This window comes from Hibiscus syriacus, unplaced genomic scaffold (assembly GCF_006381635.1).
Source record: "Hibiscus syriacus cultivar Baekdansim isolate YM2019G1 unplaced genomic scaffold, ASM638163v2 tig00009942_pilon, whole genome shotgun sequence".
Taxonomy (NCBI): Eukaryota; Viridiplantae; Streptophyta; class Magnoliopsida; order Malvales; family Malvaceae; genus Hibiscus; species Hibiscus syriacus.
In genome coordinates, this window is record NW_024062205.1 from 1,209,414 (window position 1) to 1,353,592 (window position 144,179).

A 144,179-nucleotide genomic window follows, 5' to 3' on the forward strand; every position below is an offset into this window, starting at 1 on the left:
AAATGTGTAACTTTAAAGTCATAATTCCAGAAAATGTAATGTTATTGAAATGTTAGCCCTGTCTAGGAAGGTAAAAGTACGAATTTTGGTACCTCATAGAGGATAAGGGCATGACTTTATTGTTTCAAAGGAAGGTGATGTAAAGGTTCGATCTTTTGATAGTTAGCATATGTTATTTCGGGTAAGGAACCAAGTAATTGTTCTTTCGGCTTTGGATGGAGTACGAAATGTCTAATATTGTCCCTTGTTAAAAATCTATAATTAATGAAATAGTAAATGAACCTTTAATTCATTTGATATTCAAAAAATTACAAGACTAAAATTTGATTTATTGCTTATAACTTTAAAAAACGACGTAAATTCAAGTATCAAAAAAAAGAATAAAAACACGTTTAAATAAAACAATGTCAATGCAATAAGATTTCATGACATATGTTTTATGTCTATGCGAAGGGTTGCTCACGAAGATCATAAGGGCATGCACTCCTAGAGTGATTCACTAGCCTAAACTTTAAAAGACATGATGGGCCGAGTGGGGCAAAGTATTAAGCATGAATTTCAAAACCCGAATGACCGGATTAGATCGGATAATAAATACTAAATCTGAAAATTATTTAAAAGGAAAGAGAGTATTGAGTGCCACGTGTTTTAAAAGGAACCTTCACCGGCTCCTTAAAGTGGAGAAGAGCGTAACCACGGCTCGATCTTAAAGGCTCGACAACGTGGCACAATACTGATTGTCCAACGAATCACCGTCACCTCTTTTTCAATTTTGTTTCCATCCAACGGTCTCCAATTACTAGCCGTTGGGCTTTCAAATAAAAAGAAAGGATCACATGCAAAAACATCACCACTCGCCTCTTTCCTTAATTCTTTTCCCTTTCCTTTTCATCAACGGAGGTAGAGAGATACAAGGCTTAATCACTGGGGTTTGTCTCGTCTTTCTCTTTTCTTGTGTAATTTGAAACATCAAATTTAAAGGTTCGTTTAGTTGAGAAAAAAATCATCGCTCACATTTCGGTTTACCGGATGTTTTTGGATTCCTCGAGTTCTCTTTGGGTCTATGTTAAGATCAAGTTAAGCTTAGATATTTTTTTTCTTCCATCAATTCTTGCATAAAATGGGTGTTTTCGAATCGGTTTACAGTTTGTTTGATGTTCTTGGTTCTCTTGAAGGTTCTTGGAAGTGGGGTTTTAGTCTTGAAGAAAACGGAAGCATGAGAAGATCGAAGGAGAACAATCCAGGTTCCATTGCAGCACCAAATGGTCAAGGTGATTCTTTTATTATATGATTAGTTCTGGTTACCGGCTGTATACTTCATTTATTTGATTTTCATAAACCTTTTTTCGGTATCTTTTCGAAACTGAAAGATGGGCAAATGATGGGTGGAATCAAGATGGTAAAGGGCATGGAGCAAAATCAAAGAAGGGCACTGAGTAGCATCAATCAGAACACTATAGGAGCTTCACTTCACCGCCCTGGTTTGGCTAATAAAAGAGAATTTCGAGGGTATTTTCGATACTGCCATAATCCCAAACTCCCATTGTTATACTTCTTTTCCTTGTTAATTAAGGTTTCATATTCATCAGTAGTGTCCTAGACAGGAAAGATGGAGTTTGCAATAAGAAGTCAGCTCTGGAAGAAAGACAGACAATACTACAAGGTTCTGTCTAATTTGATCTTTATTTCCACTTCTCTGTCCTTTTTCATTCCTTTGCGTAAATTTTGCTTCAAATACTGAATTCATTCTATTTCTTTTTGTATGTTTAGGAGTTCGGCTGTTGAAAGGGTTATCAACCAGGATCACTTCCTAGAAGTATTATCTATACTGACCACGTATTGTGGAAGCTTTATGATTTTCCATTGAACTGTAGAAAGCTAAATAGAAATCGTTGAACCGAATTCTTGTAGGACACAAAAAACCAAACTCAGTCTACAGTGAAGCCTGGTGGCCTAGACGATATTGAAATTGATGTTTCGGAAGAGTGGGAGGATGCGGTCCCTAGTTTCGTGAAGCACACAGAGGCGGTATTATATGAAACTGATGGAATGGTATGTGTATTTGTTTCAATACCTGCATTTTATTAGCAGTTGAAATGGTTTAACATCGCCTTTCTATCGAACTTACATAGGACATTGAAATGGAAGATATGGAGGAGTCTATAGTTGATATCGACTGCAGCGATTCGAACAATCCACTCGCAGTTGTTGAGTATGTAGATGAAATCTATGCTTACTACAAGAAGACCGAGGTAAGCTTTTGAATGCATTATTATTAGCTATAAGTTTTGCTATGATTCAATTCATGGCGGGTCATTGGTTTTTGAGTTACTTTGCAGGTTTCTTCCTGTGTCTCTCCAAATTACATGGACAGGCAATTTGACATCAATGAGAAGATGAGGGCCATTCTCATTGATTGGCTTATTGAGGTATGGCCTAACCTTAGTTGCTTTAAAAGTTGAAGCCTAGAGATTACTAACAACATCATTTTCAACAGGTTCACTATAAATTCAAACTTATGGAAGAAACATTGTTCCTTACAATCAATCTCATAGACAGATTCTTAGAGCGTTGCACCGTAATCCGAAAGAAGCTTCAATTGGTAGGCATGACGGCTATGTTGTTAGCATGCAAATATGAGGAGGTTTCTGTCCCAATAGTGGAGGATTTTGTTCTGATATCGGACAAAGCTTATACGAAGAAAGATGTTCTGGATATGGTAATTTCCTACAACAGTTCTCAATGCATGCTTTCTGTGTGTAGACATATTTAATAGTTGTTTCTGTGTTTTTAGGAGAAATTAATGGTGAACGCTTTACAATTCAACATGTCTGTGCCGACTCCGTATGTTTTCATGAGGAGATTTCTCAAGGCAGCACAATCTGATAAAAAGGTTAATAATAAAAAAGTTTTCTTTAACGAATTACTATCTAGCGGTAAATCCTCACCATTAAGAGAAAAAAATATACTGATAAGATATTACCCTGTGTCATACCAGCTCGAATTTCTCTCGTTCTTCCTTATCGAGCTGTGCATGGTTGAATATGAAATGCTCAAGTTTCAGCCGTCTCTGCTAGCTGCTGCTGCAATTTACACAGCACAGTGCAGTCTTTGGCGGCTCAAGACCTGGACTAAGACCAGTGAGTGGCATGCTAACTACACAGAAGATCAGCTGCTGTAAGTTCTTATGATATTCAGATCGCTAGGCCAGCCTTAGTTCTTATTATGAAGGATGCTCATGGTAGTTATGATGTTTGTCCACAGGGAATGTTCAAAGTTGATGGTTACTTACCATCACAAGGCTGGATCAGGAAAACTCAAGGGAGTGCATAGAAAGTATAGTTCATACAAGTTTGGATATGCAGCAAAAACTGAACCAGCACTGTTTCTCCTAGATCCGTGACACAACTGCTAGATGATGGTTTGACAATTTGTCAAGTAATCTAATCGGAAAAACCACGGAATTCTCGATTGCAACCAGCACTGTTTCTCCTAAATCTTTGACACACTGCTAGTGGTGGGGTCATTTTGTATGTTCATGCTTTGTGTTTGTTATGTTGATCCCGTGTATTGGAGACTATTGAAATACTCTTGTTACTCTTTCAAACGTAAAAGGGAAATTGAATTTTTCTCAGCCATTACAGATCCCTGACATTATCTAAGAATACGAATCACTGTCGTGTCCAAAAAATGGATTTTGGTCGGAATCATTTAATTGAGACAATCAAAATATATGACCAGGTCTGTCGAACCTGTGTTGCCAGGCTTAAGTTTTCTAATATCGAACCTGAAGAACCTGCATTGAATAATCTATATCATTGATGAATGAAAAGGGTCTACTGCAATTGTTTTCAACATAGTCAAATCTGGATTCAGAAAGAAGAAGAAAAAGAATAAGATTCTGCTGATTCATTCCAATAGTTAAATTTATTACCCATAACCATGAGCAAGTTAATCACAAGGATGAACCCGATGATGACATTTTTCCAAAAATACAATTACAAACTACAATGAATATTATTAGTAAACTAAGGGGAAAGAAATAAGAAAGAGGATGTAAACAACCACCCCAACATCAGACACTTGCTGGAATAGAAATTTATATTTATGTAAGTTCTTCTAAATAATCAAATGTTCAAGCCTAAATTAAAACCAGCAAGTTATCAAGAAAAAAATGCATGCCCCAACTGATATTCACCTTCACATCTGTGCATTTACTTGGCAATATGTTATGGTATCTGCATTTTGGATGCTGCTGCCTCCTTTATGCACTTGACCAGTGAATAGCAGGCTCTGCAAATTATATCCAAAGCTGCATTAATGGGTCGCTGAAGAAATAGCAACAGAATTGCCCAATCCCATCTTATTCCCCAACTGCGAGAGTTGCTCAACGAACTCCATTCCTGTTAAAATTTCTGTCGTGCCATATATAACATGCTTGACAGGTTGCTGATGCTGGGCAAGGTTTTGCAAGCTGCCATACTCCACGTAATTTCCACCACCAAACGTGAAAACAATAGCTTCTTTAAAGGGTCCTTTCAGATGGCTGCTACTAGAGCCAGAGCTTGACTTAGGGGCACAGGGATCAAACACAAGATAAGAATCAATTTCTGGGTTTGGCTTCCCCTCCATCAATGCTTCCACAGTCCTGATCAAAGCCATTGCCTATCACTAGATAAGAGGTTCTTCACACCCGCTGTGACAGCTTTCAGCCCAATCAACAATGTTATTTCTACTAGCAGGATTTGCTGATGCCAACGAAACATTCAACGACTTGATCTTTTTCACATACTGAAATGCACTTGTATCAACCTCAGATTCTATTAGTGCTGCTTCCACTGCTTCTGCTTCAGCTGGATTAATGGTTTCGGAAGAGATAATATATGTTATAGCAAATCGCAGCTTATCCATCTTGGTACCTTTTCCCTTAAGTACAGCCAGCAACTCATTTGGGTAATACCTCCTGTCCATCATATCATTTTCCTTCTTCACATAAGCATCAAGAGATCTTTCCTTTATTTGACCCAAGACATTGTTGCGATGTTAGTGTGTTTATCAATAATCTGCTTCCGCTCTGTCAGTTCAGGCAGAGAGTTCTCTGCATTCATTAAATGCTTTGTGTTCCCAAGCAAGTCTGTCCCATCAAACTCAGTTCCTGCATTCCCACCGGTCCTTCTATTCACCTCATCAACATCTTTCTTATATGTGTTCAATTGAGTCTCGATCTCAACAGCAACTTCAGGGAATTCCAACGAGCCATTTTCCGTCCAAAATGGATCTGAACTATCCAACTCGTACGACTTCATTCCGCCTTTCTCTCCTGGCAGAGTCAACCTATTAAGCTTCAATCCAAGAATGTCATGTACAAGTGGGCGATACCTTAAATCATGTTGTATTGCAGCCAACAACTCAAAATTCCTATCGAAGATACACAAAATTGGACGCTGAAATGAGCTTGCAAAATTGCCACCTTCAGAAAATAAATTGTTCTTTGACAACAAATGATCCCTCAACTTCTGATCCAATTCTGAAGCAACCATCTCAGCTGGTCCACCACGTGGGCATCTTATAATGGGCACCACTGCAAGCGTAGCCAAAACGTAAAATAATCCACTAACAACCCTCTCTATAATATCTTCGATCTCTTTATCCCCAGCTGATGGATCATTCAGTTGCAGATAAGTAGACTTCTGGGACAGTGAAAACAAATTATCCTCCAACGTTACAAACTCCAAATACTGATCGTGTACCTTAGAAATCCTATGGATTGAATCTGACTTCAACGTCCCAGAAGCAAGATCCTCCAAAAGTGGCCTTGGTACGGATGAAGAGAAATTCAGATAAAAACTATCATAGAGAGAACGTGAAGCATCGGCTACAATTCTCTGAGAATGATTAGGCTGAACAAAGTAGACAGCGGGTACATCATTGATAGGTTTTCGATCCTTGTCTATAAGGAAGTAGAGGGTAACACCGTGTTTTCGAAGATCCTTGACATGGATCAAGGGGGACAATATATTTTGACAAAATGTCATAAATCAAGATCTTGTAAACCTCTTCATTCGCAGTTCCAGTTGGATTCACAGGTTGGTTCAGATTCAGCATTCGGATTATACATTCTGTAAAAGCAACCAAAAAAATAAAGACCACAACACCCAATACGATCAAAGCTAAAAAATGACGGATCAAATCCAACAACCCAGTAAAGGAAAACCCAGACAAAGCTAAATTTATAGATTTAGATCGAAAGAAAACAATCAAATTTAACAAAATTTTAACAGTCATCAAAATTAGAAAGAGAAATGAAACTAGGGCAAACGGATGAAGAGAGATCTAAAGAGAAACATACCTGTTTGTTTCTGGCGAAGATTGAGAGCCATAGGTGACTGGAATATAGGATTCAAATTTGTCGCTTCAGCCTCTGGGGAGAGCTCTCCTCTTTCCTTCTCTTGGTTGGAATTTGGAAAATGCTACAGTTTGGTTAATAGAACGTCGCATTATTTATTATTAGAATATAACATATTATTAAAATATATATTTTATCAAATTATTCATGTGATATATTTTATCTTAAATCAGTTGAATTTTAAATATTCAAATGAAAATATTTATATAATAATTCTATAAAATATATTATTTTATTATTTTTATTTTTTCATAGAATTTATATATTTTTTTCAAAATTTAAAAAATAAATAGGTTTAATAAAAGGATTTAATTTAATTTTATCCTCTGAACTTCATATAAAATTTTAGTTGTGGACTTTTTTACAAATCTAAAATAATTTAAGGATAAATTTACAATTTACCTTTCATAGAAAATATTTTTTATTTCAACAATCAGAATGATATGTTTGAAATAATTCTTTTGTTTTGATGACATTTTAATCTAAACTCATGAGAAATGATAAATACCTAAGAAATTTTGGGAATAACGTTCCCAGTAAAATACCCACAAAATGACATTATTGGGAATTTGATTTACTATTCCCTATTGAGAATCTTTGCAATCCAAACAGACATTACATCCTGAAAAAAACTTTACCCCTCCGATAATCATATTTTCTGCCATCCAAACATCCCCTAAAGGTTAAATTACACCAACAACTATTTAATTATATAGGTTCAATTTTAACTAGTTTTTTTAATTTTATTAATTAAATCATTAATTATTTAAATAATATTAATCAAATCATTTATTGTTAGCATATGATAGTTGTACTAATTTAATAATTAAAAAATAATATAATTATATATTTAATCCTTGTTATTTACATATTTTATTAGTTTAGTTCTAATTGAATCTTAACAGCAACCATCTACTAAAAAAAAACTGATATTTGAACTAAATGTCTTGGATAGGGATTTTATTAGATTCTTCTAATGCAAGAGAAAAATCGGAGCATAGAATATATATAACAATAGGGATTGAAAATTGTATATTTTTTTATAGATTGAAATTGTATATTTTTTTATAGACAAAAAGATACTCGAGGTCTATGAACTTTTAAAAAAAATCAATGTCGTCCTCATATTATTTTTTGGATTAATGTGGCCCTCCAACTCAAAAAAGAACTTAATGTGACCATTTGATTAATGTTTTCCGTCGTTGACCAATGGTTCCGTTAATTCCCGCTATTATGAAAATGGGTTAACTATAACCTTAGTCCCTGAAGTCTCTAGAGTTTCCAAAATTGAAAATTTTTGGGATTTAGTGACCAAGGTCGAAGAGAAGAAAATAGTTGAGTGATGAAGGTGTAATTTATCCAATTTATAACAGCAGGAATTAACATGATCGTTGGTCAAAGAAAGAAAATGTTGATCAAAAAATCAGATTAAATTCTTTTTTGAGTTAAAAGACCACATTGATTCAAAAGAATAGGACGAGGGAAACATTGATTTTTTTTAAATCTCAGGGATCTCATATGCCTTTTTGACCTTTTATATATATATATATATATATATATATATATATTGGATCAGTTGCAGTTATCAATTGCAAAACAATGGTGGATAATGATGTCAGTAAAAAATGTCGACCGACACAACAATGAAAGATGACGATAAAAGAAATAGTGACGAAAATCTTCAAAATTAATTTTTTTTAAACTAGGACTAAGTTATAACAATATATGAAAGTCAAAGACTAAATTTTTTATTATACCAGTTTTATTAACTATTTTCTGCATTATATCATGTCATGTGTTAAAAATTATTGAAATAATTTATCTTTTTATTTAACAAAAATAACAAATTTTTGAATCACCGTCATGATCATCTTAAGAAGGTCGTTTTTATACAGAGATGTATAAATAAAGAGGTATGGATAAGATAGAGAACTATGGAAGTATCATCAGACAAAACAGCAATGCAGAGGAAAGTGGGCATCATCGGAGCCGGTGTAAGTGGCCTCCTTGTCTGCAAATACGCCTTGTGCAAAGGTTTCAACCCCATTGTTTTCGAATCCCAATCCACCATCGGAGGTGTTTGGACCAAAACTCTCCGGACCACGAAGCTCCAAACCCCAAAGCCGCTTTATCAGTTCTCCGATTTCCCGTGGCCGCCGTCGGTGACAGAAGATTTTCCCGACAAACACAAGGTCTTCGATTATGTTGAGGCTTATGCAAAGCACTTCGACTTGCTAAAGCACATCAAATTCAACACCAGAGTTGCTGGGATCCAGTCTTGGAGCTCATGAGGTGGCACCGGTGAGCCCTTCAGCCCCATGGGGAAGTGGAAGCTCATTGTTGAAGACTTGAATAACCATCCAACTCGGGTATATATGTATATGTAGTGATACATGCATGCCATGGAGTACTAATTAACTTCATTTCTGCAGATGTACCAGGCGGACTTTGTAATCATCTGTGTAGGGCGGTTCAGCGGTGTGCCAAATATCCCAGAATTCCCTCCGAACAAGGGTCCCGAAGCATTTCACGGTAAGGTGATACACTCCATGGACTACGCGGCCATGGAAGATGCAAAAGCGGTGGAATTCATCAAAGGCAAAAGAGTCCTCGTTGTTGGGTTCCAGAAATCCGCACTGGACATGGCCATGGAGTGCTCTACAGCAAACGGGATGGAAAATCCATGCACAGTTTTATACAGGACAGCACACTGGAATCTCCCTGATTATCTTCCCTGGGGGTTTTCATTGGCACATATGTATCTTACTCGTTTCTTACACCCGTGAAGGGCTTCTTCTTGCTCTCTTAGCCACAGTTCTTGCACGTCTGGTAAACTTCAAATCAAATGACATGGCGTTTGTATAGTTTTTTTTTCTTTTCTTTTTCTTTTTTTTTTTCACTTTTGGTTATTTGACAGAGATGTGCGTGTTCGAAATTTGTGGAGAGTGACATAAAAAGGAAGCTTCGTTTGGCGAAGAAACGACACCGTACCAACGCACAGTTTCCACCATAAAATCAGTTCTTGCATGATCTCGACTGTCCCGGAAAATTTCTACGACTAAGTTGAAGATGGAGAAATCAAATTGAAGAAGGCATCGGGTTTTAGTTTCTGTCACTACGGCGTCCTGGTCGACGGCGAGACTGCACCTATATAGGCTGACGTCGTCGTTTTGGCAACGGGGTTCAAGGGGAGAAGAAGCTCAAACACATTTTCGTGTTTGCAATTGAGCTAATTACACTAGATATCCCCAAACTCTAGGTTAAATTGTAGATTCATCTTCACACTTCAAAGTATAACAGCCTATTCCTCAAAACATCAATCAAATCCTTCCGTTAACCAGACCATTAGTATGAGTGATAAATGGAAATTTCAATATAATTTAAAATATGTTTAGCACATATAATTCAAAATTTTAAACGCATGTATCTATTGTATGGATAGTACAGTTTTAACTTACTAAAAACATACAGTGTTACTGAATTTTAAGAGGATAAATTAATAAAAATAAATAAATGTTTTGAGCATGCTCCGTATATATCAAATCCAAATTCATAAGCAGCTGCCAAACTGATGGAAGGATTAGTTAAAAGACCTTATTGATAAGATATTAATATTTTAGAGACTCGAGTATATATATACAAATTTAGAATATGGACATGATCCGGGGACGTGTGATGTAATTCACCCTTTTTAAACTCTAATAAAGTTTGTTGTTTCGAACACACAGGGAATGCATTCAGCCGAGGATACCACAACTAGCAGCAGTGATAGGATACTCTAAAAGCGTGGCAAATTTGTACACATCGGAGATAAGATGCCGGTGGCTGGTCGAACTCCTCGATGGCACGTTCAAGCTACCGAGCATCGAAGAGATGGAGAAAGACGTGAAAGAATGTGAAGATTACCTGAAACAATACTCGGGCGTAAACTACAAAAGAAAGTGCATCGGTGCCCTTCATGTATGGTATAAAGACCAACTATGCAAAGACACGGGTTGGAGCCCCAGGAGGAGGAAGACATTGTTTGCTGAACTGTTCGTACCTTATGGTCCCTTGGATTATGTCCAGTGATGGAACAAGGAGAGCACTCGGAGCAATAATTTATTCCCGGACATAAAATCATGTGTATGTTTTGATTATGTGTCTTCATGAACCAACTTTCTTCACACATTTATTTGCAGTCAAATAATTACGTATAAATATATAATGATGTTGCTATTTAAACCTCTTAATAATATCATGAAAAAAGTAATTTATAAAAAAATTATTAATTTGAGGTCAATATAAAGTTATATTTGATCAAAGATGACTCTCGATCAGAATTTTAATATTCATAATGATCGAACCCGATAACTCAAGAAATAATCTCAACTTTTCGCAATACAGGCGGATTGTGTTGTAACGTTACTTGATCAACTTTTCTAACAATTATATCTCTTATTTTATCCCAAAAGAAAAACAATTGAGTATCTCGCGGATCCCTTTATTATAGGGATTTGTTTGGGTATTTTGATTTATCCAAATTTGATAGTTATATCTTTCGTCAGCTATTTGATTTTAGGGTAAATTACATAAATAGTCCCCCGATCATATAGAGTTGATATGTTAAGTCTCTTAACTATTAAAAGTTATAAAATGATCATCTGACTATTCATTATATTCAAAACTCGTCTTGACTGAGACATGACAAAATATAATCTTGTAATCTAAAATAAATATCATATCTTAATCAGCGTGTTAAAGTCCAACTCAGACGACCGTTAATTTTTTAACAGAAAATGATGAGTTCGAAACTTAATGAATAGTCAAGTAATCATTTAATAAGTTTTGATAGTCGAAAGACTCAACAAAGCAACTCCATGTAGTTAAAGGACCATTTTATAATTTTTGTAGTCAAGGGACTCAATAAAATAATATCATATAGTAGGGTAACATTTGTGTACTTTAACCTTGATTTAATCTAAATTTAGAGAAATTTAATTTAAGTTAAATTCGAATTAAAATTTATGCTCGATCTGATTTGATTTGACATAAATAAAAATATTTTATTTGATAAAATAAAATGATAAATGAAAAAAAATATGGAGAGAAATGAGAAAAGTATTATAATATTATTTCTTATATTTTTATCTACGGTGAAAGATTTTCATCCTAAATAATAATTCAATTTGATCTCATTCTTTATAAAACTTGACGCAGTTTAAACTCTAATTTTTTTTTAAAAAATGATCCTATTGAATTTGAATCCTTTATATTCAAATAAAACAATCACTATTATATGTGTTGAATTTGTTAATTTAATTTATTTAAAAAAATTTAAGGTTCTTCAAATAATTTTTTTATTTGAAATTGAAGCATAAATAAATAATAATAATTTTACATGTTTTAAAATAATAAGCATTAGTTTCATTATAGTTCCAGTTTTATTCAAATTTTAACCCGTATAATAATTAAATTAAACAATTTAATAACAAAAAATAGTAATTTGAAGCAATTAATTGACGAGTAATTTCAAGTTCCATCCTCTCTTTATATTGGGGAAAAAAATCTCAATTATGAATTTATGTTCATGCCTAAGTCAAGCTGCGTGTCAGCTTATGATTTGTCGATATGTTCTAATGGAGTACGCATTGAAAAACATGATTTCAAACCAGAAAATGTAGTGTATGAAAATGACCGAAATCAAACTATATTTTATCTATTTTTTTCTCTAAAACTAATTCTTATTCACCTTTTTTATCCTTATCGAATCTAATGGAATTTGCACGAACTGAGCGACCTCATTAGTAAAAGAATTTTTATTATTTCTTGAGGTCTCGGGTTCGAATATCAGAAATATCAGGGTTGTGAGTGTTCAATATCAAATGGTTGAGAGTTATCTTTAAACAGATACTACATTGTACTAACCCAATATTAATAAAAAAAAATCTAATGAAATTTATTTTTTCTGAGAAATAAGGTCGAATTGTTGTATTACTGTGTATATCTGATTATATATCATATACATATATTGGTAATTATTAGTAAATTATCCTTAATTAATAAATACTAGCTAATTGAGTTTATACACATACAGTCTTCTAATTCTCTGGGTTTTGAGATATATATTTAGGGTTCAATACCAAAACAATATCAACATGAAAACAATATTCCAATTCGAACCGATTCTCGAGACATCGTTGCTCAAACAAGTTGGATCCCGGTCCTGAACCAGGGTAGTGAAGATGCTCGAGTTGTTGTAGCCGGCGTAGGCACATGTCAATCGACTGCAACCCGACACGCTGACATTGCCAGGGGACAAAATTTGGAGGCCTTCGCATAACATGGATGGGCATCTTTCCCACCTGGATGGCCTATTAGTTCCGGATGGTTCACAGTGTAACCTGGCCAAAACCAGCATCAGATGTTAATGAAATTGGCAAACGGAAAAACACAAATTTCTAAAATGATAAGATGGGGGATAGATCCAGGTGTGCAGCCACTGACAAGGTGTGTAGAGATATAATCTTACGTCCAGTTGTTAGCAGCTTCACATGTGCATCTAACGCAACCGTGGGCGGTGAAGACGTACGTGCCATTAGCAGCAAGCAAAGGAGAGTCCAATGAGTCGGATCTTACTGACGTGTTACAAGCTGTTGAGAAATAACAAATTAATCATATTACACTGCTATCATTTTTGTTAATATACGTAAGTGTTACACGAGTCGAACATTACCCAATTTAATATCTATTCGGTCGATAATCACCCTAGTCTCATGTTTTTGGAGTAAACCAAGAAATCAAACATTTACAACTGGATACCACCAATGGAGAAGAAAAACAAATGGTGGGTCATCCCGTCCATCATAATGATTTGACAAGACTGTGTGCTGTTATTCTCGCCACCGATTATTGAAGGTTAAACCGTAAAAATTTCCAAAATAGTACGGGTAAAACGAAATTACCATACCTCTGAGAGGAACGTCAATGGGTTGCTCAGCTTTCAACTCGTTCTTGGCGGTGATGCCATTAATCCGACCCAAAGTCTGCTCATCGGCCCCAAACTCCCGAGCAATCTCCGCCAGAGTACTGTTCGGCCTCACCACGTGACTGTAATGCACCACTCTCTGCCCCTCAACGTCATCGCAGCTACAAGGCAACGGGATTCGTAGGCGCTGCCCGACTTCGATATTATTCGGGTCCGAAATATTGTTGGCGACCGCGATTTCCGGGTACAAAACTAGCCGCGAGAACACCTCGGCCGCTATGTGGTAGAGCCCGTCATCCGGTTGAACTGTGTATGTCGGGCCGCCGTAGGAAGTCCCGGTCCCGTTATAACAAACGCAATTGATGGGGACCCTGATGACCCGTTGCGCGGCCACGGCGGAGCTGGGCGGTGTGGAGGGAGGCAAGCCGTTGGCTCCGAGCAGGCTCCGGAAGCTCGTGACGTTGAAAAGCGTTCGAATAGCGCCGAGGTTGGTGTTGTTGACGGTGGTGTACCCGACAAGGGCACGGCATGAGTTTGGGGAGCTGCTGCACCTGAAGGTTTGAGCTACGGAGAGGTCCACGGCGGTGAGAGCTAAGAGCAGCCCAGAAATTAGAATCAACAGCTTAGACAAACCCATGATTCGAAATTTGGATATCGGGAGAAATTGGGTTGAATAAGATTTTTGTACGTTGGAATTATTACAAGAGATTGATGGGAAACCGACAAACATGTGAATGAGTCGTATTCGTTCTTCTTGAATTATAAAGCCTTTTTAATTCCATCATCGTTATCGTGCAGATTATAAGTCGTATTTATGGATTTCAGACAAGGAAGTAAGTAGCCACCATTGACTTATTATAGTGTTTTCGCCGGTCAACGCGTTCACCGTAATCCTATGTTATCAGCTATGTCGGGCCTGACCTCGTTTCTACAATTTGCAGCTTAGGGTTTACTTTTATTATACAATATATATTTCATAAATATAACTAAAAGTTTGTCAGAATACACATACATGTTAATAATGAATATCATTGGGTTTTATTTAATTTTCCATTTGATATTAACTAAAAGTTACGGTCATATTTTCAGTACCGGTAACTGAATGAAATTTGGCTGATGAAATGGCTGCACATATCATTTGCCGTAGGTTCGAACCGGATATGCTCGCATTTTCTGGATGTTATTATGGGGGAGGAGTAAGAGAAAGGGAGGAACTCGGTGCAATCCGGAAGAGATGGAAAACTTTAAACGTAAGACCAAGCAAATTGTTGACTGAAAAGAGCTTATGAAGCATTCAAACATGCTTAATTTGGTACGAACTGCAGGTGAGCAACCCTGAAAAGGTGAGAAGACATGGAAGATGCCCGCTGACTCCAGAGGAAATTGGTTTAATGCTGAGAGCACTGGGTTTTGGCAGTGATGTTCACATTTATGTGGCATCAGGTGAAGTATTTGGAGGTGAAGAGACATTGGCTCCTTTAAAAGCACTCTTCCCAAATTTCCATTCAAAAGAGACTATAGCCACCGAGGAGGAGTTGGCTCCATTTTACTGGACTACATTGTTTGTGATGAAAGCGATGTGTTCGTCACAAACAATAGCGGAAACATGGCTCGAATTTTACCCGGTAGGGATGAGTTCCATGAAAATGCACAGCTGCATATGCGAGGCTAAGGATCTCGAATCAAGTCAAGATCAAACTCCTACAGACAGGAACAATGGTGTTGAAGCGAGTGATGAAAAAGAACAACAATATCTTGAAGAGGATCCGGATTGGACGGACATCGATTATTTGGATAACAATGTTGTGTCCAAGGAATTACCTAACGTGGACAGTAGTGTGTTAACCAAACATGGACAACCTGAAGTGGAAGAGTTCTTTTCAGACTAAACCGAAGCCAGCAACAGGTTGGTTCTTCCTCAAATTTTTGTTATTATTTGGGCTTGGCGACCAAAATAGTGGAGTCCTTTGCTACTATTCTAATCTGACATTGAAGGGAAGGCAAAGACTCTGGACATAAAAAGAAGGCTTAATATAAAATTAGATGCCTAAACTATACTTAAAATTAACTTTTAATGCCTATAATTTTTTTTGTTAAAAATAAGTGTCTAAATTTTTTTCTATTACATTTTTAATTGTTTATCGTTAAAAAAAATCGTTAAGTGACACGTGTCATGTCTATATTTTTTTTTAAAAAATAAATAATATTTTATTTTTAAAATAATCTAGACATGACAAGTGCCACCTAATATTTTTTTTAACAGTAAACACCTAAGAATGTAATGGATAAAACTTTAAATATCTATTTTTAACAAAAAATTATTTAGACACTAAAATTATTAAATGAAGCCGGCCTATCTCGTCGTACGTCGTCTCAATCAATAAACATTTTTATCTCATTTTAAAGGTAAACCTTCATCTTTTTTCTACGTGTAAATAAAGAATGAGCAGTTATTTAAAATTTATTTAAAAATTAATAGATATGATTCATTGAAATCATGAATGATATAATGAGCCGCGTTGATGAAATAATTTCTCTTAATTTAGGATTTAGCATATTAATTTGTTGAAAAATAATAAGAGGAGAAATAGGAAAATGTCTTAGCCTTGTTAGGCTTCACATGGCTAAACCTAATGATGGTTAATTAAGAAAACTATCCTCTCACTTGGCCATGGGGTTAATAATAAAGCAGGGAGCAATCATTGAAATGGTGGGGGCAGGAGTGGGTCAATTCCAAACACCCTCAATGGTCTATTTATCTTTATTTGACCACTAATTTCAAACATTCTTTCAACATAAATAAAATTTTAGGATAAGTTACATATTTAGTACACGAATTATTAATTTAATCTGTTTTAGATCTTAAATTTTAATTTTTTTTAAAATCATACTTAACTTTTAGTTTTTGTTTAATTTTAGTATCCACCGTTAAAAACCTATCGCGTTAAGTACCTAAAATATCATTTTCGATCTACTTTACTACCTGGACTTTCATTTCTTTTCAAAATTTGAAGTTAAATTTTGAACGGGTGTACTAAAATGAAACATAAATTAAACTTTAGGTATGACTTTGAAAAAATTAAAAAATTAAGTATTAAAAATAGATTAAAACTGATGATTTAGATATTAAACGCGTAATTTATCCAAATTTTTATATTTTTCAGAAGATATGATCATTCTTCAAACATCCCTCTATCTGTCCTTGTTGGACTCCAATTGTACATTTGCAAATTTCCTTTGCCCTTACAAAATTCACTTATAAGACGTTGGCATCATTAAAAGACAAATTAGATTTATATTTATATAATCATTTTCACAATATAATATTTTATAATAAAAAAATTTAAAACTTTAAACCTATCATTTGTTAAGGTCTCTTTCACAATATAAAGTTTAAAATAAAAAAAAATTATCGGATAAAAGGATAAACTCAAAAAATAGTGCAGGAAAGAGGAGAGCAATAATTAGTGCAGTGCCTATCACAATCAAATTATGGAAGTTTGATTGAAATTCTTTTCCCCCTGTCTTATCCCCATTTTCTTTTTGGAATTTTGAGATAATTCAGTTTATTTCTTATTATTATTATTAGGGTAAATTATGTATTTAATATTTAAATTATTAGTTTGATTTGTTTTAGTATTTGAATTTTTAATTTTTTTAAAAGCATACTTAATGTTTAGTTTCATTTTATTATAGTACCTACCATGAAAATTTTTGCACGTTTAGCACTTAAACTATCAATTTTTTGTCTGTTTTAGTACCTAAATTTTCATTTTTCTTTAAACTTAACGTCAAATTTTGAACGAGTACTAACAAAAACTAAAGTTTTTAACAGCGGGATACTAAAATTAAACTTTATGTATGGTTTTAAAAAAATTAAAAATTTAGATACTAAAATATAAAACAGACCAAAATTGATATTGAAATACGGGAGTAATTTGTCGTAGCAGTGTTTATTATCTAACATTCGATTATTTGACTATCCGAATAGTTGTACGAATGAAATGATATTAGTGATTAAGAAATTTGTTGTTATTTTAATTTTGAGCACTGTGTATATAAAAATATAATTGGGAGTGATTGTATATATATCAACTTCTTATTCATCTCATATTTATATATATATGCTATCAAAGTAATTTACCCATTAATTCTTTTATTTTTGAAAAAATCAGAAATAAATTAACTTTAAGATTTAAAAGTTCAAATTATTTGATTAAAACCCATAATTATGGACATATATTTTTAATGTATATTTTTATCATAAATTATTTCGAATATTTTCGATCATTAATAATAAATTATTTCGAAAACTATCTAAAACATAATGTATTTTTTTATTAAGTTAAGAGGATTATAAAGTAATATTTGTTTTAATATTCTCGATCATCCTGCTACAATTATTGGTGTTTGAACTCACGACCTTTAGAAATAACTAATATTTTTTTTATTACTGAGATCGTTTAGTTCATGCAAGTCTAATGCATCTTTGTAATTAAACACAAATATATTCAAATTCAATTACTTTATGACTTTCCAAATAAGCCCCCCTTTTTTACATACCTTTGACTTTTTTATCCAAAATAGTTTTTGAGAAAATCTCCTTTGAATGTTAAAGTTGCCAAAAGTTTAGAGCAGATCCTGGCATGGTGGCAAGGATGAACGAGAGACGGCTAGGGTAGTTACCCTCTGAAAATTTAAAATTATCATATATTTTAAAAAAAATTATATATTTTTTATTAAAAATATATTTTCGACTCCCAAAATTTTAATTTCCCTTAAGTTTAAGTTTATCCCACTAACATAGAGTCATAAACCCGTCCTTGAATTGTGGGTAACAATGAGCAGCTTTGAAGGGCATTTTCCATATTGGAATGAATCAGTAAATTTACATCAATGTTCAAGTTCCTGATGAGTTACAGCAGCGTAAATCTTGTTGTTTGACCTCGAGTGGGTCAAATTTACCACTATAAAATAATTACCACAAGATTTCAATGCCCTTCTCTCTCTACTGCAAAATTGGGATACTTTTGTGTGCCGTACCATGTCATTCACATGCACAGAGGAAACAAGATTGACCCAAACTCAGCTGAAATCTCCTTTAAATACGTATATCTCTCTTCTCTCATGTGATCTCCACTTGGGCCTCTTCCTATAAGAAAGAACACCATGATCAGATTCTCTCACCTTTTTACCTGGGAAAAAAAGGGTATCTCTCTCTCTTTTATCGACGGTTTTACAACAACGAATAAATAAAAGGTGGTCAATTCTATTGGCCTTTTGAAACAAGTTGGTGGGTGGGACAATGTGCATATTCTCCCTTTTTTTTTATTCCCTCACTTTCAACCATGCATTTGTTTAGGGTTTTTAAGCACTTCCGGCAAGTTGGGTATTATTTTATGCATAAGAATAAAATAACTATTACGATGAGAATCATTAATTGATTAACGATCTATATATATTTTTACGTGATAATTTTATAGATGCTTAATTGTTGATATATTAGATGCCACATCACCAAATGTCACGTTATTAAAGTGAGAATGTGACTCATATATCATTACCTAAAATGATGATGTGGCGCGTATCTCGTCCTTTAAAGTGATCGCATGACATGTACTACATCATCAATTATAGTAAAAATATCATGTTAACAAGTCACTTGATAGTTAATTAACTAAATATTTTCATATGTCATTGCTTTTTTTTTTATCAAAATTTTAAATACATAAAATTAAAATGTTTCAAAAAATAAATATTAAGGTGGCGTTTGGTTCGCTGGAACGTTTCGGAGGGAATTGAAATCTGTGAAGGAATTGGAATCTGTCAGGAATTTGAATCCAATTTCATATTCTGTTTGGTTGGCAGGAAATTGAATTGGAATCAAATTCCATATTTTGTTTGGTTCGCATACATGTCAGATGAATTTGATTTCAGTAATGTAAAATGACAGGATTGCCCATCTTGTTTTTTTTGCTTAATTTTAGTTTGTTTTATAAATTACATGTAGCAATATATTATAAAATTTTAAAAAATATTAAATTTTAATTTTATTGATTGATTATTTATTTCAATAAATTATAAAAAGTATACTAATAAAACATCATAAGTTAAAATCATCCCAATTAGGGATGGCCATGAGTCGGGTTGGGTTTTTGGTCCACCCGACCCGACTCGAGAACAAGGGAACCTCCATCCGTGACCCGACCCGACCAAAATAAAGTTTCACCCGACCCGACCCGAATATATGAATTAAAAATCCGACCCGAAATAATAATAAAAATTATTCAATAAAAACAGTGACTTAATTGAAAATATATATATAGGGGTATTATTGTAATTATTCTTAAATATATAAGGTAAAATTATATATTTTTTCCGGGTCAGTTCGGGTATTTTTCACCCTAAACTCGACCCGACCCGACCCGAATACCACACTTAAAAAAAAACCGACCCGACCCGACCAAAGTAAAGTTTCACCCGACCCGACCCGAATATATGAATTAGAAACCCAACCCCACCCCACCCGAAATAATAAAAAAATATTTTTATTCAATATATGAATAAGTTACCAAAAGATTGATGAGGGTAGTATGGTCAAATTTCAATTCCCTCCAACAAGGGAATTGAATTCTATCATAAAATAGATGGAATTCACTTTTCCTCATCTGATGGAAAGTTAAAGTCATAAGCGATTTCAATTCCCCTTGAAAAATTTAAACCAAACATGGAAAAGTGATGGAATTAAATTTCAATTCCCCATAATTCTAAGAGATTCCTGCGAACCAAACCCTAATAATCATTTGTAAAAATGGTAGAACCTAATTTTTATGATGTACCCCAACAAGTGGGTGTTATGATGATAAACTTGGAGTACAAAATCAGAAATATTTCATATCATCAATGTTGGAATTATCCCTTGATAATGGATATCCTGCCGCTGCCAGACTTGCATAAAGTACGCATACACCCATTGTCGCAAAAGGTACATCCATCCATATAAAGTACATATATTAAGGAAAAGAGTTAAGTATACGTATGATCACTTATCTTTGTATTTTATTTATTTTTGATCATTGATTTTAAAAAAAATATAATATTTGTCACTTTTAATTTAATTAAGTTGTGACCACTCCGAGTTAACTATCATTGACAGAAGTTAAATATTTTAATATAATCATACATTTAGTCTCTGTTATTTATATATTCTGTCAAATTAGTCATACTTTTAATAAATTAAAATAAATTATATAATTTTAAATAAAAATGAAAATAAATATTTTTAAATTCAGTTAATAATAAAATATTTTTTAAATTCAATTAATAATAATCTATTTTTAATAAGTTAATATAAAAATATTTTTAAATTAATATATATAATTATATTATATATAATCCAGGTAACGGGTATCTGGTTCATATTTTTTTCTTTAAATTATATTATTTTATAAAAATTATATAGAAAAATTCTAAAATTTAAAAGTATGTAATATATATAATCCACACATAAATTTTTAAAATTAAAATTATAAAATTGGAAATAAAATTAATCAAAAATTAAAATAAAGAAACACAATTAAATTTAAAATGTTTTGAAGTTAAAATAAATATTTAAAAAATTAAAACGTTAATGTGAAATAATTTAAGAAATTAAAAATTTAGAACGTAATGGTGTCAAAATTTAAGAAATTAGGATTTTAAAATGTTATTGTGAAATAATTTGAGAATTATAAATAAAAATTTTAATAAAAAATAAAAAAATAAAAAATATATCATAAATCGGGTACCGGATCGGTGGGTACCCGGTTAACCAACATTTTGTGACCCAAGCCCTACTTAGAAATCGAAAAAAATAAAGGGTTGAGTACCCGACCTGAAAATCAGATATTTTTATTTTAAATACTCGGAATTTTTAACTGGGTTGGCAGGTTATTTTTTTTAACACCCCTATGTGACATCATTCAATTGGATGATTAAATTTATTTTAGTTTATTAAAAGTATGGCTAAATTTAAAGTATATGTAAATAACAGGGACCAAATATGTTATTGTATCAAAAATATTTAACTGATGTTAACGGCAGTTAACTCGGGGTGACTACATCTTAATTAAGTAAAAATGAAAGTGATCATATATTATGTTTTTTGAAAGTAGCAACCAAAAGTGAACAAAATATAAACATAAGTGATGATCCATATACAACAACAACAACAAAATCATATTCCCATATGCAAATGGGGTAAGGGGAGGTAGGGTAGTAGGCTGCCCCCAACGCCAGGTTGAGAGCAGCTTTCGTGGAAGACCTCCGGCAGTCAGAAAATTAAAAATAAAGATAAAATGTAATGCACGTATAAATAAATATATAAATACATAGTTGAGCAGTCTTCATGTGCAGTCTTCATTTGTGTATATTAAAGATATTGGTCAACCACTTAACTCTCTCTTCTCCTAGGGCCAACCACACATTAATAGGAATTTGATCTGGACCGATAGCTTTGTCCCTCCCCATCTTTCTAAGAGCCATTTTGATTTCCTCAAACCCAATCCTACTTGTAAGGCAGTCATTGCCCGTAGTATGATGGTCGTCTGACCCATCAACGGTACTATCTCTGCAATGAGAGGCACCGTCATTAAATAAGCCAAAGAAGTAACTACCCCAAACCCTTTTAATATCATGATCTTTCACTAAAAGAACACCATTGTTGTCCTTAATAAACCTAATGTTACCTAGATCATTCTTCCTATTCTCCCTGGATTTTGCTAGCCTGTAGATGTCGTTTTGTCCTTCCTTGGTGTTTAATCTCTTATACATTTCCTCGTATGCCTTATCCTTTGCTTTAGCCACCATTTTCTTGGCTTCCCGCTTTGTCTCCTTGTATCTTTGTTTAGCTCTCGATCTTTCTTCGTCGTCATTGCATTGTAGATATTCCTTGAAGCAAGTTTGCTTTGTCTTCACCTTAGTTTGGACTTCTTCGTTCCACCACCATGATTCTTTATGCTCCTTGACATTCCATGTCGACAACCCAAGGGTGTTTTTGCCCGCCTCTCTGATGAAATTTGCCATATTTTTCCACAACATATCTGCATTATTTGAGTTTGTAGTTCCAAAACCTGTATTAGACAAAACCTTACTCCTAAAGTCATCAGCTATCGCTCCATGTAAGTTCTTCCAAATGATCCTAGGTTTACCAAGTTTAGCTCTCCTATGAGTGCTCCGCTCGTTTCATACACGGAACACCAAAACAAACAATCTGTGTTGTGATGCACATGCCTCTTTAGGAAACACCTTACAGTCAATGCAAGACCATAGATCCCGATTTCAAACCAGGATGTAGTCGATTTGGGTACAATGTTCCCCCGCTATGGAACGTAATCAGGTTCACATCTCTCTTGTTAAAGAATGAGTTAGTGACCACCATATCGTGTGCAGTAGCAAATTCAAGCAACGTACGCCCCTCCTCGTTCCTACTACCAAAACCGAAACCCCCATGAACACCGTCATACCCGTCGGTTGCACTACCTATATGGCCATTGAAGTCTCCCCCTATGAAAACTCTTTGGTCATCCGGAATGCTCCTAAGTACATCATCTAACTGATCTCAGAAGCAACGTTTCAACCCATCCCCTAGGCCAACGTGTGGGACGTACACTGAAAGGACATTCACCACTTCCGCTTCTATAATAACCTTAATCATCATGATCCTATCCCGATATCTACAAACTTCAACTACATGTTTCAACGATTTAAGCATGACTTCTTGAGTAAAGTTTAGATTTGAGATGAATTATTATTGTATGGAGTAAGCATTTTAACAAGATTTGCATAAAGTAATTAATAATAAATGAGCATAAATAGGCAAAATCTTTCTAATTATTATATACACCTAACTTTTTAAGCTAAATTGTTGGTCATGTGTCGACGTTTAATGGAGCAATACTAATGTTACCCCTCTTTCACTAGGGTTGGGTAAAGGAATTAGATCTCATGAGTTATGGTTCGATTTAATTTTATAAGATTTAATTTTATGATGATAAGATCGTATAGATTCATATTCAGATTCAGATTTAAGGTGATTTTTTTACCAAATCCGAGATAATAATATAATTATCTTTCATATATTTAAGAGTAATTGTAATAACACACATCACTCTATATATTTTTTCACTTAAATCCTTATTTTATCTAATAAAAATAAGAATTATATATATATATATGTATCAGGTCAGCTCATGTCAAATGTGAATGCTAATTTTTATTCCAAAAAGTCAGGTTGAATTCCTGTAAACGCATATAAGATTTTTTTTATAAATAATATCTAAAATAAACATTTTATCTATTTAAAAAATATTCTTTGACACAAACTAAATTATCTCGTGATTAAGGAAATGATTGTTATCCTTGGAGGTTCTATTAGGTTCGGGCATCATAAATTATAAGATATTTAAACGTTCATTGTAAAATGATGGAGAGTCTTTGAATACAAAGTTAGTCTAACCCTGACTTAATGGAAGGAGCAAAAAAAAAAATGGTTAATTTTGGGGGCCATTGTGTGGTCCATTGTTGGTGAGTGTGGGGTTGCATGAAATGGCAATGCCACCTATAACATTGAAGCAGCAGACTGTATAGCTCTACATTGTGGAAAGCAATGTCGTTGGCTACATTTATTCTTCATAATAATTTGGATCCAGATCCCAATAACAAACAATTTCCATCCTATGCATAATCCAATATTATTTATTATTTTTGAATTAATCAATGACATTCGATTTATTAATAGACTAATACAGATAGTGTATTTCAGGTGCAGATGAAACCAAGGGCAAGAGGGAGCCTTGGCACCTCCAAAGTTTTGGAAAATTTGCTTTATACCCTTAAATTTTTTGATATTTTAATCAGCCTCCTTGAAAATTTTAGAAATTCTCATGAAGTCTTAAAATTTCCGAATATTTTTAATTAATCCCCCTCAAAATTGTTAAAATTTTTTATTAAGCCTCCCAAATTTTTTGAAAATTTCAATTAGAGCCTCACATTTAAAAAAATCTCACTAGGTCCATAAAAAAATTGATTAAACTTCCAAAAAAGTTTAAAAAGTTTGATTAGGCCCCCTCAAACTACACCACCAAGATCCGTCACTGAGAGCGACCCTCCCAACCTAGTTTGAATCACTTGCAAATGCCAGGGTTTGAACTCTTGGTCTTACTTAAGAGATCTAGTATATCATCCTACTAGACCAATTGGTAGTTGGTCAATATTATTTATTATTTTGTTACTCCAGTGTTTAAATTTTATCTATACAATTGAATGAGTGACACCTATGATATGTCGTTTAATGTGAATTATTATATAGAACAGTATTTGAACATTTTTTTAATTTAATTAAATCTTGAAATATATAAAATATAACATTGAATGTGATTGATTGTATCAATAAAATATTAATTATATAAAAATTAGGAATATATGATAAATTAAATTATATAACTAATCATATTTTTCTAATTAGGTAAATGCTTAAAATTAAAAAAAATATATTACAAAAAATTATAAAAATACTAATATTTTTTAAAAATGGGAAAATTCATAAAAATATTAATTATATAAAATCATATAATTAGGTAAATGCTTAAAATAATAAACTAGTCGCATAAGTAGTATGCTCTTTTTTTTTTCGAAATTGGAAAGATGCACAAACTAGAGGTCTCTAGTTAAAGGGATAATTTTTTATAGAGGTATCGGTTCGAACACATCATTTATAGGGATATTTAAACATTAATTGTCAAATGATTTATGCTACCTTATAATAACACCTAACTAATAAAAATATTAAAAGAATAGTACAAGAACATAGTTAAAATTTTAAATAATAATCGATTAAAAACAAATCATAATTTAAAATTTTATAATCTACATTTATATATAATTATATTTTTTTTATTAATATGGGGTGAGTATAAAGCATTATCTTTGACCATTTGACATTGAACGCTCACATTCCTGACATTCATGATGTTCAAACTCGGGACCACAAGGAATAACAATAATTATTTTACCACTGAAATCACTCGGTTCGTGCTTCATCTATTTGTTATCATAATAAAAATATTTAAATATATTTATATATATGTGATTGTTTTTTTATAGAAATTTGCTAGTTTTATTAAAAATAAAAAATATCCAGAATTATAATGAAGATTTACAAGCATAATCTTCAAGCATAACCGTAAACGTAAACTAAATTATAATTAGAACATTTTCCTATAACCATTTACACAAAAACTAACAACCTATATCACACAAGGATAAAAAAATATATTACAAAATCTAACCAATACTCGAACAAAATAAAGATACGAATAAATTTGATTGCATCCGCAAATGAACAACAAAAGGGGATGAAGCTACTAAAGGCTACCGAAAAATCGCAAATCAGAGTCAATCGATGTGAGAAAACTATCAATGAAAGCAAAATGTGTATCCAAATTAATCCGAGTGTCAAAGCCGAGAATGTCAGCATGATAACAAATAAGTGCCATCTTGATCAGACGTGATGATGTTAAATCCAACCCTGAGAAAAAAAAGATAAACAAAAACAACGAAAAAAAACTGTAAACTATCAAAAGACATAGAAAAACGTGCCACAAAAGCAGAGAAAAATGTGCTATAAAAACAGAGAAAAACGTGCTATAAAGGCAGAGAAAATGTCACAAAGATATAATTATTCTTATTAAAAACTAAAAAAAATAAAGAAAAAAGATAAAAAGCGAGCGGCAACCAACAAAAAAAACCGGTACCGTCTCCGGTTAAATGAAATTAGAAGAGAAAAAGTTAGATTGATAAATAAAATTGACATAAGTTAGCCAGAATTAAAAAAAGGGAAAAGGGTGAAGGAGGAAGAAAGTGGATAGGGTTTTTTCTTAAGATGTAGTGTATATACGTGATTGTTACATATATATATATATATATATATATATATATATATATATACACGTACAAGTATGCATGATATATATTTTATTAAGAAACCTAAACTTAGGCTAGAAATATAGTTAAAATATTTATGAAATATTGATAAAATTAAGATAAAATTATAATATATTTACGAGTAGAATAAAGACAACCTTACATGCACTTTGGTTGGTGGTCCTTTTTATTGGGTCAGTGATCTTATCTGGTCAAATTGCTCATGGAGCTTTATAGATGCCTTGACTTGGGAAATTTTTATAGTATATGGTATTTTTCCTCATAAAGATAAGTGATTTAAATAAAAAGTTAGGTAAACTTGGGAGAAATATTAAAAAATAGAGAAATGTGAAACTTAGAAAAGTATTTAAGAATTTGAGTGAAATTTACAATAATCAAGGAAAGTCGTTGTGTTGCATGAAAAGAAAATAACTATCCGATAATAGAATATTGCTTTGTTAAGTCTATTGAATATTAAAAGTCACAAAACGGTCACCCGATTATTCATTATGTTCCAGACTCGTCATGTTCCATTAAAAATTTGACGGTTGTTTAAGTTGAACATTAACATGATGACTGAGACTTGATAGTCATTTTAGATTTTTGGATAAGATTTTATCATATTACATTCGATAAGTTAAAGTTCAACTCAGAATATCATCTATTTTTTAACTGAAAATGACGAGTTTGGAAGATAATGAATAATTGGGTGACCATTTTGTAACTTTTAATAGTAGAGGGACTCAACAAAGCAACACTCTATAGTTGAAGGACCATTTTGTAACTTTCAATAGTCGAGGGACTTAATAAAGTAATACCTTATAGAGAGGGGACCATTTGTGTTCTTTGCCCTAAATGTTAATTAAAAAGAAGTGATAAACTAAGTCTTAGGGGATGTTTGTTTGCCTCTTAATGGAATTAATTAGCGCTGAATGTTGAACCGTTCAGCATTCAGCGCGTTCGTTTCACACCTCTAAATGATTAAGTGTTGATCGATTCAGCAAAACATTGCTGAATGATTCAGCACAGAAGTACATTCTGAATGATTCAGAGCCATTATCAAACAACATGTCACATTCAGAGCTAATTCATTCAGAGTCTCTAAATGGTTTGGCTCTGAATGTGACATGTTGTTTGATAACTGGCTCTGAATGATTCAGAATATACTTCTGTACTGAATCATTCAGCCCTGTTTTACTGAATCAGTCAGCACTGAATTATTCAGATGTGCGAAATAAACACGCTGAATGCTGAACGGTTCAACATTCAACGCTGAATAATTTTATTAAGAGGCAAACAAATAACCCTTAGTCAAATAGCTAAAGCATGACGTGGCTATTTATTTTTTGCCCCTTCTTTTATAGTGCCTAGTTTATAAATTTCTTATTGTCATAAAGGACAAGCAGTATCTCAAGGACCAATCAATAATTTCGGAATTGCGATTTGGTGCCTATATTTTCCTTTATCTTATATTCTATGCAAAAGTTTATACAATTTTTATTGTCATAAAGTTAGGGCTTCGGTTAACCGATGGAACTAAAATACATAAATTTTATTAATCGAATTTTTTTCATTAACCGTTAATCGAATCAAAATTTTTTCAAAAAAATTTAACCGATTCATACTAAGTTCGTTAATTGATCGATTAATCGAATTAACCGAAATTTATAAATAATATATATTATATATTAAATATTTTTAGTTAATTCAGTTAAAACTGAGTTTAAATACCCCTAAAGCCAAATAATATATATAATATATTAAATATTTATTAATTTCAATTAATTAGCCGATTGCGAACCAAATTAAAAAAACAAAATTTAAAAATAACCATTACCCGTTAATCGATCGAATCCAAAATTAACCGATCAAAATTTTGATTTAATCGATTAATTCGATTTTAACCGAACAATGAACACCCATACAACAAGCACACTATTTCAAGGGACAACTAATATTTAAAAAATATAATTTTAGTCCCTATATTCTTTTCACATTTATCTTATATTCCCCTTATTTTCCATTTTCCCCTCTTAGATCTTCCACTTTTATGTAAAAGAATAAGATTAATATGTACCGAAGGTTATTAATGTAAATATGAAGTTCAACAAGCGGTACAATGACTGAACTAGGACCTTACAATTCTAACATTACATAATAATAGGGTAAACTACACATTTAGTACCTCAACTATTATTTTTGTTCAGTTTTGGTCACCAACTACTTTTTGTTTTGAAATCATATGTAACCTTATCTTTTGGTTTCATTTTGGTTAGACGGGGCGGGTGGGTCACCTAAAAATTTAAAATCATCATATATTTTAGATTTTTTATATGTATTTTCTATTGAAAATTTATTTTCGCCACCTATAATTTTATAAATTCAAATTCGTCCCTTTAAAATTTTATAAGTTCAAATTCGTCCCTCCTAACATAAATTTCTACGCTCATCTGTCATTAAAAAATTAACTGTAATACTAACATATCATTATAAAATAATATTATATCGTAATTGAATATTTTTAACAATGACAAGTGATGGGTTCATTAAACAAAAGATTTATACATAATCATATAAAGATTTTCTTAGAATGCATCAATAATATATGAAAAAAATGATAACACCAATATACAGTTTCTATCAAACCAAACTGTTCCTTCTGGATTTTCTTGCCTTTGAACTCCATTCCAAAAGCCCCTAAGCCCCCAGAATAGAAAAAAATCAATTTTATAATAATCAAATTGTGTGTGCTACCAAACTGGAGCCACAATTAAATAATAAGAGAAAATAAAAGTAACCTAATGTGGTGTATTTGAAGAAGTTGTAAATAATATATGGGAATTTTGTTTGGTTTGATTTGATAATGATTCAACACTAATACGCTCCAGCAATATACACAGACGCACACAAAGGAACCACTGGTTCTCTCTCTATCTCTTCTTTCCTACTTTTTCATTCTGCTATATCCCGACGACGTACTCCCTGCTGGCAAAGATTCCATCTTTGTCTAATTATCTTTTTTTTTCTCATACCCTGAAATTTTCCCGAGAAACAATCACTGTTACCCTGTTATTTGTTTCCTTCATGTAAAGAAGTTACTATACTTTGCTGGGTCTTTTTAATTTGTTTTTGTTTTTTCTGGGGAGATATGGGATGTTCTAGTTCGAAGTTAGATGATCTTCCGGCGGTTGCTCTCTGTCGGGAAAGATGTAGTTTTTTAGACGAAGCGATTAAGCAACGTTTTGCTTTAGCTGAAGCTCACGTTGCTTATACGGCTTCTCTGAAGTTATTTGGGCAGTCTTTGAACAATTTCGTCGATCATGATTTTGGAGCTTCTCCGGCGGCGGCGTTGCCTCCTTATCCTTCGCCTCCTAATAAGCTTAAAAGTAAAGCGGTGGATCCGGTTGAAGTCGGGTCGATTTCACCCAAGAAAGATGTTGTTTCTCACCACCATTCCCATTCGAATTCCGGGTCTCATCTTCACTTCCATTCCGATTCAGATGAAGATGACTCCGGCGGGTCTTTGCACCATTCCGATCATTCTTCTCCTTTGCACGACGATGGAGAGTATTTGCAGCAAAATTACCCCAATTATGGTGCCTTTGAAACTGGGTCTTTCCCTGGTGGGTTTATGCATATGAATTTCATGAAGAAGCAACCAACGCCGTCTATCGTTTATGAACAAAGGCCTTGGAATCCAGAGATAGTTTATATGGGCGAATCTTCTTCTTCGTCTTCTTCCTATCCTTACGTAAGTAACAATAATAACAATCCTAGTTCTAGTTCATATCCTTATACGGGTTATCAAAATTCCGGTGGTTTTAGTAATTATTCTTCTTATTCGGGGCCTGGTTATGAGTCTTCACTGCAACCGTTGTCGACAGAGAAACCACCGCCACCTCCACCTTCACCTCCGAGAACTTCAGCTTGGGATTTCTTGAACCCTTTCGGGAGTTATGAAAACTACTATCGTCCGTACACGCCGAGTGGGGATTTGAGGGAGGTGAGGGAAGCTGAAGGGATCCCTGATCTGGAAGATGAGAATCATCAACATGAAGTAGTTAAAGAAGTGCACGGGGATCAGAGATTCGTTGATAGCGGAGGATATTCAAAATCCCCAGTTGAAGATGAAGCTAGAAACGTTGTTAGCACTGAACCAGAGGCTCACTTTATCAGGGCAGGCCTAGTGTTGGGGCTGAAAATGATAGGGTCGAATATGGGGTTCACGTGGTGGATAAGAAAGTTGTGAGTGATGAACGCGCCGCCGAGGACCGTGGTGAAGGGTCAAAAGGTCCTCAAAGGAATGTTTTTGAGGTGGTTAACGAGTTACAGGCTCAGTTCGTTCGAGCTTCTGAGTCAGGGAATGAAATCGCCAAGTTGCTTGAGGTGGGAACACTTCCTTATCAGCGTAAACATGGTAATGATTTTCATTACGTTTACAGGATTCTTGTGTTTTTGCTTTTATCGATTTTTCTCTTCTGGATTGGAAAGTTCTGATTTTTGCTATAAGTATGGGTTCTTGATTTGCAGCATGATTGAGTTTTCTAACTGTGGGTTTTGGAATTTTCATGCAACAGTTTCCAAGATGTTGCATGTAGCTACTCCTTCAATATCATTAGTATCATCTCAACCATCTACTTCTAAGACTGATGAGTCTTCATCCCCGGCTGACAATACCGATCCGGCTTTTCTAGAATTAAATGAAGAATTGGCCAGGAAACAGAAAAACCTTTCCTCTACCTTGCAAAAGTTGTATATGTGGGAAAAGAAACTCTACAATGAAGTAAAGGTATACTGTGCCTTATGCTGTATTGCCTGTTGTTGCACTTGGCATCTGTTTCTTCCCACTTCCCAGTCCTTTACACATCTGCTCTTTTGAATATCAGATTCATGATTATCTCAAAATGCTGTGCAAACTACTTGATTCACGGCTATTATTATTGGTTTTACACTTGGTTGCTTTATATTTCAGTTTAGTTTAGTTTGTTTTATATTCTGAAAGCAACTGCTCTGAGATATAGGTTTCATGGTGTTAAATTTTGAGCTTTATCATGAATTATGATTCAACTTAAGTCATTTCTGCGGCCATTTTAGGATTACTTTATGAGCACCGTGAGTCTGTGACTTGGTTATTCCCTGGATGAAGAGCAGCTTTATGCCTCCTCTTTTATTAGTTTCATAACCTTTCTGATTTTCCTGAGCTAGAAGTTTTTGATGCAATGCAGGCCGAGGAGAAGATGCGGGTGGCTTATGACAGGAAATGCCGTAAGTTGAAACGGCTAGACGAAAGGGGTGCTGAAGCAAACAAAATTGATTCAACCCGGCATATGATCAGGAGCCTATCCACAAAGATGAGAATTGCAATTCTAGTTGTTGACAAGATATCTGTGACAATTAATAAGATCAGGGATGAGGAGCTATGGCCTCTGCTCAATGAACTGATTGAAGGGTATTATTTTTGCTTGTTCAACTCTTTTACTTTTTTCTATCTCATTCTTCATTCTCCACGTACATTGCTAGTTCTTTGTTATTAACTGACATAATTGCATCTTACTTTTGGCCTTGCCATTTTGATTGTCATTTGATATCTTTAATTAGCATTTTTAATCAGAATCCTTTTGCCATCTTTATTGGTTGCATCATGACATTGTTTTGGCATTTTAGTAATTTGCATTAATATTTAGGAATCTCTTGTCATAGCTGTTGAAGCTTGTAAAAGTATACGGTGATGAGCGGTGGATGTCAATAATGGGGGTACTGGCCTGAGAGTTCTTTAAAGGGTATGAAGTGTTAAAGAAAGAATGGAAAGAAGATGCCAAATCTGCCCCCAATAAGAAATTGTACTACAGTTATTAGGACACATTCTGTTCCTTTTCCTTAAACCCCCCCCCCCTTTGTGGACGTTTGAAACATTGAGTCATTGACAGATACGAATTGGTGTGTTTGGCCTAAAATGTCTAGTTACCATGTTCTAAGATTATTATTTGTGTTTCCAATATAGTGCTTGAGATTATATCTATTGAACTCTAGATAGAGTTTGCGTAGAGACTGTGCTGTATTATGCTCTATTAAGATGCAGTATAGGTACAATAAGGTACTGAGTGAGTGTCGAAGCGACTGTTCATTTCAGTATTTCAAAATGCTCCTTCCATCGTTATATATCATATAATAGGTACGCAAAACTCTCGCACAATCTACATGTTCAAATACACTTTTATGAGACCGCGTTCACAAATTTAACTGGGAAAACTTAATGATCATATTGGGCTTGTACCAATTAATTGCTGTTAGAGGGAGTTTTATAAGTGAAGTGAAGCAGGTTCCTTGATTTTGCGGAATGTACAATTTTTCGTCACTCCACAAACCAATATTTGCTTACCATTTACTCTCTTTTTTTTTTGCCTTAATTGTTTTCTTGCAATTTCGTTTCTAGGTTAAACATAATGTGGAAACGCATGCTTGAATGCCATCGTAGTCAATGTCAGGTGATTAGAGAAGCCAAAAGTTTAGGTTCTATTGGATCCGGCAAAAAGCTTAGCGATGATCATCTTAAGGCCACTTTTCAGCTCGAACATGAACTTATTAGTTGGACTGAAAGGTTCGCTAGTTGGATAGGTGCCCAGAAGGGTTATGTCAGGGCTTTGAACAATTGGCTTCTGAAATGTCTTTACTATGAACCCGAAGTTACCGATGATGGAGTAGCTCCCTTCTCACCTAGCAGGGTAGGTGCACCCCCCATATTTGTAATATGTAATCAGTGGTCACAATCAATGGATAGAATATCTGAAAGGGAGGTGGTCGACTCCATGCGGATTTTTGCCATGAGTATGTTTCAACTTTGGGAACAAGATAAGTCGGAAATGCATAAGAGAATGATGACCAATAAGGATTTAGAGAGAGAGGCTAAGAACTTGGATAGAGAGGATCAAAAGTTGCAGAAAAAGATCCAAGCATTGGATAAAAAAATCATTATGGTCTCTGGAGATGGTAATGGACTCTCAGTAGCTGGACAAACTGTGTATCAGAGTGACACTAGCAACATTAGTTTGCAGGGTCGCTTGCAACGCATTTTCGAGGCGATGGAAAGATTCAGTTCCGAGTCCTCCAAAGCCTACGAGGAGCTTTTGCAACGTGTTAAAGAAAGATTTGCCCAAGAGCGCTAGAGAGTTTCATAGGGCTGTAAGAAAATGAATCGTGGCTACAATTGCAGTCTTGCTGTTTGAGAAACGAAGCTTAAGCTGTTAATGATTCACCATCTGCCTATCTGATTACAATAGATTCATACAAGCTTCTGATGCACAAGTGAAGAGAGGTCCGGAGGGACAAGTTGCTACGCCTTGCCAACTGAGAACTGTCGGAAGCATGCCGAGATCCCTAGATATTTATTTTACATTTGCTCACACGGATGGTGAGAAGCGAGAACTTATCGGTGGTGCCTCACTAGGAGAATTGCAACTCTCGTATTCGGAATCATGCACCTCCTCTTTCATCGAAGAAAATGGGGCATGTTTCTGCAAACCAAAGCAGCCAATGTAGCCAAAGCATCGGAGTAATATGATTCTCCATCAGTTTTGCATGATCAAGAGCTTTAAATTTAGGTGGTTTCGAGGATTCCAGAGTGATGCAAGTCACAGGAATACCTACAAAATCAAATGTTGTACTATAATGCAATTTTCTTTTCCATCTTGAATTAAATTACAATAATTTTTTTTATAGACGACAGTTTTGAGTGTTGCAAACTGCAAATTCTCCATCAATTTACCTGCAGTGACCATTGCAAATGTGTTATCATGCGTTGTAGAATATCTGGTTTTGAGTTGTCATGACCAGGTTGATCTGATGAGATATTACACTTAGATGCCATGTTTTGTTTTTGCCATAGTTGTTCCCAGCTTGACGGAGAACAGCTTCTATGAGTACAGATTCTGTGTGTTTTACATCTTGACAGCTGAAATATTCCAATAGTAAGTCCATTGACACCTTTTAGTATATATTTTGTAAATGGCATAATGACAACAAATAATGATGAAATTAACCCAATGTTCATATAAATGATCACTTTGTTATCTAATTTTTTTTTGAGTATTTAAGCCTCAATTTAAATTTTTCATAAATAAATTTTTTAAAATGAGGGATCTAATAAATTTTTATTTATTTATTTTTTAAAAATATATATTTTTAATATTAATTAATACTTCCAAAGTTCCTCCTATGATAGAAAGGTTTTATGGTAATTATATTTTACTTTTGAAAATGATGTTTTGAGTAGTTTGATTTATTTTTTAACATTTCATTATAAGGTAATTGGTTTGTGTTCTTTACTAATTTTAAAGAAAATAATTTATTAATATAATTAGCTTTTTTATTTTATTGATATTATAATTTTATTATATTTTCTCTTCATTTATAAATTTATATGCTTTCTTTGATAGTTTATTAATGTCTATAGTGAACCGAACGAACACGAACGGAGTATGTTCATTTCGTTCGTTTAACTTTAACCGAACAAATGAACGAATACGAACATAAAACGAACAAAAACTTTCTTGTTCATGTTCGTTCGTTAAGGAATGTAGTTTGTTCGTGTTCGTTCATTTAAATGATAAATGAACACAAATGAACGAACATAAACGAACGGATGTAAACAAATATAAATGAATACTATAAACGAATGTTAACGAACACAAACGAATGAACGTAAACGACCACAATAAATGATCATAAACGAACATAAATGTGAATATATATTTTTTCTTTCCTAACAATTTAGGATTGTACTTTATTTAATTATTTTGAGCTTTTTTATTTGTATTTAAAATTAATTGAATTTTAAAATATTTATGGGTATCAAATTAAAATTTATTAGGCTTTACTATTTTAAATGGATCTAGAGAGATTGAACTAAATATAAATGAACGCATATAAATGAACATAAATGGATATAAACGAACGAACATAAATAAACATATTAACGAACGTTCATGAACGTAAATGAATGAACGAGTCCTTTATTCATGTTCGTTCATTTAATTCAATGAACACAAAATTTTATTTATGTTCATTTGTTTAATAAATAAACGAACATAAATTAATTTATTGCCGAATAATTCACGAACTATTCGCTGAATGCTCAGTTAATTTATTAGGCTAAATGCCTAATAAACCTCAACATAGTCAGAAATAATTGGCAAGTCTTAAAGTTGTATATGATCGACTACTTCAGTTTATTACATAAACGAGTTAAACAATTGTCAGGAAAATCTTGGTCGGAGAGCAACAGTCCCGGCAATGACAAGCAGAAACCTTTAACATAAACAAGCTCAAAACGACCGAAAACAAGTAAGCCATGGCAACAAAGACAGATACCCAAATCCCTTCAAAGTCCTAAACCCATTCTTATATGTGTCAAAAACCAAAAACCCTTTTCTTTTCATCTCATGATTCTGTTCCCAAAAGCCAAAAAGTGAAAGCTTTCAATCAAAGCTGAAGTATGGGTTGTTGTCAATCGTCTTTTCTAACAGAAACCCACCCAGAGAAAGACCAGAGGCGGCAACAGCAACAGCAACAGAAACCGGAGCCCCGGAACCATAACCAAGCTGGTCCGGGTGCTGGAACCGACCCGGTTGTTGCTAATGGAGTCCCTTCTTTCTCCGAGTTCTCCTTGGCTGAGCTTAAAGCGGCCACCAATAATTTCAGTTCAGATAACATAGTTTCTGAAAGTGGGGAAAAAGCTCCTAATCTTGTTTATAAAGGTCGTTTGCAGAACAAGAAATGGATCGCTGTTAAGAAGCTTACTAAGACGGCTTGGCCTGATTCAAAACAGTTTGTGGTACTATTATTTACCTTTATTTTTGGTTTATTGCTTTATTTTTTCTTTTGGGTATTTGGTGGGATATTTGAAGTGGGTTTTTTTTGTGTGGATTTGTTTTAGGAGGAAGCTTGTGGAGTAGGGAAATTGAGACACAGGAGGCTGGCAAATTTGATAGGGTATTGCTGTGATGGAGATGAAAGGCTGCTTGTTGCTGAGTACATGATTAATGACACACTTGCTAAGCATTTGTTCCATTGTCAGTTTTCCATTCTCTTTTAACTTGAAGAATCCCTTTTTTTTCTTTTGTTCTTGTTCAATTTTTCTAATTTCTTGCTCATGTTTTAATTGCTTGATTTTCAATTCTTGCTAATTGTTTCCAAGGTCATGCCTTATGTAACTCAGCTCATGCCATAAACAGTTTAACTAAGAATTTTTTGTTTTAAAATTTTGCTAATTTGTTGAGTTACCTGAATACTTACTGAATCGTATTTAATAAATTACAGATTGATTTGCTTACTAAGTTTGATATACATTTTTGTTAGGTAAATGTTTTTAATTTGATAATATGTCTGGACGTTTCTGTTTATCACAGCTTAAATTTGAGTCTTTTTTCACACTATACAGGGGAAAATCAAACCATCGAGTGGGCAATGCGTTTAAGAGTAGCTACCTGCATTGCCGAAGCTTTAGATTATTGTAGTACCGAGGGCCATCCATTATACCATGATTTAAATGCTTACAGGGTTCTTTTTGATGAGGTATTGGTCTCTTGAATATAAGGTTTCTTGTGATGTATGTACTTTTTTGCTTCTTTACTCTAGCATTAAATACCACTCAGAGCTGTAATTGATGTCTTTTTGATGGATTTTGTAGGATGGCGATCCGCGCCTTTCATGTTTTGGCTTGATGAAAAATAGCAGGGATGGTAAAAGTTATAGCACTAATCTTGCATACACACCTCCCGAGTATCTAAGAAATGGTAATTCCTTTCCTATTTGATTTATTTCTGGTGGTTAGTTTTTACTGTCATAAATTACTTGTTCTTTGTTCTTCTGCTTGTTCAAATTCAAAGGGATTTATCTTGTTACTCATATCTGAAATAATTCAGTTTGGTCCTTACTAATGTTACTCCACATAATTGGTCTGCTGCACTTCATGCATGTATTCCCAGTGAAAGACTTATCTTCCTTTGTGTTTCAATCTGATGTTCTTCTGCGATGTTTGAGCAAACTTTATGAATGGTGTCAGGATTGCAACTTTAGCAGACTTCTTGTAGTTTCGACAGTTACTGTTGCACCTTCTAAAGATCTTCGTTTCTTTATAGAATTCAAACAGGGAACTAGAGGCAGGCTTTTATGAAAATGGATTCTAGTGTTAATGGTTTATTGGTTATTTCGAGATATATGATAAACTGATCTGTTAGTGCATTTCGCTGAGTTACATGATTTTTTTTTTTCAAATTGCATGATTCTCTTCATTGAATTTTCTCGAAACTATGCTTCTTGTAGGGAGAGTCACTCCAGAAAGCGTTATTTACAGCTTTGGCACTGTTATTCTCGATCTGCTTAGTGGGAAGCACATTCCTCCTAGTCATGTAAGTGGATTTAAGTGGTTTATATTTGTGGTAGAAGGGATCCATATGTATTATTGTGTACTTTTCTTGTCCTTTTTCAATTTCAAACTCTCCGCATCACGGAATCATTTATGGCCCCTTGCAATGCATGAAAATGGGAACTTGATATTCAAATTGTGAGATCATGAGGTGAACAGTTATGATGCTTTTTTCACATTTTTTCCTGATTAAACAGCTGCGTATGTCTTTACCTGTTCTACTATGAGCCAGGCATTAATCTCAAAGGTTACAAACTATGGTTTTACTGGATGCTTTGCATGTTTGCAGGCACTCGATATGATAAGGAGTAAAAACATCACGGTCCTCATGGAATCCCATTTAGAGGGAAAATTTTCTATGGAGGAAGCAACTGTGGTTGTTGGCCTTGCCTCTCAATGTTTGCAATATGAACCCAGGGAACGGCCCAATGTGAAGGATCTTGTTGCCACACTTGCTCCATTGCAAACCAAACCTGATGTAAGGAACTTTGCTGCCTTTACCTATTCAATTTCGTAACAGTTTATTCTTTCTTTATTGGTGAGCCAAAGAGTTAGAACCGGGAGGTTACATCTATTTCCATTTGTGAACACTTGAAAACCTTTTGCATATATGGTTTCTGATAAAGAAATTGTTGTGTTGTAGCAGAGTTGTCCAATATACTTAACGTTCTTCTGTATATTCTTTACTTGCTTATTATTACCTCGAACCATCCTCAAGCTAAAAAAGGATGTGAAATTAATCACATTAAACATATTACTTTGAGGGTGTGCTTTTGAAGTCCAGGGGAGCATGCTTTTCATTTTAGATCCTGATTATTGTATCTCTTGGCTTTCAGGTTCCATCTTATGTTATGCTTGGAATCTCAAAATATGAGGAAGCTCCACCAACTCCGCAGCGTTCACTTTCGCCAATGGGTGAGGCCTGTTCACGACTTGACCTTACAGCAATCCATCAGATACTGGTGACGAATCACTACAAGGATGATGAAGGGACAAATGAGGTGATGACTTGTTTAAGTGAACGTTTAAATCCATTTTCTTTACTCTCGTGCTAAGAAGTTCATATAATTGTGGATGGATTGCTTCAGTTATCTTTCCAAGAGTGGACCCAGCAGATGAGAGATATGCTCGAGGCTAGGAAGCGTGGGGACTACGCATTCCGTGATAAAGATTTTAAAACAGCCATCGACTGTTACTCCCAGGTATAACATCAAAACTATATAACTTGTCAAGAACCATATGTTGCTTAGTTGAGAGTTTGTCCATGATTGTCATCTTGCTTATTTATGGACTGGATAATTCAATAGTTCAAGGAAAATTGGATTGTATAAATGGAATCTTTTGTTTGTTGGTTTGCTCGTCATCTTTCCTTCTCTTATCTTGTACAGTGGTCATACTGTAACTTTCTCCGCCGGATATAATTTATTGAAAATTTTAAATTTTGTTTACCATGAATCATTTATGATATTATCAAGCAGCTATTCTTGACCGGAATGACCTCTAATGTAATTGTGGTTATAATTTTTAGGGACTTCAGCATCTGAGTTTTTTTTTACTCCTGATGTAGTGAGGCAAATGTTAAGACCAAGTCCGGTATTTAATCGTCTTGAGTTGGGATGAAAGCCTTATGGATACCTTTTCTTTTTGTGCAGTTCATAGATGTCGGAACCATGGTCTCCCCGACTGTTTTTGCTCGACGCAGCCTGTGCTATCTATTTTGTGATCAACCAGATGCTGCCCTTGCAGATGCAATGCAGGCTCAGATTGTGAATCCGGAGTGGGCGACTGCCTTCTATATGCAATCAGTTGCTCTTGCCAAACTAGACATGCACAAAGATGCCGCAGACATGTTGAATGAAGCTACCGGCCTTGAAGAAAAGAAGCAACGAGTCGTGAAGGGATCGTGAGAACAAAAAATAGTGTTGTTTCATTCTACATTTCTGTACCATTTTCACGTTGAGGCTGCAAAAAGTGTGTAAAAATTTGAGTTTGAAAATCGAATTTCAAATTGAAATTGTATGAAGTAGCAAAGAATGTGTAATTTCCCCTCATTCGTGATGGTGTGTACCTGCACATCATGTTTGCCATTATATGCTATGCTTAATAAGGATGCTCCACCATTTCAGCCATATGTAATACACATCTTTCTTGTTAATGAAATTTCTGAAGCTATTCTCAATCTGTTACAGAAGCAATTATCTTTGATTTATCACCTAAAATTTGAACGAACAAACTAGTGTGAAAAAATCATCGGGAAATCTTTTCGTTCTCTTCTCGGATGAACCTGAACGGTAACATATCCGAGTGCTTCTATTTGCTCTCAGAATGCTTTTAGTCTTTGGATGAACTGAGGGGCTCTTCAAGCCTTGTTTAATTGCATTGAAACCTGACATCACTACTGGTTAAATCATTCCAACAGATGCATTTTAGCCTTGACAGACAATCAAGAATGGCGGTACTTTGTAATTTTATGTTGCTTTCATTTTGACAAGGATAATATTGTCGAACAATTTTTGTCAATTTGTTTCCAGTGACCGATTCCAACTCACTTGGTCTCCCTTGTTAACATAGTTTTTTTTCCTCAGAATTTTCCGAGTCCTGTTGCAGTGGCAAGAACAAGACGGGAGCATTAAATGCCATCCCTTGATTTTATGCCATGGTAAGAAGCATTTGATTTCAAAATTTCTTTCGGTGAGGTTTCATCGTTGTTTATTTTCAGATTTCAAGTGTACATGACCGGCGTTGCAGTCCTGTATCACCTACTGGCATACATCGGTACATGCAATCAGCAAGCTCTAGCTCAAGAGCAATAAAGGAAATTGGTTGATGGACTTTTGGATGGATCTCTGGTGCTCCTGGATGTGTGCGGAACCGCTAAAGATACATTGCTGCAAATGAAGGAATGCATACAAGAACTTCAATCGATTTTGCGCCGAAGAAAAGGAGTCGAAGGGCTTCCTGATGAGATTAGGAAATACTTGACCTCTATGAAGGCAACGAGAAAGGCAATCTTCAAGGCCTTAAAGAACTTGAAGCATACGGAGAATACACTTAGCAACTATTCCTTCAGCAGAGATGGCGAGACCGGATCTGTGATTAGCTTTTTGAAACAAATAGAGGCAGTAACCATCAGCGTGCTAGAATCCTTGTTGTCCTTCATTTCAGGGCCAGGGACAGAACTGAAATCGAGCCGGCGGTCACTAGTTTCAAAGCTAATGCTCCAGAAAAGAGTATTGTGCGAGGAAGTAGAACAAAAAGCTAATGAAATTGTGAATGCTGAAGTTGCATTGCATTCCATGATTAAATATGGAAACATGAAGAATGTTGAGTAAGTGCAGAACAAGCTCCAAAACTCAGAGATGTTCATAGAAGATCTAGAAGGTCTTGAAAGCTTCTTTAGGCGTTTGATCAAAGCTAGAGTCAATGTTCTCAACATCCTCAACTGTTGAAATCTTGGCATTGCAGTTGTACATAAATGTATAATTTACATGTATACAATTTTCAAAACAAAAATTATACACACAGACTTCTTTCCACAAAGATCAATCTCTTCTCTCATCTTTCCAGAATGATTGCAATGCAACTAAGGTAAAAAAAGTTTACTTCTTTCTCACTGTAAGTAAAGCCACCGACTTTACAGTTAGTTTTACCAAATGTTACCCATCTGAAGTTACATACATGTAGATTTGTAGAACAAACATTATTACTTTTGGTATCATGGGAGATAGTTAGTCATTGATTATCTTTGCTGTAAGGATTCCTGTTGTCCCGTTGAGGATGTTGAAACAATTGTTTAAGTTGTAACAATTTGATTATTTTGGACAATCACATCACATTGTAGTTTCAAGTCTCACACGCTTCAAGCAAATAAAGAAAGCTTATTTCAGTCTGTCAATCACGATATCGTCTTCGGTTCTGTTAGGAGGAAAGGGAGCAAAGGATACGAAAGTGGATCTTGTCCGTCCCCTTGTTTTGTTATTTAAAACCATGCATCAGTGGACGTATTAATAATATAATTGCATGATAAAATATCTTTTCTAGGAACAGTCATACAACGAAACTTTCTATAATAATACCCCAACTCGTTATTATAACTGGAAATGAATAATCTATATGAATAAAAACACGTGCATTTGATTAACAATTGCTTCTTTGTTATTTAGATGAAACAATGCCAAATTCTCAACATCTCTACTTGCAACTCGGTTGAAAGTCTTTTAAACGTGCGCAAAGAAACCCATGGAGTTTATATTATATCCTGTTGCAGTGGCAAGAACAAGATAGTGGACAGAAAGTATTAAATTCCATCCATCGCTTTTATGTCCATGCTACGAAGCATTTCTTTTCAAAATTTCTGCAATAATGTGTCGATTAGTCGGTGAGGTTTCATCGTTGTTTATTTTCAGATTTCAAGTGTGCATGACCGGCATTGCAGTCCTGCCTCACCTACAGGCGTACATGCAATGTGGCCGCTTATTTCTCGTCTGCAACCCTGTATGTAACTGTAATTATATTTTTTAGTTAGCAAATTATTGAAATCAGCCCGAGCATCACTGGAATCTTGTCCCCCACCACAAATATATGTTGAAGAGCACATGAAAGGAGACAAGGGCCACAGTGCCACTCTTGCACGATAATTAAGGCTTCATTTCTCTAAAAAAATGTGACGACTCATAATGTATATATAAATAATTTGGTCACAGATTTCTTGGGGTGAGGTGGGAGACATTGAGCAAACATCGGCAGCAAAATTATTGAGATTCGGATGAGGATCACGTTAGGAGTCATGGAGGTTGCAGATGAGATTCCTTTTGTCTCCCCTATTACCAATATATATGATCAGAGCTTGAGGGTTGAAGGGGAAGGTGGATCAAATTGTACATCTAAGCCTTTAGCCTGTTGGTCTAAGACAAAAAAAGATGGCTTCTTCACCTTTGAACCAAAAATCCAATGTTCATGCTCGTTCAAACAGCTTGCCTTCTCGGCCTCATCCACTTGTTACTCAAATAGATGAGCAACCGTGTAGGCTAAAAGTCCAATGAATCCACCTCTTCATCATCTCCGTCATGACCCGAAATCTAAGTGGCCTCAGAGATCTGTATGAGTTGGTTGATGATTTGCTTCAACTTCCTGTGACACAACAATCATTAGCCCAACAATGGAATAACAAGCAGGTCAACGAGCTGTTGAATGGGTCTCTCAAACTCTTGGATGTGTGTGGTATGGCCAAGGATGTTCTATTGCAGGCCAAGGAAGATACTCAACAACTTCAATCAATTATGAGAAGAAGAAAAGGCAATGAAGCTGGTTTCACAAATGAAGCTAAGGAATACTTGGCTTCAAGGAAGAAAGCAAAGATGTAGAAAACGATGGTGAAACCACATTTAGTATGTTGAGAGATGTAGAAAGAGTAACATCCACAGTGATTGAATCTCTCTTTTCTTATATCTTTGGGTCAAAGATGGAATCAAAATCTACCAACTGGTCTTTGGTGTCTAACTTGATGAGCTCTAAATGTGTAACATGCGAGGGAAAAGCAACGGAAACCAACGAATTCGAGAAAGTGGATGCAGTTTTGTGCACTGTCATTGGTATCAAGACCAGAAAATCTGGAAAAATGAGCAGTGATGATGCACAAATTGAGTTGCAGAAATTGGAGTCAAGCATTCAAGATCTTGAAGATGGAGTGGAGTGCTTGCTGAGGCTCTTGATCAAAACTAGAGTTTCTGTTCTCAACATCCTTAGCCAATAGGCATTAGCCTAAAGAAAATCATATCAGATACCATCTGAGAAAAAGAAAAAATTACAAATTTTCTGTACATCATTGTATATGGTTCAAAATACATGTATACTTGATCTAATCAATCATAAATGAAAACAATTTAATGAACAAATCTATATCTTTCTTTACCACATACAATTGTTGTTTATTTTCTGCCTTGTATAGTAACATATTGATAGCATGAGCGGGACAACAAGCCTGGATTCCCATAGAGGAAAATTTCAGCCTGGTATGTTGTTTCTTTTTGGCCCGAACAATATCAAATAAATTTTATAATAATCTCACAGTTAGATTTCTTGGCCAATAACCAAAAACCACAGCCAGTGGTTGTTATTCAATTTTATCAACAAGGTTAAACAGAAATTAAAGCATAGCCACACGTCTAGAAGTTGAACCATACCGAAACAAATCTTGGCCAAGATATGCACGAGTGGCACAGGGCAAACTGGTTTTCAAGGAACTAAATCAACCCCACTTGTGCCTTGTAATTATGTTAAGGCCAGGACGAGAGATAGATTGGCGAGTTGTTAGATGGGTCTCTAAGGCCTAAACGCCCTGGAAACCAACAAATTCTTGCACGATCTCCAATAAGGTATTCATTTAAAACGAGAAGGTGTGAAATGGTGATATGGGGTTGCATTATTTATTTGAAACTGAACAAAAAACATTATTCACAAGTTTGATTCAAAATTTTATGTAGAATCATGCATGTTGCACTACTAAAATTTTGTTCTGCATTACTGTAAGGGGACAGGGGAATCACCAGTGATCGAACTTGCCTGGCTCTCTTTCATTTTAGGACAAATAAAGCAGAACAGAACAATTTTTAGTTGTTCATAGTATTAACTTAATTTAGTGATGAGTTGTAGTTGATGGTGATGAAGATACAGAATATAAACATTTTCAAGCCAATTCAGGTAATAGAATGAAACATTTGATATATATATATATATATATATATTCAGCAGATGGTAATGGGAAGACAAAATAGCTAGAGTAGAACTGAAACACAAAATTCAGGGCCTTCTTTCTTCTCTGAATCAAAGAAAATGGCAGCATCTCCTCTGAATGTCCAGCCTTCTTTCCATGCTCGCTCAAACAGCTTGCCTTCAAAGCAACACCTATCACTTGATGAAAATGTGAGCCGATAGAGGGCATCTCAATCGGCCTCTACATCGTCATCAATGGGAGATAAACTGAATTGTCTTCAAGATTTGTATGACTATGTTGATATGTTTCTTCAGTTGCCCCTCACTCAACAAGCTCTAGCTCAAGAGAAGCAAAGGAAAGTGGTTGATGAACTTTGGATGGATCTCTCGTGCTCCTGGATGTATGAGGAACTGCGAAAGATGCGTTGCTGCAAACAAAGGAATGCACACAAGAACTTCAATCAATTTTGCGCCGAAGAAAAGGAGTCGAAGGGCTTGCTAACGAGGTTAGGAAATACTTGACCTCTAGGAAGGCAGCTAGAAAGGCAATCTCCAAGGCCTTGAAGAACTTGAAGCATATGGAGAACAAACTTAGCACCTCTTCCTTCAGCAGAGATGGTGAGTCCGGAGCTGCGATTAGCTCCTTAAAACAAGTAGAGGCAGTAACCATCAGCGTGCTAGAATCCTTGTTGTCCTATATTTCAAGGCCACGGACCGAACTGAAATCGAGCCGGTGGTCACTCGTTTCAAAGCTAATGCACCAGAAAAGAGTACTGTGCGAGGAAGTAGAACAAAAAGCTAATGAAATTGAGAATGCTGAAGCTGCATTGCATTCCATGATTAAATCTGGAAACATGAAGAATGTTGGGGATGTGCAGAACAAGCTCCAAAACTCAGAGATGTGCATCCAAGATCTAGAAGAAGGTCTTGAAAGCTTCTTTAGGCGTTTGATCAAAGCTAGAGTTAACGTTCTCAACATCCTCAACTGTTGAAATCTTGGCATTGTAGTTGCACATAAATGTATATTTTACATGTATACAATTTTCGAACAAAAAACTCTACATACAGACTTCTTTCCAAAGAAATTCAGTATCCTCTCATCTTTCCAGAATGATTGCAGTGCAACTTTGGTAAAAAAAATCTACTTCCAACATTCTCACCGTAAGTAACACCACAGACTTTAAGTTAGTTTTACCAAATGTTACCCATCTCAAGTTACATACATGATGATTCATAGAGCAAACATTATTACTTTGGGTATCATGGGAGATGACTAGTCATTGATTATCTTTGCTGTCAGGATTCCTGTTGTCCCGTTGAAGATATCGAAACAATATTTTAAGTTCTAATTATATGATTATTCTGGAGAATCACATGGTAGTTTCAATTCTCACACGATTTAAGCAAATAAAGAAAAAGCTTATTTCAGTCTCTCAATCACAACATGATAGTGATTGGGATACGATAAAATCTGATCTCAGAATTGTTTGTGATGTATTTCGTGGATCCCAAAATCTGATCACCACCGTAATTTTTTTAACAGAAAATGATTTGGAACATATGAATAGTCGGTTGACTATTATTTAACTTTCAATAGTAGGAAGACTAAAAAAAACAATGTCTTATAATCATATGATTATTTTATAATTTTTAATAGTTAAAAAGCTTAACAAAGTAGTAATCTATAGTCAGAAGGCAATTTGTATACTGTACCCTCTTCATTTTAGGTTAATTTATGTTTAAATATGTATTTGCTCTTTATCACAGGATTGATTTAAGTGACAAATAATTTGATATTACTTAAACGGACCTCGAATTCAAGTCTTTATGTATGCAGAAAATTTCCACCGGGAGACTTACCAACCAAAACCAAATATACGACGCGGATCAATAGAGATTAGTCAAGACGAAACTTTAATTTTAAGAGTGCGACAAAAAAATTATGTATTTGATCTCGAAATTTATTCACCGCAAAAGAGGTCACCAATACACGAATACATGAAAATGCATGCCCCCAGGAAAATTGCAATGTAACCAGCTTAATGGTTTCTTTCATTTGTACTAAAAAACATTAAAAAAATTTGAGGGGCTAAAATTATGTAAAATCATAATTTGAGGGGCTAAAAATATGTAGAAAAAATATAGAGAAAGGAAGATTTACATATATCCATCTTCTAAACCATTAAAATTTCACTATATGTTGAGACAAATCGAATTTATGTGTAACGGGGAATCAAAGATCCTCTAATTTCATCCCCAATGGCCGTCATCACAAGGAGAGCAACCTTCTTTAGCGATGTCGGTGATTTTAACTCCACAATCATAAGTAACCCCAGTTTTCCAGTCAGCAGGGAGCACAGTCTTTGCCCAGATCCACTTGCCGTCGAACCCAGCCGTGACCACAAATCGGAACTGCAGTGCACCGGCCGGGACCCTGCTCGTGTCCCACACTGCACCGTGGTTCCTGCTCATGAAGTTCCAGTTTGACGACCCCACCCGAGCTATATCCATGGCTACTACCTCTGTCTGACCACCCTGGTACAGCAGTTTGATCGCCAGGTAATTTGGTTTTTGGCTTGATTCCTCTACTCTAACAGCTAAGTCCTGGTTTTTGTATTCACAAGGTATCCTGTTTCACATAACCAAACGAATCGAACTTGAGTGAACAAGTGTGTTTTTGTATTTGTTTAATTTTAAAAGTGTTAGGTTCGTATGACATTCACGAATATGTTCATTTAAAATTCACGTGTCAATCAACATTCTCTTTTTATTATTTTATTTGCAAGTCAAAAAATAATGAAATTATGCTAGCATCTTTAAGTTCTTTAAGACTCGGTTTGAATTCTAAAGTTTACCGTGGGTTCGATTTAGTTTCTATTTTTTTTATCAATATTTAAAATATAAAAAAGAAAAAGAAAAAGAGAACCAAATAAATGTGCTTAGTCGAGTTAATAAACAAGCCTTTAAACGAGTTTGTTTGTAAAAAATTAACCAACTAAACATACAATTATTCATGTTTATTCGTTTATCAAATGAACATACAAAATTTATTAATTATATTATATTTAACTTAATAAATAAACATATCTTGACAACAAAAACACAAACCATCATTGTATGAGCAATTCACAAATAAATAATCAAAGATTATGTTCATTTTACCCATAAACAAAACCAATAAGATGAAGAAACTTCCAAAAAATAGCATCATAATGAATGTTATGGTTCGTGCTTACCTTTTATATTCAACGTCGACAATCCCAAGTTTCAAGATGGCTTGGCCCATGCCTTTGTTAGCCATGGCCCTGAAAGCTCTGCTGCTAAGAACAAAGTCCGTCTGGTTACTCTGAGTGAGATCGGTTAGTGTGACCCTAGTCCCTGCACTGCTGCACAGACTCGGATTCTTGCACCTTATCTGCCGAAAACAAGCTAAAAATTCAAGCTCCAATTACAGTAACAATAACAAAATGCTGGGGAATTATATAAACCTGAAAGCAGGCACCGCAACCAGCTCCATCTTTGTAAAGGGACGAAACGCCAGCAGCGAGGTGACCACCGCTTAAGCCTAATGCCAAGGAATCGTATCCACAAGCTCCAGCTGCAACACATCAAACCCAGAAAACAAAGGTCACCCACTAAATTTCTCACATAAATACGATCTGGGTATTTGTTAGTTTCGTTTTAAAAGCAAGAGAATTGATCAGATTGAAGTGGGGAAAAAAGGGAAAGAAGAACATAAGAGCTTAACCTGAAAGAGCAGAGGCGTTGGAGAAGTAAGCGGCCTTGGAGTGGTGCAGGCAGCGATCACAAGCAGAAGCAGAAGAAGAAGAGAGGAGGAGGAACAGGAAGAAGCAGAGAAAGAGAGCCATTTGTGTGGAAATTTGGAGAAATGTAAGTGACAAGTGAAGCGTTGATAATGGGTTCATTTATAGTGTAGTAAGCAGGGAGAGTTGTGTGGACTACAGGTCAGCAGTTTCGAGGAAAGCAGGGGATTGGATTTTCTGATTAGAACTCTGTTCGCCATGTCTCAACAAGGCTTAGTGAAGGAAAGAGGAAGGTAATTTTGCTCAAACGCGGAGAGACAAGAAACAAAAAGTAAAGAAAACATATTGGGTAAATGACACTGATATTCACTCAATTATCTTTTCACTTCTATTTAGTCACTTAAATCTAAACTTTTAAATTTAATCACTCAACTTTTAAATTATTCTCATTTTAATCACTCCTAAAGTTACCCACAGTATAATTATCCTCTCCGGTCTCCATTAGATCATTCTCTCGATAAACTTTAGTGATGTAATCTTAACTAATTGTCTAATAACGATAGATGATTTAAGTTTCTCTGACATATCTCTCTAATAAACGATGAAATGTGCTTCCACATAATTTTTTATAAAATCTATCTCATCACATTTTTCTTACATTACAAGTATCTTCACCTTCATAATGAAATCTTATTCGGTAGACGAGTAAAGAAAATCATTGATATTGTAGATTGTGACGAAAAACTCCGAGTGATCAAATGTATTGGGCCAGTTATCGTTTTCAGGTTGGCGGGGAAAAACAATAATTGTTTTTACCGTTCGACAGTTCCCTCCGGTTCTCTTCCTTCTTGTCTTAACTTTTCTTTTATTTCATTTAATTAATTATTTTAATCTTATATAGCACATATATTAGTAAAATAAAAAATTCATATAATAAAAATATTAATAAAATAAGATAAAGTGACTAAGACATGAGTAATTCAAACGTTAAGTAGTTAAATTGAAATTTATAAACTTTAGTGAACCAAAATAAGAATAATAAAATAATTGAAGGATGAAAAGTGTAATTTACCCAAACGATACCCAACAGCTCTGCTTGTAATAAACGAGAACGCACGACTGTGTGTTCTAAAACAGAGCAGCTTTTCATTTGGGTGTTTCTGTTTTACGGTGGGATTGATGGATTTGTATGCGAAAGTAGGGTTTGAGGTTCATCTCTGTTCCCCATGTTTTCTGCATTTTTGATATTCTAACATGAAAATAAATAAATAATTTAAGGTTGAATCCACATAGATGATATTATTGTAATGGATAGGATGGTGTCATGCGTAAGTAACACAAGGTGTTGAGCCTACGAATTATTAGGTGAAAAAAGTATCGTTTACCATTTTCGAAGAGATAAACTCGAGATAAACTAAATTAAAAAATAGTGAAAAAGAAGAGATATATAAATTAATTTGATCAAAGTATCTAATACATAATTATAAAATCGTTAAATAAAAAACGTGTAGTCAAAAAATTTAGATCATTTCTCGATTTAACCTCAATTACTTAGTATTAATTAAATCATACCGCAAAAATACCATAACACAGTTTGTTTACCACTGTAGTGGCGGCTTAACTGGCACGAGATTGTTAAAGATGATGATGATGATTGCGTGTGAGTTAGTGGCAGAAGGATAAGAACAAATTCTAAAGAAAGCATATTCCCAAAACTTGAACAGCTGTTGTGTGGGCTATGGCCAAAAGAGAACTTTCTTTTAGGTGTACAATCATTATTTGGGTAATATATATATATATATATATTATATGATCCGATTATAAGATATTACTTCATATATTATTACATTCAATCTCTTATCTATTAAAAGTTATAAAATAATTTATTAATTATAGGGAGTTATTTTTTTGAGTTCCCCGACTATTTTTATGAAAGAACCACGACTATTAAAAGTTAAATGATAGTCACTCGACTATTCATTATGTTCCAAACTCATCATTTTTCATTAAAAAAATTAACAATCATCTTAGTTTGAAATTAATATGTTGACTGAAATATGATAGTCGTTTGATATTATGAGATTACATTCTATTATATCTTAGTCAGCAATTTAACGTACAACTCAAATTGTCGTCAAATTTTTTTAAAATAAAATGAAAAGTTTGAAACATAATAAATAGTCGAGTGACTATTTTATAATTTTAATAGTTAAGGGATTCAACAAAGCAACTCCTTATGGTTAGATGACCAATTGATAACTTTTAATAGTAAGAAGACTTAATAAAAACAATATCCTATAGTCAAAGGATCATGTATGTACTTTGCCCTTATTATTTTACGCATAATGATAAATTAATTCCTTCGTGTTTATAGTAGTAACAATTAATTTGTTTACTTAGATGTTTTTATATACAAAACACAATCACAAGATATTTATGTAATAATAAAAATATTTTTTTCCTAATATAATGTAAAATTTTATTTTAGAATACAATACACCAATAATTATTAAATTATAGTAAAATGACTTTTTCTATCTCTGTATTTTAAAAATTATAAAATGGTCATTAAATTTGATACATTATTATAGAATTAGTACAAAATATCTTTAAATAGGTTAAAATTTATTATTATTTTATAACTTCTAATGTTTTATGACAATTTAATGATTTTTAATAAATATTTGTAACTTTAAAAAGTTAAATGAAAAATATATTATTTTAATATAATTTATTGATTATTGTATGTACTTTACCCTATTGTTTTAACTCAAATGTCCCAAATTTCTTCCCTAATCTAAAAGTCGTGATTTGAAGGACCATTGTCTAGTTTAGAAAAGCTACGAGTTGGATCCACTGCTTAGCTTTAACGTCCATTTCATTTCAACAAAACGTACAACAACTTTGGCAATGGATTCCTTGGTGGACACCACCATCTACAGCTCGAGATGACAGTCATATTTACGTAGGATTTTATGTGGCAGTGGATCCAGAAATAATTTTTAAAATAGACACATATATTAAAGTCATAAAATTTTTAAATGGGATGAGTATAAATAAAATTTTAGGGTGAATATTATCCGTAAAATAAGTAATCAATTGAAGAAAATTCGGATTTTATGGTAGGCACGAAAAGTTTTAGGAAAGACACTAATAATAAAATAAATACCTAATAAAAAAAATTCGAATTTCAGAATAAGTACGTGTTCACTCTCACCAAGTTGCGACTCCACCGTTGATTTTATGTTAGTTAAAACTTACTTTTAAAAGTTTAAAATTTAAAAATAAATTATAAATAAATAATATATAAATAATTTATAAGATATATAATAATTTAAATTTTTTAAAAGAAATTCACTCCCCCTCTATTTATTGCTGCTGACAGTAAAAAATTAGCTGATCTTATTCCCATATGTAATGGGGGTTTCCGTGGAAGACCTCCATTATGAATTGCCCTCAGTAGGATTCGATCCCACGACCACAAGATTAAGAGCCTTGCGCTCTACCAACTGAGCTAGACGGGCACAAAAATGCAAAGCTGTCGAATCCATCTGCCTGAAAATTTGAATGTCCGCTTCATTTTTCTTTTAACCTTTTGGAGGTCAAAGTCGAGCACAAAAATGTTGGGATTCAAATTGCTTTTTCGGTCGCATTATATATATCGTGATTGCGGTAGTAACGAATATTATTGTACTGATTACGAGTATTGCGATCATATAATAACGATCATAAAAGACACCACAATCGTTATATGATAGGTGTTATCTCGATCGAGAATCGTTATTTAAATTCCTGTCTGGTTGCTCGCACTTGGAATGCTCGTCTTAAATGTTTTAGCAACAACAATTTTCCCATTTTGATTAACTGACAGTGGCGTTTAGCAGTTCACTTGTACCAACAGGGAAACCGAGAGTGGTGGAACAGCCAACAAACGGTTCATGGTTGTGTGTGCGCGTGCGTACGTCATCAATTAGGAAAATCATGCATAGGAGCTGCCGTTTTTCCATGAAGGACATGCAAATCAAAGGCCACTTGTTTGCAGATTCTGAGTAACATTATATGGTCTTGAATCTTGTAAATGCTTGACACTACTGTAGTGGTTATTAAAAGACATTTCTCGGTACAAAAATGTAACTGTTTATGTAAACTGTAGTTTCATACTTTTTATAACAGAACTTGTTAGCAGTCAAATTCTGGTGGTTAAATTCATTCCAAGAGAAGTTAGTTCATCTTTGTACCCTGAAGTGAATCTTTTAATTCACTTGCATTCAGGGATGGACCTAGGAGAGCAGATGGGGGCGGTCGCCCCCTTAAAAATCTAAAATTATTATATATATTAGATTTTTTTTATTAAAAATTTATTTTTGTCCCCTTAAAATTTTATAAGTTCAATTAGCTCCTCCTAACTTAAAATCATGCGTCCGTCCCTGCTTGCGTTAATCCATCACTTAATGAATATCAGTATGTGATTGTTTTAGTTACATAAACTATCCGAGATGTGCAGTGCCACCGGTTTTAAACTCTTTACCTTTTTGTTAGAAATAAGTATACCCTTTTTCTTGGAGATTCACAGCAGATTGACTGGCTACAGATAATGTGGTTTTTTGTTTTCTCTGTGCCTGTGTAAATATCAGTACAATGGCTTCGCCTTCTCACCATTAGAATTACCATTTCAGACATCTTGCTCAACCTCATCTATTTCATCGTCGGAAATCAAGCATGGTTAGCACAAAGAAGCTCATCAAATTGGCAAGGAAGTGGATGGGACTATAACATTTACCGTGCCATTCTGTCACAGTCAGTTACTTATTCTTGTTTTTTTGGTTACAGAAAGTTTAGGTCAGGGGTGGTGGTAGGATTCAAACTTGGCCTTACAAGGTCAAATTCCTGAATTCCAACCACTTGTACCAACACTCTCTTGGCGTTACTTATTCTTGTTGGTATAGCGTGGATTAGCTAGGATTTGGAGAAAGCAATGCTCAGTTCAATCACTGGCCATGGATGCTCGTCTGTGGATTATGAACATATTTACCATGTAAAACATTATGCAATTTTAAACCCCAGAAGGGGACGAAAGAAACCTGTAAATAATTCTTTGTGGAATGCTAACTTCATGAAATGCAGTAGACCTTTTTAATTTTGTCCATAAAAGAAATAATTTAAAAAAAATATTAATTAAGCATGCAATGTAAAAGACATCGGGGGATGTAGCTCAAATGGTAGAGCGCTCGCTTTGCATGCGAGAGGTACAGGGTTCGATCCCCTGCATCTCCAATTGATATCAGGCAATTAAATTTGTTTTAGTACTATACTTTTCAATGAACCTTTTTGTGGTCCTTGTACTTTTTTGTCTTTAACATAATGAACGGCTTGCATTGATCACCACTCCACAGAAAAAATAAAAATAAAATCAAAAGCTCTTGTGTATGGCTTCTATTCAATCTTTGGGTGTTTTCTTCACCTCAGTCCAATTGAATTGATCATCTCTAGAAAGTAGAACAGATAAAAATGTAAATCGGTTCTCATCAACTTTGGTTTATTTATATCAATCCAATGCAATGCATGGAATGATGTATTGATGGATGGAAGCACCATGTCTCATATCCAAGTGTGAGACACCAGTATTTCATTAAAAAAAATAAGAGTCTGAGCAAAAAGTGCAATTCCCTCTTTACATTCAATCTACACATATGCTCTATTTCTTTCCTGCTATCACATGGTTTTGCATCCCTCAGACTTCGTTAGGAACTATTTTGAACAGATCGTCCCCGTGGATAAGTGACAGCAAGGTCATGAAACTGATAGGATTTCTGAGGGACAAGAAACTGGTGGTAATTTGCTTCGCTGAACGTTTCTTATTACTATTCAAACTCATTAATCATGAGTGTCAATATTACCATTTTGCTGTTAAACCACTTGGCAGATAGATAAAGATGTGTCTGCAGGCACCTGTATGCTCCATCTTGTTGGGCTAATCATCCAGTAAAAGCAGGCAAGCCCCCTTGCAGATTGGCCCGCACATCTGCAATCACATGGCTCTGTTTCCTATGGATACCTGAAATCAAATAATATATTTCATCCCAATTCAACTGCCTCATGTGAAGCACAACAGCTGCATTTAGAAATCAGAGTTAGAAACTTATCAGAGTGGCAACAAAGTGGCAGAAGATAGCAGCTATTGCAAGTCATTCTGATAAATCATCAGCGGTTGATAAAGGCTATCTACACATCGGATCGGAGACATTTTGTGATCCCCTTGGCGTTTCTTGGAAACAGCAACTGTGACCTTACACAATATTTTCTCGAGCATCAGCAACTGTGATCTTTAGAAACTAATATGATATATCTCAGCTAATGAGAATGTCAAGAGCATGGATGTCCAATACAGACGTCTATTGCCGAGTATTGCCGAGTATGCAAGTCATTCAAACAGAGCATGCAAGTCATTGCCGAGTATTGTCGCTTTGTTTAGGAATCCAACTAAGCCTTTCTGTCATTTCTGTATATAGTCATAACAAATTGACAACAAGATTTTCAGCTCAAGTTTGAATGGAAGGCCCCAAAGATTAAGCTCAAGTTGACAACATGACATTCTTGCAGGACCTGAATGATGATGTTAATCGAGACATATGTGAGTTGCACTCGGGGTGAGTGTTAGATGCAGATATGTTTCTGGAAAGGGTATTTTGTATATTTTTTAAGTTTTTCTGTATACTTAGATGGTCATATTCATGTTTGGAAGATTCGGCAATTCTAAGGTGTTTCCTGTTAATGCATTGTTCTGGAGATTTGGAGCTTCAAAGAAGCCTAAAGAAGTTAATTGAGTTCATCATCCAAGAATTGAAGACCCAAATGTGTCATAAACAAAGATAGTGACTTGGCCTCAAATCTTTCAGCTTTGTTACTTGTGAAATCAAAACAATAAACAAGTTTGTGATCATGCAAAAATGAGTAGATCCCTGGATACAATTGATGAAAATCGTCATAAATTGATCATTAACAACTTGACCAATTATCACCATTTTAATCTTAAACTAACAATCCAAACCAATCTATATATTTTAGGTTAATACATCACGTCTGAATAAAAGGGTCTCAGTCTGCAGCCACATCCACAAGCCCATAGCTTTTGTTTTGTGCAGCAACCAAGTCTGGGCCAGCCCAGACGTTAGGACCTTATAAAGACGAGATAAGGCATATTCACGATTCAGTTGGGAACCAACTAAATATCCCACACCAGCAAGGGAAAGAGAAAACGAATAGTTTATAAACACTAAACAGATACGTTAGTGTGTCCCTTCGGGGACATCCGATAAAATTGGAACGATACAGAGAAGATTAGCATGGCCCCTGCGCAAGGATGACACGCACAAATCGAGAAATGGTCCAAATTTTTTTCTTCACTTCCCCCGATTTATTTTTCTCAATTTTCTTTTCTGCTGCTCTGTTTCCATCTCTTTCTCTGACCATCTTTGCGTTTTTCTGCTTAGTTTGATGTTCGATTTCATGGGTTTTCCTAAATCTGGGTTTGGCATTTTTTAACTATCATGAACAGTTAATATGATTTCTACACTTGTTGTTAGTGATTTTAGATAGTTTGTTGATTTAGCTCGTGGGTTTTCATTGTAGGTTCAAAATAATTATACAACTTTGATTGATGGTAACTAGTAGTGATTATAGATTACTTGTGCTTGGCTATGTTTGATGGAAGCTTTCGTTCTTGGAGTGTTCATAGTTGATTTCTTTATAAATAGGTTGTGGAATCATTGATCAAATAGTTTCCCTTGAGGCCAATTACAAATTTTACTGGCCATTGTGTTCATGACTAGAATTTGTTTACTAATCTGCTAAAAATTTTGCATCCATCAGTGATAACCTTCTGGTTTGTTCGCCAGAATTGAAGGGCCAAATGCTGCAGGATGAATTTGGAATTTGGTACCATTGAGGAATGCATTTGAATTGAAAGGTCAAAGTTCACCTGCAGTTGAGATGCTGAAAGAGGTTAGAATGACCCCCAATTTCATGAACTTGTTTTGCTAATTCAGACTATAATGACTGTCAGCTTCTCACTTTGAATGCATAAAGGTTGCCCCTTCCAAGAAATTCTCAATGTGACCTGAACTAATTCAGCAGGCCAACTTTCTTCCCTCATCAGTACTAGCAATGATTCACAAATCTAACTCCCCTTTCCTTTACTTTTTTCTAAGGTTTTTTTTCTTCTTTTATACGTGACAGTTTAATGACTTTGCACCAGCAGCTGCAGATGAACTAGTAATGGCACATGCTCATTTATTTTCCAAGTCTTAATCTAATTTTCTCAAGGCTCCAAAGTTCAATGCCGTTTCATTGTTTGGTATCTTTTAGTCTATCAACCATGCATGGTAAGTAACAGTATTTCTCTCCTACCATCACATAGTTTTGCATTCATTGAGAAGTAGATGGAAGCAGGGATGGACGCAGAATTTTATGTCCATAGAAAAATCTAAAATATAAGGTAATTTTAGATTTTTAGTGGGAGCGACTGCCCCCGCCTAGATCCATCCCTGGATGGAAGAGATAAGTTACAGGAAGTACATGAAACTGATAGGATATTAACAGTGACAAGGTACAAGTGGCAATTTGCTTGAGTTAAGGCCTTCTATTTACTCTCTAGAAGTAATCAATATTATTGCAACACTGGACCATGTTGTTAAAGCACTTGTATGCTCCACCTTGTTTGGTTAATCATCCTATGAAAGTAGGCAATGAAAGTGCTTTTTACTGAGGTTTGTCAGGTTTATGACAGCATAGATTAGAAATTACTAAACCAAGACTAGATTGTTAGCCGGTTAAGGACCGACTGATCGAATTTGTTTTTTACACCTCAGAGACCAAGATGGTCACAATCAAAGGTAAACTGCAAGAAATCTTCACTCTTGCGGTCATCTTGTATGTTCCATATACAATAAATAATCCCCTTCATCTTGTGAATCAAGGCTTATTTCATATAAGAAAACTAGAGCACTTGGCAACTCAAAAAAGGACAGCCCCCTCTTTACATTCAAACTCCACGCGCCAATAGAAAAAACAAATAGGACGATCTTCACATGATGTATTTCTCTCTTACCATCACATGTTTGTGCATCCCCCAATCTTCAGTCAAGACTAAATGGAAGAGATTGTCTCCATGGATAAGTGACAGGAAGGACATGAGATTTATTGGATTTGAACAGAGACAAGATGTAGGTTGCAATTTGCTTGCTTGAGTGAAGATTTCTTATTTAAAGTAATTAATCTTATGTAAAGAGGATCCTAAATGAAATCTGTTATCAAATCATGAGTCAATATTATGGCAACACTGGATCATATTGTTCTTAACCCACTTGGCTGATGGGTAAAGATGTGTCTGCATGCACTTGTATGTTCCACCTTGATGGGTTAATCATTCACTAAAAACAGGCAGACCTTGCAGATTAGCCCTCATAGGTGCCATCACATGGCTTTGTTTCCTATGAATACCTGAATTTTACTAATTCATTAAAGGAGTTGTCTCTAGCCTTGTGATTATATAAGTTCATCCCGGTTGCATTGTCTCACATCAAGCATGACAACTGCATTTATCAACCAGAGTTCTAAAACCTAAAAATTCCATTTTTTTCTTCCTTTCATCTCAGAGTCCTTCGCAGTAAACCCAGCAAAGCAAGATGATCAGTGCTAAGAAGCTATTCGAGTTAGCAAAAAGATGGCAAAAAATGGCGTCTATTAGGAGAAAAAGAATCACATCACCGAGAAACTCGAGGGATTCTGAAACAAACAGTTGCAGCACATCATCGGTGGTCGACAAAGGTCACTTTGTTGTATACACTGTGTATCAGAAGCGCTTTGTGCTTCCTTTGGAATATCTTAAGAACAACATTGTGATGGAGCTATTCAACTTGGCAGGAGAAGAGTTTGGACTACCAGGCAATGGGATTCTCCTCATGCCTTGTGATGCAAACTTTATGGAATATGTAATTGCTCTGATAAAAAAGAAACCAAGTAAAGAAGTGGAGAAAGCATTGATCCTGTCTGTAAGCGCCAGTCGTGACAGCTCATCATATCTTTATCAGCAAGAAATGAACTCACAGTTGCCAATATGGAGCTTCTGAAGCAGTTTTCCCCCCCTTCTATTGTATTGTAATTGATCCACACCTTTGTAGATTAAAGTATATAATGCAAAAACATCAAAATTTCTCTCTCATACTTCTTATATGCAATATTACATAAACAAGTTCATATTAAAATTTGTCTGTTATGCTTAGTTCTTATGCTTATTTCTTACTTATATACAATATTACATAAACAAGTTCATATTAGAAAGAGTGACTTATCATGTCAACTAATGCTATTACTTAACAGTTTTACCAAGAAAATGTACATAAGATTTAGAATTGGAATCCTCTGTTATTTGTTATGAACTTAAATATTTATATTTCATGTCTTAATATATGTTTTCTTTTCTCTCATTAGCAGATAAATAAATTCCCTTTTTACACGTCATAGAAGCAGCATTCTGAAACTTCCTCACCCATTTCGGTGAGATTAGAAGACAACAAATTAAAGGGAAAAGAAGCAAATTTTGATTTGAAGTAAGTATAACCTCTGGAGCCTATCATCTGAGCATTGAGTTGAAGTAAAATTCTACCAAATTCGACCCAGCAATTCGAAAACTTCAGTACATAAAGTATGATGGCGACCATGGTCTCACTGTTAGCCATCTATGGGAGCCATTTACAGACAGATCGATGTGAAATAGATTACTTTATGGGATATCTAAAAGCATAACAGCCTGGAGACGTTTCAATCTTATTAGTTTGTTGGGGGCAAAGATAAAGCCATCAGTCAGGATTCTTAGTAAACTAGAACCACAATATTTTCTTGTTAGGTAATATATCTAGATCATATGGGTACTACGATGCTGGGTCCTGCACATGCCACGGTTCTGGAAAAAAGGATTGGACCACTTCCATTACTCACCAGACATGCCCAACTGGCTGCCTTCTAAATGATCTCTCACATTTTCGACCTACATGGTTTTGCTTATTTGCTTCCCTTGAATCCCGACATTGAAATGGTTCATTCAAAGGACTGCTTTTGAACACGTGAGTGTATATATATATATATATATATATATATATATATATCATCAATTTTCCATTTTCATCAGTACAGCTAAACAGAAGCTTTCCGTTCCCTTCGATGTTTACTTTCTCTTCTCTTGTTCTACAATAGCCTTCCTTATTTTGAAAAGAGAAACAAGATGATAAGTGTTAAGAAGCTTATCAAATTGGCAAGGAAATGGCAAAAACTGGCAGCAATCAAGAGAAAAAGAATCACACTCTCGAGAACCAGTGGGAAAGTTGACACAAACAGTTGTAGCACATCATCAAAGGTCGAGAAGTGTCACTTTGTGGTGTATAGCTCTGATGAGAAGCGCTTTGTGCTTCCATTCGAATATCTGAACAACGAAATTGTGATGGAGTTGTTCCAGCTGGCAGAAGAGGAGTTCGAGCTTCAAGGCAGTGAACATCTCACCTTGCCTTGTGATTCAGCCTTGATGGAATATGTCATTGGGTTGATCAAAAAGAAAGCAAGTAAAGAAGTAGAGAAAGCGTTGATTATGTCTGTAGTCAGTGTCCGTTGCTCATCATTATCGTATCCCTTTCAGCAAACAAGACAACAGTTGCTAACATTGAGTGCCTAAAATCAAATGGCACTGTACATTAAGACATGTAATGAGAAAATTCCGGATTTTTGTTTCATACTCAGTTATCTGCAATGGAAATCATCCATATTTTTATCTTAACTATAACTTCTCAAAGAATTTGTTTCTTGTTTTAAATCTCCTGTTTGCATTGATCACTCCAAGTAAATTGATCATTTCTATGAAGCAGAATAGATGATTGTAAATTGGTTTTCACTGACATCGGTAAACAACGGAGATGCTTTTAACATCTGCTGTGTCTTTAGCTACTAGACAAATTAAGAGGAATTCCCTCTAGGCCTGTTGGTTCCCTAACAAATTTAGGTTGGTTTTCTCGACAAAGTGCACGCCGATGGTGAAATGGGAGGATCTCAACGGTCATCCAAATGAAGCAAGTATAAGGTACAACTACTGTTCATGATCTTGTGCTTTTCTTCAAGGATGTTCAAGCCAAGCCAACAACTTGTTTCTGGGTATTGAAACAGAAAAATTACACTAGGATTCTTGTAAAAAAGGAGTTCTAAAGGCATATGGCGACAAAATTCTAATGGAATTCCAACGCATAGGTTTTAACCAACATATAAAAACATAATTTGGCTGTAGCATTGAAGGTGCAACTCATCTGACTCCTTAGTTTATATCAATGCAATGCAAAGCATGGAATTTTCTAGACAGTAGACTCCGTGAAAAATAGTAATAACTAACTGTACTTTCCATAGAAATTCTCAGCAATGCGAAAACTCCAAGGACTTTTTCGATCCTCAATCTTGCATGTATATATGGTGAAGTGACAAATTGATTGCAAGGACATACTTACATTTGTAAGATAGAGATTACGGCCAGAATGATCAGCAGCAGCAAGAAACTTGACAGAATGGCAAAGAAATGGCATGAAATGATCGTCAAGGGGAGAAAGAGATTTTCTTCACTGGGGACGTCTAATGCAAAAGTTAGAGCTGGTGGCATTGATGAACCATCGGTGGCTGAAAAAGGTCATTTTGTCATCTACACGACAGATCTGAAGCGCCATGTTGTGCCCCTGTCGTATCTCAGAAATAATGTATTTGTTGAACTCTTAAAGGTGTCTGAGGAAGAGTTTGGCCTATCAATTCATGGTCCTATAATGTTGCCCTGCGATTCAGCCTTGTTCAAGTACGTAGTCTCTATTGTTCAACAAGGGATGGAAATACACCTGGAGAAAGCTCTGCTTAGTTCCATTTTTCCTACTCGGTACTCCGTTTGCACCTCTTTCCGTCAGGGACAGACACACCACCAGTAGCTTGTTTGTGGATAATGACATCTTATTTTCGTTGCGCTCAACCCACAGGAGCGTACATCAGTATCCTATTCTCGTCGTTACACATACATAGCTAATGATCATGGTTCATCATCTTATATGTTCCGTGCACCAGAAACAATCACCTTCATAATTAGTATCAGGGATTATTTCATATATGACAACTAGACCACTTGGCATGACAAAAAAGGACAGTGCCCTCTTTACATTCAAACTCCATGTGCCACTGGCAGAAACTAATAGGACGATCAACACATGAAGTATTTCTCTCCTACCATCACATGGTTTTGCATCCACCGGATCTTCAATGAGAACTACATGGAAGAGATTGCCCCCATGGACAAGTGACAGGAAGGTCTTGAAACAGATCAGACTTGAGAGGGACAAAAGACAGGTGGCAATTTGCTTGAGTGATGGTTTCTGTTATTACTATTTAAAGCAATAAATCTTATCTAAAGAGGATCAAGTGTTGAAATATGTGATAACCAATCAATTATGAATCATCCAACATTGGACCATTTTCTGTTAAGCCACTTGGAAGATAGATAAATATGTGTCTGTATTCTATGCTCCACCTTGTTGGGCTAATCATCCAACAAAATCAGGCAAGCCCCCTTGCAGATTAGACCTAATATCTGCCATCACATGGCTTTGTTTGCAATGAATACCTGAAATTTAATAATTCATTAAAGGGATTGTCTCTAGGCCTTGTGATTATATATTCATCCCAATTCCATTGCCTCATACCAAGCACAACCACTGCATTTAGCAATCAGAGTTCTAAGACCTAAAACTTCCCTCTTTTTTTACCTTCATCATAGTATTCCCTACTAAACAAAGTAAAGCGAGATGATCAGTGCCAAGAAGCTTATCAAGTTAGCAAGAAAATGGATTCAATTAGGAGAAAAAGAATCACATTACCAAAAACCACAATGGAGGCTGAAACAAACAATTGCAGCACATCATCGATGGTCGATAAGGGTCACTTTGTTGTATACAGCGTGGATCAGAAGCGCTTTGTGCTTCCTTTGGAATATTTAAAGAACAAAATAGTGATGGAGCTGTTCAACTTGGCAGAAGAAGAGTTTGGGCTACCAAGCGATGGGCATCTCATCTTGCCATGTGATGCAAACTTTATGGAATATGTAATTGATCTCATCAAAAGGAAACCGAGTAAAGAAGTGGAGAAAGCATTGATCATGTCAGTAAGCAGCGGTCGTTGCTCATCGTCATATCTATATCAGCAAGAAATGAGCCAAGACTTGCCAACACGGAGCTTCTGAAGCAATTTTTCTCATCTTGTAATCGATCCACACCTTTGTAGATTGAATTATATAATTCAAAAGATAAAATTTTTTGTTATTTGTGCTTAGTCATCTTGAAACTGGCAGGGAACTTCTTATCTGCAATATTAAATCAACAAGTTCAATCCGAAAAGACTAACTTATCTTGTCAACTAATACTATTACTAAACAGTTTTACCAAGAAAATATATATAAGATTCAGAATTGGAATCCTCTGTTAATATACAGGAACTGAACTCAAATATGTATCTCTCACGTTTTAATATATGTTTTTCTCTCATCATGTAATTGATCAACACCTTCGTAGATTGAAGTATATGATGCAAAAACATCAAGTTTTTCTTGTTCGGTAATACGTACGGTACATAACATGTGGGTGCTACGATGTCTGGTCTTGCACATGCCCCATTTCTTCTGGGACACGCCCAACTGGCCAGCTATGATTTTTCTTAATTGCTTCCCTTGAATCCCGACATTGAGATTCTTCATTCAAAGGACTGCTTCTTAAGGTCTGAGTGTAGGGATGGCCAATCAACCCGACCCGACCGGGTCGGATTTTTTTATAAAAAAATCGAGTTCGAGTCGGATCGGGTTTTTTTAAGTATAATATTTGGGTCGGGTTTGGGTTTAGGGTGAAAAATACCCGACCCGAAAAATATATAATTTTACCTTATATATTTAGGAATAATTATAATAATACCCTTCTATATATAATTTTTTTCAATTAAATCACTATTTTTATTGAATAAAAATAATTTTTTTTATTATTTCGGATCGAGTCAGGTTTCTAAGTCATATATTCAGATCTGATCCGGTCGGGTCGGGTGAGACCTTGTTTTGGTCGGATCAAGTCTCGAGTAGAGGTTCCCTTGTTCTCGAATCAGGTCGGGTGGACCAAAAACCCGACCCGACCCGACCCATTGCCATCCCTATCTGAGTGTATATGTATTCATTGATTTCATCATCTTAGTACTAACGGGTTGAGGTGGAAGCTAAAATATTAGTTTTTCATTCTATTTCATCATTTTTTTTATATTAAAGTTAGGATTTTTTTCACCTATTTTTAGTCGCCGTCAAAAATCGACATTCATTGATTTCTTTTGCGATCACACTGACAGTCTGACACTGAAGAACTCATCTCATAGTCTTCTACCATTCTGTAGATTTATATTTCTACAAAACTTTTTTAAAACCCGAGAAATTAAACACAAAAATCTATTGCTTTTAGGGTTTGAGGGCTTTCTTGGATTTGAGAGAGTTGGGGTGTTTCTTTTAAATATTTAGACCGTGAAAAATATTATTTTGAGAAGTTTAACAAATTACCTCAAAATTAGTCTCATTGGACATCCATTAGAGAAAACCAAAATATTAGCATATCAATCCTTCTGATAATTTTTCATTAATTTTGAGTGAATTTTATGAAGAAAAAACAATCTAAATAATAGAAAGAATAGTGAAATGTGAATATATTAACATTGATATTTTAGTAAATAACAACTAGTGACAGACAACGATTTATCATTGATGACGGTCCAAAAATTCAAAACTTAAAATTGAAGTATTCTAAAATATAAACGTAAAATTGATACACAAACAAAATTTAATAGAAAAAAACGACCATATCAACTCGGTTTACCACTTAAGGGTCAAGTAATAAAATAGCATATATAACTAAAGTTTGATGGTATATTATATTAATTTAAAGTTTAATGATAAATCTTATATAAAACTAAGATCGGCCGGTATGAAATAGTTTACCCCTACTATTAATCTTCAACAACTTATAACACTAAAGGTTTTCCAAATATATTAAAAAACAAAGAAAATTATTAAAAAGTTGGATTATGAAAATGTAACACCCCTATCCGTACTCGACCCGATACGAATTTGAGGTGTCACATTGACTTTTCAATGCTGTGACTCTTTGAAAATCCGACTAAAATTTTACTTTTATTTGACAATGAAAACAAATTTTAATAAAACATATTTACAAGACATATCAGAGCATTTGCTATTTGAACATTTGTAGTACATGCCAACCAAATTTCAAAGAACATATTCACATACTATTCAATCCAGTCTGATATGATATTCTTCAAAGGTATGATGTCCTGCCCTAGCTTACTCTGATGCATTCTCTGAAGCTACGTGTAAAAACACTCAGACACTAACTCTTTGACTTAGTGAGACATAAATGAGTATAATAAAACATTAAAACATTTATGTAAATATTTTAGAAGAAACATTAAATACAAAAATAAAATTCATTTCATAACATATAACATTTATTATTAAACATTGTTTAATTAGCCCAATGTATATCACTAAGAACTCAAAGTATGTTAGTACTTTGAGGTTGTGCACTATAATTGCAGTCGAAACTACCGCGTAGAATTTGCACCGAAGTGCCACATAGGTTTGTCCCGAAGGACCGCGTAGAACCCTCGACTTTTGGCATGCCAATTATACCTCTAATTCTCATAGCACATACTTTGGGCTTTAACCATTTAATTATTTCACATAGTATTAATCAAATTGTCATTTGTTCATATAAAACATATACTCATAGTATTTCACATAGCATTACTCAAATTATCATTTATTCACATAAAACAATTACTCATTGCATTTCACATAGTATATATACTCATAGCAATGAAATCAAAACAGTGCTTTTAAAATAAGATTTAGCTAAAATCATAACATAATACAAATCATTTTGTTTAAAAACATTTGAGGTTGGCTCATCGCAAGCCGTCCTCCAATCGTGTATAAAACAAGTAGCACTCACATTTGCCTCACTTGAGCTCTAAGCAACTCCTTTTCACTTTCACTTTATCTTTATACGTCAATTCATTTAGCACTTGCTTTCGATCGAATCTACATGATAACATGACCACGATGAATATCGGAGCTCACTTAATTGTTAACCAATCAGCATTTACATAACTAAATAAAACACCTAATTCTCAATTTCAGATTGAATAGTATCGGTACTCTACACCCAATATCGATACTTCCCTTCTATTGTATCGATACCTACCTTAGTATTGATACCCAAATTGCATTCTGGAATTTCATATCCACTTACAATATCGATACCATACTATTGGTATCGATACCCCTAGTATCGATACAACTCCTTCAGTGCCGATGTTGTTCATCCAATTCATATGGTATCAATACTGTTCTTCCAGTACAGATACCCTTGCCCAGATTTCACGTATTCTACTTCGAATTTAACCCAAAATCCACCTAAATCTTATACTTCTAACTCCATTCATGCCCTTAAACTCATTTACACTTATTCCAACAAACTTAAATCAATTAAAATCCCTTTAACATCTAAAATTCTCCCTTGAACGCTTAAAACTAAAAATCATACCCCATCTTCAACATTGTTCCCAATCCTTTCTAACACTTCAAACATCTTATTCAAATCTTTGACAAGTCAAATATACCTTTAAAACCCAATTACTAACCAAATTTCATCAACTCCCATAAAAACTCATTTTACCAAATTATCATTAACTCATCAATCTCATAGTTTTTAGTCATCTATAAACTTTCTTAAGCTTCTATACCACTCAAAGACTCAAAACCAATTCAAAATTGAAAGAAACAACCAACTTCAAGAATACTTACCTTAGTCATGGAGTTCATGGTGGAAAAAGGAAGAAAAGGAGATGAAAAAAAGTTCTAGGTCTTTCTTTTCTCTTTCCTCTATTTCCCCCGTGTTAAATATCCTTAAAAATGAATTTTCCCGCTAAAAGATCATTATGTCCTTTCATTCTTCAATCTTTGATAAAGTGTCCAAGACAAAAGTTTCCAAATTAGTCCTTTAACTTTTCAATTTATAAAAATTAAACCGCAAAATTTTAAACCATACACTTTAGTCATTAACCCTGTATTTGGAATATTACATAAAATAATTGTATCATCTTTCAAAAAATAATCATTATTTATTAATTTAAAGATTTATATTTAATTGGTAGTGTACAAATTCATACACAATTAATAAATTATATAAAGTTAAAGATTTATATTTAATTGGTAGTGTACAAATTCATACACAATTAATAAACTATATAAAGGGTATAATACACTGGCGGATGCATGTACATCTCAAGGTGGGCACATGTCCACCCTGGAACTCAAATTTCTTTATATTAGTTGTTCATTTTATTGAAGGTGTTCATCCTAAAATTATATTGTGCCCATCTGGAATTTGGATTTCTTTATATTAGTTGTTCATTTTACTGAAGGTGTCCACCCTAAAATTTTATTTGTGTGTGACCCATATGGAATTTTTTTATTATTAATACATATGTACCCACATTGAAAATATTTCTAGATTCGACACCGGTATAATATATGGGTTTTTTTACAGCCGAAAGAACACATGAATTCTCGCTAAGAAAAAGAAATAGTTCAATACAAGTTCTAAATCAAATGTAAACTTGATTTAGCATTTTTCAGCTAATACATTTACTTATCTTCATCTCCAGATGATTTGTATTCTCTGACATTGTGATGGTTTTTATCTGCTCGGCATCCATGGGAAAGCTTGTTGATGATGAGCCGATGGAACCGTGGGTAACATTTGATGATCGAAATGGTGACTGTTTGTGAGGCTAAGAACCATTCCTTTCGAAGGGTCGTTTAGGGCACCCGATGACGAGTTCATGAAGTGAGGGTTCGGGACACCATGGCTCGAATCGACTAACACGAAGGTCAAAGGCGAAGCCATGGCGGTTGCACCGACGGGGAGCGGATGGTTGTGAGTTCCTTCGCATGTTGTAATGAGAATCGACATGTCATCCAGGCATCGTTGCACCTAAACCGTAAAAGAGAATCAAAATCTTAACCAAAAATTCGATTTGATACGAAAAATATAAAACTGTACGTACTTGTTTCCTGACCGGGCAGCCTGGAGGGTTTCCTTAAGCAATTTTCTGGCCGTATTTCCTCCATTGACACCCATCGTTCATCTGCAAATATGATAGATCTTTCAATTAGGAATGTAAATGATCAGAGCCTTCAATGAAATATTTATGTGCACAAACAAACTCATTTATCGAGTCGTTTATATGCTCATTACCCGATTCTTCTTTCCTTTACATTTTAAAGATCGATGATGGTAAAGACTAAATTAAATACGTATAAGGTGGTTTTAGAGTTCAAATTCTTGACGCATAAGAAACTTGTAGACTAATAGTGTAATTTTACTTTTTCTTTGGTTTATAAATAAAAATATAAAAAGAGAACGCTAAATAAATATGTTCGTAAACTAATATATCCATTAACGTTAGGCGGATATATTCACGAATACCGCTATTCGAACATGAATCAAATAGGGAAACACTCCTATTCTCAATTATATCATGCAAGCTAGAAGTTGAAAAGTGTTATGTACTTACTGTAGCTGTTTGACATCTTGCTCTAACGGAAACCCTAGCTTTCCTGTTGTATATGGAAACACCATGGCCCGTAACTGCAGATGAATGACATTGTTGAACCTTGTTGTTCTTCACCGATTCAACATCTGGGTTTTCTCCACTTTCTTTTTTCCGATCTTCTTCTCCGATTTCTCGTTTAAATGAACTGGTTTTCAGCATTAACGACAACCCAAGTTCATTATTCTCTTCATCTTTATCATCATCTTGTGATGGCGATCCATTTAAATTTCTTTCAATTGCCTGCTGTTGTTCTTGGATCAAACCTTCATTTCCATTAAGCGGGAGAAAGATTTGAGGGTCCTAAAACATCAAGCAAATTCAAAAACTCGAGAATCAAGATCAACAGAAGGAAACTGATGAAAATAATTTGAAACAAAAATAATGATTAAACACACTTTTACTGGGTTGTTCCGCTGAATAACAGCAAACTTCAGCTGAAGATCATTGTAATCCTGCAAAGTTTTCTCCACCTCCTTTCTCAACACTTTGTTCTCTTCCTTCATCCGATTCATCTCCATTTGCAGCATAGACAACTACAAAACATACATAATACATACAAGGCTTCATATATTCAATTTAAGCAAGCAAAATGATCTTTAGGTACCTCTAATGGTTCACCATCTTCTTCTTCTCCTGTGGAAGCCATTGTTGTCTGCTGGTGGTGTTCTTTGTATTGCGAATCTACCGGATTATTATTGTTATTCCCTTGCATCTTTGCTTTTGCTGATTTCGCCATTATTTTCAGTGACAGATCAATCTCCATTTTCTTTTCTTCTGATGATTTCGCCATTATTTGCGGAAGATTGTAATTTTTAGCTTTTGCTTTCTCTCCTCTGTAAATGCTTCTTTTGAGGCACCAAAGTCAATCCCATCGTCTCACAGAGGTATAATTAGATACAGTAGGAGACGCATCTAAGCTTTGACTTCAATTAGGTTCCTTAATTAACCTCATCAATGAAATTAAATTAAAAAATTAATATCAATAATTAATCAAATATTTTATATGAATTTCTTCCTGATATAAATACAAAACTAAATACAGAAGTTTAAGATTAGGGGCCATATGGTTCACGACATAAGATATTACAAGGGAAATGTAATCCTCATTCCCTCGTTTGGTTGGCCAGTAATCTTATTCCTGATAATCTTTTATTACCAATAATGGATTTTTTACCGGGAATGTGATTACCCTTTCCGTTAGTTATTGTTAGATTACCGGCGTTTTGGACTAAAATGCCCTTAATTTTTTTCTTCAAAAATATCATTCTTCTGTCGTTGAATAATAAAAATTCTACGAAGGTTATCCAACAAATTTATCCTTAAACTATTTTAGATTTACAAAAAAAAAAATCTATAATTAAAATTTTATATAAAATTCAAGGGTTAAAATAAAATTTTACCCTTTCATTAAACCTATTTATCTTTTTAATTTTGTAAAAAACAAATTATATAAATTTTATGAATTTAAAATTTTTAAAGAAAATATATAAATTAATTATAGTAATATTATAGTAGAATTCAATTTTGTTAAAAAAATATATATATAATAAGAACAATTTGTTAAAATATACATTCCAATAATCTTTTATTCTTTTAACTAAACATTGTAATCTTACATTCATACTAAACCAACTAAACACAAAATACAACATTCTCAGTAATCCTATTCCCGATAATCTTTTATTCCCACTGATAATCTTACATTCCGTAAACTAAACGCACCCTTATGGCTTTATTTTCAATTAAAATAATCCTACCAAATCACCATTTTCAACCTTTTATATATATATATATATATGATGCCAATCCTTTGGATCTTTGAAGTAGATACTGTAATTTTATTAAACAATAAACATATGCACAATTTTATTAGGGTAAATTATAAATTTGATGATTGAAATTTATTATTTCTCCTATTTTACTTACTGTACTTTAAATTTTTTCAATTTTATCACTGAACTTAATACATTGAGTTTTTTTTGTCACTCTGCCGTTAAATAGTTAATGTCATTAAAATAGCAGTTATATAGATGCAAAATGACATCGTTTTGGTGAAAATATCATTTTTTTAAACGACGTCATTTTTAATGTCGTTAACTATTTAACGGCGGAGTGATCAAAAAGAAGAGAGAGTCAAGTTCAATGATAAAAAAACTAATGTATTAAGTTCAGTAAGGAAATTGAAAACTTTTAAAGTTTATGAGCAAAATAGGAGAGAGAGTAAAGTCCAGTGATGAAATTTGTAATTTATCCATTTTATTATTCTTTTTATAGCATGACAGAACTAAATATTTTATTTTGGAAATATTTATCACAGAATAATTTTAGCAATAGCTTTATTTATCAAATCATTATGTTAAATATGTGACTTGATAGAAAAATGTTTGGGGAAAAGATAAAAATAAAATTTCTTACAACATTGAATGAATTAATAGAAATTTGTCTTTGTTTATAAAATAAAGTAATAATCTAAAAGTATTTAAAATGTTACGTGTGGTTGTCAAAATGTTTGTGTAATTTAGAATAATTATAATATAATATTTATTTATAATTTTATAGATACTATTGTTCTAATTTTGATAAAAAAAATAGTATTATATATCTTTAACGAAAAATCTACAACGTTCGACGAGTACTGCTGAACACCACTAACAATGAGCACCGTTGAGCATCATTAATTTAATTTTTATAAAATTCTAAAGTACTCAACATATAATTATATATTAATTAAAAATATAAAGGTAAATTATTTAAAATAAAAATATTAATTATATTATTTTCATAATATATTCTTAGCAATAATTGGATTAAATACCAACCCCTAAATTAAAAAATATCATATTGGACAATTCATAATTCTGACAGCCGGATGTATCCCATGGAAGTTGCTCTTAACCTGGCGTTGGAAGCAGCCTCTATCCTACCTCTTCCTTACCCCATTACATATGGAAATAGGATCAGCTAATTTTTTAAATTAAAAAATCATAAATATTTTTTCCTTGCCATTGAAGTCGTTGTCGTTGTTAGCCTCTTCCGCCAACGAGATAGACGTCGATGTTCCTCCCTGCGTGGTCGTCGTTTGCGCAACCAATCCAGTAAGGTAAACTTTCTTTATTTTTATTTTGTTTCGGACTTGGGCGGCCGTTCAAGCCATCACCGGTAGTCGCCTCCTTTATCGGCAGTGGTCGCGGCTTCAATGGCAAGGAAAAAATATTTAGGATTTTTTTAATTTAGTGGTTGATATTTGATCCAATTATTGTTAAAAAATATTATAAAAAATAATGTAATTAATATTTTATTTTAAATAATTTATATTTAAATTTTTAACTAATTTATAATTATACGTTGGGTCCTTTAGAATTTTAAATTTTATAAATTCAATTAATAATGTTCAGCGGTGCTCATCGTTAGTAGTATTAAACAGTTCTTTTAATCACTTAGATAAGTTAGTTTGTGCTATTAATAAAAAATTATTAAATAAAACAATACATAAATTAAAATATGAAAAATAAAGGAAGTTCATATCTTGAAAGTTGAATTAATATATGATTACTGAATGTTGACATAGAAACTATGTTTTATATAATATTATATTATATTACATATTAAATAAGTAAACAGAGCTCCTCCTCTCTTTTCCTTTTTTTTTCTTTTTTACAATTTGTTTCAATCCAATTTTTTCTTTTAATTTTATTTAATCGACGACAGTACCGATTTTAATGGTTGTCGCTTGCTAGTTATATGTTTTTTTATTAATAATTATATCTTTGTAATATGTTATATGCTTTTATGACATTTATCTCTACCTTTGTGGAATGTTTTTCTCTGTCTTTTGATAGTATAGAATTTTTTTGTCGTCGTTTTTATTTATCTTTTTTCTCAGGGTTAGATTTAACATCGTCACGACTGATCAAGATGACGCTTATTTGTTATCATGATGATCTTCCCTGCTTTGGACTCTCGGATTGATTTGGATACGCGTTTTGCGTTCGTGAATAGTTTTCTCATGTCGTTCGACTCTGATTTACGATTTGTCGGTGGTTTTTCAGTAGCTTCATTATCTTTTTACATTTTCCTTCTTTAGTCCTTATGTGATTTAGGTGGCTAGTTTTTGTCTCAATGATAATAAAAAAAATATCACAATTATATTTTAAATTTACGGTTATGCTTGTAAATCTTTATTGTAATTTGTAATTTTGGATAAGCTAATTTAGGCGTGGTTTAATAAAATTAATCATAGCTTTTATTAAGATCAAATGCTCCAATCAAGATGTTTTTATAAAATTTAAACCAATGATTATTAAAGTGGTGAAAAACATTGTTATATCATTACTGCAACGATCATTTCAAAATAAAATTTTAAAATCAAATGACTAATAAACATTTTAATTCAAAACCTTTCAATAATATTATCAAATTATGTTAATTTATCGATGAATTTTCAGCATTAAGTATTCACGAAAAGTTCCATCCAAACTAATTGACTAAAAAGGTTTCATCCAAATGAATGATGTTTAATTTAATTTATTAATTGAGGTAATCGAGAACCCATCACTTCTCGAAGTTGACGAGAAGTGGAGGGGGATAAACAAATTAATAGTTGACCCCAATTGGTTCTTTAATCCATGGATTCAATGTCATCCTCAAATTATACTTAATTGTTGGGCTTAGGAAACAATCATGTTTCGTAAATCAATTTATCTCAGTGGTTAAAATAATCGTTGTTATTTTTAGAGGTCACGATTCGAGTACCAACAGTTACAACAAGATGATTGAGTGTTCAGTGTCAAATGATCAATAATATTTGTAACATGTATTATTTTATAATCACCTTAACATAATAGAAAAAAAAAATCATATTTTAAGAAACGGAAGGAATCATTTAATTTATTTAAAAACCAGAAATTGTCAGAAAAATTAAATAAATTCAATGATAAAATGTGATGTGCTCATAGGTAACTTGAGTTTTTTTTTTAAAATTAATTTAGTGTGCTTAGAAATTGTATTATCTGCTTTAAAAACTCTCGATTATTTGATAATAAACATTACATGAAGATATGATTACTAAATATAATTACTATCTTAATAGTTAAATGTAAGCATAATGACAAAAAAATTATTATTCTATAGACATGCTTGACTACCATGGTCTGTAATTATATTGTAAATTTTCTATGTCATATTAGATAATACAAATTATATATACACAGTTATATAAGTTTAACTTTTTTGAAATAACATTAATTATAAAAATTGAAAAAAAAAAGATATTGAAGAGTGTAATTACACAAACTATTACATCAATTTTCATACTTTCCCTACGACTTATATAACCGTGTGTGTATATTGATGCAATATTTGAATGGGTTGATTTAACTAGATAGAGGCAACGACAACGTCAATCGGTGTTGGTTTTCTTTTGGGTAAACTAAGCATTTAGTACCTACACTATTAATTTTTGTCTATTTTAATACATAAACTTTCATTTTTTTTTTCAAAATCTTATCTAACATTTAATTTTACTTTCATTTTAGTACATAAATTATTAATTTTGGTCCGTTTTAGTACTTAAACTATCAATTTTAACATGTTTTAGTATATAAACTTTTAATTTTTTTCAAAGATTAACTTTAAATTTTGAACACGATTACTAAAATGAAACAAAAAACTAAACTTTAAGTATGATTTTGAAAAAAACTGAAAGTTTAGATACTGAAATAGACCAAATCTAATATTTGGATACTAAATGCGTATTTTACTGGTTTTCTTTTATTTTTCTTAAATGAGATCAAAGTACCAAATAGTGGTTTTAGCCTGTACCTAATAAAAAAGCACCAAAAGTTATAATCTACAGCACTAGTAAGAGATAATTTTCACGTACCAAATTAGTTATAGATGTACGTCTAGCCACACTATTCAAGAGTGTGTTTAATCCTCAAAAATAATCTAAACCAACCAGCCTGTTCCTTCATCACTGTAATAGCACAATTAACATCTATCACTCGGGATACACATAAGAATTGTCGATCAAACGGGTCGAAATGGTTTGAATCAATTCAATTCGGATTTTAAAACTTTCGGGTCATTTGAAGTTTGTCTCCATGCCCAAATGAAGAAACCATCTCTGATTGCTTTAATGTGAAAGAAAATGGTATCATCATTCCTTAATTCTGAGAATCTGAGTAGAAACAGAAGAAATGAAGAAAAAGGGTACCCCAAGATATACAAAACTAGTTTTTCTTTACCTATCTTTTCAGTTTCAAATGATAAAATATATAAACCATAAGCTATTTGTTGAATCGTGTCGCCATCAACCACAAGTTAAAACCCAGAGACAGTAAAAACTATTTACCCCGCACTAAGTTCTTATATTGCAGGCATAAAATAAACCTATTCCTACTCTCTCTCTCAACCTTGCTTTTATGTATCTTAGAAATCCTATGCTAAAAAACCAAGGTAGAACTCATCAATGCTCTTAAGTTCCAATCCACTACACAAACAGTAACAGACACGTTGTATCCTATCCTTCTTTTAAAACCAGATTCCTTGTATTTTCATCCTAATATTAATAATAAAAAAAGAGGGTAAAAAAGTGGGCAGTCACTTCAACGCATTCAAATTTTACCAAGTCAATTAGAACTTCGACGAGTCAAAGCTTCTCCTTTGGAATCCATTGAGCTCAATTCAAGATGACGCGTCACCATGAGGCCCATTACGAGAGTTTAATGGGCTTAATGACTGCATTCGTTGAAAAAGTTTTGCAGATGGTTTCAATTTCGAGTACTGCAGGAAAAAATTGTAAAAACCTTTTAGAAGATACCACACGAGATTTCACCATGAGTAAACAAAAGAAAGAACCTAATTGCATGAGAAAGTTCAATTTTGGAGAAGTGGCTACCTGCTCGAGAAAGGTATTAATCTCTTCTGTAAGACCATCATCATCTCCAGCATTCTCTTCCCAACCAAGGGAACGTAAAAAAGCAGCCTCTTCCTCATCAGAATAAAGGAAAACATCAGGCCTTGAATGCCCATCTCCATTGCTAGAACAGTGCTGAGACTCGGTATAAGCATCTCCATTCAGGGCTATTTCACTCCTATTGTCAGTTGGCAAAGCAATTGAGATTTTTTGTGCTAGATCACCCGCATCCTTCAGAGTAACAGCAGAGCTGGAATCATCAGCGTCAAGTTCATCAGGCTTCTCAGAGACAGGTTGTGACACAGCAGGGCCGGGATCAAGGACAGAAGAAGCAGAGTCCGTAGTAGATTTCTTCTTTAAAAGGTTGAAGAAGTCATTCCTACTCTGGGCTTGAGCAGTTGCTCTCTTCTCCATGGTTAACCGCAATGGAGTCTGATTACGCTCAGCAGGGGCAGACCTGGGGCTGTTGCCTGAACTCCTAAAGGGAGGAGATGCAGCAGCTGAAGGAGTGAAGCTTAGCGGACTACTCACAATTTTGTTGGTTCCATTAGTAGGACTCGAGTTATCCTTAGTGGTTACTATGGAGACACCATTCTGTTCTCGTGATGGTTTGAGTATGCAAAGCCTGCTCTCATTAGAAACTTTTATGCCATCAGATCTTGAAGTTCCACCACGTGTGGAGTTAACAGAGACTGAAGGATGCAGCTGCTGTCCAACTTTAGGTTTCGATTTCTCAGAAGGACTGGCCACCTGTTGGGAAAAAAACAGGAAGTGAATAAACACACCCACACATAAAAGTAAAATAGGTAACCTTCAAAAATCTTATCCAAGTTTAAATTCAATAAGCATAAAATTCAGCACTTAGGTAGACTTCATAATCTAGTTTTATAAAGAAAATTATAATAAGATCTCTAACACAGTAGATAACCCCAATGTGTACTTGTAATAAGAAAACACACAGAAAAGCTTAACACTAGCTCACCAGACATTTAGGTGTCGATATTGTCACCAAGGGAATAAGTTGCCTTGATTGTTTGATAGCCAGCTCCTCAAGCCTTTGAGTTTCAACATTTAACTACAACAGGGAACACATCAGATCTTATTTCCACACTAATATAATTTCTAATGAATAAACATAACAGAAGAATTGGTCAAGTTACCAATGGAGGTGTATGAGCACGAGAAGGCCCCTGAGCCACTGCTTCAGCCATATTAAGGCCCATCGTCGTAGTTGGAGTCGAGCCTGCACAAACATTTGGTGAAACAACTGCAACACCTCCGCCATTACTTCCCAAGCCCACAGGAATGTCTGCTAGAGCTGATGCTCTACCATCACTGCTGGTGCCAGGTGAGGTCCCTAATGGCAAGCTCTGCACAAGATTATTCAAGCCAGGAGATGAAACTCTTCCTAATTCAGACCCAAACTGTCTTTCTTCAGCACCAAGTGAAGGAAAATCACGTTCAAAAGCAGATTTACTAATCAAGCCAGGAGATGAAACCCTTCCTATTTCAGACCCTACCAGTCTTTCTTCAGCACCAAGCGAATGAAAATCACGCTCAAATGCAGATTTATCACGGACAACAGTGCTAAGCTTACCATTACCACTGCTATGATGGCTTTTGCTGTTGCTACAAGATTCATTTGTCGCTTTCCTTGGCCATGTGTCACTACGCTTGCCAGTTATCATAGACTGTGAACGCTGTAAGACATACTTCTCGGATGTGCTCGGCAACAAGTTATCCAGAGAATCAGAATAGTTTCGGTTCCTATGGTCGCTGAGAACAGCATTCTTCCTATCATGGTAAACCTTAGTAAATTTTTCCCAATCCCTTTCCCGGTTGCCTTTAGCAAAATTGCTATAAGACCATGAGTCAGAAGAACCTTTGCTACTAGGACTCCTCCCAAAATAGGCAGAAGGGGCCCTATCCAAAACAGATGTCCGGCCTATATCACCATCACTATCAACAGACAACTTATTTCTGGCATGCCTCAATGCAGAACGATTGTCTATGAAAAAAAAAAGAATCAAAGATTAGAATATAGAAATTTATTTTCAATTTTGCTTGAAAAGAATGACAAGAAGATAGATTTCAATTTTTGCTAACTGTTGAGAATTCTATCAGAAACTTCATAAACAAGTTCCAGGCAACTACATAGAAAAATCAACTTCTACATACATACCTCTAAAAGGAAAATAAAGAAGAAAGTTAAAAAAATTACAATATTGTTTTCTTTTTCAAGCAAAAATGAAGATGCACATTTAGAAATATAAGGTATGTACATAGATGTTGATTTTTCTCTTTTGCAAGCAAAATGAAGTTGCAGGCAACTAGATAGAAAATAAACTTCAAGATACATACAAGTAAAATAAAGAAACTTAAAATTTTTACATTATTGTTCTCTTTTTCAAGCAAAACGAAGATGCACATTTTTGAAAAAAAAGGCATGTACTGTAAAACTTTGAGTTCTATACGCATCCTTGAAATAACATTATCAAATCTCTCCTAAAGATATCAACCAACACAGATTTCTAAAGGCCATAAAAGCAAGAAAGGAATAATACACCCTGAATATATAAACTAAAATTACCTGAATGTGAAGATGATAATGTAAATTGGTGAATTGAATTGCCACTACCAGTAAGACTTCCACCGCTCTTCAACCATTCCGGTATCAATGAAGGCTCACTTTTTTCCATAATTCTTGCTAAACATGATCATAAAGAAAGAAAGAATTTCTAAGATTTGTTTCTCTTTTTCCAGTTATAACGCCTCAATTTCCAATATTGTTATGTTCCCTTAAATCCAGTTGCACTAGTCAAATACCTTAAACATGAACCTAAAGTTTCTAACTACTAAAACCAAAATTTCCCAATTTCAGATTTTTTTTCTTTACACTGTAACTAAGGTTGCCCCTTGTGTTCCTCCTATACAATTTCCACATCTAAGGTTTATCAAACCTGCCAATCAAATTAATAATTCAAGGAAACAATAATTATAGCGTTGCTGAGAAATAAAATATACTTGAAGCTTTTCCAAAAAAAAATCCTTCTCAAAAACCGTAGCTCTCTAAACAAGCGCTTCTGTAATTCAAACGACCTGATTATATTTTTTCCCTTAATATTTCAATATCAATAGAAGGGCTGCTCCTAGAGTTCTTCAAAACCCAACAAGAACAAACTAAGAAGACCAAGACCGCCACATATCTAAGATGACAATTCTACCCTTTTCAACAAGAAAGTACAAAACGAGACTGAATGAAGAACCTAGACCCGATATGGTCAATAACTAAAAAAACCGAACCCTAAAACATTCATATCCCTTCAACAGACCTTCTCAAAAAAAACCCAGGTTTTCCTCTCTTTTTTTACTATGAACCGTAGAGTAACAGAGTAGAAGGAAACGAAATTCTCAGATTAACATAAGGATTATCAGCCGCTAACAGCCTAAATCAGATTAAAAATGTAGAGAGAACCTCAATCGTACGGCTCTCGACGCTTCGTCGTCCCTTAATTCTATCGCGGTACGAGGTTGAGCGAATCAAATTAAAAAAATCTAATCAGAATGCCAGAAGGAAAAGTGTTGGTCAAATAAACAAAACAGCTTAAGGAAATGGATGAAACGACGTAGTATTTCTGGTGTGAACTTGTGGAGATAAATATGAGTGTGGTTTTAGGAAGGGAAACAATGAGGTAAAATAATAACAAATGTATTTTTTTGTATACTTCCTTTAATATATAAAACTCTTTTTTTTTATTAAAAAAAATTCTTTTAATTTTACAACTTTTATTTGGTTCGAAGAAAATTAAAAATTGTGATTAATTTTTTATTTTTTCAATAATATATTCTCATTTTCTATTATTAATCGTTATCTTTAATTTTTCTCATTGAATGGTCGTAAAAAGAGTTACGACTCAATTACACTGTGTAAAACTCTTTTAATTTTACACCTTTTTAGAACCATTAGATTGAGAGAAATAAGCTGAGAATAACTCTTTTTTTTCAATGAATGTTTATTGTTAATCTCAGCTAGGGATGGGCATGAGTTGGGTCAGTCGGATTTTCGGTCCATCCACTTGATCCGAAAATCATAAATCTTTCACCCGACCTAAAAAATATACACCTTTCATCAAACCTGGGCCCAACTCGAAATAATATATTTATTTAAAAATATTTGTTATTCAACAAAAATAGGGATTTAATTGAAAGAAAATAATATATAGATGTGTATTATTTCAATTATCCCTAAATATATAACGTAAAATTATAATTTTTTTGGGTCGAATCAAGTCGGGTATTTTCACCCTAAACCTGACCCCGACCCGAACATAACTTTAAAAAACTTGACCAAACCCGAACTTTATTTTTTTTTAAAAATCGACCCCATCGAGTCGGGTCGAAACCTGTGTACTTCGGGTCACATGCCCATCCCTAATCTCAGCATTTAATTTTTCTCATATAATGATCCTAAAAAGATGTAAAACTAAAATAGTTTTACCTAATGTAATTGGATCTTATTCCACATATATATATTACTTTCTTTTTTTACAACAGGTGTTGGCACAAGTGATTGAGATTCAAGAATCTGAGCTTTGTAAGGTCAAGTTCGTATCATACCACCGTCACTCTTGGTGGGCAATTTGTAAAGTCCTATGTAAATCTCAATCGGGTCTTAAGTATACCCTGACCCTACACTGGTTGAACTACCCCTAACCTAAACTTTTTGTGAACCAAAAAAATTACTTTCTTTTTACCATTAAATTAAGAACGTTTAATAAATTCAACATTAACATTAATGATATCAAAATAATAGAATAATAAAATATAATGGAGAGGCCCGAAACTGGGTCCGCAAAGAAATAAACTTGGACATCAATGGATTTAGGCTGTGATGGTAAGATTCTAAGATCCAGTAACCAAGGAACCCAAACTCGTCCACCCAATCCAAATCTGAACTCGCAAGAAGAAAACGGCCGCTTATAAAAAATCTCAAAATCCTAAAATTCCAGATCAAAAGGAACGTAGAAAAAGGGTTTTACGAGTTGTATAAGCACAGCAAAACAATCGCTCGTTGGTATTTTTTTCTCCAGACAACCGTAATCGTCGAAGATGCCAAAGTCTAAGCGTAACAAGATAGGTTTGTCTTCTTTAAATCTTTCACTATTAGAACATACTGTTTTGGTTGTTATAATGTTTTGAAAATGTGTGAATTTCATGGTATTTGCAGTTTCATTATCGAAGACGAAGAAGAAGGGTAAGGAACATAAAGAATCAATCGTGAATTCCATAAGGGAAGCTGCGGAAAGTTACAGTTCTATCTATGTTTTCTCATTCGAGAACATGAGAAATCTTAAATTCAAGGAGCTTAGAGAGCAGCTTAAGTCTAGCAGCAGGTACAAATTTTAAATTCGAGAACACATTTCCCCCTTTTTTTCTTTATCGTTTCTGTTAAAGTTGGTGTGGGTTTTTCTTCAGATTTTTCCTTGGTTCAAATAAAGTTGTGCAAGTTGCATTAGGCCGTTCTGCTTCTGATGAGATTAGACCAGGTCTTTACAAAGTCTCTAAGGTACATTGTAATAACGTGTGTGTATCTTTGTTGTTGATGTTAGTTTTTTTTTTTTTTTTTTTTGCCGTTCTTTGTTATAATTACTACCATTGTTGAATTGTTTTAAAGCTTCTGCGTGGGGATGGTGGACTTTTTCTTACCAACATGCCAAGAGAAGAAGTTGAAAGGTCTCTGTTTAGGATGTTATGATTTGAATTCAGCTTCCCTTTTTAGTTTCCTTACTTACCATTTTTTGTGCAGCTTGTTTAATAAATTTGAAGAAAATGACTTTGCAAGGACAGGAACCACTGCAACTGAAAAGGTATGAGAAAGATGACATCTTGTTGACGTTGTTGTTCTGCATTACATTTTTTATGATACTTGATTATTAAACTTTTGGGCTTGCGCTTGCTTACTATTGTTTCCAGGTGGAACTTGCGGAAGGTCCTTTGGATCAGTTCACACATGAGATGGAGCCCTTTTTGCGCAAGCAAGGCATGCCGGTTCGGTTGAACAAAGGTCAGATATCTCTCTCTTATGTTTTTCCATCATACATGTATGGTATCTATTTTTATTGAATTTGCATACTAACTTGATCTGTGTTGTACAGGTGTTGTGGAACTTGTTTCAGACTTTGTTGTCTGTGAGGAAGGAAAGCCTTTGTCACCAGAGTCTGCTCGGATACTGGTCTGTTCATGTTTCAAACCTCTATTTTCCTATTCATAATATAATACCTTCAGTGAAGGAATATTGGACTGGTATTTAGTATTAGTAGGTCATCTACTGTTAGTTGCAATCATTTGATGATGGTTTTGTCTACTGGAACTCAAATTTTGATGACATTTTTATTTGTTTGCAGCGCTTGTTGGGTATCAAAATGGCTACTTTCCGGTTAAACTTGATATGTAGATGGAGTCCTGAGGACTTTGAACTTTACAAGGAAGGACTAGATGAATCGGATGTTTAATGAGCCTAGACCAATATATCCAGATTGAAGACAATCATTCAAATTTGATGTATTGGTTACCATCTTGGTTGTTATGGATGGCAATGCGTTATCACAAAGTAAAATGCAGCTGCAACAGCATTGGTGCAGGTTTCCTAGTTTTGTCTTGATTTCATTTTATTATAGTTTAAGTGTTTAATCGACTTATTTTATTCTGCAACTGCTGCGCTAAATTTTGATATGTTTTAACATATTTGCCTCTAGAGATTATCCCTGTAAAATCTTCTGTTGTAGTATAGAATCCATTTGAAATTGCAACAGCCTTCACCCTCCAATTCTTATCTATGGTATGGTTGGTTCTGGATTGCAGAGTTTAATAAACACGAAAACATCGTGATAGACATGCACATGGTATGCTAACTGTATGCTAATCTGGTTATGACCAGCTACTATGTTGTTTTTACAAGACAATGATGAATTGATCATTGATGCATCTAAATGAGTTGAATAATCCGAAAACTGAAAATTTGGAAGAACGTTTTCTTCCTCATGGATGCTCAGAAAATTAAGCTAATAAAAATAGTAAAGCTAAAGAGGAGCCGTATTGGCCATCAAATCATTGATGTGCATGGCAGGAAAACATGAGTACCAAGTAAACACGGTCGTATTGCATCAATGCAAAATTCGCATGCAACTTTTAGAACATAACCTTGATAGATTGAACCTCTGTTCCAAAATGAAGTTTTTGCATCCCATAAAATTGTAAATGAGCCACATTGTTTCTACAGCGATGGGAACACAAACTCACAATGCTGCCAATTCAGCCTTTTTACCCTCCAAAAGTTTTAGCTCCTCACGCCAACCTTCTAGTTTTGCCAACTTTTCCAACTGTTCTGGCTTCATATCTTGCAGCGGAGTTTTCTGTTGTTGAGCTTCTGCTAGTCGAATCTACATACGAAAACCAATATTCAGGTTAAATAAAGAACATGAAACTCGAGTTTTAGTTATTGAACGCATGTTAAGATTATAACAAGTTTTCCTTTAAAAATCATAAGAGCACCATGCTGCCTCCATGTATGGGAGGGACACAATTGTGAACAATTAATTTGCAGTGTCCCAATACAGTGCCAGTACTAAAGTGCAGAAGTAATTGCATGTTCAGCTCAGTCTTCAGTCATCAAACATGTTTAGGAACAATACAAAGTTGAAACTTGAAACTTGCACAAACAATGCATATAGTTATCATTGTACTCGATATACGGAGACCACATTAATTCAAATATGGAGACCCATACCAAGAGAACAAGTTAAAGGGATGTGAACCCAAAAGTAAACTGATATGCAGACCTAAAGCCAACGAGACCATGTGGTCATACCAACTAATGCCCAAAGATTCATATGCAAAAGCATATGAGGTTAAATTAGTAACCAGAAAAGAAAGATTTTATTAATTTGAATAAGTGGAATATGACCAGTTCTCTGTATTTATTTCAAAACTCCAAAAGGCAATTTCCAATTTGTTCTCCTCCCATCGCAGCCACAATCACATTTGATAGTGATGAGTCTTCCGTCTTTTGAACTTAAAGGTCAGATCTATTTACTTATTTTAAGGTAAAGTTCAGATTTAATTTTAGATGAAGGTTTTTACAATGAAATGACAATCTGAACTTTTCTTATTTCAAGAGTTTGCTATTATGTAATATAATGCTGGCCAAATTCTTATACATGTTAAATGTAATGAGCCATACCTTCTTTTTAAGTGCTCGAATCTTTTTATCGAGATCTAGAACTGGTTGCCCAACATCTGAGGCCTCCGCTGAGTTTGAAGGAGGAGAAGCTGATACAGGATTTGGGGGAAACGCAAGATCAGTCATCTGAGATGTCAATGATTTAACAGACTCTAATCCATCATCTAAATCTTCCTTTGTTACATCCTCTCCTTTACTCTCGATATCTTCCATGGCTTCTGCGTTTTTGCCCTTTTCAAGGGCAGCCTGACATAAATAAATTGGTAAATGAAATGCTAAGTGTTAATGTACCGATATTCACAAACCATATCAAGTGATAAAGGAAAAACTAAGGCTCTAACAAGAAATGAACCAAGAAAAGTGAACAACCATCTTGAAATAAACCAAGGCTCAAGCATAGGCGAAAATGGAAAAGAACAAAATTTTGTGATAAACATAAGGCTAACATGCAAATCTAGGACAACTGAAGTTTCACAGAAAGGAAAAGAAATGGAACATTTCTCTTTATGGGAAAGTTCAATGAACCAAGCAAGAAAATGCAATGCGCCAAAATTGCAGAAACCATTAAATTGAGGACTGTGAAAGATCACAGCAACAAACTTCGTACTTGTAGCCGTTTCTCCTTCTTTCGTTCGTTTCTCTTTGCCGACTTAGTCTTCGGTTTTGCATCTGCAGGTGGATCATACCCGGGAGGCACTACTTGTGATGCTGCCATCTCCTTTTTCCACTGAACCAGCAAATAAAACGAAGATCAACGTCATTAAATTATAATAAAACGACAAAGACAAACAACAATTTGCAAAAGAGAAATTTCCGTGAAATAAAACTTTGAATCAAAGTCTTCACTGAACTGTAGTTGAATGGCACAGTAGCGATACCGAAGGAATGTAGCAATGTATAATGTCATTCAACAACAAATTAAGGAAAATTAAGTACTTTAGCATGAAATTTTTAGCTCTGAAAATCACCCATAACTACATAGGCAAAAAAATCCCACATTCACAAAGCACCAAATATCATGTATGATGTATCATCCATCCATCCACTCATACATAAATACAAGCAAGACATACACATCAAAAAAATCCAAAATTTGATGCCATCCCTTTTCTCTTCCTCTTCTAATCACTAAAACAAGCCAACAGAAGACAATTACACGCACAGAAACGCATACATTACATACATAAGCTTTGGACATACCAGGGCACCTTTAGACTGGTAATGGCGACTTCCTCTTGGGGAACATACCCCGCCCGGATACGAATGGGTTTACGGAGAGTGCCGTCGGGTCTTCGAGTAGGCGCCAAAATCCTCTCTCCTTCTTTTAGGGTTTTGCTCAATTCCGCCATATTCTGCAATTGCTCATCACCTCCCCCAATACTGCTAGCCATTGATATACTATTTTTGAAATTAATCAATTGGTTTCGCTATGATCTTTGGGACTCCGATTACTGCTTCAGCCCGAGAAACCAATCAAAATGTATTTATTGTTTAACAAGCCTATCGGCTCGAAAAGGTTTAAGAATTTAAAAATTGATAGAAATATATTTTCAAGGTACTTAATTGCAGATGTTATTATTACATTTAGGCCCCTAAAGTTTTGATGTTGTATGAGTTTAGTCCTTTTGACTTTTTTTGGTCCGAATATCTAAAAGTCATAGAGTTGGTACCTACTTTTGTTAGCTATACTTCCTTCGGATTTCCTTCACAAATCGCACCTCCACTGTTACTCTTCTAGTGATCAAGTTCTCGAGAATAAGAGGCCTTCAGAGGATCTTCTTCGTTGATCATATTTTTCGAAATTTCACGTTTTCTGACTAATTATCTCTCTCGACATGATCTTGGTAAGTCTGTAAAATCCATCAAAGCCAAATCTACTGACAGACAACTATATCTATATGCTTTATCAGACTACAGATAACAAAAGTATATAAACCTACAAGACTGGAAATGGATTGAAACTTTCTCAAATGTTCTCCTTCGTGACAGCTCATCTTCTTCTTCAGCCTATCACAATTCCCTCTCTCATAAAAATTATTGACAACGATTCCCCGTCTAAACTAGAAAAAACGAGTTGTCTAAAATTTCATAACCCACGTTTTACAATAAACACTGTCACACTAGCCACCCAATGAAGTTTCCAAAATTGAAATAAAACCAACCGGTGTATGTTTGGTATTGGGTTTGCTGAATGTTGCGTGTGTGCAGGCTTCAAGCAGTTTTCAAATTCGGGTTTTATTGCTATTACAGGAATGTCTGCAAGTAGCTACCATCTGCTGAGTTACCTTCTGGTTTTTAGCATTAGAAACTTGAAGGCATTTGTGAATGTTTTGGTGCCAAAGTAGTAGTACGTACAGTGATACAATTTAACTTTTCTGTTATTTTATGGAACAATGAGTTACCTTTACGTTCATTTTAAGCTTGACTGATGCTATTACGCTTGGCCTACATTGAAATTTAGAATGTTGTATGATACATATGATATCATATCAAATTAAGACAAAACTATGTGCAGTATGATGTTTTGATTCAATTGAAGGCTGTACAAACAGGACTGAATTCTCCATTGGACCCTGTTTTCACCCCAATTTGTCCCATCTTCACGATGGAGTCAACGAAATATGCTTCAAAAGATGATCCGAAAATCGGATTGAGGAATCCAAGATAGGAGTACACCAACATCCTGGTGGTGTCGTTGTCGTACAACCTGGCGTCGGATTCCAACACCGCTAAGCCATTCCTAACGTTCTCCAATATCTGTTTATCGAATGGTTCGAGATTCTTTTCTCAATCTTGATTGAAAGGTTTTATAATGACATTTAGCGTTGGTATCAGATATAAAAATCACTATGACTACTAATAGGTCGGGAGGTCTAATAAATATGGTCAACTTTCAATTAATTTTGATTCTAACATATTACCTGAACTTGTTATAAGTCACGTCGAAAGATGATATTTTTTTTTCTCGTTATCTCGTGGGATGTTCTATTTGAATTCTTCAAAAAATTATACTTAGAGATCAATTTTGCGGAGGAAACACGAAGATGGTACAACAATATGTACGGATGACTAGGTCATGATTTATTAGTTGAGTTCCTACTGCAACAATGATGCCACCGAACATGTATGAGAGAGAGAAGGGTAATTTACAGCTGAGAAGCACAAGGTCTTTCTCCGAGAGACCTTTCTGCAGAAACTTAGCCTTGAGTCGTTGGATTGAGTCACTAACGTCTGGCATTTAGCTGCCAGAGAAACATCCGAAACCCTCCCATCTCTACGTCCTGTTGGCACTTGGCACATCATACAATAGTCCACTTGCCTACATGCCATACATACATACAACCAATTAACAAAGCTGAGAGAATGAAGATGTACATACATATATCAATGGAACCAAGTGCATGAAGTAAGTAAGTATTTCGTACCAAAGCTATAGCATCTCGAGCTGCTAAGGCGACTATATCGGCACAGGAAACAACTCCTGGACATGTAGTTTCGAGCTGAGCTTTGGCTTGCTCTACCAGTTCAAATCCCCCAACTCCCTGGTGACTAAACGCATGTCTCTCAGCATTTGGATCGTTTTCTATCAGAATTGAACCATGACAGCCCTGGAATTGATACCATATGTATCCATAGTTCCAATATCAAAGATCGGCTCCCACTGATTTTAACTCGAAGTTAATGAGAAGAAGAAAAGACCACAACAAAGCAGTCGTTGAAATGGAGCCTGAGCAAGACAGGAGGGATTTTGGAGCTCGATCGAGCAGCATTTCGAACAACGGTAGAGACAACTGACTCGGCATCTGGGCATGCATTGTCATAAAACCCCACTGAGAGCTGGCCTTGAGAAACCCCAATGAAATAAAATGCAGATAACAGTGGCAGTAGAATTAAGAAAGCAAAACCCATTGTTTAGTATGCTAACAGTAATTATCAACAAAAACAATATCTTCAAGGAGGAAGATGAATATATATATATATATATGCATGTAAAAGAGTTAGTCAAAATACAAAGAAAAGACCGAGGAATTTAAGTAGCGGCGGAGGGGCTCAGCATCTATAAAGCTGACAGCTAGTTCTTAGAGAGAGAAGCCAATGTGTCAACTGTCAAACCAATACTTGCATGTGGCTTTAATCATATGATTTGATTCATAACGTGTAAAAGATATTAGATTTTTTAATAAAAATTAATGATTTAAATCATAACGTGTAAAAGAGAAAGTTGAATTGAAAGAGTTATTTGCACGAACCAATCTACTTTGGTGGTTGAAAGAATGATTGTTATTCTTAGAGATCTCATGTTCGAACATCAAGAACTGTAACGTATTTGAGTGTTTAATGTCAAATAACTAAGAGAATTATCTCTATTATATACATATGATTCAAATTAATTAATTAATAAATCAAATACGTATGCTATACAAAATATCCCATTTTTAAAGAATTCCCAATAATTAAGTGCAAATATCTTCCACAACTACCTCAAAAATAAATGCATTCTCCGCTGAGGCCCAATATATTTAAGCTCCCATGAGAGGAGAAGAATAAGGGACAGATAATGATAGGATATAGGTAAAATCATGCCACGAGTCCTTGTACTTGATTTCAATTTGAAATTTAATCTTTATATTTTAAAAAATATGCCACGAGTCCTTGTATATGATTCTAAAAGGTTATCGTGATTATGGGATGTTTGGTAAACAATTTTTTGAAGAGTTTTTAGCTTATTTGAGCATAAATAGTTTATTGGTAGTCAAATCATCTATTTTTTAATTTTTGATAAACACCTTTTTGAAATAATCTATTATGCAAAATAAGCATAAAATAAATAAAAAAAGTTGGAAAATCCAGCTGTTTGGGAGAGCTTATTGCAAAATAAGATGTTAAATGACATATTTGACCTTATTATTTCCATAATTACATCCTTGCCATAAAACCTAATCTAATGAAATAGCCTCCATCCTATTATATTTTAGTGAAATTTTATTTTATTATTCTATTTTTTAGTTGTAGATTCTCAAATATATTTTAGTTAAGAAAATATAACAAAACATAGAAGTAGAAAAAAATGTAGTGTTGATATTTTAAGGTTAATAGTATGTATCAATCTCACAAGGTTAATACTTGTAAATAATAGATTTAAAAAATATAATCAAAATTTTCAAAAATATTCACTAATTTTCTTAAGGAATTTTTAGTTTCTTGTCAAAAAGCATTTTATCCGAATAATTTCACCCCAATAAAGACTAAAGTATTATAAAACGTATATGTACTTAACAACTAAATGTATCATACATTTATTTGTCATTTTACCCATATCAGCTATCAACTAAATTTTATCAAACACATCTATATATACAATTAATCAAATCAATTAGTCAAACTAGGTACTGGAATCAACTACCAGCTATAAGTTGTTTGCCAAACACCCCCTATACTTTTTGACCCTTTAGCTTCATAGTTTTCAAATTTTTATGACTCGATCCGATAGCGTCGATAGATCATCTATAGTTAGGCAAATCTTTTATATCTAGGCCAAAGTACCATCAAACTTTTAAATAAGAAACGAAATTTTTCTAAAATTATTTCAAAGGGAGTTTAAGAGTGTGTTTGATAACTGAAAATTGTTTTTAGGAAAATGTTTTCCTCATTCTCCTGTGTTTGATAGCTGTAATTGGTTTTACAGAAAACATTTTCTAGTGTTTGATATTTGTAATTGATTTTCTCAATGTAATTCATTTTCTTAGTTCCTTTGTATTTTCTATAAATTGTTTTACCATATGATTTTCCGTAAAATATTTTCCTAACTTTTCACTTCAGAGTATAAGCACTAAAAAAAATATTATTTTATACATTTAATATTAAATTAATAATTTAATATCATTTTAATAAAAATATTAATATTAAAATATTTAACATACATATTAATAATATTATATTTTAAATATTTTATATTAATATATACTCAAATAAATTATTAATATTTACTATTATTTTTGTAATATAATGCTATTAAATTGTTAATAATGACTAATATTAATTTATATATTTAATATTAATATAATAATTTATTATTATGTTAAAAAAATACTAATAATTAAAATTAAGGGTGTTCAAATGGTTAATTCAACCACATATCGAATTGAATTACCATTAACCGAATAAACCAAACTTTTTCCTTTAACTGTTAATCGAATCAATTTTTTTTGAAAATATTAAATGAACCGAACTTTATTCATTTTATGTAAATCATTTTCTATAAAATTAATTATTTTGTATCAAACAATTAGTGAAAATAATTTACGTAATATCATCAAAACACCGTAAAATAGTTTCCGAAATTTTTTCCCCGGAAAATGTAATTCATTTTACGTAAAACAATTTTAGATAATTCATTTTACGTAAAACAGTTTTCAGGTAATTCATCTTACATAAATTATTTTCCAAAAAACCAATTACAGTCTATCAAACAGACACTAAGTTGATCATCAAACATAATTAGAGCAATAGCTCACATGAGCCTTTATAGTTGAAAAATATCTTCTTTCAATAATTCACATATATCATTTAAGCCCCCTATTCCAACCCTTTCTTTGTTCTCAATTAGAACAAAATTTCACCACAAGTTTGAATGAAAACATCCCTTAATTTAAACCCAAAGTGTTGAAAAATAATTTTAGAGTTTTGAATGAGAAATTAATCCAAACGTTGTTAAGGAAAATGTGAAACCAATTATTGGTTCGTACATGTGCAGACGTGCACGATGTGGGTAACGTGAATGTCCGAACCAGTGCAGACGTGCACGATGTGGGTAACGTGAATGTCCATATATTCCTTAATTTAAACCCAAAGGTTAAATGAGCACAATTATTTTGAAGGAATGTTCCGACTTTAATTGAGTACATTAGATTTGAGAGACTTTTATTTCAAATGAATGTCTTGTAATGAAAGAATTTTAAAAATGATATTATTAGGAGGATCAGTTACAAACCTGAAATATAAATCGTAAAATGAACATAAAGAATACACAAATAAAAATTAACACACGTGAAGCATATTTTGATCCTTACACTTTGGGTCCTATATGTTAAATATTTAAGTAAGGAAATTCAAAGAACACTTGACTAATTATTCATAAAGCACGATAATGTTTTAAGGTGTATGTATGTATGTAGCACGATAATGTTTTAAGGTATATGTATGCATGTATGTATGTATGCATGTATGTATAACACTCTCCCTCAAGTTAAAAATGACAATCGGTCTCTATATGCTTGATCCTTTCATAGAAGACATGGTTTACAATAATTTGAAGGACAACCTTGTTATCATAGAACAATTTGACTGGTTTGATATCTGGCACTCCAAGCTCTTGCAGCGAACAAATCAACCATACTATCTCAACAATAACAACTGCCATGCTTCTATATTTAGCCTCAGTTGAAGATCTGGCTATGGTATTATGCTTTTTTGATTTCCAAGATATCAAGGACTCTCCAAATTTAACACAATATCATGTGACTTACCTTTTTTACATAGGACACAAGTCCAATCAAAATCACAAAAAGCTGAAAGTTACCGTTCTTTTGAAGTTTTAAACTAAGACTTAACCGAGAAACTTATAATTACAAGAGAATAGAACACTTTTATTACTACATAATACAATTACCACATACAGTTACCGTTAAGTGACACGTGTCACAATATGATATTTTGATTTTTTTAAATAAAATATTAGAAATATTATGATATTGTCGTCACCGTTTTTCGTCCGGGTGGAAAAAACTAGTACGACTTAGGTGTTTTTCTTTGAAAATATTTTGAAATGTGTGGAGTCGCCACCAAGCATTTAAGGTGCGATTGGAACACCATAAAAATCGGGTAATTTTAATTAAAAAAATTATTTTACCAAAATACTGAGTTCTAAAGTCTGCGAAAATCCAGAAATTAGGCTCGAGAGTCACTTACGCGTGGGGAAGGGTTAGCACCCCACAATGCCCATAAATCGGTACCTAGTTGATTACCCTATTTTGAAATTTGGAAAATTTGAGTTTGAACTTTATTTAATAAAAAATTCACTATGGATGCACAATTGAAAATAATGTTTGATTATTTAAGCCAACAATATTCACCTCTAGCATGAAAGCGGGAGATCAATTATTATGCTCAATAATCAAATATTGTCTTTTTTTCTCATTTGTATCATTCCTCTCTCTCCCCTAAAAAAATCATTGTCCCTTCTCTCTACCCGTCCAGACGCGGGGGTGGCATCGTTGTATCGGTTGTCGTCGTCGGTGACCGTTGGGCACCAAATTTTCGTGAGGGTCACATCTTGATGTCGGCTACACAGATCTGGGGTCTGTTTTGCGAGGGACGGCTCCAAATGTCGTGACACGGACTGAGAACCCCTCAGTTTCCGAGGTTTCTACTATCGCTGTCCGCCGTCATATCGACTCTGTTCTTCATTATGTTGTTCACCGACCCCTTTCCTATCTTCTGACTATTCATATCCACGAATGGAGGTCCCGTTCACCAACGAAGGGTTCCAACCGAGAGGTAAACTTCTTCCTCTCTGTTTTCTTTTTTCGTTTTGTTTTTTCTGCTTTTTTTCGTGTTGGTTTGAGTACAAATAATAAAAAAGGTTTGCTGGGGTTTTTTGTTTATGATATTTTGTTTTGTTCGAATGGAATGCAAAATAAAAAAATTGAAGAAAAATAGATTCTGAAAATGAAGTTGTATATTACTTTTTCTTTGAATTGGGAGAGCCTCTTTACATGCATTTTGTTGGGTTTTATATAACCCTATTAAAAGAAAAAGAGAGAAAAAAAAATTAATCCCTCTATTTTTGTCTTCTTGTCTTGCATGTGAGGTTGATAAAAACTTGCTGGAGACTGTGGTTGACGGTTCAAGTGCTGATTGGGCGGGGTGGCAACAATGGGCAACATATTTTACGGGATTATTTCCCTTTTTTGTATTTTTTCCTTTTTTGGCTTTTTGTGTATTTTTTAATATAACAATAACAATAATAATAATAATAATAATAATAATAATAATAATAATAATAAATAAAATAGTGATTTCAGTTGCCCCTCTTTGCTCATTACTATGAAACGGGAATGAAGCAAAGATATAAAGCACAAATTTTTTTGACTTCGTTATTATTTAATTTAAAAGAGTTTTAAATTAACTATAATTAAAAATGGACTTGATTTAACCTTAATTAACTCATAAATATATATGAAATATATGAGTAATAACACCTTACAGTCTTCCAAAACCAAAAACCACGAAATTTTTATTTTGAGAAAAATAAAGAGGAACTAGCATTCCGACACCCATTCATCGTTTGTTCGCGTGTTGATACTTATAGAGGATAATCATCTTTCAGAAAGGAAAGACCTTTAGAGATTGAAAATAGATCAGAGAAAACACTGAAGAATTTATGAATCAACAATTAAGGTAATTTCATGACTATTTCCTCGTAGTTAACATGATATGCATGAAATCTTTAAGATGGATCGAGGTTAATTTAAATTTTCTGTTGCTTTATCTTTGCCTCGATTATAGTTATTACATTTATCATGTGATGATGCTTCATTAACTTTCTGAGTGTTTAGCTTCAAGATTTCTCAAGCTCATCAAGAAGAGTTGTTATAGTCTAGATGTTGTTAAAGGTAAATATATATATAGAGAGAGTGAGTTCAATTCCGAAGCAACTAATCTAAGCTAAATTAATCTACGCAATCATTCCATTTGTGAAAATTATAGATCATCATCGAACATCCTAAATAGAAATCCAATCTAATTAGCCTTGCAATGTCACACGAAAAAGATGTCCTATTTAGTTCGCTTTTATACATACCCGATTGTTTTTCCTTTGACTGCTTTGTAATGGGAGGAGAAGGTTATCCTCGTACCTGTAGAAAAATTGTAATATTTGGGAGCAAGATCAAGGGTTCTTATTTTGCGATGGGCTCTTTCCTACCATATGTCAAAAGACTATAACCTCGATTTTTATAAGATCAATTCATCACATTTGATATTCAATGAATTTTAAGAAATCGTTTCATTTCTCACATCATGAAAAGTAGCTTTTACTCATCTTGAAAAACATATGATAAACCAAACAAATAAAAAAAACAAATTCAAACAAAACAATAATAGCGCTATAGGTAAGTGGGGTTGTGCTCGGGTAAACTACTCAAGTGGTCACTAATGTTTGAGTAAGTTTTCATTTTCACAACTGATGTTTCAAAAGTTATAAATCGGTTACTACCGTTATCGTTTGTTACAAATTGATCACTCGCCGTTAATAATCGTGACGGAAAACACACGTGGCCTGTTAACAACAGTTAACATGCTTATATGGATGGAATAATTACACAAATAGTCAATGTTATTTATATATTCTTTCAATTTGATCCTAGCTTTAATAAATTAAAATATATTTATTTTTAATTCTTATAAATAATGATATATATATATATTTTAAATGAAATCAAAAATTTAAAATTAGTTATAAAAACAAAAAAATAACGTTTTTTAATGATAGGGTAAACTAATAAAAACAAAAAAAGTTAACGTTTTTTAATAAAATTAACATTTTCACTCCTTGTTTGAATAAGAGATTTGAGATACTAAATTATTAAAAAGTTTAATATATAAAACATTATTAAAAAGTTTAATATATAAAACATTATTAAAAAAGTTTAATTTCTTTAACACCGAGATATTTTGGTTTGCGTATATGAAAAATACTGATTAATTATGTAAAATATGTTTAATTTGAGGAAATATATATTCGATCATTATTTTATAGGAAAATACAAAGTAAATTCTTTATTACTAATTACTATATATATTCGAGAAATAGTTGTCTTTGGACCCTCGAAGAAACAGACTAACAAATCATATAATTGTTTTACACATACATTAAGAGCAATGAAACATTCTCCTGAATTTTCACTCCAATGCCATCAATTCATGGTTATGGTTCTTTCGATTTCGTTCACTTGCACCGTAGCCGGCCGGCTAGACATTCCGAGGCTTAGTCCGACAAGAGGAACACTCATAGAAAATCCCGAACTTCAATCATCTGCAGCAGTTTCAGATGATCTCCAAACCTTTTATTACCCTCAAACACTTGATCACTTCAACTACCAGCCTCAAAGCTATGCCACTTTTCAGCAAAGATACGTGATGAATTTCAAGCATTGGAGCGGAGCAAATGACAGTGCCCCGATTTTAGCCTATCTCGGAGCAGAGGCGCCACTCGACAGCGATCTTACCGTAATCGGTTTCCTCAATGATAATGCCATCCGCTTCAATGCTCTCCTCGATTACATAGAGGTAAAAATAAAATTATTTCATCCATAATCAACTGAAAATCTCACAAAAATAATACTATATTTTCATTCAGCACCGATATTATGGAAAATCAATACCATTTAATAAAGAGAAGAAGCCTTTAAAAATGCAAGAACTCTGGGGTATTTCAACTCTGCACAAGATATAGCAGACTATGTGGAAATCATCATGCACATCAAGAAGAAACTCAATGCTTTCTATTCTCCGGTGATCGTCATTGGAGGGTCATATGGAGGAAGTAAGTTAGAATAATTAGATTGTATAATACGTTAACTAACACTAACTAATCATTTTTCTTTCTTTAATTCAAATGAAACCAGTGCCTGCTTCATGGCTTCGACTAAAGCACCCAGTGTTAAAATTTAATTTAAAAGATTTAATGACAAATTATATTATAAGACTATTCAGAAAATAAAATACTTAATAAAATTATTTTAAAAAAAAATTATGCACCGAGTGAAAAATTTTTCTTCACAAACAAGGTTTTAATATTATTATTTATTTTTTTTTAAAAATAAAAAAAGTTTGGGGAAGAAAAATGTTAATTTTATTAAAAAAACATTAATTTTTTTTGTTTTTATAACTAATTTTAATTTTTTATTTCATTTTTTAAAAAATATATCATTATTTATAAGAATTAAAAATAAATATATTTTAATTTATTAAAACTAGGATTAAATTGAAAGAATATATAAATAACAAGGACTATTTCTATAATTATACCATCCAGGTAAGCCTGTTAACTGCTGTTAACAGGTCACATTTGTTTTTTGTCATACCTGTTAACGGCGAGTGATCAATTTGTAACAAACGATGACGGTAGTGACTGATTTGTAACTTTTGAAACATAAGTGGTGAAAACAAAAACTTATCCAAACATTTGTGACCATTGGAGTAGTTTACCCGTTGTGCTCCATGCATTTTAATAAACTTTATTCTTTGATACGTATCCAAGCATTTTAATAATAAATGGGCCGTTGTTGAACGGTCAAAAAAATTCGAAATTATGAAACCCATGCAGTAACAATAAAAAAAAACGAAACGAAACGAAACAAGAAAATCCCTCTCTCTCAAAGTTTTTAAAAATTGAAAGAACACTTGAGCCTCCTCTCAGGCGCGCCACTCTCTCTCTCTGTACTTTTTTATATAGGGTCTCTCTTCAAATTTCGAAGTAGATCTTCTCTCAAATCTATTTCTTCATCGCCGTCTCTTCCTATTATTTCCCTCACTGTAAGGCTCCATCATTTCTTCACAATTTTTTTTATCCCTTTGTTGACTTCATATCTTTAAATTTGATTGTAATTTTGAAGCTTTTTTGGTCCAAATTAACAAGCTACATTTCGTTTACTTGATATTCATTGTGGGTTTATCTTAAAATGTTCATATCTTATCTGGGTTCTTCGTGTTTCATGCTTTCGAGTATATTTGTATGCAATGTTAATCTCTTTTTTCTATTGGTTTCTGGGTGATTTCACCAGAAAAGTTTAATTCATTTTTTTGCATGATACAATATAATATCAAATCACAGTAATATGGCATGGGAATGATTTAGCTGTTACCCAAACTTTAATTTTGTCTTATGAATTTTTATTTATCGGAGTGAATATTGTTGCATTACTGGTGGTACTCTATAGTGTGTGTTTTTTACCTGAATATTTATGTTAGCAGCCGGCAAATAACTGTTTCAGTTCAAAATTAAATAATGTCTGTGAATTCGTGTTGTTTAGTATTTAGTTCGTTATGGATTATCCCCGGATTGGTTTATAGTGTCAGTTTCTGCAGTAATTATTGACCATTACATGTTTGATGATATTTCTCAGTGAATGGATTCTCTTCCTGATGCCATTGTCCAGTACATTTTGTCACACTTTAATAATGCTCGGGATGTTGCAGTTTGCAATTGTGTATCCAAGAGATGGAAGGAGTCATTACCTTACCTCAAGAGTCTCTACTTTCCTCGTAACTCCTTCGACGGTTACTCCGGCAATGATAGCCCGGATGTGGTCGTCTGGAAAATACTTTCGGAAATTGTGTGTTTAGAGGAGCTTGTTGTTTACAGTTATTTCACCAGTTCGGGCCTTGCTTCATGGCTATCACTGGTGCATTCATCCCTCAAGTATCTTGAGCTCAGAATGGATAATATAACTGATTATCAGGCTTGTGTTGATAGTCCTTCCAAGTTGGACTGCATTAGTGCGGCCAAGAATTTGGAGTCTTTGAAGCTTTGGGGTGTGCTAATGGCTAACTCACCCAAGTGGGATGTTTTTAAAAACCTAGAAAGCCTTGAAATTGTTGGAGCAAGGTTGGAGGATCCTCCATTATCTTCTGCACTAAGTGCTTGCCCTAACTTGACTAACTTAGTTCTGCTTGGTTGTGAAGGGGTTAGATCATTTTCAGTTGCGTTGCCATATTTAGAGAAGTGTAAGCTGGACTTTTATGGCTTGGGGAACTGCTCCCTTTCTCTCACTTCTCCGAAAATCGAACTCCTTGAGGTGCAAGGTTGTAGTTGGATTCGAGTTCGTGAGACAACATGCCTGAGGAAGCTTTCGATTGCTAACAATACTGGTAACTATTTCTCATATGTGTCTAGTATGCTTTTCCATTTTCGTGTAGGAACTAGGAACAACTTGAACTCAAATTTTACCTACCGTTTTGCTTTGTGATGCATTTAGGCAGAGTATACATGGTCGATTTTGGGAAGCTTTCGGCTCTTGAATCCTTATCAATGAGGGGTGTCCAATGGTGTTGGGATGCGATAAGCAAAATGCTAGAGTGGTCTAGTGAGGTGAAGCATCTCTACATGAAGGTTGAATTCACGGGAGATTTGGAGTCCCTTTTGCCCTTTCCTGAAGTCGACTTTGTTGAATTTTTTAATAGCCACCCCAAGCTGCAGAAGTTTGATATTCATGGAGCCATGTTTGCTGCTCTTTGCCAGAAAAAACAGCCTGAAAAATGTAAGCTATAATGTCATAGGCAAAGCAATCCTGCGACTCTTTGGCCTAATTATACACTTTCAAGATTGAATGTGTTACTTATAAGTGAAAAGTTGTGTTTGTAGGTAGAACAAAGCTTTGATATTCCATGCCTAGAGGAAGTTGTAGTCCAAGTAAGATCACCACTGAATGCCGAACAGAAAATGAGCACTCTGGAGTCCCTTTTGAAGTATGGGAAAAACTTGAAGACGATGGTAATAAGGATTCTTCAAATGAAGAGCAACCATAGCAGCACAGATGATTTCTTCGACGAGATATGCAGGCTTAGGTATATGAACCGCAAAATAGTTCGAATAGAATAAAGCTTTACAGGACTGAAGAATTTGACTGCTAATCTAAGACGGTTTGATTCATGATGATTCTCATAAACATACATCTGAAGTTTCTAATTTCATCTCTAATGTTATGTAATTTGACCTTCTCTTTATCAATCAACTGAATTGATGATTGGCCTTTATCTGGTTTCGGCTTTATGTTAGTAAACGTTGAAAAACCCCCATTTATATGAAAAGAAAGCAGGTTTTTGAATTTCGTCTAGCAATTGACGTTTCGGTAAGCATCTTCCTTTTGAAGAACTGCGTCAAGTTCCATACATGGAGACTCTAAACAGCGAGGCAGATACTAGAAAAACATGACTACCGTTCGTTGCCTCATTCACTGCCCTCATTTGAGCTTATCTAGCTCAAACTCAGCACCCTATAACGAAATAAGCATGATGAAGCAGGCTCAAGACCGAAAGCCATCAATGTCAAGCTTTGTCTCAAGCCCGGTTATCCGGTTCGGATCTGGTCTGCATTTCAATTCTCCAATACTAACTGTTTGGACTAACAACGAAGTAAAGGGTCCAAATTATGTCAAGTTTAAACTTGGAAACTAAATCCAAAATTTAAGCATATTACAGGGACCAGTACCAGATTTTACGACTCAAAAAATGTACCAACTCATTTTTGAGCAGCTGGGTGACAGACGGCATCTCTGCTTTTTTTTCTCTCATCATTAACGCATAATTACCCATACCAGCTTAAAGAGACACCGAATGCTGGGTCGCCACGTGTCCAATCAAAATGCTGTCTTGCTTGTTGACCCCACATAAACCACGAAAAATCAGTGACAGGTTGCATTTATACAAAGCACGTGGTCTTTCCAACACCACACGATGTGGTCGCATCCTAGCCGTTCATCTTCTTCCAATGCCATATTTCCCGCTTTTCCACGCAAATTTCAGTTTTTGTTCTCTTCTTCCCATTCCTATTCCACGCGCTCTTTTCCTCCTATTTTCACACTAACGGCTGTAAATGAGCTGCTCGAAAATTATTGAACTCGATTCGAAAACTTACGAGATTAAAATTTTTAAACTAGACTCAAATTTGAAATCTTGAACTGAAACTCTTGAGCAGCTCGAAAAAGCTTGAAATAAAAAAAATATTAAACTTAACTAGATTGAAGTCTCAAACTCAAACATGAATTTTAAATACATGAAAGTCTTACTGTATTTTTAAAAAAAAAATCAACACATAAATGTTAATATTATTAATAATTTATATTTTAAAAAATAAAATCTTAATATATTATATTTTCGAGCTACTCACGAGCTTTTCGAGTCGAGTATCAAGTAGCTCGTTTTGACTCATTAAGAATTCGAGTCGAGCTCGAGTACATTCGATCCGAATATTTATCGAGACTTAACCTAATCGATCTCGAGTAGCTCATAATCTATCTCATCTAATTTACAACCCTATTTCACACTGACTGAGAAAAGTCCAATTGGACGGTTTTATGTAATCGGTCGGAAAATCCTTTGCAAAATCATTCAAATAAATATATATTATTCTAAAAAGGTATTTAACAAATGATTACATATAAAAGGACAATGAATTTGTATAAAGTTTTGATTATCATATCATATACGTTTAGATTCATTTCATTTGATGTATTATTTGATGTTTTAATCAATTGGACGATCACTGTATTTATTGAATTATTAACAACAATATTATTCAAGATAAAATAATACTATACTATTTTATGTTTAAAAAATGTCAAATCATAATTTTTAATTATTTTATTTAATGATTGTACAAAAATATAAAAATTTTAGTAAAAATTATTATTATTGTAAGAAAATGTATTTTATTTTTTTAAAATTAGTATTGATTTTTGTGATGATAATTTTATTAAAGACTTTATATATAGTATATATAATTAAATAAAAATGATTCCATAGTTGGAGTTTTTTTTGGGCTTAGAGTAAAAATAGGTACTCAAACTATGTATTCATTTTTGCTTTAAGTATCTAAACTATTTTTGGTCAAATTAAGTCCTTAAACTATTATATTTAAATATTTTAAGTTCCATTTTTCAGTTAGAAAAATATTTTTTGACCAATAAGATGTTGATACGTCAAACAAAATTAGGTATTTATTTTCAAAAAAATAGTTTAGGGACTTGAAGCAAAAAAGATTCATAATTTCGAGACTTAAATTGATAAAAAAAAATAGTTTAAATAATTAAAGTGGTTATATATTATAATTAAAAAACTTAGTTTGACAAAAAAAAATAATTTAGGTACTTAAAGTAAAAAGAGAGAGCATAACTTGAGTACTTATTTTTAGTTTAAGCCCTTTATTTTATAATTCATTAAATTCTAACTACAGACTTTACACAATTTACATTGTATTAAATAATTTTGGTTAATAGTGATGATTTTGTAAATAAAGGAAAGGCTTAATATAAAAATAAGTGCCTAAAGAATGCTTCGAAAAACATTTTGGTGTCTAAATATTTTTTCGCTAAAAATAGTTGCTTCAAATTTTACCCGTTACACTTTTAGGTGCCTATCATTAAAAAAACTCGTTAAGTAAAATGTATCACGACTAGTTTTTTTTTAAAAAAAATAAAATATTATTTAAAAATATTTTTTTAAAAATCAAGATGTGACACGTATCACTTAACTAGGTTTTTTAAACGATAGACACCTAAAAGTATAACAGAAAAAACTTTAGACACCTATTTTTAACGAAAAGATATTTAGATGCCAAAAATGAATTTTGAGTATAGTATAGACACTTATTTTTATATTAAGCCTAAGGGAAAAGAAACTGAAGATTGAATGACGCGCTATTGAAAGAGAGTGAAGATGGAGGGAAGGGAAATGGTTTGAAACGTCGACGTCTTGGAATAAATTCTGTTCCTCTTCAATTGCTCACGCTGACAGCCAGCCCCATTCCCTGTCAACATTCCACCTCGTTTTCCCTTCAAATCTTAGTGTTTTTATTTTATTCCATTATTTTCATGATTATTCTCAAATCCTTCATGTTTTATTTAAGAAAAAATATAAAGAATTTCACTAAAAATAAAAGGATTTATTTTATTTTCTGAAGAGAAGAAAGCAATGGAAGGGTTGAAAAAATGAAATAATGGGGTTAAAGAATTAAAAAAATATTTTTATAATTTTTATGGACTACTTCATTTTTATCATGAAATTTTATAATTTAATATCACTTAAAAATTTCATATAATTTCTCAAAAGTTTATATATTGACATTAAATTTTACGCTCATCTTTATAAAAGTCAAGGACTAATTTAAAATGAGAGTATAGATTAGGGACATATGATACAATTAACTCATATAAATAATTTTTTTATAAAACTATGGTAAATATAATATAGCATATGTTCAAAAATTCTTAATCATTTGACAATAAACATTCATAACCCTACATACATAATGTTCGAACTCAAAACTTCAAGGAATAATAATAAAAATTTTAACCACAGAGATTACATAAAATAAAAGTCGAATGCAAAGATAAAAGGCGAGAAAATATTACTAAGTATAATAGTTAATATAATGTATAATAACAGATAAATTTCAAAAGAAAATTAATTGGAAATATGTAAAACAGCAACTCTCATGGGAGTAATAAAAGAAGATGTTTGACTGTTTCCCCTTTGGAAGTCCAATTATAAGGTAATGATGAAGAGTTAAATACATCTAGGTATTTATTTTATGTCCATTTTATTATTATATTTAAAATTTTGATTATCATTTCTAATAAATATTGAAATTGATTTTTATTTTATAAATCTGGAGTGAGTAGAAGTTAGTATATGCTCGATGAATTTTAATCATTTGATAATAAATGTTTATATTTATAACAGACGCGGTGCTTGAACTCAAGACGTAAAGAGATAACAATAAATATTTGAATGCTAATATATATATATATATATATATATACTAATCATCCGGTAGTCTTTACATTAGAAAGCACAGTGCATGCTTAAACTATAGGAGAAATAACTGCGGCAGACAACATAAGATCTGAATTATGAACATTTTTTTTGGGTTTTTTCTCTTACAGCTTCATCTTGTCATTGACTAAAACCAGTAGATTCTTGTAGTATAAGATGGATCGAGTCTTTGACCAGCTCCACTGTCCAGTCTCAACGTCTCTCAATTTCCAAAGACAAATTTTTCATATAATAAATGCCAAAAAAAATCAGTTTGTCTTTTGGACCTGTAAATTAGAGTGTGGAGAAACGCGCTGGTAAGCATCTATTAACCTTGTTTACTTTTCTCTCTATAAATTCCACTGGGCTAGGGCTAGGGTTTTCTCAAGGCTCAAAAGGCAAAACTTGAGTTTTCCTTTTCCGTCACTCACAGTTTCGCTTCCTCTCAAGTTTTGAGGGTTGTCTGTTTCCCGACAAGGACCAATGGGGATGTTTTTGAGAGGAACGTTGGCTGGTTCGATGCGTGGTTTCGATGTCATCGAAATGAAGGTATCGGACCAGGCTTCGTTCCTCTCAAACATTTTCATTTTACTGCTCTGTACGTAGACGAAAAGAAGCGAGGAGGTTGACGGGAACGTTGTCTGGCTCGACATCATTTAGGTTTGATATTTGTACTCATATTTTATACCACGACATTGATCGAAGCAGGCTTTATTCCCGTCAACCAAACCCTTTTTATCATCATCTGCTTCTGTCCGAAGCATGAGATCCATAGATTTTGATCGATCTTAGGTAAAGTTTTAACCACTTTTTTGGGTTTGAGTTATGCATGGAATCATTGTGATCTACTTTCCACTTGTCGGAGATGACGTTGACTTAATTTTGTGTTGACCGTTACCTTATTTCTCTGCTCTTTTTATGGCTTCCATGCTAGATTCTTTCTCGCATTCCCATATATCGCACGACATGAATCACGACAAAAGTTGAGTTCTGGTCTGTTTTTATAATACATGTATGCTGCAAACTATACCCTCTTATATATTCTATTTTTTTTATAAATTTTAAATCTAATCTTAATTCTATTAAGAGATAAAGAGAAAGGCAAATTCTAAGAGAAGAGTGCCCCTAATAAGAGAGTATACAGAAAGAAATAAAGATAAACACTTTGGTCAATCGACTAAACGTACTTACTCATATATGTAATGTATCAGTAGAAAATCTTGTCGAATTGAATAAGATCCATCGTGTGTTTACTATTTTATTTTCAAGATCTTAGATTCGAGGGTTTGATTAAATAAAATAACATTGTATAATAACATTTCTATCGAGCGACATCAATAATAAAAAATATATTTATTTTATAAAATGTGTATAACTGAATTAAATCAAAATTTTAAGTGTTCAATTGAATCAAAATCAAAATTTTATGTGTACAACTGCACAAAATCAAACTTATGTATCATTTTTTTGTGGTTACAAGGAAAACACTAATTAGTGGTTAAGCGGATTGCATCTCCATGAATCAATATCAGCTTGCACCAGGCGATAGATCTCCGTCGGCAGGCTAGGAATCTCTATCAAATCCGCTACGGCCGAGCGACTGGTTTTGGCAATAGCATCCGATACACCATTTGCTTCACGACATATATGGGTAATCCTGACGTGCCAGTTGCGTTGGAGTAGCTTGCGAATTCGACGGAACACAGTCGGACCATACCCTTGAACGGGAAAGTTGAGGATTCTAGCAACTTCCGAGTTATCCATCTCGACCACAAGGCAACGGATACCACGATTCCAGGCGAGTTGCAGGCCATCTAATAAAGCCCAAGCTTCAGCAGAGGTAACCGAGCAGCGCCCGATATACCGACTGTACCCCAGTAACCACGTGCAACTTATGTATCATATTAAACAATTATGGTCTATTATTTTTGGGCTTTGACACACAATTTCATCAAGAACAATGTTAAAAAATAGCTAAGAAAACTTCAAAGTTTAACCCCAATCATACAAGTTTGTGAGAGAGAAAACCCCCCTCCATAATCCATTAATTCAAGGTTTCTGATCCTTCAAGTCCTCGACATAAGGCTTATCTTCATCTTTTTGCTTGAGATTACTGTGGTATATCATAAAGCTATGCCTGCTATCGAAATCCTTGACAAATTTGTTCATTTTCTTCTCGGCAGCCACAGCTGAAGTTTGAGGTTCCTTTCTTGCATTGCTGAAGTAATTGACAAACTATTGAAGAAAACAAAATCAAAGACACTCATCAAAACTGATAAATATAACTACATGAAAACTGATATTAAAGATTATGAATGAACTTAGTAGGAACATGATGAACTGTCTTGAGTTCAACTGATGTTTTCTCTTGAAATGCCTGCTTACTAGGAGAAGAAAAAAAAGCAGAAAATGAAGGAAACAATGAAAGTCTTCATATCATCAGTAGCCTGGTGAAGATTGTTAAAGACTAACCCTTTTTATAGGCCAATAAAGTGATTATTTATTCTACTTCACTCTTTTATAATTAAACATTAAACTTTTAGGATGTCACCAACTTTTGGTGGTTGACAATATTCCCACAAGTTTCAATGGCAGAGTAGTTGAATTTCTTTTATACAATACAATGGGAATTTGTTTATAGCATGCAATATGTATATGTACGTATGTATCGTAGTGGGAGACCTGATAAAACCATAGCAAAAAACAGACTTTTCAGACATTTTCTATCATGCAGTAGGTGTGAAACAGAGACAAGGTGGTAAGATTTTTAAATGCTTGTTTTTGGCCATTAACATTTCATGCAGGCTATATGGAGTCTGTAAAGAACAAAGTTTGGTAAGATAGAATGTAAAAGTGTTGAAATTCAAGAGCTGCGTGTCTTTGTAAGTGATTTGTGCTTAATAAATGGGTTTGTTTGCTCTCAACTTTTGCATGATCCTATTGTTGATTCTCAACCGACCAACAACAAAAGACTAGACAACAAAGTGCAGAGGGAAGTGGCTGAGACTGTGAGGAAAGATTGGAAAATAGGTGAGATTTTGCAGCTAGATTAGACAGCATTTAGGTTGGGTCTCTACAGGCCTAAAGTCAACTTGATACACCATTTTCCATTTTGTTCTTGTCAAAGTAGTCTAGTTGCTCCTTTTGTTTCCATATGATTCGTGCTCGGAATCTTTCCCATATGTACCAAAACCAACTTCATTAGCATATCATACATTTGTAAGCCTAGTTGTATAGCTTTTCGTATGTAGCAGAGTTCGTCTAACGAAAAGTCACTTTGAATTTTTAACCTATATTCGGAATGTGCATTGGTCTATTTACATGAGGGTTTGATACTAATGCATGGCTTGGACTTGTGGTTCGATATCAACAACGATGGAATGAATAAAGAAGAAGAAAGGACACTTAAGAATCTAATTGGGAAGGCAGTGCAAGGCACAGATGTTCAGGTGTTTCGTCTGACACATTTGAACAAGTTCAGAGGAGATGGCCATCCAACAATCTGGGGCCAGGGCCAGGACTGCATTCACCGGTGCCTAGCTGGTGTCCGTGATACATGGGTGGATATACTGGTGCAACTGATCAATAGTAGCTTCGAGACAGGATGATGAATTGTGAAGAGCTTATCAAGTTGTTGTCCAAGTATTCACCTTGGATGATGACAAGCTTCTTCCTCTGCGAACGGCCTAAGACTGGTTGGCCTCTTGGAGATCAGTGGGAGTTGGCTGTTTGTATATTGAACCTTGCTTGAATGTGTAGAAGTTGGAGAAGAGGGTCGAAAAATGGAGCTGAGGAATTCATCTATGATCCATAGGTTTAACATTCATAACTGCACTCAGGAAAATCCTTTTGAAGCAATCATGTATCATTCACAATAAAATTGAACCTTGTTTATGAAATGCTCTCGTCGAGGCTCGAACTCGCGACCTTCGGCTCATAAGATCAAGGCTCTAACCGAGCTGAGCTACGGGAACATTCTTGCTACAAAAAATATTAAACAATATTATTTTCATAAAACATTCTTATTTATTATTGAGCCGAAAATACCCTTCCTGGTTGACTCCCGAAAGGTATCTTAGTATTATTACTTTCCTTGTTCTCTCTCCCAAAAGATGTTTTTTCCTTGTTATCGTTTATTTTGGATGTTTAAGTTTTCCAGTTCCTTCATGCAAATACACAGTTTATGTTATGACTAGGAAAAGAAAATATGTTCATTTTTGGTTGTCATAGACTAGTGCACTTGATAATGTAATATCAATCTATTAGAGGGATCTGGTAAAATGCAGGCAGTTTCATTAGGGCCTTCATTAATGTTGTCATCGTGAAACCTTTTGCCTATTCTTAATGTTATTTAGTTTTGCCTATTCTCTGGCATCTTTTTCGGAACTCAATAGATCCGAATTGGAATGTCGTGATGGATTTGATATCGCTGTTCTTATCAAACTGCCGACCACTTTTAAATGGTGTTTTGATCAGTAAAATGGTTTCTGACTTGAACGTTTGCAGAGTTTCTTTCCAATGTCATGAGTTGCAACTATTTTCCAAAATGGATTCTTTTGTCGTTTCATTGGTCTGTCTTAATTTTATGTTTCACATGCTTGTGTGTGTGTGTGTGTGTTTTTTGGTAATACAGAACAAAGTTTCGACTGAACATTGCCTGTTATGTCCACTTGGAGCTGGTCCAGAATAAAGTTCAGAGGTGACTCAAATCCCGTCTCCCCAATCGGTCCACCACGGCTGGCTCTTGCTAAACTATCAGCTACTTTATTTTGATTTCTTCCCACATGTTGAACCTTTACCTCCCAATACTGCTGCACTAGTCTTCGAACAGCTTCTGCTATCGAATTCCCTTACAGTGTTCTTAGTTTCTTACATTATCGTTAATCAATCTCATTATGTCCAAGCAGTCCGCTTCCAATATTAACTTCTTGATTCCCAATGTTAAGATAGCAAACAAACTATCGAGAGAACTAAAGTAAAACAAAGAAGAATAACTGCTATACTTTCTGAGAATTTTTCATTTGTTGAAGTCTACATACAAAGATGAAGCAAACAGATATTTATACACAAGAGATGAGAAAACTGAAAGATCTAACAAACTAACAGACTAACAACTCGTAACTAATAGCTTCAACACGTGCATGCATGACATACATCATCATACACTAACATTCCCCATGCATTCCAAACTTCTAGCACTTTCAAACATTCTCTCTACTTCTCAACCCTGCTGAAAAACATGATCCCGTGAGCCACATTGAGCAACTAACAGCTTCTGTCTGTGTTTATGAAACATTGGTGAAGACAAAAGTTTAGTGAGAACGTCAGCCACCTGCTCGTATGCTGGGACTTCATTAACTTGCAAGTTGCAACCGGCCAGCTGCCACCATCTCCCGAACAAAGAACAGATCTAGTTCAACATGTTTGAATTTAGAGTGAAGGATTGGATTAGCACAAACAACCACAACACTTGTATTATCACACCACAAGGTAGGTTTGCTATGAGGAACGACATACAACTCCTTAAGCAACGATTCTAGCCACACCATTTTTGAAGCAGCTGAAGCAACACTCCTATATTCGGCTTCAACAGTTGACCGAGCAACCACCTATTGCTTACGCGAACTCCAAGAAACCAGGTTCCCTACAAAATAGATGCAAAAACCCGAAGTCGAACGCCTGCCATCAACATCTGATCCTCAATTTGCATCATCAAAACCAACTAAAGACAGTCTTGAACCTCAACCCATAATCAACAGTTTCCTGTAAGTATATTAAAATGGGCAAAATTCTTAAGATAATGAGTTGAAATAAAAAAATTCTTCAGATAATGCAACCCGAGAATTATTTGCTTATTTGGGGTGTTTGCTACAGTTCGAGGGTTGGTCGCCAGGTCTTTCGGGCAACCTCTATAGGTCGTCATATCCTCTAAACGTTCAAGCATTGGTTTCCTAGATTTCTCATAAGTTACAGTTATTACCTATATCGGTAATTACGTTTTTATTCGAAGACCTCCATAAGTCGTCAGGTCCTTCGGGCGACCTCCATAGGTCGTCATGTCCTCCAAACATTCAAACATTGGTTTCCTAGATTTCTCATAAGTTACAGTTATTACCTATATCGGTAATTAGGTTTTTATTCGAAGACCTCCATAGGTCGTCTGGTACCTCCATAGGTCGCCAGGTCCTCCGGACGACCTCCATAGATCACCAAGTTCTCCAAACGTTCAAGCATTGGTTTCTTAGATTTCCCATAAGTTACATTGATTACCTACGTCGGTAATTAGTGGTCCATAAGACTTCCGACAGGTACTGTAGTATTCACACTATATCAGAAAATAATTTCAATTAGACCTTATTTTAACAAATAATTTTTTTCAAAACTCTACAACAGCAAATCATCCATTAAAATGCGTTTAACAGCTTGAAAATGAGCATCACGCAGTGCCTGCATAAATTGACATACCCGATTCACGGCAAACGCAATATCCGGCCGAGTGATTACAACATATTGTAACGCTCCAACAATGCTTCTGTACTGAGCTGTATTCTCTAGCAGTGTACATTCAGCAGCCGAAAGCTTACAATTTGTCGACATAGGAGTAGGTAACTCTCTGGCTCCTTCAAAACCACTTTTTTGTAGCAATGAACATATTTCTGCTGACTTAACACCAAACCTCCTGAGTCAGTCATAGCAAACTTCCGCCCCCAAGAAAAAATTAACAGATCCTAGATCTTTTAAAGAGAATTGCTCGTGAAGCTTTTCAACAACATTCTGAACTTCACTAGCACAACATCCTGTAAGAGTTATATCATCCACATACACTAATAAGTAAACTAAACTATCCTGCGTATTTCGAACAAGGGATTCAAATCGCGGTCATGTGGTGTTATCGTAATTGCGACCATAGCTGGCGCTGTTGCAGGTATATCGAAAGTCAGTGTTACCGCTATTTCGTGGGCGTTATCGAGCGTAATTAAAAACCCTGTTTCAGACATAAAGAAAAGCATCTGATTTCGTCAAAACAAAACCTTCAGATTCCAGATAATCCTTGAGTCTCTCAAACCAAGCTCCAGGAGCGTGCTTCAGTCCGTAGATAGCCTTATTCAGTTTACAAACCAAGCTACCATCACCTTGCTCGTACCCTGAAGGTTGAGTCATGTAAACTTCTTCAGAGAACAAACCATTTAATCAAGCATTGTTAATGTCTACTTGCCTCAAGGTCCACCCTTTTTATCCAGAGCAAGTGAAATAATTACTCGAACAGTAGCTGGTTTAACTACAGGGCTAAAAACTTCATGATAATCAACACCCGGTTGCTGAAGAAATCCTTTTACTACAAAACGTGCCTTATACCTTGCTATAATGCCATCTGCATTTCTCTTGATCTTAAAGATCCATTTGCAGTTCACAACCTTTCTATCTTCAGGGAGACGAACTAGATCCCAAGTTTGATTTCTGACCAAAGCATTATATTCCTCATGAGCAGCTGCCTTCCAATGAGGACTCAAAAAGGCTTCCTTTATAGTTGTTGGTTCTCTGTCTGCAGAAGTAACTTGAAACGCCTTGGGTTTTCTTATCCCATTTTTACTACGTGCTACGTGTAACCATGGGATGAACGTTTTGACTAACCGGGTGAATACTGCCAATAGTGTCTTGGTCAATAGGTTGAACACTGCTTTCTCCATGCAAAACCTTTTGAGAACCAATCAGATCACCGCCTTCTTCATGCAAAAACTCGCCATGCAAAACCTCGTGAGAACCAATCAGACCATCACCTTCTTCATGTAAAAACACGTACGAACCTTCTCTGTCATCATCATTTTCAGCTGACAGAAGGACATTTCCCATGTGCAAAGCATCATCAAATTGTCTGGCGGGTTGAACACTACTTTCCCCATGTAAAAACACGTGCGAACCTTCTCTGTCACCATCATTTGCAGCTAGCTGACAGATGACTATTTCCCATGTGCAAAGTATCATCAAGTAGACCAGCAGCTCCCGTATTTTCACTGAAATGATTATCAGAAGAATTTTTAAGTTGTCCACTTCTCACACCTTCCTCGAGAACTCCAACAGGTAAATGAACAACCTGTCTAGACCCCGTACTGACACGATAAACGGGCAGACTACCAAGCTGGCCACTACCCATGAAAACATCACCATCAGTAGCTATCGACTCACACACTATCCTAGCATGCTCCTCAACATTTGAACTACTAGGTAGATGAACTGCCGGATTTGAAGAAGCAACCAATGGTAACACTCCTTCAACCACAAAATTATCTTGTTCACACCCACTACGCTCTTGACAAGCTGCAAAAGGAAAAACCTTTTCATCAAACACTACATGTCTTGAAACAAGCACCTTACCATCTTCATCGAGACATCTATACCCTTTAAGAGAGGGACTATAGCCCAGAAAAACACACTTTCTTGACCTAAATTCCAGCTTGTGGCGATTTGAAAACCTGACACAAGGAAAACAAAGAAGAATAAATGCAATACTTTCTGAGACTTTTTCATTTGTTGAAGTCTACATACAAAGATGAAGCAAACATATATTTTTACACAAGAGATGAGAAAACTGAAAGATCTAACAAACTAACAGAATAACAACTCGTAACTAATAGCTTCAACACGTCCATGCATGACATACGTCATCATACACTAACACCAAACCTCCATGCATGTTTGAGTGCATCATAGATCACCCATACCTCTGCCATAAGCATCGAATACCTTTCGAGACTACGTGAGATGCCATAAATCCATTGTCCTTGATCATCTCTAATCACTCCACCACATGCTTGTGCTTTACGGAAAAAGGTGGAAGCCGAAACAATCTGCGGTTTCTGCTCAAGACCAACGAAAAGGAGTATACTGAGTGGATGATATTGTTGCAGGTGAATGGAGCAGCACCACTGGCTTCTATGATGTTCTTGTTTTCAACATTGGCTATAGCTAATTTTCTTTTCTTTTTGCTGAATTACATAATTGTGAAATGCTTTTGTTATCTAAATACATACATAACACACTCCCCTTCATTCATATGCATATGCATGTGCAAGGCAGTTATCCTCGGCTGTTCCTTTTCGAGAACATCATCGGCCAACATTTGATTTAATCTTGGATCAAGTGGGGATATGATAAATTCCCGAAAGAGACACCTCTTGTCATTTGCCGGGATGGGCGACCGATAGATCCTCCCCGGGATTATTGGATGGCTTTCAAGAAAAGGAGGTTCCTACGAACACCCTCGAGCTCTGGAGGTTGCAGTCGCTGAACATTTTTACAGTGGCGACTGTAATCAAAACGGGAGTTGCTTGTTTGACAGACCCCTTGAAGAAGACCAGGTATCAATTGATAATTTTTATCTGTTCTTCAATTAAGTTCAGTCTTGATTAATACTCCATTTAGTTTAGTCACATGATATTGCCAACTTTAGTCCTTTTGAGTTTCACTGGCATTCCTTGCATAGCTATATTTGGAATGTGCACTGGTATATTTACATTGGATTTGATACTAATGCCTGGACTTGTGGTTCGTTCCCAGCAACAACGGAGTGAATAAAGAAGCAAGGATACTTAACCATCTAATTAGAAGGCCGGTGCAAGGCACCGATATTCAGGTGTTTGATCGGACACATTTGAACGAGTTAAGAACAGATGCTCATCCAGTATTTTAGTTAGGACGGAAGGGTGCTGTGTCGATCCGGGGCCAGGACTGCATGCACTGATGCCTACCTGGTGTCCCTGATACACGGGTGGATATACTGGTGCAACTAATCAATAGTAGCTTCGAGACAGGATGATGAAATGTGAAGAGCTTACCAAGTTGTTTAAGTATTCACATTGGATGATGACAAGCTTCTTCCTCTCCTAACCAGTAAGACTGGTTGGTCTCTTGGAGATCAGTGGGAGTTGGCTGTTTGTATATTGAACCTTGCTGCCTCAAAGATATTTTTTTTATCGGAGATGAATGTGTAGAAGTCGGAGAAGAGGGTAAAAAAAATGTAGGCTGAAGAATTCATCTATGAACCATAGGTTTAACATTCAAAACTGCACTTATTAAATTTTTTTGGAACAACGCGGTATGTAGATAATTTCTGTCAGAATACTTATACACCAAAATCAAGTGTAATACTATAGTCGATTAAGATTAATCGGAGCGAAGCGCAACACTTTAACTCGCGACTTTGAACTCATAAGACCAACACTTTAACCAACTGAGCTACGGGAGCACTTTAGATACAAGATTCTTAAACAAAATTGGTAAAATTCAGGCAGTTTCATCAGGGCCTTCATTAATGTTACCATCGTGAAACTTTTTGCCTCTTCTCTTGATCTTTTTTGAATAAGGGTTTCCATTGTAGTTGCCATGACTGTGATGGATTTTTGGTTGGAATGGCTCAGTTTTGTCCTGTAAATTTAACATCGACAGATGAAGGATGATCTTGGTGGAATGTCGTGTTGGATTTGATATCGCTGTTATTGTCAAACTACCGACCACTTTTAAACGGTGTTTTGATCAGTAAACTGGTTTCTGACCTAAATGTTTGCAAAGTTCCTTTCCAATGCCATGACTTGCAACTGTTTTCCAAAATGGATTCTTATGTCGTTTCATTGGTCTGTCTTAGTTTTATGTTTCACACGCTTGTGCTTTAGAGAAAAAGGTGGAAGCCGAAACAATCTGCGGTTTCTACTCAAGATGAACGAAAAGGAGCATACGGAGCGGATGTCGATATAGTTGCAGAATGCAGACTGCATCACTGGTTTCTATGATGTTCTTGTTTTCAACACTGGCCGTTGGTCAATTAACAAATCTATTTCTGTTATTATATAGTTGTGAAATGCTTTTGTTGAAATGTAGAGTATCTAGATACATACAAAACACTCTTCCCTTCATTCATATGCATATTAGCATATGCATATGCATGTGCGAAGTAGTCACATGATATTTGCCAACTTTAGCCCTTTTGAAGTTCATTGGCATCCCTTATCATGTATCATTCACAATAGTTGAACCAAGGCATAAAAAAAGGAATTGGCTTAATAAAATAACTATGATTACTGCTCCCGGCGAGGCTCATAAGACCAACGCTCTAACCAACGGAGCTACGGGAGCGCTTTCGATATGAAATTATTAGAAACTTTTTTGTCTATATGAAACTATTAGACAACTTTTGTAAACCTGATAGAGGTTAGAGCTAACGTTTATTGTTTCACTTACCTTCTTTATTTTGTCACTAACTCCGCTTCAAAAGTCAGAGCTGATAAAATATCTATGAACATCAATGGCAGACCACCTGCTATTATAAGTTAATAAAACAAGAAGAATAAGGAGAATCACAAGCTTCTTCTGCAGAATCAAAGGCTTTGCTGTAGACAGACAAGGCAGGGAATATAGTGCCGTTACCAATACAATGATCTAGACACCCTTCCTGGTTTACGCCCCAAAGGTATCTTATTATTATTATTATTATTTTCCCTGTTTTCTCTCCCAAAAGATTGTTTTCCTTGTTATCATTGATTTTGAATGTTTAAGTTTTTCAGTTGTTTAGGAGAACAACTTTATGCAAATATACAGTTTATGTTATGACTAGGAAAGGAAAAGATCGATGCTCTTTTTTGGTTGTCATAGACTATTGCACTTGAAATGTAATATGCTATATGCTGTTAGGGATGAGCACACAAGTTGAGTTTCATTTTAAATCCAATAGTTATATATCATGGCTGTGATAATGCAAAAGTTGGGACCTCTAACTGTAAGCAGATTTTGCAAGTGATGCATGGAAACTATAATGGTGCTTTGGACATTTTTTTTGTTGCAGGTTGCTAGCTATTTTTTGTTTTATCAACTTGTTAAATTATGTGGATCGAGTAGCAATAGCAAGCAATGGTGTCAATGGGAGTCTTGGAACTTGCACATCAAGTGGTTCATGCACTTCTGGTACTGGAATACAGTAAGAATTGGAGATCCTATTTCTTTTTCCTTATCAGATTGTATTGTTGGATGGGGAAACAGTTGCAAATACCTTTTGATATGTCGTTAATTTGTTTCATTTGCCCCTAGATTGAGAGACAGGAGTCTGTTGAGAGATTAGTTTGTTGCAAACAGAAATTAGGGAATTCATAGTATGTGACTTTTTTTAGCATTAGACCGGAAGAGTGAATTAGTTTTGGTTCAATGTAGACATGTATACTTGGAAAAGAACTACAATACCAACTAATATGTGTTCTAAACCTCTATACGCATGATTGAGATGTAAATACCTTGCCGGCTTCATTTTGTGACCTTTGAACTCTTTGGATTATTCCAGTTCATTTTTCTCTACAGGGGTGAATTCAACTTGAACAATTTTGAAGATGGAGTTCTATCATCTGCATTTATGGTTGGACTTCTTGTGGTTTCTCCCATATTTGCATCATTATCAAAGAGGTAAGGAGCTTCAATAGTCTAGTAATTCATTAACGAAGGTCATATATCATATATGCATATGTTGTATAAACATGGGGCAAACATCCACTTATAAGGCTCATATGTTTTTAGGTTTCAATCATTTGGTTTGGCTGTACTTTTCTTGTTTATCTTTTAATGTTGAACAGAAGCCTCATTCTTGATGTAATGTTTTTTTTTCAGTACGTACATGTTCTTGTGCCAAATGAGAATTACTTAAAATCTTTGTGGGTAAAGGCGGGAACTAATTACTTTTTTTCAAACAATTTTGCATGCATGTATCAGATAAATGTTGCTTCCATGGTGTTTAACTGTTATGAGCTCATATTCATTGTAGTCTGATACGGTCTAATCAGTATGAATATCATCTTTAAGGACCACCATTTTCCATATAAGTTATTTAAGATGATAACAAGTTTTAGGTTTTATGATTCATGTTTAATATGTTTTGTTCGATATGATCATGGGGACGACGAATTGTCTTTATTTATAAAATTTTTGCAGTATTAATCTATTTACACTTATTGGAGTTGGCTTGTCTGTATGGACTTTGGCTGTTAGTGTATGTAAATGCATGGCATATAAGTTCACTGTTGTGCATGATGGTTGTGCAGCTGAGGATTGATTCACTGCAGCTTATCAGTTGAAGTAGTTAGTTTGTTGTGGAGTTAGTTACATCATCAGTTATAGCTATAGTACTAGCTATAAATACTCTCCTTGAGAGTTGTAATACACAAGCTTGAAAATAATGAATTTCAGAATATTTGTTTCGCATTTGCTTTCTTTGTTCTTGTTTACATAGATTAGACATCTATTGATAATCTTTACATGGTATCAGTTGCCAAAAAGATCCTGCAGTTTCTGGCTTCTTCTTTTCTTGGAGGTTCTTGAAGGTTCTTGCGTTTCTTTAAAGATGGTGGATTTGCAACAAGCTGGAGTTCAGTCTCCGGCGAATACCACAGTTACTTCAACCTCATATAGTTATTCAGTCCTGTCTAGTGTACAACATATACCCAAACAGAATGTCATAAAGCTTACCGAGTCAATATACCTTCTTTGGAAGCATCAGGTGACCCTTATAATTGATGGCTATGGATTGTTGGTTTACATCTCTGGTGATAGTCCTGCTCTATCTCAGTTTGTTACAAATGAGTCTGGGCAGCTTGAGGAAAATCTAGTGTATCCTGTGCATAGGCAAAAAGACAAGTTACTTGCTTCGTGGTTGTTGACAACGGTTAGCATGGAGGTTTTTCCACATCTTACGGGGCTCACATCCTCTCGCACAATACAGTTTCAAGATTGTTTGGAGTTCGTTCTAGTGCCAAGATTTCTTCTCTCAGATACAGTTTGCACTCTCAAAGGAAAGCTGGCTTGACTGTGAGTGATTATTTAGCCAAGATCAAGACAATCTGTGATTTGTTGAATGCTGCAGGTTGTGTTGTACCTGAACAAGAACAAGTAAGTGTGATTCTTGCTGGATTATCAATGGAATTCAAATCCATTATTGCTATAGCATCTCGTGATGTAGTGTCACTGGATAGTCTCACTGAAATGCTCCAAAATTGTGAGGCTAGGCAGAAAGCTTTTTTAAGCGATGGTATTACTGCAAATATGGTTGTGCAGCCGAAAGAAGAGAAAGGGATAAGGTCTCAGGCTGCCATTGAAACAGATACAACAGAAAAGCAATTTTATTTGGGAGGTCAACAGGGAAGTCAGCAGGGAGGCTATCGCGGTCGAGGCAGAGGAAGGTTTAACAATTCAAATAGACCACAATGTCAGTTGTGTGGAAAGTTTGGGCACATTGTTCAGCGGTGTTATCGCCGCTTTGATCGAGATTTCACTGGAGTTGGCAGTGAAGATCAGTCTGCTGAGTAGTGGAAGAAACCAGCTGAACAGATAGTTCCTGTGAATGGACATGCGTATAGTTACACGCTGCAATCTCCTGTCTTCTACCACTATCCATCTAGCTTCATACATGGTATGCCTTATGCTTTGACTCATCAAGGACTGCCTTACTCCTCGAGTCAGGTAATGAATACCTTCCCTGGGGACTGTGGAACTCATCTTGCAAAAAAAAAGGACAAGAGTCATTTGTTCATACTGCACCTACAACTTTTGTATCCACTGTGCCTAGTATGACAACAGCTCACAGTGCTCCAAACCACTCCAATGCTTTGTGGTATCCAGACACTGGTGCCACTTATCACGTATCAAATGATCTTATATCGTTCAATTCAGGTATGACATACAAAGGTAACAACACTCTTTTAATGGGAAATGGTGAAGGAATTAAAATTGATCATGTTGGTCAAGGCTTTCTGTCTTCTAGTCTTAGACCTCTGGTGTTACAGAATATGCTACATGTCCCACACATTAAGAAGAAGTTGTTGTCAGTATCTCAATTTACTCGTGATAACAATGTATTTATTGAGTTTCACCCTTTTGAGTGCTTGGTGAAGGATGCACAGACTCAGAACATTCTGTTGAGAGGGAAGCTCACAAGTGAAGGTTTATACCAGCTGATACCGTATGAAGAGAAGAAAATCATGTTGTGTGGTGAATAATGTGTCCAAGGCTTCAAGCAGTTTGGAACTTTGGCATAAGCGCTTAGGATACTCGTGTGTGAAGGCTGTCAAAGATGTTATGAAAATGTGTAATGTTTCTTCTAGTGAAAACAAGTTGAATAATATTTGTTCTGCGTGTTTGCAAGGCAAGGCTCACAAGCTGCCTTTTTGTAATTCATTGACTGAATACAAAGAAATTTTTTAGCTAGTTATGTCAGATGTGTGGGGACCTGCACCTGTAGTTTCGACTGAGGGTTACACATATTTATGTATCGTTTATTGACGTGTTTAGCAGACATACCTGGGTGTATTTAATTAGAAAGAAATCTGAAGTCAACCAATACTTTCTCAACCTAGTTAAAATTACTGAAGTTCAGTTTGGGAAGAAAATCAAAGCACTACAAAAGCGATGGTAAAGGTGAATACCAAGCCCTGAAGAGTTGGTTTTTTACCAATGGCGTACAACATCGAATCTCTTGTCCCAGCACGTCAGAACAAAATGGGAAGGCTGAACGAAAACATTGCCACATTATTGAGATGGGACTAGCCATGTTAGCTCAACCATCACTGCCAATAAAGTTCTGGAGTCATACTTTTACTATGGCAGTGTATATCATAAACAGGCTCCCATCTGAGATCATTTTAGGCAAAACCCCATTTGAGATTCTCTATCAGAAAGCTCCTGACTACTCAAGTATGAGAGTATTTGGGTGTGCTTGTTTTCCTCTCTTGAGACCATTTAATCAACATAAATTGGATTTTCGGTCAAGACAATATGTGTTTCTTGGACCCAATGCCTCATATCATGGATACAAATGTCTAGACAATGATGGCAGAGTCTTTTTGTCTCGACATGTGAGGTTTGACGAGCAAGTATTTCCATTTGATAGGAATCAACTTGTGTGCAAGTGTCATGGACAAGAAATTGTCACTACTGGACAGTTTCCTATAGTTTATAATGAGCATGGGGCCACACCGAATTTCAATGCCCATGTGCCTCTTGGCGTGGTGATAGATGTGCATAATCCAAGTCAGGATGTCATTAGGGCCATGCCTTTTGAGACGGTGGATGCACGTGGTAATGAATCCAATGCGCTTGTGTCTCCTAGCGTGGTACCCACCCACGTTACTACTCCAACAAACGCACATAGTCCAAGCTTAAATAATAAGAGCTCACATGGGGTCCAAGGTAATCATAGTAGTGCGCCAAACATAAATAATGAGAGTGATGGTCATGGTGCACAATCGCGTGGGGTCCAAGAAAGTGGTGCGCATTATAATAGTGCCACACCAAATGCTATTGCAACCGGCTATAATGGTGCGTATGGTAGTAGGGCCACACCGAATGGTAGCTCACATGGGGACAAAGGCTCGACAAGTGCATGGGTCCAAGAAAGCTATGAAGCAAATTCAAACATTGATAATGCGCCTAGATTAAATAATGGTGCACATGGGCTCCAAGGAGACTCTGGTTGTGCGAGTGGGGTCCAAGGTAATTCACATGGTACGGTAATTGTATATAGTAGGAGGAGTGGTGCGCCTAATATAAATAATGAAGGAAGTTGTATTGGCAATGCACGTGGAATTGAAAGTTCGCGTAGGGTCCAATGTGGTGTTATACATGGGGAGCAAGTTTCGGTCCTAGTAGAAAATAACGCAAATTCGAACATTGAAAGTGGTGATATAAGTGGTGTGCATGGGCTCCAAGGAGGTTGTTGTGGTGTGCATGGGGTCCAAGGGAGCTATGAAGGAGCAGTTGGCAGTTTTAAATAATAATGATAGTGATGTCAGCTCATATGGAGTCCAAGAAGAGATGGGTACAGCTGAAACGTGCGTTGAAGTTCAACCCAGTGTGGAGAATGGTGTACCACAAGTAGTCTCCAATATACATCCCATGATGACAAGGAGTAAACATGGAATCTGGAAATCGAAAGTCTATAATGTTACAAGTTCAGATCGAGAACCAGCAAATATCACAGAGGCGTTGATGAGTCCTCTTTGGAAAGAGGTTGCACAAGCAGAGTATGGTGCACTGGTAAGAAATAACACATGGACACTAGTTCCTCTTCCTAGAGATATGAAGGCTGTAAACTATAAATGGATATTTCGTATAAAGAGAAATCCCGATGGCTCGATTTCAAGGTACAAATCACGCTTGGTGGTGAAAGGTTTTCTTCAAAAACCAGGGATTGACTTTGATGAAGTCTTCAGCCCGGTGGTTAAGCCTGCAACGATCAGGGTGATCATTTCCTTGGTATTGTCACGAGGGTGGAAGCTAAGACAGATTGATGTCAACAATGCCTTCTTGAACGAGTTGCTCACTAAAGAGGTGTACATGACTCAACCACTTGGGTATGAGCAAGGAAATGGTGAGCTGGTATGTAAGCTACACAAGGTGATTTATGGGCTGAAACAAGCACCGAGGGCCTAGTTTGAGCGACTGAAGGCATACCTGAAATATGAAGGTTTTTGCCTAGCTAAGTCGGATGCCTCTCTTTATGTTCGGAAGACCTCGGATAGCTTGGTGTACTTACTGGTATACGTTGATGATATCATTGTAACAGGGGATAAAGAGGTGATTGTTCAAAGTGTTATAGACAGACTAAATACTCAGTTTTCATTGAAGGATCTTGGACCATTGAGTTTTTTCCTAGGAGTGGAAGTTAGTTATGAAGGTAGTGATGTTGTTTTGAGTCAACAAAAGTATATTCAAGATCTTCTACAGAAGCATGGCTTTGGTGAAGTGAAAAGTCTTCCCACCCCCATGGTCTCTAACATCAAGCTGTCAGCCAAGGAAGGAACACCACTTGAAGATGTTGCACGATACAGAAGCATCGTAGGTGCCCTGCAGTACATCGTGATCACTCGACCCGATGTGGCGTTTGCTGTGAACAAGGTGTGTCAATTCATGCAAACCCCACTGGATGTTCATTTTCTAGCAGTCAAGTGAATACTTCGCTACCTACAAGGCATCGTTGATTTTAGACTACAGTTTACACCCTCCTTGAGAATGGCTTTGACTGGTTTTGCAGATGCAAATTGGGGCTCGGATGTTGATGATAGACGGTCAACCTCAGAGTTATGTATATATTTTTATGGGAACTTGGTCTCGTAGAGCTCTAGAAAGTAACAGGTTGTTGCACGTTCAACTGCTGAGGCTGAGTATAGAAGTGTGGCTTGTGCAGCTGCTGAGATGGTGTGGCTTCGATCGTTTTTGGGGGAATTACATGTAGTTTCACATGACAAGGCCACATTGTGGTGTGATAATACAAGTGCAGTGGCAGTATGTGCTAATCCTGTACTTCATTCCAAGTTCAAACATGTTGAGTTAGATCTGTTTTTTGTTCGAGAAATGATGGCTATGGGACAACTACAAGTGCATGAAGTTCCTGCAGTTGAGCAAGTTGCTGATGTACTGACCAAGCCTTTATCAGCACCTTTGTTTCTCAAACACAGACAACGGTTACTGTTGGTGCAACTTAAGAGCAGACCAGTTTGAAGAAGGTTTGAAGTTGAAGATTGCAAGGGGAATGTTAGTATAAATGAACATTCATTTTATTTTGGGTTTGAATGAGCATTGATCATGTTTTGTGCATCTTGAGCTTGAAGAAGGTTTGAAGTTGAAGATTGCAAGAGGAATGTTAGTGTATGTAAATGCATGGCATATAAGTTCACTGTTGTGCATGATGGTTGTGCAGCTGAGGATTGATTCACTGCAGCTGATCAGTTGAAGTAGTTAGCTTGTTGTGGAGTTAGTTACTTCATCAGTTATAGCTATAGTACTAGCTATAAATACTCTCCTTGAGAGTTTTAATACACACACTTGAAAATAATGAATTTTAGAAGATTTGTTTCTCATTTGCTTTCTCTGTTCTTGTTTACATAGATTAGACATCTATTGATAATCTTTACATTGGCTACAACTGGTTACAGCTTTTCGTTCAATTTCTGGTCCATCATTATTTGCCGTATGTAAGTGGAATTCTTGTTCCTTTTTTTCTTCATTTATTTTTAAAATTTTGATTATGTTAGCACTGAGATAATAAGATCATTACACTAAAGTTAGCACTTTCTAGGCTAGTTGGTGTTGGTGAAGCTTTATTTATTAATCTTGCAACTCTCTTCATTGATGACAATGCCCCTATTACTCAGGTACTGTAGGGATATTATATTTTTTCTGCGCATAATTTGTTTCCTGATTTATGATGGTTTCCTGTCAGCCTGCCTGCTACTGGTTTCGAGATTTGCTCTATTTAAGCTAGAAGTATATATGTGTGCGTGCGCGTGTGCGTACGCGTGCGCGTGCGCGTGCGCGTGTGCGTGCGCGTGTGCGTGTGCGTGTGTATTATGTTTTGTCTATTCTATTTTCACCTAACATATGACGGTTCATAGCAAAGTAAGTTGAATACCTCTTGTAGATGTTCAATATTTTCTTCTTTTTGAACTACTGCATTTGTAATGTTGATTACTGATCTAAGACAGACTTTCCTTTGTAAATTTTAACGTGAATCCTAAAGTTGATGTATGTTAAGGTGTACTTATTAATTCGAATTAAGATCATGAAGCTGAAAGGTCTATTAACATAAATTCTAAAGTTAATTGTTCTGGTATAGTCCCATTGGGAATATTTAGTAGCCTTTCAGAGCTCAATCTTATTGCTTTCTTATGCATATCCATCTCTGTCATCTTAATATTGACTATTGACTTGGAGAATTATATGCAAAATGCAATTTGTATCTATTTTAAAACTTTTACTAGAAAATTTGTTGATAACATCTCCTTCCTTTCTACCAGAAAACAGCTTGGCTGGCAATATTTTACATGTGTATACCGACTGGGAATGCACTTGGCTATGTATATGGCGGATTAGTAAGTCTTCTTTTCAAACTCTTTGATAGTTATAGCTTTTTTTTTTCAAAACAATCTCCTTATTTCCTTCCTAGTTCATAGATTAAATTCGAGATGACAAACGAACAACAAGATTTCTTTTGAAATAGGTTGGCAATCATTTGAATTGAAGTTTTGCATCCTGGGTTGAAGCCATTTTGATGCTAGTTATTGATTCAATATCCGTCTACTAAGTTGAATACTTGATTTGGAAATCTCTGAATGTGTTCATGACGGGAACAACCGAAAGGTGACGGGGGTTATATCATGTAGTTAACTCTTTATTTGTTTTTCAGTGTTAGTTTAACGAAGGTTTTAAGATATGTGGATATTAAATGGTACATTACATTTGCAAACTAGATGAGAAATCTTGTTTGCTGAGAAATTAAAAAGCTTTTCCACTTTGTTATTACTACAAAAATGGCATGTTATGAAGCTTGAACTAAGACTTCCATGGTACAAAGTTACTAAACTATTTCCTATTTCAGGGTCCTGTAAATTACATATATCTACACACTGTGAAGCCAAGTTTGAGACCATTATTTATGGCTATCTCAACAATCTTGATTCACATATTCTGCGATGTGCCCTCTTCGCCACTTGTGGGGGTCCTCCAGGTTTGTCTTTCAACAAATTCTGAATGTTTAAAAATCAATAAAACTAAACTGTCTGGTTTTTGCAGGACACTGTCAACAATTGGAGAGAAACCTGGTGGAAACTAAACCATATCTCAACTCAAACAACACTCTAAAAGATAGGAGTATTTCAAAGCAAATGTTTGCTTGAGATGATTCTAAATGAATGAAATTGCTCACTATTTATAGGCTAAATAGTGAGGGTAAAATGGTCATTTCCACTACTAGTAGAAATACCTAATTTTGAGCATATATTAGTGGAATAACCTAACTAGCATATTTCCAATATTTGAGCATTATCAACATTCCCCCACTAATGCGAAAGAATTCTTTCTTAAAGATGAGAGCAATGAAGTTAAAACATGAGAAGAGCAATAGCGAGATTAGTTGCTTAAGCACTAGTGAACGTATCTGGAACTAGTACATAGTGATGATGAGCAATCCTTCTCTTTAGATAAGTGAAACTAGTCTTGAAATTTCTAAGAATAGGGTAAACTCATAACACACAACTAACCCCTTCATCCACCAAAGTCCTCGATGTGTCTACAAAGAATATATACAAAAGCGTATATATGTTTAGCCCCCTTTCCTCAGGATTCTAATAAGTGTATTAGAAAAGTGACCCAACGTTTTTCATAGAATGTGGCTAATTCTTCTCACTTACATAGGTTATTTTATCAAGTTTATATCAACATAAACCACTCAAACTGAGCTATGAAATAATTAAGAGCTTTTATAATAGCTCAACCTCACAAAAGGTATGGTGACTTTCTTCAAGTTCATTAAAAATAAACCATCCAAACTCTAGGATAAGAAGTCAATAAGAATAAATATTCAACCTCATAATTCGGTGAATTCAATATGTCATTCTCACTAGGAATTCCCATTCAATATTTCATTCTCACTAGGAACTCCCATTCAATATGTCATTCTCACTAGAAACTCCCAAAATCTTGGGTTTGAATTCATTAAGAGTTTAATAAAACTCATCCTCTCAAGCGGTAAGTTCATACAGTCCTTCGCGATTAGAACTACCCACTCAACTCTGGGTAATGAACTTATTAAGAACAAATATTCAGCCAAAATCGGTAAATTCATCAAGTCTTTCTCACTAAGACCACCCAAAGTCTGGGCTATGAATTTATTAAGAGCAATTAAGCTCATCCTGGGCATTGCACATTATTCATCATAGGGATAGGCAGTAAGAATGTGCACTATGAGTCTTTCCATGGTTTCGTTTGACCACATGGAACTTAGATAAATAAGTTGGGTATCCACCATGAATTCCTCAACCAATGGGCTTTAGACCCATCCCCCTCGACGAATCTAAGACCAGCTTCCTACTTAACCCTTTGGTAAATGGATATGCTAGGTTCCTTTCTGACTTCACATACTCTAAAGAGAGCACTTTATTCTTTATTAAGTGTCTAACTGATTCATGTCTTATGTGAATGTGTCTCTTTTTACCATTACAAGTTTGGTTCTTAGTCACACATATCGCAGTTTGTGAATCACACAACAAAGAAATCGGAAGAGTCGATCTTCCCCACAACATAATATTTGCAAACAAGCTTCTGAGCCACTCGGCTTCTTGCCCAGCTAGGTTAAGAGCTATAAACTCTGACTCAAGGGTAGAACGAGCAATACAAGTATGCTTTTGATGATTTCCACGAGATTACTGCTCTACCTAAAGTAAAAACATACCCACTCGTAGAGCTTACCTCATCATTATCAGAAACCCAGTTGACATCATAATATCCTTCCAGTACCGTAGGATAGCCTAACAAACTCAAGTTTCCAATCCAAAGTACCCTTAAGATACTTCAGTAAGCGTCTAAGAGCAATCTAGTAATTTAGTTAACTCACAACATAAGCAATATCAGGTCGAGTATAGTTCATTAAGAACATTAAGCTTCTAATTAATTTAGCATATTTTGTTTGTGAAATGCTACTTCCTTTATTCTTAAAGAGATATATGCTAGTGTCACAAGGGTTTGAACAGGGACGACATCAAAACTATCAAATTTCTTTAACACTTTCTCAAGATAGTGTGCTTGACATAAAGAAAATCCTTTTCCAGTAATTTTGACTCCTAAGATTACATCAACTTCTCCCAGATCCGTCATATCAAATTTAGTGAACAAGAAATTGTTTGTTTTGTTAATGGACTCAATGTTATAACTGAAAAATCAACATGTCATCAACATAAAAAACTTATGATGATGTAATCAGTACCAAACATCATCGAATACATGCAAGCATTCGAACCATTCACAACAAAACCAAAACTAAGTATAGTTTTGTGAAATTTCTTGTACCATTGTTCCCATATAGATCTCCATTCAAAAATGCAGTTTTAACATCCATTTTATGTAATCGCAACTTATGAATGGAGGCTAGTGCAAATAATGCATGGATCGTTTAGATGTTCATAACATGAGAATAAGAATCAAAGTAGTCTAAAACAAACTTTTGAGTGAACCCTTTGACAACTAGCCTTGCCTTATACCACTGGATCAAACCATCTGCTCTCATTTTCTTCCGGAAGATTCATTTGCTAAGATTAGTTTAAATCCTCTAGGCAAATCAACTAATCCCAAGTATGATTAGACATTATCGATTCTAGTTCATCATTAATAGTGATTTTCTAAAACTAGTATCGATAGATCTTATAGCCTTTTTAGGATCCTCATATAATATTTAAACTATATAATCAGAAAGAGAGTCTAAATCATTTATCTCATAAATAAAAGAAGTGATAAAATTTGGTCCAAATATCATTTTACTTCTTCTAGTCTCGAAATCAATTTCTTGAGAAGACCTAGCAGGAATACTAGAAGAAGTTGATAGATATTTTCTATTAAGTTTAGGCATTTAATCTACATTTTAAGAAACCCCCACATTTCTAATATTTTAGGATATCCATAAGTGTCTTGTAAAACGTGTAAACAAATACTCAATCGTACTAGAGTAAAGTTTGTTATGAGTTTTAACCATAAAACTATATTTTAACCATAAAACTATATTTTAACAAACTCAAGTTTTGTTCACACATAATTATATTCTCAAAGTTTTGAGAAGTTAGAAATCATTAAGATTAAAATGCATAAACCATTATGAAATATATATCTCTTTTCTTTCCTCTACTTAGGAAAATCACTTAGAGATTTAATAGCTACAACGCACTCTTAGTAGCAATAGAGTCAATCATATATGATATATTAGCCTTAAAGAGATCATCATATATTTTATTTCCTCTACTCTTTTAACTTTTACACTAAGTTTTAAGAGCTTTTTATCTTGTCATAGTATTGAAATAGTGAGCATAGCAATAAACAACGCACCAGGTAAGTTTCTATGAAAGAGAGGTGGTGCACTAGGCACGCTTAAGTACCAAGTCTTCATAGAACCAATCATGGACATGCACTTTCATACTCATCACACTACTTTCCAATAAATTGTTTATAGATTTTCTCTTTCTTAAGACTTCTTAAAGAATTATGCTTAATACTTTTAATCACAATACTATCTTATTAAGCATATATATTTCGAGCTTGCACTACTACCTTATCCTTAGTAGTACTACCTTAGTCTTTACTAGTGGTTTTTTTATCTCATTTCATAGTATCCTCACCATGAATTTAAAGACTATCTTAAAGGCTCATGCAATCTAATTCATGTATTTAAAAAAACATGAATTAACATATAACAAGTCTAAATAATCTGACCTCACATATAGAGTCATAATTTCCAAATAGACTTATTCATCCTCACCATGCATGCTACTTCAGCCTTTGCATCATCATTTTTAATCAACATGATCCCAAAATCCATCGTGACAATCTCTTCATCTGAACCATCATCACTTTTGAATTTTCTGAAGTCAAATGAATAATATACACGGCTAGTCACGAAATTAATTTACTAACAATAATTTGATTGTGACAAGATCCTTATCTTTATGGTTTTGGTTTCTTATCTTCAAGAGATTGTGGAAATCAAATCGAATTTAACAACTATTCAGTTTGAAGAATCTTCTCGTTCAACATCATCATTTTTATGATTCTCTAAAATTGCAACTGTTTTGTTATCTTTATAAATTTCTCAAAAGAAATTATTAGTATGACAAGAGAGTTGACATTTATTTTCAACTTACTATTTTATTTTCAACTTACTATTTTATTTTCAACTTAATATTCAGAAACTGAATAATCTTACCTCACATGAAAATAAATAGTTACACATCTCCACATGAACCAAAGGTTGTTATTCTCCAAGAGAATCAATTTCCATTATAATGGAGTCATTAAATCATAATCTTTATTGCACAAATATTAGCAATATATATTCATTAAAATGAGAAAATAGCTAATTCACCAATATAGCTATGTATACACGTTAAAAGCAATAAATGCTTTTTTAATTTTTTTTATTCAAACATTAATTCATTTAAAATTAAAATGAACCATCAATAAAAAAATACTATTATATGTACACTAAACACCAAAGTTCCAATTAATCATGATAACATATTATTATATATTCTGCATGGTTTTAGAACCACCCAATGTGGTCAAACGTGTCTTTTTAGACCACTCCAAAATTGCAGTGGTTCTATCACATAGTTGGTGGTTTCATTTGTAATTTAATATACCACCCAAAGGCTTTATTAGATACCTTAATCACAAATGCTTTTTTTTATTTATCTTTAAAACCAATGCTAATTAGTTTTAATTTCTAACGTGCATATGTTTGAAACCAATGTTGAAACCAAAACGTGTGCATTATTATAATAAAACATATGCATTATTATGCAATAAAAAAAAACTCCACGCATTAAACACTTTCAATGGTTTTAACATGAAATTGAATTACCAATTAAATTGATAGTATTGTTACTATAATCAAAGTAACATACCAGACGTGGAATTTGTTCGTTCAAAGCCCATATCTGCTTTGAATTTCAACTATGTTCGAGAATAGCAGCGGTATGAATTCGTTTCTAAATTGTTGGAAAAATAGACTGCTGCAAAACGAGGCGTTAGTAATGACTGAAAAATATTAAATAAAATAATCAATCAGAATGATAATCGTGTCGTGGTAAAAATCACTGCCTTAGAAACGAATTCGCCCCGATGTGTGTAATCGCTACAGTAGGCGGACCGTTCCCCCGAGGTCAACACGGCTCTCCAAGAATTCGTTCACCCGAAAACTAGAGTGAACTTGGTGGTATTGCTCTTCTCTAAACTCAAACAACACTCTAAAAGATAGGAGTATTTCAAAGCAAATGTTTGCTTGAGATGATTCTAAATGAATGAAATTGCTCACTGTTTATAGGCTAAATAATGAGGGCAAAATTGTCATTTCCAATACTAGTGGAAATACCTAATTTTGAGCATATACTAGTGGAATAACCAGGGTTTCAAATCGCGGTCACGGTTGCGTTTTCGGTTATTTCGGATTTACCATGATTGCGGCCGTCGCGGGCGCTATTGCGGTTGTCGCGGACGCTATTGAGGCCATCGCGGGTAACTCGGACGGCGACGAAACCGCTATATCGCGACTGAAATCGCAATCACGGACTGTTTTTTAAAACCCTGGGAATAACCTAACTAGCATATTTCCAATATTTGAGCATTATCAACATGAAGCCTACTGCTAGAACTTATCCAATTCAGAACAACCATATGGATGTGAAATTCAATCCCGGTTTTCTAAAAATGGAATTCTAATGTGTTCAAATAATAAGCAGATATAAACGCATTGGTATCAAAGTCATATGAGTACCAAGACATGCTTTCCAAAGGCGAAAAACACGTTTTTTGTGAAGTTGAAGCTTGAAAGCATTGCCTCTAATGTTCCGGGCAGTAGTTATATGAGTGAAAGTTCTCCGGCGGGAATCGATCTTTTGACAAGTTTAGCCCAAGACTCATTAGTCTCAGTAATGACCTTAAGAGCATATTCCTGCCATCATGCATCATAAGAGAGCAGAAACTGGAATAAGTTCAGAGGCACTCGAGTAGGGAAAATGAAACAAATCGAATACACTGCTTGCTGCCTTGTTGCCAAGACCAAACTTGTTAGCTGGTTTCCATCAGGGATCTTGTAGTCTCTAAACCAATTTCTAATTTCAGTCAGAGTTCACAGGGATGGTTTACTCAGTATTTGTATTAAATTCTCAAACCGTTCTGTTTGATATCTCCTTCTTTTAACCTTTGTTACCTTGTAGATTTTGTGGCTGTCTAATTTTCTCATTCTGTCTTGAATTTTTTTTTTCAGTCTAAAGCAGACAGATCTAATAGCAAACGATTGGTGGACAGAATTCGCAGTGGGAAGATGGGGGAATTTGGTTAGGCTCCTATATTATTTAGCATTGTCATCGTTCTAATTATCCTCTTCATCAACTCAGTTCGTTCTAGTGAGTAGACTATGATATTAAACATTCTGTAATGGACTTGTTTGTTTTTTGCCATTGATCGTGAATAATTCTTTTAAATTGCATGTAGCTTCAAGTCTTCCAAAGGTAACTGCCATTATTGGACTTTGGGGATGGATTGGTTTTTCTCTAGGTATTGCTTCATTGGTTATGTTCTACAGGTGTAGTAGGTAATTGTTATGCTCTGGCTTTATGTTCATTGAGGTGAGTTCACGTATTTGTTTTAAGTTTTTGGTTTTCTACTTGCATATATAGGCAGTTCGATGTAGTTTTTTGGAGCATGGTGCATGAAATATAATTGAATAAACTTTTGGTAATCTAGTCTTATGTGTCATCATTATGTTTCTCTTTCAACTATATGTTCATAGAGCACGTTGCGTTGTTGAATAGAAGTTTAGATGTGGCTTTGCTTGTATGGTGCTTTTGAATGTTTGAAAACAAATGGCACATTTGACAAATATGAATCTATATATGAATACTACTTGGTGACCATTTTATGATATTCATAATTTGTGACCTATAAATGAAATCATTATCTGATTAAAACAAACTTTGACTCTTGTTTAAATTATTTTTATATTTTTTCTTGATTTCTTTCTTTTCTCTGCAGAAATGATCCAGGTTATATAAAAAAATCTAGAAGATTGGAAGGATATGAAGAAACAGAGGTACGAGAGCTTCTGTGCAATTGGTTATAAACTTTAAACATCAACAATGGATAGGAATGATAAAAGCTCTTGAGATCCGTGGAGATTGCTGTATCGGTTAGGCACAAAAAGCAGAAATCTTGAGGTCCTGGTGCACATAGTATATTTATTTTTAGCACACAGTGAACTTTAGGTTTAAACGTGCCTGAAATGGACAGTCCATTATGGTTTCTTTTGAATCACTATTACCCTATTAGAAGGAGAAAGGAGGGACTAAAAGTTCTCTAGCTTAGCCATTATTATGCAATAAATAAAGAGTTTGAAGGCCGGGCCAGGCTGTATAAAAGGTCTAGCTTTGGAGATGCAGAATTTTTTTTGGGTAGTTTGGTTGTATAATTAGTCTGGTATGACTTGAAAGGCAGCTGAAAGGATGGCATTCAAATTGTACGTAATAAAGCATGGCATCTACTCGGTTGTTAGAATCATGAATTAAGTTTCCGCCACATCTTTCATTCATGTTTCATTTCTTAATTCGTATGTTATGTACTTAGGTGTGACTTGGGGAGTTTTTTTCTAGTTTGATCAATTAACCATAGGATTGTGGCCTGTAACAGAGCAAACTCGCCTTTTTAAAATTCATTCGAAAGGATGCGAGAGAAATTAAAAGGAAAGATTTTAAAACTCTTCAGTTTTGCTATTATTTTACTTGAATTGAACCTTTATTATATTCTCAATTTGATAGGATCCGTTGCTGAATATTGATCTGAACAACTTGTCAGTATGGACAGGGAACTGGGATCAGCTTCGCCCTACCTGCAAGGTTTCCCGATGAACCTTTCTTTTAACCATCTATTGCATATCTACATAAATATTCTTATCTTGCTATGTTGCTTTGAACGAATTTCTCTGTTGTCGGATAATAAGACCTATTCGTTCTCAGCACTGCTCTACCTGTAAGCACTGTGTTGAACAGTTCGACTACCATTGCCCATGGATATCTAACTGCGTTGGGAAGGTAAGCAATTGGTCTCGAGCTAAAAGTGGGAGATAACCATATAATGAATGTCATCTAGATACAAGGGATCTGTTTGAGATCAATATCTTGGATGCAATTGCTATCATGTACTAGTGCAGATATGCTCAGAAACTCATCTAGGAATAGGTGGTAATCACTCTTGTTTTTCATTCCCGGAGTGTGAAAAATCATATTCCTTCCGTGACTCTTAAATAGTTATTTTCCTTTCAGAAGATGTTATTATTAGTGTCTATAAGAGTATTTATGTATGATATTGAAGTCACTATGTACCATTTGGTAATATTGTTAGATGTTGAATTGAAGGCTAATATGGAGGTCTAGGCCACCCAATCCATTCCAGTTGCCCAGCTTTCAAATTAATGCTGCATCCCATTCCATTCCATCTTTAGCATCTTCAATGATTCGTTAGAAACTAACTATTTTAGCCCCAATTTTTCACTTTGTTTCCTACGGGATAATTTAAACAATAGGCTACTGCTACAGCAGTCTGACTGATTTTTAATTTTCCTGTTGCCCCCATCTTATCTGCTTACTTCCTGTGCACGTGCAGAGAAACAAACGGATATCTTTTTTCATTTGCATGGGAACTTTGACTATTCATTGGTGCATTTGTTGCAGTTCAAAGTATGTGGATTAAATAAGCCTGTACTCGTCCTCACCTTTTTGATTGAGATCAAATTAGTTTATATTCAACTTATTTAATAGTTTTGTTTGAGTGATTAGGGATTTGAACAGCAGTACCTGCATTTTCTGCTGGTAAAACATGGATTCATCTCGTGATTGATCATCATCTGGGTATTGTGGCATTCCTGTTTTGGATGCTGTGATTTTGATTCCTGCAACAACTTTGACCATAATACAGGCATTCCAGGTAAATGAAGAGTCCACTTTCCTACTTTTAACCTTGTTTCTCTGAACTATTTAAAGATTTTAAGGCTGGTTAAGGAATGGAGAAATGGCAAAATTGATTTCGATTAAGACTGAAAGCAAGTTGTTCCCCTTTCTATTTAAGATGATTCGACTTGTATTGTTAAACTTTTCTGGGTCTTTATCTCTAATGTAGACAGCTCGGAATATCACCACTAACGAAGTATCAAATGCCATTCGCGGTTATCTTCGTGGCCATGAAGGACAGTTTCATAACCCCTATAACCATGGTTGCCGAAAGAATTGTACAGATTTCTCGTTCGTGGCTACACAGACTATGAAATTGCTTGGCCTACATTACAAAGTGTTGCCAGTTAGAGCAACTATGGTTAGCTTGTGTAGTGTTCTTTATCACGTAGATATACACATCCCATATGACCAGATGTCCAGAACAACCCGTTCTATTTACTTCCTGGTTAGAGAGGGAGAAGCTAGTTTGATCTACATTGTGTTCTTAATCCGTATTCATTACAGGAAATAGTCGTCTTCGAATCTGGTTATACTAGAAGTATTAGGGAAAAGAAGAGGTGAGGATGCAGTTTCAGAGGGTTCCGGTATTTCCGATGTTGACACTACCCTTTGGCAATCGGCTTGCACCGATGGAGGTAAAGTTCCGTGAACGTGCGGTTTGCACTTGCATAGTCTGGTCATGGTTGGAGCTCTGAAGGATTTCCAATGGAAGAAAATAGAGTAGGAGATATGGTAGGCCATTGTTGCTGTCGTCCATTTATGTTCCATATCATACACTGCATTTATAATTACTCATTGTGTTGGGATGGGATCACAGTTGCAAGTTATATATTTATTTTGAAAATTGCTTATTTTTTTTTAAATATAACTTAAATTATTATATAGCACTTTATGTATGAGAGATTGTCATGGCAGCTCACTTCAGCAAGCTCGTGATAAGGAAACATGTTAACGCGTTTTGAGAGATGACGTTGCTGGACTTTATCCCCAAATGATTGTGCAACGAAAAGAAGATTCTATTTGTTTCGTACGTCAAAATGATCAAACTAATAGTGTAGGGACTAAAAGTAAAGAAAAGACACAATTTATGGACTTGTTTTGGTTTAAGCCATAATGTAACATATAGTTTAGAAGCTTCATCATTCATTTGCCCTTCATTAGCCGACACCTTTAAAATGCCGGTGTGGGGAGCAAGTATCTTCATCGACTGCACCACTGTCCGACACCTCTCGTCACTGATTGGCTGAGCAAGTCAACACTCGTTGCTGGACCAATAACAATTAAGCACATGTATTCCTTGTTCATACGTGCATCGCCTTGTCAAACACATTGTTTCCCTCCTTGGATGATTGGGGGATATTTCAGCTGAATCAAATCTTACAACCTACTGGTTGAAGATGCTCATTAAAAAGTCTGCAAAACAACAAAAATGGAAAATGAAGAAATTGTTTATAAGCAAGCCCGTTTGTCAGCAAACACGACCCACCACAACGTATATACGAAAAGCTGTTTTGTTGTCATTTAGTGTATTTCAATGGAGTATTTCACATGAACAACTACCCGTGATACGACTGGACTTGTATAAACAGACAAACTTTCTGAAAGTTGGAAGAAAGCTGGTTCAGTTCAGCCCAGTTCCTGGTTTGCTGTTTTCATCGGTTCGCCAGTTACCTGAATTTGTAAGTCTTTTGTGCTCATCTTCTTCTTATGCGTTATTCATCTGTTTATTGTAATCCACAGGAAATGGAGAATCCTTACTTGTTCAGTCAATGGCATGTCAACTCTCTCGATGCGCTCAGCTTCTCCCCTGCTTTTGGAGACGAAGCTTCTCTAATGATTATCCGGCGGCCGCCGTTGACAGGCCTCAAAAAGTGCTTAAAACCAACTGCTGGAATCCTTGCAAAGCTGATCATGCGGCTGATTTACCAAACCTCGAAGCTGCTGCTTTTGCCTGTTCCAACACATGAATCCAATGGGGATTTTGAAGCCTAGAGATGAGGCTGCTTGTTCTATGAACATGGAGCCCTCGTTTCCTCAAAACCATAACTATTTGCTTAAGGGTTGCCATGGATCTAAGAGAATTTCCCAGACACATGATCATATCATGGCCGAAAGGAAACGCCGAGAAAAGCTCAGCCAAAGGTTCATAGCTTTGTCTTCCATGGTGCCTGGCTTAAAAAAGGTACAAATACATACACGTATAGATGTAGGTATGTATACGGTGTGATTGTTTTGTATAATAGTGCAATGGGATGAGCAGATGGACAAGGCATCGGTGCTTGGAGATGCCATAAAGTACCTGAAGCAATGCAGGAGAAAGTGAAGACGCTGGAGGAGCAGACCAGAAAGAAATCAATGGAGTCGGTAGTTTCGTGAAGAAATCCCAACTCCCGCCGGTATTGACGACTTTTGGTCGGACAAGAAGTCGAGTGGTCCCTTCGAAGAGCCACTTCCGGAGATCGAAGCAAGGTTTTGCGACAAAAGTGTCCTCATAAGAATCCACTGTGAGAAAGAAAAGGACTTGTCGAGAAAATCATGTCTGAAATCGAGAAATCTCACCTAACAGTCATTAACAGCAATGCCATGACATTTGGGAGTTGTGCTCTCGACATAACCATTGTCGCTCAGGTACTTAAAACAATCTGTCTGAAACAATGGCAAATCATTATTTCATGTACTGTAATCTCCTTTTGTTTTTCCCGTGGCAGATGGATAAAGAATTCTGTATGACAGGAAAGGATCTGGTGATAAGCTTCGTGCAGCTTTTGAATGGCTCATGTGAACGAACAATCTCCATTCAACTATCATAACTATATATAATTATAATAAGCTTTTAAAAACTAAATAATAATATCTGGAAAAACAAAGGGATTTTAATGCTCCGCCATCGAATACCACCACCACCACCACCATCATCATCAAGCTACTGTTAGTTGATTTTTGCAGGAGGGTTGCTTTCAGTCAAACTTTTTTTTTGCATGGTCCCCTACTGTTCGGCCATGTTAATTCCTTCTCGCTTTAGAGTAGACAAAGTGGCCTTTGTTGGAGTGTTTTAGAGGAATCTTGGGCCTCTTCCTTGCTGTAATAGTTTGAAAAGCATTAACGAAGTAGAGTCGTTGTGATGCTTGAATAAACCATTGCCATGTGTGTTTTTCTGGTAATGTTTGTGGTCCGGGAAAATCCCAAATCTGTAAAAGCAGAAGAAAATAAAAAAAATGGTAAATATTGTGCAGTTGCCTTTAAAAATAGGAACCGAATTGAATAAATCAAATTATCTCGTAGTTAAATGAATCATTATTGTCTTTATAGATTAAGATTTAAAATCGGTGAAAAGAATAATTGAGTATTCATTTTCGGTGATTAAAAAATATTATCGTCCCTAAGCATAAGATATGAGAAGCAATTAGAACCCTACCACTACCTTCGGGAATTTCTTAACCTTTCATGATCGATGAAACGACGTAGTCAGTGCCCTTATCTTTGCCCTTTTTCGTTGATCACCCGCGGAACACGGAAGTGGGGCCCAACGCTGAGGAATCCCAAACCAATCACAATCGTGTTTCGAATCAGTTACTCACTTCTAATTGGTTAGTTCGCGCCACGTCACCACCCTACATCCCACGTCATCTATAAAATATTAAAAAACTTGAATCCGAAGGAGAATTAAAATTGTAGTATCAAATAATTCTTCCGCCCTTCACCTCCGAATTCGATTCTCTCTGTGCCGTTACGGAGTGTTTTTGCGGTGAACGGACGACGATGAGGGTCCTCGGTTCAATTCTTGCATTCTACCATTGGCTTTCGTTTTATTTACGATTATATCCTCTTCCCACCTTGGTTTCTTCTCCCCAAAGGCCATCTCTGTAAGTTTTTTTTATTATCTGTTCTATTCATTGGTTTTTTTTGGTGGTGATTCAATATGAATTTGGTGGGTTGTTACTGGGTTTTTTTAGGATTTGAAAGAAGTGGTTGTGAAGGGATTGGGATTCCAGGCCGATGATTTTAAGATTTCTGGGTTCGATCTGAGTGATGCCCTTGTGGGCCATTCGGTGGCATATGAATTCGACATCGAAATCGATGATAAAGTGATTCCTTTAAGCTTTTGGAGGATGTAAATCGTTGGGAATACGTTTGATTTGCCATTTTTAGGGTGGAAGAACCGGGAATTGAAAATGGGTTGGTAGAGAAGAGTATTTCGGACGATGGGTTACCCGTTTTGGCCCCGTTTCAACTGGCTGGACCCATGGAACTCTGGATTCAGGACGCCAAAGATATGCGAATCTCGATACCGGTGAGTTTTTTTTTTTTTAAAACAAAAAAATTCTTCTTTCTTTGAAGTTCGATTTGGGAATTAGTATTTAGGAATCCCTAGAATTCGTGGTTTCATACTTGTGGAATTTTGTTTTGTTTGCTTTTGAAATTAAATGTCTTGCAAACTATCGTTTGAAGTCTATTTATTAAATCTTGTTGATGGTTTGATCCTGTAGCACGATGTGGATGCCGGTGTCCTGAAGAAGGTTTTAGCTGATGTGGTGCCGTGGTGACCGCAAGGGAGCAAGATCGGTTAGCCTGCGCCATTCCGTCGATCCTCTACCTCTTAACACAACCAATAATGGATTTGCATCCGGCCTTATGGCCCTTGCGGAGCATCTTCGTCATGCTTCTCGCAATCAAGACGCTCCCGTCCTTTCTCTTCGCATCGTTGGCCCGACTTCCTTACCGTCCCGTTGTCTACGACTTCAAGTAACAAGTTGAAGCTTAAGCGACTTGCACCTGGCCTTGTGGAACTATCTTCAATGTCCAAAACTAAGACCATGGATGCACTTTCCACTATTGATATACAAGGAGAAGCCCAGTAGTTATAACCCCAAAGCACTTCGCGACAATGTGGCCTCTTGCTTCTGTCAATGGTTCCGATGTCAATTTGGTCGGTTCGAGAGACTGCTATCATCCGTGTTGGGTCCAAAGGCAAACAGAAAGGTCACTTAAGTTACTCAAGGCTGATGTGTCGGCTCAAATATTTGTGAAGCTCGGTTTTGGGATCGAGAAGAAGCTGAAAGAAGGAGAGGGTTTAGTTTGGAGGGGTTTCCTGAGTGGAGAACAAAGCCTGAGACAGTGAATGCACTTTGAGGTACTCGCTAAGGTCGACGGTGAGAAGTTATACGGAGAGAATAGTCCAGGTTGACCCTGTTGTTATCGAGGATACAATCGCACGAATGTGCTGACTGGGAACATGAATGTCAACCACTCCTGTTGTTTACCCTCCTCCGATTCCATTCACCTTGTAAATTGCTAAAGACAGAAGAATCGATTAACCTTTTCTGTTTTTCCTCTCAGAAAAAGCTGATAGTTTGAGAGATGTTCCCATTAATACCTTTATATATGAAGTTAAAACACGGTTTTGTCACTGCCATTATCCCATTGAGTATATATCTGGTCTCTGAATATGGATGGTTTTTGTAGAAATTGTGGTACTAACAGAGCTGCAATGACTATATTCTGGAATACGAGATGACTACATTAACCAGACAATGAACACATAGTTTGTATTTATGTCTCGATCTTGATCGATGGAGATTCTTTGAATTAGCACAACATATACAAAGCCCTTTTAACAAATTAAAGAAGCTTATTTATTAAACCACCCGCTGAGCAGAGCACCAAGTTCATTTGTTGATGAAGCAACACCCTTTTGAATGCTTCCAGCTATCTCTTCCTTGCTTTCTCCAAACCAGCCCTGTTAACAATCAAACAGAAATCGATTCGAGTAATCTGCAACTATTTCTACCTGAAGTTATCAATATTTCACATTATACATACCTCTTATATTCGTTTAGAGGTCCCAGCTGAAAGATTCCTCAGCTCCGGCACGACCAAGTCGTACCTTTGTTGCAAAGAAAGGAAATTCGGTAACCTGCAATCAAGATGGTGAAGAAAAATGTGAAGAAAATCTGGTGCAAAATGAACTGAAGATACAAAGGTCAACCATTGACAGGGTAGCAGATCCAGCACCAGCTTTTGCCCATAAGTGAACAAATGAAACTTAAAATTTGAGCTGTGATACATATCAGTATACATCCCGTGAGAATAATATGCATCTTCTTTAAATGAATCTCCCATAACAACAATAATACTGTCTTAGTTACTAGCCTCTATCTATGCATTTAACAAGAAACCTCAAAGCATACAGATAGTCATATGAAATCATAGTATTTGACTTAGTATTAACAGCGGGGAGCTAGTCCGCGGTTTGAACTTAAACCGCTTTTTCCTTTCTCTGAAACAATAGAGGTAAGTACATGGGAGACAGCTACGAAATGTCGAAGGATGTTCTAACTTCTACTGTCTGTATATTTCATTTATTGATTCTGCAATCTCTGTCAGAAAGAACAAGAACATTATACCTCAAACTTCTGTCCCACGTTAGAAAGAACATATTATACCTCAACAACTTCTGTCCCACCGTTTTGAATGCGAATTGTTAGGTAGTCCGTTTCTTCGGGGGGTGAAGCTGCATGGAGGTTTGACCTGCAAAGATTTAAATCCAGTAAATTTAATGATGATTGATTATCAGACCTGAAAAACATGTTAAGTTTATAGATACTATTGAAGACCTGTGACAAAAGAGGCAAACTTGTCACTCCTGCATGACCTCCAACAACAGGGACATAACTTCTCTAGGATCAAGTCCCAAAACTTCCGCCTGTCAGGAAACTCGAGAAAAATCGCATATAAGGAGTAAAAACAGAAATGCTGCAAATTTCTTGGTGTTCTATTAGAAAATTTGAGGACTGTATAAAAAGGTCGCATATAAAAGTGTTAGCTCTGACAACAGCAATAGTGTAACTCCCAAAAGTCGTTTCGGGTCTAGGATCAAGTCCCAAAACTTCCGCCTGTCAGGAAACTCGAGAAAAATCGCATATAAGGAGTAAAAACCAGAAATGCTGCAAATTTCTTGGTGTTCTATTAGAAAATTTGAGGACTGTAATAAAAAGGTCGCATATAAAGTGTTAGCTCTGACAACAGCAATAGTTGTAACTCCCAAAAGTCGTTTCGGGTATAAGTACTGGCCTTCTTAAAGACCTCTGCTGCAATTGGAACGGTAGAATTCACCGGATAGCTGATCAGGTTAACAATTGCCTTTGGGCAGCACTTTGCAACTCCTTCACAAAGTGTCTTGACAATTCCAGCATTGATGTTGAAAGGTCATCCCTTGTCATTCCAGGCTTCCTTGGAACACCAGCAGGTATGAGCACAAGGTCCCATGCCGGTCAATGCACTCTCAAGCTGTGGTTGCCCCAGGAAACCACGTACCTGAAATCTAAAATATTACGTTTTTGAATCGACATAACAATTCACTCTTCATTCAAAGTATAGCTTATGAAATCTTAAACTTTTACCACTGCACCAGTCAGGGCCGGTTTTGGGCCTGTGCGGGCTACCCAACCGCACAGGGCCCAATTTTTGTAAAACCTCCAAAAAATTTTAAGTCTTTTGTATATATATGTGTATTTAGGATGTTTGACCCAAGAATTTTCAAGTCCAACGCCCACATTAAATAATATTTTAGTTTTAAAAGGCCTATTTTATTGTTATGGCATAGGGCCACTAAAATTTACAAGGCGGCCTTGGCATCAGTGTCCATGTGACTGAGATCAGCTGTGACACCAGGGGAGTTCACAACATCATAAAGATGAAGAACTGAGAGCGGATTCATCTTCATCAGCATCGCAAGCGGCTGGCCGATACCAGCAGCTCCTAGGATAGCAACTTTGAAGCCTGGTGACCTTCCTTTAGCTCTGCACTCAGCTAGCCTCAAAGCTGAACTTTCCTCCAGCTGCCATATACAACCAACACACAATTAAACAACAAGAAAGCAGCTTACTAGTTAAAAGTTGTACCTATAAGGAGACAACATAGAAGAGAACCTGGGGATACGAAGGCTGGAGATGGGCTGCGATCTTAGCTATCCGCTGGTTAGCCTCCATTTCTCTTTTTCTTCCTGAGAGATAGACATTGAGGATTAAAGACTTTGAAAGAATGAATGGATTTAAACAGAAAACCAAAAGAAGAGATAAAGGTGAAGTTGACATGAATGTATATATATTTTTTAGAAATTTAGATCGTGTGGAAACTAGTTTGTGAGGTATCCTTTATTTATTCGCAAAAGAAGTGTGGTCTGGGTTTATTTCCAGGGTGATAAAAAACTTGAGATGTCCGTTTTCTGCTCAAAATCTATCTTGTAGTGTGTCACCCGCGACGAGAAATTAGTCATGATTATTACGATAGATACTCCGAGTCATGATTATTGACAATAGATGCTCCAAGAAGATTGTTATAGTTATCGACAACGGATACTCCGAGAAGATTAGTTATGATAATCGAAGATGAATACTCCTAGAAGATTAGTATGATGAATACTGATTTCAATAATAATAAAAAAGTGATGGTGTGTGAATGTTGTGGAATCATTACGGTTATATGATCAAAGATTTAATTCTTCAACACTTAATACCCCGACAGCATTTTCTTAAAGTCGTCATCATTTCTGTCGTTTCTTCTTTTCTACAGTCCATGCGGATCCGTACACAAGGTTTTCTAATTGTTATATTGAACACCAGAAAGAAAAACTTGGCAATTGGTTACAGTAACAGTTTTATGACAAAATTGCAAAAAGGTCCACAACCTTGAAACATCAAGGCTTTACTGTCTGTAACAGTAACATGGTAGGATTTTGTTTTTCAAAGTACCATAAAACAATTGAAATGGTATATTCGATGTCGTGAAAATAATGGTAATAAGCGACGAATTTAGTAACCAAACTAGTTTTTTATCATGCTGAGCATTTGTTGCTGGATGTAACTAGGCCTTTGATTTCTTCCCTTTAGCTTCAGCAGCAGTTTTGCCTTGAAGGCATGAAGGACTTCCCACCCATGAAGGGCCGTAGAACTTACGGTATTTCAACGCCGTCTTCCTTCTGGTAATTCTCGAGGATGCAGCACATGGTCCTTTCGGTCGCCGTGAGAGTATAGTTCAACAAGTGAACGTATTGTTTTGTGACTTTGTCTGCTCATTGTTCTGCGAGAGGTAAACAACAGAAGCAAATTACAAAGCATGGACCAAAATCTGAACAGTAGAACTCAAGAGTTGAGATGATAGATTTTGAACTCTTACGGAGAGAAGAAAAAGGATGAATCCGCTTATATTTCTTAAACATCTGCACCTCGACTTTTGATATATAACTACACAGAGTCGATATAACCCACCTTTTCTGCCCATATCTAATTTCTAGTCTCCCTGATTGATAATCTGTACAATTTCACGAAACCAGCTCTCTGTAATCTGAGATGCTGGAAACCATGCTTCCAGTCTTACTTCTTGGTAGCAGCATCATTGAGAGCACCAGAACAATCACCACAATTTGATACGGAAGATTTAGCTGCATAACATAGTCGCACTAATCCGTGTAAAGATCTTCAGCCTCAAAACTTCAAAGAAATAAGGTTTAACCAAAGGTAGTACTATCAAGCGAGAAACTTTACATGCATGGTGAACTTTTCCTCAAGCATGTCCCAGGACTCATTACCATTTGGACTGGTAATGCAGAAATGCTCCACTTTCTCAACTGATGAACCCGGAAAATTCCTAGAGTATCACGACCATGTGAACCAGCTTCTTTTCGGAAACAAGATGAATATCCAGCATATCTGTGAAAGTAATATTTTCATAAATAAAGAGCAACAGGAAACCCTAAATTAGAAGAAATGACATAACTTCTTTTTCATGCTTAGAACCTTTAGGCAGCTCAGAGGCTGAGCGAGTCTCTACGTAGTAAGAACAAAGTGGTTTTCAGCACTTGCAATATGATATCTATCATCACCCTCAGCAGTCACCTAATTAACATCAACAAAACCGGTCATGCTTTCTTAATACAGAATATGAAATAATTGGCTAAGGATCATGCAGACTAATGACTTTTTTCTTTAACGTTAGTATTAAAGTGTAACAGAGAAACTCGTACCTATTTTTATCGAATAATTTTTTAGATTAAAATTTTTCGAGACATAATTTAAACACTTATTTTTGTATTAACCTTAAAAAACACTTTCATTTTGCGCAAACTCAATTCATTTACGCTCATACTGTATCTATTTTTTCCTCTTCTTCGACGCATACACTTTTCATTTTCATCATCTCAATATTGACCTTTCTCAAAACTTCAATAGACGATTTACTGCTAGTTTAAATTTGACCGAATTCGTCAACGATTCATCAATCAACTCACCGATCTCCGTCGGAACTCACAACGAGTATCTTGATTTGTACTAAAGATAGTATTAAACGACGACATTTCTATTTGCACTTATAAACGATTTGATAATAAATTCATTAAATATTAGCATAAATTATGTGTTTAGAGTCTAAACTATCAGTTTTAGTTCTTTTTAGTATTTAGCTTTCAATTTTTTCAAAACCATACCTAAAATTTAATTTTGTTTCATTTTAGTACTTCGTCATTAAAACTTTACTTTTTGTTTTATTTAGTACATCGTTCGAAATTTAACATTAAGTTTTGAGAAAAAATTGAAAGTTTAGGTACTAAACGGATCAAAAATGATAGTTTAAGTACTAAACGCGTTAATTTTTATGGTGGGTACTAAAATAAAATGAAACTAAACGTTATATGATTTTGAAAAAAATAGAAGTTTAAGTACTAAACAGGTTAAACTGAAAATTTAGATGCCAAATTCATAGTGTATCCTAAATATTAATTAGATAATCCGTAAATTAAATAATACTTCAATTTTACGTGTCATATTTGTAAAACTAATAAATTTGAGATGTCTGGGAGATCATAGGTTTAAATAACTTATAAAAACAACTTAAAAATAATCTACCGCCGCAAATCATTTTTCTTCTTGTTTTATTTTATTATTATTATTATTATTATATTATTATTATTATTGATTTTATTGGCATCTACACTGGTTTTAATGATGGTCGTCGACCGTCGATCTGCATCCTTTTCATTATTTTTCATACATGTTTTAAGTGTGTTATTTTATTCAACTTTTTCTAATTTTTAATAAATTCGTTTTTGTTTGGTTTTTTTTTTTTTCCTCCATATTTACACATGTTTGTTTGCCTTTTTGGTACTTTTAACTATGTTCTCGTGGCTTGCTTTTATGTTCTTGTTGGCAGTTGTTCGTCTACCTCTATGGTAGATATGCATCGTGTAGATTTCTTATGTCGCTCATATCTGATTTACTATTTTTGTGGTTTTTCATTGATTAGATTCTCTTTCGTGGTTGTTTGTCGATGTATTCAGATTTATTTTTCGAAATAGGCTGTAGTTTGCTTTCATTCGCTCGCCATTCCAATACCATCCGTAAAACATCTAGTTTGTTAAAAACAAATGAGTACTATTGATGATTATTGGATTATTATAGATGATGAACGTCAGATTCAAAAAGATTTCGACCCTTTAAATTTCCTTTCATTTTATTTTATATTTAATTTTTTGTTGCATAATTCCTAAAATTCTATCTTTAATTAATTTATGCTTAAATCATATTTGTATTCTTTCTTATTTTAATAAAATTTAATATCGTTTCTAGTTAAAAATAAAACTTAATACAATTTAAAAAGGCTTAAATATACAAAATGTGTCCAACGTATGCCTTTGGTTCTAATTTATTTCCTAATGTTTATTTCATTCTAGTTTAATGCCTAATGTTTCATTCCGTTATTCAAAATGGGTTAAGCCGTGACGGACTGTTAAGTTTGGCCTTTAAGTGAGACGTGTCACAACTTGATAGTTTTAAAATTTTTATTTTAAATTAAAAACTAAAATTAATTATATATATATATGTTAAAAATAAAACAAAATTTTGAATAAACCCAAAACTTTCAAAATCTTCATTTCAACCCCTAAATCCACCCAACCGTCGACGAAACTCCACTCGATCCCCTCGATGACCAAAACCCCCATGAAATTGTGACCGATCGATGTTTCGACGGCCAGAATCGCGTGGGATCGTGATTTTCATCATAGGGTTCACGGGTATAAAACGTTGATTTATCATCGATCGTCACATTTCATGGGGGTTTTGGCCGCCGAGGGAGGGAGGTCGGGTGGAGCTTCGTCGACGGCAAAAGGTGGCAACCGATATGGGTTTAGGGATTGAAATGAAGGTTTTTAAAGTTTTAGGTTTATTTCAACTTTTTGTTTCTTTTTAATATATATATATATATATTTTTTTTAAATAAACTTTTTAAAATTGCCAGGTTGTGACATGTGTCACTTAACGGCCAAACTTAATGACGTTGATAGCCCGAGCACCTAAATGAGTAATAGAATGAAACACTAAATACCAAATTGAAACGAAATAAACGTTAGACACTAAACTAGAACCAAAGGTATAGGTTGGACACCTTTTGTATATTTAAGCCATTAAGAAATGATTCAATAAGCCGAGAGAGTTCAATGGCTACCTTTTATTAAGGGTTGGTAGATATGGATGGAGACCAATTTCTTAATAATTTTTGTAGAAAATAATTTCACGAATCTGAGTCAGCATTGCTCTCAATACTCCACAAAAATCAAGTTCGCAATACGTTGCTTCAGAAATAATTATGGGAATTTTCTCTGCATATTTTTAATAATATTTGTTGAGTCAATCTTTTGTAGCTCTGTTTGTCGGTTTTTTATTTGAAGTCTGACTAAGAAGTTCAGTTTATTGGTGTAAAAGTCGTGAAAGTTGATTTTTCCTTATTATTGATCAAGTATTTAGTAGGTTATACGTCTTGTTTATCGAGGGAGTCGATTGTAAGTTAAGTAGTCTCAACTCGTATTT

At 34.9% G+C, this 144,179-nt stretch overlaps 12 protein-coding genes, 2 non-coding genes and 12 pseudogenes across 15 annotated transcripts; 18 read left to right on the forward strand and 8 right to left on the reverse strand.

The window, feature by feature from the left end:
* Positions 1-1,060: 1,060 nt before the first annotated feature.
* LOC120203472 (G2/mitotic-specific cyclin-2-like) lies at positions 1,061-3,572 on the forward strand. Its single transcript, XM_039203759.1, has 12 exons — positions 1,061-1,271; positions 1,371-1,509; positions 1,605-1,654; positions 1,767-1,816; positions 1,912-2,052; positions 2,133-2,252; positions 2,340-2,429; positions 2,498-2,719; positions 2,795-2,893; positions 2,999-3,177; positions 3,265-3,446; positions 3,497-3,572. The coding sequence occupies exons 1-11, from the start codon at positions 1,121-1,123 to the stop codon at positions 3,401-3,403; spliced, it is 1,380 nt and encodes a 459-aa protein (XP_039059690.1). The 5' UTR covers positions 1,061-1,120; the 3' UTR covers positions 3,404-3,446; positions 3,497-3,572.
* Positions 3,573-4,092: 520 nt separating this feature from the next.
* On the reverse strand, positions 4,093-6,457 carry LOC120203469 (annotated as a pseudogene).
* A 1,899-nt stretch (positions 6,458-8,356) lies between these two features.
* LOC120203541 lies at positions 8,357-10,477 on the forward strand (annotated as a pseudogene).
* Positions 10,478-12,465: 1,988 nt separating this feature from the next.
* On the reverse strand, positions 12,466-14,114 carry LOC120203471 (lysM domain-containing GPI-anchored protein 2-like). The gene is made up of 3 exons (XM_039203758.1): positions 13,356-14,114; positions 12,918-13,038; positions 12,466-12,789 (listed from the first exon to the last, which is right to left on the reverse strand). The coding sequence occupies exons 1-3, from the start codon at positions 14,101-14,103 to the stop codon at positions 12,522-12,524; spliced, it is 1,137 nt and encodes a 378-aa protein (XP_039059689.1). The 5' UTR covers positions 14,104-14,114; the 3' UTR covers positions 12,466-12,521.
* A 376-nt stretch (positions 14,115-14,490) lies between these two features.
* LOC120203542 (O-fucosyltransferase 19-like) lies at positions 14,491-15,262 on the forward strand. Its single transcript, XM_039203815.1, has 2 exons — positions 14,491-14,623; positions 14,699-15,262. The coding sequence occupies exons 1-2, from the start codon at positions 14,495-14,497 to the stop codon at positions 15,260-15,262; spliced, it is 693 nt and encodes a 230-aa protein (XP_039059746.1). The 5' UTR covers positions 14,491-14,494.
* A 13,884-nt stretch (positions 15,263-29,146) lies between these two features.
* On the forward strand, positions 29,147-33,835 carry LOC120203473 (annotated as a pseudogene).
* Positions 33,836-35,535: 1,700 nt separating this feature from the next.
* On the forward strand, positions 35,536-39,845 carry LOC120203474 (serine/threonine-protein kinase BSK1-like). The gene is made up of 9 exons (XM_039203761.1): positions 35,536-36,162; positions 36,265-36,400; positions 36,769-36,902; positions 37,018-37,123; positions 37,653-37,738; positions 38,045-38,233; positions 38,592-38,756; positions 38,844-38,957; positions 39,408-39,845. The coding sequence occupies exons 1-9, from the start codon at positions 35,824-35,826 to the stop codon at positions 39,660-39,662; spliced, it is 1,524 nt and encodes a 507-aa protein (XP_039059692.1). The 5' UTR covers positions 35,536-35,823; the 3' UTR covers positions 39,663-39,845.
* Positions 39,846-46,595: 6,750 nt separating this feature from the next.
* On the reverse strand, positions 46,596-48,372 carry LOC120203475 (expansin-like A2). Its single transcript, XM_039203762.1, has 4 exons — positions 48,215-48,372; positions 47,955-48,064; positions 47,703-47,881; positions 46,596-47,095 (listed from the first exon to the last, which is right to left on the reverse strand). The coding sequence occupies exons 1-4, from the start codon at positions 48,333-48,335 to the stop codon at positions 46,717-46,719; spliced, it is 789 nt and encodes a 262-aa protein (XP_039059693.1). The 5' UTR covers positions 48,336-48,372; the 3' UTR covers positions 46,596-46,716.
* A 5,059-nt stretch (positions 48,373-53,431) lies between these two features.
* TRNAA-UGC lies at positions 53,432-53,504 on the forward strand. Its single transcript has one exon. It is a non-coding gene; the product is annotated as a tRNA-Ala (tRNA).
* Positions 53,505-55,455: 1,951 nt separating this feature from the next.
* Positions 55,456-62,611, forward strand: LOC120203478 (annotated as a pseudogene).
* On the forward strand, positions 55,524-55,626 carry LOC120203569. Its single transcript, XR_005523834.1, has one exon. It is a non-coding gene; the product is annotated as a U6 spliceosomal RNA (small nuclear RNA).
* LOC120203476 (auxin-responsive protein SAUR62-like) lies at positions 56,511-58,449 on the forward strand. Its single transcript, XM_039203763.1, has 2 exons — positions 56,511-56,611; positions 57,884-58,449. Exon 2 carries the CDS (start codon positions 57,914-57,916, stop codon positions 58,355-58,357), a length of 444 nt encoding a protein of 147 aa, XP_039059694.1. The 5' UTR covers positions 56,511-56,611; positions 57,884-57,913; the 3' UTR covers positions 58,358-58,449.
* Positions 59,426-60,083, forward strand: LOC120203477 (auxin-responsive protein SAUR63-like). The gene has a single exon (XM_039203764.1). The coding sequence runs from the start codon at positions 59,509-59,511 to the stop codon at positions 59,950-59,952; it is 444 nt and encodes a 147-aa protein (XP_039059695.1). The 5' UTR covers positions 59,426-59,508; the 3' UTR covers positions 59,953-60,083.
* LOC120203543 (auxin-responsive protein SAUR68-like) lies at positions 60,797-61,231 on the forward strand. The gene has a single exon (XM_039203817.1). It carries the CDS (start codon positions 60,797-60,799, stop codon positions 61,229-61,231), a length of 435 nt encoding a protein of 144 aa, XP_039059748.1.
* A 4,430-nt stretch (positions 62,612-67,041) lies between the features above and the next one.
* LOC120203544 lies at positions 67,042-68,775 on the reverse strand (annotated as a pseudogene).
* A 5,556-nt stretch (positions 68,776-74,331) lies between these two features.
* Positions 74,332-77,970, reverse strand: LOC120203479. The gene is made up of 5 exons (XM_039203765.1): positions 77,519-77,970; positions 76,089-76,936; positions 75,911-76,003; positions 74,911-75,678; positions 74,332-74,795 (listed from the first exon to the last, which is right to left on the reverse strand). Exons 1-5 carry the CDS (start codon positions 77,625-77,627, stop codon positions 74,697-74,699), a joined length of 1,917 nt encoding a protein of 638 aa, XP_039059696.1. The 5' UTR covers positions 77,628-77,970; the 3' UTR covers positions 74,332-74,696.
* A 1,936-nt stretch (positions 77,971-79,906) lies between these two features.
* On the forward strand, positions 79,907-81,668 carry LOC120203480 (mRNA turnover protein 4 homolog). The gene is made up of 8 exons (XM_039203766.1): positions 79,907-80,065; positions 80,156-80,321; positions 80,404-80,494; positions 80,603-80,661; positions 80,735-80,795; positions 80,902-80,992; positions 81,084-81,160; positions 81,333-81,668. Exons 1-8 carry the CDS (start codon positions 80,038-80,040, stop codon positions 81,438-81,440), a joined length of 681 nt encoding a protein of 226 aa, XP_039059697.1. The 5' UTR covers positions 79,907-80,037; the 3' UTR covers positions 81,441-81,668.
* A 418-nt stretch (positions 81,669-82,086) lies between these two features.
* On the reverse strand, positions 82,087-84,689 carry LOC120203383 (annotated as a pseudogene).
* Positions 84,690-85,696: 1,007 nt separating this feature from the next.
* Positions 85,697-87,076, reverse strand: LOC120203545 (annotated as a pseudogene).
* Positions 87,077-94,108: 7,032 nt separating this feature from the next.
* On the forward strand, positions 94,109-95,330 carry LOC120203546 (annotated as a pseudogene).
* A 313-nt stretch (positions 95,331-95,643) lies between these two features.
* LOC120203384 (F-box protein At1g10780-like) lies at positions 95,644-97,867 on the forward strand. Its single transcript, XM_039203689.1, is given in 5 exon segments — positions 95,644-95,764; positions 96,355-97,099; positions 97,207-97,469; positions 97,471-97,488; positions 97,593-97,867. Coding segments are annotated over 4 exon segments (1,260 nt in total). The 5' UTR covers positions 95,644-95,764; positions 96,355-96,357; the 3' UTR covers positions 97,830-97,867.
* A 12,700-nt stretch (positions 97,868-110,567) lies between these two features.
* Positions 110,568-111,635, forward strand: LOC120203547 (annotated as a pseudogene).
* Positions 111,636-128,085: 16,450 nt separating this feature from the next.
* LOC120203548 lies at positions 128,086-131,719 on the forward strand (annotated as a pseudogene).
* Positions 131,720-132,693: 974 nt separating this feature from the next.
* Positions 132,694-134,298, forward strand: LOC120203482. Of its 2 annotated transcripts, XR_005523830.1 has the most exons (4): positions 132,898-133,001; positions 133,063-133,504; positions 133,583-133,950; positions 134,031-134,298. XR_005523830.1 is itself a non-coding variant. In XM_039203767.1 (3 exons), the coding sequence occupies exons 1-2, from the start codon at positions 132,720-132,722 to the stop codon at positions 133,312-133,314; spliced, it is 534 nt and encodes a 177-aa protein (XP_039059698.1). In that variant the 5' UTR covers positions 132,694-132,719; the 3' UTR covers positions 133,315-133,504; positions 133,583-134,018. The 2 variants fall into 2 exon arrangements, 1 of the variants encoding a protein (XP_039059698.1); XM_039203767.1 differs by lacking the exon at positions 134,031-134,298 and having other exon boundaries at positions 132,694-133,001; positions 133,583-134,018.
* Positions 134,299-134,773: 475 nt separating this feature from the next.
* LOC120203549 lies at positions 134,774-136,547 on the forward strand (annotated as a pseudogene).
* A 376-nt stretch (positions 136,548-136,923) lies between these two features.
* LOC120203385 lies at positions 136,924-139,483 on the reverse strand (annotated as a pseudogene).
* Positions 139,484-144,179: the final 4,696 nt, after the last annotated feature.

What these genes read in the sequence shown, in the direction of transcription:
- LOC120203477 (XM_039203764.1), top strand. Translation starts at nt 59,509, where the DNA reads ATGATAAGTGTTAAGAAGCTTATCAAATTGGCAAGGAAATGGCAAAAA.
- LOC120203480 (XM_039203766.1), top strand. Translation starts at nt 80,038, where the DNA reads ATGCCAAAGTCTAAGCGTAACAAGATAG. An exon ending in GCCGGTTCGGTTGAACAAAG is followed by an intron (nt 80,993 to 81,083) that starts GTCAGATATCTC and finishes TGTGTTGTACAG; the next exon opens with GTGTTGTGGAACTTGTTTCA. An exon ending in CAGAGTCTGCTCGGATACTG is followed by an intron (nt 81,161 to 81,332) that starts GTCTGTTCATGT and finishes ATTTGTTTGCAG; the next exon opens with CGCTTGTTGGGTATCAAAAT.
- LOC120203482 (XM_039203767.1), top strand. Translation starts at nt 132,720, where the DNA reads ATGCTCATTAAAAAGTCTGCAAAACAACAAAAATGGAAAATGAAGAAA. An exon ending in TTCGCCAGTTACCTGAATTT is followed by an intron (nt 133,002 to 133,062) that starts GTAAGTCTTTTG and finishes TGTAATCCACAG; the next exon opens with GAAATGGAGAATCCTTACTT.
- LOC120203543 (XM_039203817.1), top strand. Translation starts at nt 60,797, where the DNA reads ATGATCAGCAGCAGCAAGAAACTTGACAGAATGGCAAAGAAATGGCAT.
- LOC120203471 (XM_039203758.1), bottom strand. Translation starts at nt 14,103, where the DNA reads ATGTTTGTCGGTTTCCCATCAATCTCTTGTAATAATTCCAACGTACAA. An exon ending in CATTGACGTTCCTCTCAGAG is followed by an intron (nt 13,039 to 13,355) that starts GTATGGTAATTT and finishes ATTTCTCAACAG; the next exon opens with CTTGTAACACGTCAGTAAGA. An exon ending in GAAGCTGCTAACAACTGGAC is followed by an intron (nt 12,790 to 12,917) that starts GTAAGATTATAT and finishes GGTTTTGGCCAG; the next exon opens with GTTACACTGTGAACCATCCG.
- LOC120203479 (XM_039203765.1), bottom strand. Translation starts at nt 77,627, where the DNA reads ATGGAAAAAAGTGAGCCTTCATTGATACCGGAATGGTTGAAGAGCGGT. An exon ending in GTGCTCATACACCTCCATTG is followed by an intron (nt 76,004 to 76,088) that starts GTAACTTGACCA and finishes TCCCTGTTGTAG; the next exon opens with TTAAATGTTGAAACTCAAAG. An exon ending in TTAATACCTTTCTCGAGCAG is followed by an intron (nt 74,796 to 74,910) that starts GTAGCCACTTCT and finishes TTTTTCCTGCAG; the next exon opens with TACTCGAAATTGAAACCATC.
- LOC120203542 (XM_039203815.1), top strand. Translation starts at nt 14,495, where the DNA reads ATGGCTGCACATATCATTTGCCGTAGGTTCGAACCGGATATGCTCGCA. An exon ending in AGAGATGGAAAACTTTAAAC is followed by an intron (nt 14,624 to 14,698) that starts GTAAGACCAAGC and finishes TACGAACTGCAG; the next exon opens with GTGAGCAACCCTGAAAAGGT.
- LOC120203476 (XM_039203763.1), top strand. Translation starts at nt 57,914, where the DNA reads ATGATCAGTGCTAAGAAGCTATTCGAGTTAGCAAAAAGATGGCAAAAA.
- LOC120203474 (XM_039203761.1), top strand. Translation starts at nt 35,824, where the DNA reads ATGGGTTGTTGTCAATCGTCTTTTCTAACAGAAACCCACCCAGAGAAA. An exon ending in ACAGGGTTCTTTTTGATGAG is followed by an intron (nt 36,903 to 37,017) that starts GTATTGGTCTCT and finishes TGGATTTTGTAG; the next exon opens with GATGGCGATCCGCGCCTTTC. An exon ending in TCCCGAGTATCTAAGAAATG is followed by an intron (nt 37,124 to 37,652) that starts GTAATTCCTTTC and finishes TGCTTCTTGTAG; the next exon opens with GGAGAGTCACTCCAGAAAGC.
- LOC120203472 (XM_039203759.1), top strand. Translation starts at nt 1,121, where the DNA reads ATGGGTGTTTTCGAATCGGTTTACAGTTTGTTTGATGTTCTTGGTTCT. An exon ending in TCTGGAAGAAAGACAGACAA is followed by an intron (nt 1,655 to 1,766) that starts TACTACAAGGTT and finishes CTTTTTGTATGT; the next exon opens with TTAGGAGTTCGGCTGTTGAA. An exon ending in TATATGAAACTGATGGAATG is followed by an intron (nt 2,053 to 2,132) that starts GTATGTGTATTT and finishes GAACTTACATAG; the next exon opens with GACATTGAAATGGAAGATAT.
- LOC120203475 (XM_039203762.1), bottom strand. Translation starts at nt 48,335, where the DNA reads ATGGCTCTCTTTCTCTGCTTCTTCCTGTTCCTCCTCCTCTCTTCTTCT. An exon ending in CAACGCCTCTGCTCTTTCAG is followed by an intron (nt 48,065 to 48,214) that starts GTTAAGCTCTTA and finishes GATGTGTTGCAG; the next exon opens with CTGGAGCTTGTGGATACGAT. An exon ending in GTCGACGTTGAATATAAAAG is followed by an intron (nt 47,096 to 47,702) that starts GTAAGCACGAAC and finishes TATGTGAAACAG; the next exon opens with GATACCTTGTGAATACAAAA.